Below are 142,108 nucleotides of genomic sequence, written 5' to 3'. Positions count from 1 at the left end.
TCTTCTATTTCCTGCCTCTGTTGGCAGTATTTGCTGCTGTGTCTGGTTGACTTTCCATCCCCAACTTTTTGCCTGGGTTTGTAACTCTCCTCCCTGTGGTTGCTTTCAGAACTGCAGTGTATTGCTTCCTCTACAGAAGATATGGGGCCTTAGGAGAATTACCCCTCATTTCTATCTTTTTAGCTATGGTAGAGGTTACCTACCACAACTACCAAGTACCTGAAATATGGGTTCTGTCTAGATATGACAAAATTCTTGGTCTTATTAAAGTTTTGGTTTTATGGCCTTAAATTACAGTTTCTCTGATCATCTGAATAGTCCCAAGTTACTTTTCTGAGTGTATAGACCTGTAAGTCTGAAACAGAAAAACTCTCTTCCTTCAGTTTATCATATGTGGTAGCTAAGGCAACACCTGTGGTTTTGTCAGTGGGTGTTAAATCTAGAAGGTAATTGATTAAAAACAACATAAAAGATCTCAAATACCATGTTTTCCTCCAAGGGCAGGCCTTTGAACAGTGTTTGCATTTTCTATTCCCAAACTCTGCTTGAGAGAGGAGTGAGAGCATGCTATTTGCCATTTCATCAGAGATGGCAAGAAAATATTTCACCCTATATAAGCATGTGGGCAGCCATGTCCAACTTCTTATTTCCCTGCACTCAGATGCTGTGTGGGAATCCTTGTCTTGTCCTTCCTTCTGAAGGGCATAATGGGGAGAAACAGTAAAGAGTCTGTCCGCTATTCATGATAGGGTACAGAGTTCTGTATAGCATGTCAAATGGAGCCAAAATTTTCTCACAACTATGCCATCAGAGTATGGTAACAGCTGCAAATTCATGTGCCTGATTTATAGCTGAAGGAATTTTGGTACTGGTAATGTTATCCTGCAAGACTGAGGTGGTATTGTCTGCGAGTACAGACTAGTCAAATGCAGTGCCCAGATGTCTGCTTTATTTCTTTTCGAGCTGAACCTGGAATTTTTCACATGCAGCTTACCACAGAGTCATTTTAGGTTTAGAGGGAAGATGAAGGAGTGCAGGATGAAAACTTAGTCAAATTAGGGAGAGTTCCCTGCTTTTCAAAGGGCTGAAATACCTTCTTGCTTTGGTCCTGGTGAAATAGGCTTAGCTGAACCCCTCTCTCAGTATGCCAGCCTATGGCCAGAACTCTGGGAACCATCATTCTCCTGTGGTGATCACATCTCCATTACTCCCAGCTCTTGATCTTTTCAGCTGACTGAGAAGAATTTGAAAATCCATGGTTTATGCTGCATAGCTACTTAAGTACACCTACAAGTCTCCTTATCCCTAACCTGCTTTCTGTGTTGGATGTGTCTTAAAAAGAGAAAACTGGCTTGATATTATGATTACTGTAATAAGAGTTTGGTGATGAGCACCTCAGTTAAAGCCACACTACTATTAAATAAGTTGTTATGCAAAATCATAAGGAATCACTCTGGTAGTTCAGAGTCTTTGTAGAGAAGACTAGAAAATTGTGCTCTGGCAAGAATATGATCTTGTTCAAGGTTAAAGCTAATGAATTGCTAAATCAGGGGTGGGATTTTAGAGCTGCAGTTTGGAGCTGTGTTTCAGCACCAGGAGATGTATCCAGGTAACCTTGAATCCAGCTGGCTGGACTGCAAGATCACCAGTTGCTCCAGTCATGTTATGACAGGTACACTTCCTTTTCAGCAATTCAATAAACAATGAGACTGATGTCTGCTGTATCTTACTTGTTCCCAGTATTTGCCTAAAGATAACAAGAAGACACATCACTCAAAACCGGGCTGCAAGGCAAATTTCAAAATATGAAAGTATGAGTTTTCAGTGAATAATGCTGTTCCAAGTGAGTACTCTGAGAGACTGAAACAACAAAGTGTAGTTTCAGAGTGATTGGAAGACAGCAAATTCTATTTTCTATGCAAGTATCTCATTGAGTGAAGGAGCAGGTGGAGATTTGCCCAGTGTTTCCTCAAAATTATCTTTAACGCCATTGTAAGTGGTTCCCAGCTACTCTGCTGAGCTACAGGGACAAATAAAAGGTACAGTGTTTCTAGCCAAAATGATGAAGACATGAGGGCAAAAGAACAATTGTAAGTCTCATAATAGCTCAAAGGTGTAGAATGTTCTAGTACTCTTGATTTAGGAATTTATTTTTCTGTGATTCTTTCATGAGGATAATAATTTCTGATAACCTTCATGTTTGCATTCAGAAAGGGTGTTTCTGCTGCAAGGTCCTGCTCTGAGCAGGGGAGCAGGCAGAAGAGGAGTGGAGAAGCCTTACACTTCAGTAACATTTCATACAGACACCTTGTAAGAGTAAGCTCTCAGCACCTCCATGGAAACATTAATGCCCCCTCTTAAAAAGCTGGATATGTCACCTCACTCATCCTGAGAAAAAGCAGTTGTGCCCAGGCTGCCAGGGCTGCACAGCTCATTTCAGTCTTCCAAGAACAAGGCCTATTTGTCTTAATCTGATTTATCTGTTTAAATTGACTTCTTTTCCAGGTAGAAAAAAGTTCTAATGAATTGTAATGTCAGTAACAGTAACTGGGAGTTGTTATACCTTTAAGGTGTTTCAAGAACCTTTATTTTTATTTACCCATTTTAGGCTGTGGGCGAAGTCCCATAAGCTCAAGTGATTTCACATTGATTTTACATCATATGAGTACAATGCATTCTCTTTGTAGTATTTGCTTACCTTTTTCTTTAAGTAGAATTTAAAAAAACCTCAAAGGAATAAAACTGCACAAACCCCCTAGCTTTGTAGGCTTCAACAGCTCAGTAAGCAAACTAACTTCTTTGTTCAGCCCCTACCCTGTGGCCAGCAGGAGGTGGGATGTGGGAACACGGGACAGCACAGTTGTAAAAGAAAATACTGTAATGCTGCAATCTTGCATTTTTCTCAGCTACCATAAAGAAAGAAGGGCTGAGGGGAAATGCGTGATGGCAGCACAATCATTTGATACTGTTAATATTAATAGGGAGAACCAAAGAGCAGAATCAAGATGAATAGCAGAAGGAACAATGTTACATTTCGCTTCCAAGCATCTTAGAAACTTCAATACATCATTGGTCTCTTTTCTATCCAAGAACCTCATGTGACTGACATCTTCTAATCTCGCATAACATTTCACCTGAGTCCTGGTTTGCAGATGGGAAAAGACTGAATCAGAATCTCCAAGTTTTTCTCTTCAGTCTCTTCACTGCATTCTTTTGTAAAATTGGTTGCAAAAGTATAGGACCAATGTTTTAAAGTACAGTTTGTATCCCACACATGACTTTTCCGTATTCAATTGCTAGTAAAAACAGCCCTTCAACACAGCCCTTCAGCACCATCTCTAAGTCAGCAATACAAACTCTGCACACAAGAGATTTGCTTCAAAAGATCAGGGTTTGAAGAAGAAGCAGCTGAATAAATAAACAGATAAATATGATGGTAGGGACAATGAAAAGTATTCCAAAATTTAACCTATTGCGTGTAGGCCCAGCGTTGGCCTGGCTGAATTTACTTCTGTTTTACACTTGTATGCTTAGAAGAAGCAGACAAATAATGACATAGGCATAGTGGATATCTCTGGTTACTGACCTCACTTCTCTGTGGAGCTCCATTAAAAAACTGTTTCTAAATAAGTCTGGCTCCTGGGGCATGGGGTGAACAGATGGGTATGAATGGCTGGGCAAGCTTGGACCCTTCCTGCTAACAGACCACATTGTTATCTCGGTGGCAAAAGACATGCAGCTGGCAGAACTACTTAGTATGCCTGATTGATTGGCAACCGTCCAGAGGAGGCTGGACAGGGGGGAAGAGGCCAACAGGGGGACCATGCTGTCAGGCCGAGACAAATGCCCAGACATTGCCTGGGGTGCAGATCCCTGGCAGCCGTTCCCCCAGGACTAGTGGGATGAGGGAACAGCTCTTTGGGGATGGCCTAAGGTCCTGTCAGGCAGTAAGCTGAACAGGAGCTAGCAGCAAGGGCCCAAGCATCCTGTGTGGGCAGAGTCCAGCCTGGAGAGCCAGTGAAAGAGATGGGTTGTCCCCCTTTGCTCAGCATTCTGCAGTTAACATCTGGGTACTACATCCAGTCTTGGACCTCTGCTGTACAGGAAGAACACTGACAGACTGTAGTGAGCTAGTTCAACAGATGCCACCAAGTAGGTCAGTGGCTGCAGTACTTGCTCTGTGAGAAGTCTGCAGAGCTGGGTCTCATTCAGCCTCAAGCAGCAATGGCTTCAGGGGCACCTCTCAGCAGTCCTCAGTACCTACAGAGTGTGATCAAAGAGGCAGAGCTGGACTTTTTGGAGACACTGTGATGGGACTGTGAGAGACAATAGGCACAAGCTGAAACTAAGGAGATTCAGACTGGATGTGAAGAACATTTTTCACTCTTAGGACAGCCAAGCAATGTAACAGACAAAAAAGGCTGCAGTGTACCCATCTTTGGAGGTTGCTAAGACCCACCTGAATAAACCTGAGCACTTAGGTCTGACCTCATGTCTAACCCTGCTTTGGGAAAGGGGTGGTTGGACTACAGACCTCCAGTGTCCCCTTCAGCCTGAATTACCCTGTGACTCTCTGCAAGTACCTGTTTTAAGGAGTCAAGGTGGAAGTGGTGCCTCTGGTAGATATGAAGGAGCTCTCAGGAAAGAACAGAATGTTTCTCCCATTGTCTTTGCACTGAGATGAAGGTTTTGGGTTAGCAAAATATTTCATTTCTGGATCCTAAAAAGTCTCAAGGGTATGGGACAAAAAGAGATGCTCATAATTCTGTCACCTAGAAAAAGCACCAGATGTTTTTGATTGACATGCTAATGTCACCATATCCATAGGTCCTTTGGGGCATATATGACTGTAAATTGCTTGGTTGTTTTTTGTTCTCTGAGTTTTTTTACCATCCTCATGTTCTTGTCTAGAGACCTTGATTCAACATCCTGTCCCAGGTGAAACTGCGAATCCGAAATTCCCTGTGCTGATTCCCATGTTAGCCTCAGAGCTGTATTCAAGCCCTGAGCAAATGTATCCCTATTTAATTTTCCTAGTAACTATGAAAGGAGGTTATTCTCAGAGATCTGTTCTCTGCAGTTAGTGCAGAGCACTCTGAATGGCTAGATTTGGCTGAGGTGGCAACAAGATGGTTGCTTGGAAGCAAGTGTTATTAGGGAGAAGCTACTTCTCTTTCAGGGCTGGGCTTTTCTCAGAGAAGGTAAAAAACTGCTGACAGACTTGCATGAGAATTCAAATCTTGTATTTCCAGCAGGGGAGGCTGGGGGAAGCAGTGATGAGAGTCTCAGGTGGACTAAATAGTTTTGGGTAAGCACATAGGATAGTTAAGTAAGTGATGGAGGATCGCAAACTCCGTGAGGATTTGAGTTGGTCAAGCAATTTCCTGAAGCTGTCTGTTCACAGCTTGAAAGGTCACAGCCTACAGATGCAAGAACCGGCTTTGTTTTCTTGCACTGCAGACCTTATACCCCCTTGACAAATAATCTTATTTGCACCACTACACTAATACTTCAGAAGAAGCTGCACAACAAACACACATAATTGTACTTCTGTCAGCACTGGTGTTTATCAGGACCAGATGCCTTCTCCAGTCATTCTCTGTTCTCCTTTGAAAATAGACATTTATGTACAGCACAAGCAAAAACAAACATGAAACAAAGCAACAGAAAGCAATACAGCTATATTATTGCTCTAGTCCCTTTAGGCAGAGAATTCACTCACTCGCTCACTCACTCCAGGAGTTCCAAGTGACTAAGTTAGAAAGCCAGTGTTAGCAGCAAATGGATAACTTTAGAAGACACCTGCAAAATGGCTGAGTTATTATTTCTCACATGCTCTTCCTGAAACAAAAAAAAACAAAACAAAACAAAACAAAACAAAAAAAATTAAACCTAAAACAAATTTCCAAGCCCACTGTAGATAAACATACCAGGTCAGCTTCTAATATATGTTCCAGCTTCATAGTTTAGAAATTAAATGATTATGCTTACTTGTTAGTGGGCAGTGTCTCTGCTGCTACAAGCTTCTGGTGAGGTGTTTGCAGGCAAAGAGACCGGGTCTGTCTAATCACTAACTTTTATAAAATTCTTGGTGGCTTTTTTTTTGTCCCCCTCCACTCCTTCATTGTCTCTCCTCCCCCACAAGCTGTCCAGGGAGGTGTCACTGCTCAAGGTCGGTCACTGGCTATCAGACCACCACCAGAGACCTCCAATGGGAACTAGTCATGCTCCTTGTCATGCTGTTCCTCCCCTTTCCCCTCCCCTGTGTATATAAGGCATTCATGAAGTAAAACTGAGATGTTTTCCGGTTATTTCAAATCATTCCTCCTCTTTCCGAAACAGACCAAAAAGAACTACAAGAGATACCATGGAAATTTCTTACAGGTATCTTGGGCACAACTTTAGCATTTAGGGTTAGATCTTATGAAAGCTTATATTTAGGAAACTGCAGGAAGAAAGAGCAGAAAAAATGCAGAAACAATGCAACAGATCCTTAACTGGCATTAGTTGATATAATTCCAGTGGCCTCCTGAGTGCTGCACTGCTTTTCCTCACTGGAAAGTCTAGCATGGAAACATATTTTCCTTTTCCATTTGGCATATGGAAAGGCAAAATGTGATGCTACAGTATCAGGTTTGATGAAAGAGCAAGTTCTGATGTCCTATAACACAGTGTACCAGTGAAATTAATGGCTGTCAAACGACATATTCCCACATTGCGGCTTACAGCTGCAAACCAAATTTGCCCCCCAAATCCCACTGAGATGCCCACCCATACTGCAGTAACATGCAAACTTCTCTAGTGCTCAGCAGAATTTTTCAATGAAAAATACTGATGCTGTATAAATGGTGTATCAGCATTGCAGTTTATATGAATCCACACTACAACCATATACCAAATCTAGGCCTGTAGATTGGATTATTTGTTTCATTTTCTTTCTCCCCATCCTGCAGGCCAGTATTCCTGGAGGGAAGTATAGCTCAAGGACTGTTGGACAAACATCATACCTTCAAGAACAACATCCTCTGCAACCTTGGACATTGTCACATTTTTAACACAGAGACTCAGTGTTTGCCTGGAGAATGACGTAGTTTCTCCGTTTGTTTGGCTCCTGCCTTTGGCCTTTACACAGACAGGTGAGACACCTGATTTCTCTCTCCACACCAGTGTCTTCTTTAGGGCACTTCCTCCTTTAGCCTCTCTTGTGCAGCTGCATGCCAAGGTCAGTGCTTGTAGGAAGCATTAGGAAGCTGCCAGTCAGACAGTAAGCAGAGGAACCTCTGAAGGAGCTGACAGTGCAGTCCAGTTGAAAGCCTTGTGCTTGTGTTCCTCTGTTTTCTTCCACGTTGCCCTTCCTGATCCATCCTTTTTTTTGCTGAAGGAAGCTGTGGCGCATAACATGGACATAAAGCCTTCCCTTCTTTACAGTGTTTGCTTCACATTCCATTTTTCCCATCCTAGCAGAGAGACAAACCTCATGGTATATTAAAATTTCTCCACCACAACAGAAGCATCTAATAGAGATTACAAATACTTTTAATTAAATACCTTATCTAAGACCCTCTTGTGACCAGGAAGGTGTCATAATGGTGGTCTTCTTCAAAGTCATAGTTTGTTGTTCCTGGTTTGGCTAGAAGCTGACACAGGAGGGAAGTTCTTGGAAGTGTTTTATTCCAAGTCTCACCTGTGATATGGTCTCAGGCTATCAGAGAAAATCTTTTGGGAGTCTTCTTGAAAAAAAGCAGTGTCAGACATTTAGATACAACTTTAAATAATCCCCTACAGCCCACCTTGCATTCTTAACTCTTCAGAAATATATAAAAGTATTTCCAGATGGAAAATTGCTGGTGTGTGCCTTTCCAGGCCTTCTAACCCTTTGATCCAGTGCTCCAAGGATCGGATTACAGGTCATCACAGAAATTTTGAGGACAGAGAAGATAAAAAGGTGAATAGACAAGATGCTTAATTTTTTTCACTTAATTTAGGAGTGGGAGCCTTTTCAGGCAAGAGTATGGAATGAGCAGTCATAGTAGATGATGTCACTGTAAGGTATTAGTATGCAGACCCATCGCACTGACCATACTGCACAGAAATTACAGTGATATTAAAATGACGCTGGAAAAGAGTACATACATCCATGACACATAATCATGCTTTGGGGGGTACTTGTGCCTCTTCAAATGAGGTTTAGTAGTATAGTTTCTTGAATAGCAGTAAGAAGAAAAAGCTTTCACCATGAGCGGTATGAAGTGTTCTTGCATTTACCAAACAGCTAACCTGGCACATAAAAAGTACCAAATCACTGCCTGCACTAACTATTCCATGGCAAATTTGGTGTATTATCCAAGCTGTAATTCTGTCTCATGGAGATAGTGTTTAAACTCCCACCTTTCAAGTGGCAATGAAGGCAGGGCTCCCAGTGGGAGTTCAGTTTCAGAGGCGGAACCATTCTTCCTCTGCATCCCTGGGATTCCTCATCCCCCTCTGCCTCTGGCATGGGAAGGAGGACACAGGACAAAGATCCCAAACAAAGATAAAGATAGGGTGAACAAGAAGGGAGGTCAGTTGCACTAAAGAACAACTGCTCTCAGTTTTTTGTATTCTTAAAAATGGTTAGACAGACTATTGCAGTGATTGCTGATACACCTGTTTAGTGAAGAGTATAATAATTTATTAGAGAAAGGATTACTAGCATGTTTTGAGTTTTGTATGTCTGAGAATTGATTGCTTAAATACATATCTAACTAAATACAGTGACAGGGTTTTCTGCACAAGTTAGGGCTTTTTTATGTGTTTATAAGAGAGCTGATATAAACGGTCTTGCAAGATAAAAAACTTTATACCTGTGTTTGAAACATCACTGCAAACAAGATGAGTAACTAGTTACAGAGCTTAAATGTTCATTGTTGTGCCTTTCATAGCAGAGAAAGAGAAAACGGTAGTTAGCTATAAAAGAGATTGTTTAGGTTAAAACACAAGAAATGTGTCACAACAGAATTGAGTTTTCTATTTGAATGGCTTGTAGATTTTTCTGGTGTCAACTTTTTCATCTGAAATTCCCATACAAAAGTTGACAGAAGCATGCATTTAAAAAAATTAAAGACCATTGAAAACTGCATTTGCATGTGGCATGGTTTATTACTTAGGTCTTAATTTGTGAGTTTACTTTTTGGAATTTGACAATGCAAGTACTGGGTTTTTGTAGTAGAAGTTAATTTAATTGCTATCCTTGTTGTACCCAGCCTTGCTGTCAAAGGATCTGACAGTTTTAGGTGAACCCTAGCTGGAAAAATATATTAAAATCAACAGAAAACCTGTTTTAAAGACAACAGGTAAAAATATTTTAATTACTTATGATTTTTCCAGATTGTGATTCTTATTGTCTGTTTCTAGCACTATAATTCTGATATTAACTAGTCAAATGAACTAGCATTTTAAATAAAAAAATAATTAAGTGGGAAGAGAGATAAATTGTAGTATACCTCAGAAAGAATGATGAAAAATAAATGGATGAAGCAACTGCAGAGATTATATGGTCACAACGAGAAAAATTACAAATGTACAGCTTCTCTCTGCACTTAAGTAATTTAAATACTTTGGGATGTGGTCAGACCTGTAAAATGGATTCAAATGGAATGGAAAAAAACACTGGGAGTTGGAAGGATTTCCAAGAATAATATCCATCCACATGAAAAACACCTGGCTCTGTTGCTCCATGAGGCGGCTGCCTGCGTGATGGGGTTGAAGTCTAATCTGAACAGGCTCAAGCAGAGTGGAGTCTGCCTCTCACCACCTCTCCACAACGTACTGGATGTTTCCTGTTTTCTGTACTCTGCAGTCTTGCTTAACCATCTCAAAGTCCAGCTTGTTCATCCCTATCTAATCAGAGGTATTGTTTATTAAGTGGTTTGTTTTCCCCAGTCACCTATAGCCCTCAGCCCCAGTGTGAAGATCTTGGCTGTTTAACCCCACTGGAAGAAAAGCTTCTGTATTTTTGGCTCCACAGCAGAGTCTGCAGACAAGTGCATTGTGGGGGCTGGGGGATGTTGAGCAGAACAGACCACCAAGGAGATTGCACAAGGGTTTGCTTTGTTCTGCATTCTATGTAACTTAAAGCTGGGCTGCAACAAACATCACGACTTGTAATGAAAAACAGGCAAGGACACAACACTGCTGTTATCAAAACACAGGTCTTTGCACTAATTTCAATTGTGAGTATAGCAAACAAGGATGCATCTTTAAATTGAGCTGCCTATGGCAACTTTTCTGTCTGTGAGAAACAGCTGTAACAGGACTTGAAGGTAAAAACTGTAATGACACTGGTCTCTGTGCCTTTCTGTTGACATTTTGTTTTTAAGTAAAGCAAGAAGGCAAACACCTGGCTTCTGTAAAGGGAGACATTTAACTCTTTATTATCGGTTTATCTAAGCAGTACATGGTTCCCCAGGGGAGCACAATTAGCTGCTGCATGTTCATATTTGCACTAAGTTTGCAAAATACAAACCACAGCAGATGTCTGAACTGGACCAGCTTGTTGACAGGAACATTTGTAGATGTGGTTTCTGTCCAGGCACACTGGACACCAAGGCAGAAATTCTAAGAGAAAGTAGGCACAGCTGCCCAGGGGTTTACAAACAGAACAATAAAATCTTCATCAACATTTAAAAATCACTGTTGTTCTACAGCTGGCAAAGTGGCATTCCTAGCTTGCCATGAAGAACAAAGTCATGGGAAGGGACACTGATGTTGCTGCCTATAGGTACATGGATAAACTGGCTGATATGTTATATTCTCCCAGAGCTGTCAGGACTGGTATTTACTGGAAATTAAGTTACTTCAGAATGGAGACATGCAGTGAAGAAGCACAGACCACAGAGTATCTAATTCTCTATGCATTTTTGGCATGTGTGAGCTATATTGAAGTTATTCAGAGTTTCATGTTGGGCCGTGCCATCTGCTGAATTTGGATACAATGTCTGTAAAGCTCGTGCTAAAATTCACAAAATGCAACTCTGACTTAGGGAGAGACACTGCCAGTGCCTTTGTAACTACAACTCTCTCACACAGAAATTTACTGTCTTTTTTTTGGTGAAATATGTACCTTCTTTATACAAAAGTAAGCTGAAGTTAAATTCCACTAGTCAGAGCTTGATTTTACCTCAGGTCCCTGTTAAAATGCCTCGATTTTGATTGGAAAAGGGCCTGAGAAACCTGGTCTAATAAAACCTGCTTTGAGGGGATTCAATCAAAATTATAACATCTGTACCAATGCATGAATATGAGAGTATCTTTCTTTGTCAAATATGGTAAGGAAAGGTGGATTAGCCAATCAGGAAAACAAACAGTGAGATACAGAAGAGACTATTAGCAGAGTTTTTATAGAAAGGTTGTTTATTTTGTAGAAAGTTTGCTTGTAAATAACTTTATTTAAAACAAACAACAAAACAAACAAACAAACAAAAAATTCAGCCTGCATCCAGACAAATTGCTGCTGAAATACCCAATCTGGTGATTCTCAGCTCCTCACCACAGGAAGGAAGCCTTTTCCTTCTTCACATGGAGTGCCTTCTCACTAAGACATTGATGCCTACTGGAGTTAGGAAATCCTCTTGGGCTTCTAATCTAGTAGAGACCTGTCGGTTTATCCCCTGTGTTCTGCCGGCATCATGACTATGTTGGACATGCTTTGGAAACAAATGTAGTTTTTGTTTAAGTCAGTAACTCCCCCTGAACTGTCTTGGACAATAAAGCCTTGGGTCCTGCTGATGGCCCATCGAGAAAGACTCCTCTGTGCAAGCAGCAGCTGCTGCATTGAAGAATAGTCTCCAGACTATTTGGAACACACCAACACCCAAGCAAATCCATCCTGTTTGTTTCAAAAATAGTCACCAAGTTTGCTTTAAAGTCAATGAAACCAAGTCCTTAAGGCCACATTTCAGGGAACTAATACTGTGCTTAGAATTTCTGTAGTCTGAGCTGGGACAACTCAGCTCCACCCCCCTCAGAGAAAAGAGAGGGATAAAGCTTCTGGGTGTTTGAAACTGCATTTTTAGCCTGAACTGCAGAAAAAAAATCCAACTGGAATTAAGAATTAACATAGCCTTCCGTTCTCTGTTCTGAGGATGATTTGCACTTCTCTGACTTCTAATTTCTAGTAAAACATGCAGCACAGAAAAGAAAAACAAGATTCAATCTGTTTCTGAAAGACTGGAAGGCAGAAGCAGGAGCCCTTTCCTGGGATGCCCCATTGGTAGTGTGGCCACTGTGCAAGTACCTGAGTAACTCAGAACACCTCCCTGCAGGCTCAGCAAAGCAGCATCTCCGATGAGAAGGTAAGATGTGCACTTCAGAATATTGTCACAGAAGGACATAAAGAGTTTATTAACCTGCTTCTTGCACAAAGGGGTTTGTTCTCAGCTGGTTTATCTGAAACTCACACTGGCAAGTTCAAGCCCTGGACCCTGTGCATATTGTTTGGTCTCACAGTCAAATTCTCTGATCTCTCATGCCATGAAAATTGTCTTCTAGTTTAGAAAAGGTGTCCCAAATTCATGTTCTTAATTTCCAGCTACAAGGCTCAGTGAAATTACTGTTTTCCCCTGGACTTTTAGTATGACAAATAAAGTACTACTGGACCAACAGGAGAATAACTTCGAGACAAATGGATAAATAATTTCCCACATCAAAACACTTATTAACTGGATATAGTTAGTTTGTTTCTTTTCTGATGTTTCTTTCTTTCTTTTCCCTTCTTCCTTTTCCATTCCCTGTCCCATTTATTGTACATGGCTGAGAGATTTTCTTTGCAAGAATGAGTATGAATAGAACATCATGAAAACCAAGGAACCGTCCTGGATTTGTACAGTACAAAGATACAAAAGAGAAAAGAGCATGCTCACTTCACTGAAACATTCACAGCTGAAAATACAGATACCAGTTGTATGTGTAAGCGTTTGGTGGAATATACAGTGACACTCAAATCCTGACACCCAAACACCACTGCAGTGAAGCCAGAAGAGAGATCTGCCCACATGCCACTGTGTGACTACCTTGGAATCTCCAGGACTTTTAGCAGCTGGGAACAAAATGTTGTTCTGCCTGTGCCATTTTTCCAGTGTCCTCTGCCAGGGGAATTGCCTAACCTTTGGAATGGCATGGAACTCACAAGCAGTTTTTACTCACTCTAATTTCCACAAATATTCTTAAATTATCCAGCTGATTACTGGAGAGTAAAGCACTGCTGTGATACTGTTTCTCAGCTAACCTGCATTGTACCTTTGTGCTGTGTAACTGATACGCACTGTGCTGGCAGAGGGAGGGTTGCTATTTTCTTTGGTTTCATCTCTCAGGAGTTTTAGGTATTTCTCACCTATAATCAGACTTGTTAAAAGCTTAAGGCATAAGTCACCTGGGAGAGAGCTGAGAGAAAAAAATTCAAAGCAGAGCCCTTGCATTACCAAAATGAAAAACCCAAACAAGTCCCACTGACTAAAGTCAACAAAAAAAAATATTTACTTGGTTTATTCCAAAGCAACGAATACGGTTTTAAAAACAGTTTGACCAAATGCCACCTCTAAGTGAATTTGATTCAAAGCTCAGTAAAGCCAAAGTGGGCTTTTCATCAGATATACCAAATTTTTGCCTGTTTTCATTCAGTATGAGGTCTCTTGTCATGTGCAAGGTTTCATATTTAATTGTGCCCACAGCCCTGGTGCAAAGTACCTATCCCAGATGGCTAACAACCAGGACACATTGTCACTGTCAGAGTGGCCCCTTGATGTGCTGTGCTATTATTGCTTGTTCTTGTGAACAGCTGTCTTTGTTTCCCACAGGTATTTTGCATTCTGCCAGGAGCAGTGAATGAACCACTGCAGCTAAGCTGTGAATTACAGGTCCAAAATTAACAAGGATCCTGTGCAACTGCACCTGTTCTAATTTTTCCTTTGCCTCTGTGTGTCTCATGTATCAATGAAAATGTGCATTTGTGACCCATCTGTGCAACACCAGTGGCTGTGATTCTGTTTTCCTATCCCTCTTCTCAGATGTGACCTTTAATGAAGCAGCAGAGGTTTTGTTTTAGAGTCTCTGGTTGAAGTAAAAGAAGTGGGAATGGTGGATGTGCAGACAGGGAGACAGTAACTAAAGAGATTTCATAAATTTGAAGTATCTAGGCAGAATTTGTAGGAAAGTTCCTGCAAACTGCTTCTGCTTTTGAAGGGTTTCCTCAAAACCACAGCTTTGGAACAGACACAGGTCACTGATCAGAGCTTAGTAAGGAGGAGGAAATAAGGCCTCCCCTCCATATTAGCTTGAATTTTAAACATTCACTTTAACCAGCATTTCTGCTGCCCTAAGGCAAATATTTTTGTAACCACTGTTCAGGAGAGTAGGCAGGAAAGCTGTGCATGTGGGTGTGAGAGCTTTTCTTTGGGAATTGCTAAGGAGAATGAGCTGGAATCCTCCATTCCCCTCTCAGGGGGTGCACGGTGATTAGTTCCAAGTGCATATTAAATAGGGTCTCAATGTACATAAGCTGATTCTTAAAGAAAACTTGTACTTTTAGAGAGTTATTCTTTGTCCACGTAGAGACACAGGATTCCCAGTACAAGCAGCACAGAATCCAAGCATGCACTCTTCCCCTGTGCCCCATGGCAAGTGCCCTGGGTTCTTTTTGTGAAGCAAGGCAGAAGCAGCTCACAGCAGTTTCAGGTTGCTCTTCAGTCGAAGGTTGGAGTACATACCCACGTGCTGCACCAGGCTGGGCTCCAGCACAAAGGCGTTCTCGCCTTTGTCCATCAGCAGCGAGTAGAGGGCAGTGTCCTTGGCGAAGCCCTGGCGGCAGCGCAGCCTCCGCAGGTATCCCGAGGCCCAGCAGGTGGAGGCAGCGGAGGCATGGCAGGCGTGCAGCACTCACTGGCTGGCACCACACTGTAGAGCACAGGGTGCAGGCGGCGCAGCTCCAGCCCATAGTGCTGCCCCACCAGCTCTGACAGGGCCATGCTGTACAGGGCAAAGAATGCCACCAGGCACCAACTGGGGCCCACCCACCCCACAGCTGGGCAGTATGCACCGGCCAGCATAGGCCCCATGAGCATGCCCAGGCCCAGCCACTCCAGGATCGTCATGGGCTTGGGGTTGAAGTAGCAGTGGAGTCTCTTGGGATGGTACAGCTTGAAGTAGACAGTGTCTCTGAGGTAGGGCTTGGAGAACCGAGCCAAGAAGAGGTGCTGCAAGACAGCAAATATCTCCTCCTCTGGCACAGTGTCATCTTCCACGAGGAGGATGTACTCTGGGCTGTACATCAACAGTGACTGCTCGAGGCAGAAGACAGTCCTGCTTCTCCTTCTTGAACTGGTTCAGATTGGGATCAGGATTCTCTCTAGTTCTGTCATGACTGACCACAGGAAAGAGGCTGCTTAGGAGCCTGACATCCTGATGACTTCTGGGGTGTGACTCCACATTACAGAGGAGCATGTGGTGCCCTGGCAATGTGCCCCACATTTCTGGAGGAGGAGGTGAAAGTGGGAGGTCACTTGCAGGACATAGTGGAAATCATTCCACCTCTGCACAGTGATAATGGTGATCAGCAGCAAGGGCTGGAAGGTATCACTGCCAGAAGCCTTGGAGGTGTTTGGCATCTGCATCTTCTCAAAGTAATGGAGGGCATCCTGGCCCTCCTGCTGGTTCTGCTCCAGGAACTCCTGGCTCATGGAGTTCAGGTGCCAATGCCACAGGTAGAAGTAAGAGTGGAGGAGCTGGTGGCGGATCAAAGGCGCCAGCATATCAAAGGTAACCACAGTCAGGGTGAGGAGATGGATGAAAGGGCTGGGGCACCACTCCCATAAAGCTGCCAGGGTCGGTGTAACATAACTGCTTCAGAAGGAGGGCACTCCCGTACTGCTCATGCCCTCAATCCTTCACTCTGAATGCATCCTTCTTCATGGACTACAGGATACCACTGGGGCCATTGCTGCCAAACCTGCACAGGCTGTCCAAGCCTAGGAAGGAAGAAAAAATGATGGTTACTGAAACAAGAACTAACAGACAATTTAGAAAGCAGGGGACCAGTCTCTTAGTAAGCCAAAATTCAAGGCCCTTGTGGAATCCCTTGTGATGGAGGCACCACAGAATAGCCCTGAGAGGTTGAGGACAGATGAGCCAAACCTAAGTTTCCAGGAAAGGACCCCTAAGGCCTTTTTAGCACACAGGAGCTCTGATTTAACCAAGCTCAAAAGGACTTTATATGCTTATTACTGTGCTTCAAACATGTAACAACAGGCATGGTGGATGCAGGATGTGTGGAAATCCCTTTCTGTTAAAAGCACAGAACTCAGGTACCCCTGTCTGGTGACAGTGACCTAATAATGTTTAGATCACAACCACAAAGCAAAGCCAGATCTCTTGTATCTTAGTCTAGCACATATTGGAGAGACAAACTTTTACTTCTTTGGAGGCACACATGCTTCCCTCCTTCTGCTCACACACTTCCAAATGTGGCTTTTTATCACTCTCCTCCCCAGTGTTTGAAGCCATATAGCAAAACTTCACTGAAGGCCTGTGTATGCTAAGGGTAATGTAAGTGTGACTGTCTGTTATGTCTCCTCCACACTAAATCCTGTGAAATATATGGGCACAACAACATGAACATATTGTGATTGAGCCATTGATTATTTAAAAGTATGCAATTTAGAAGTATATGCCTTTAATTTTAAACTGAAGTATTTGGTAATATTTTTTGTATACACATTCACTTTAAGCAAATAACAATCTTCACAGAAGTTAGATTTTTTCATATCTGCTTCTCTGGCTGCCCTGAACATCTCACAGCCTGGCTGACAAAAGCTTACCCAAAATCAGGGCAGTTAGTCTGTTCAGATGAATTCTCTTATGTCAGTAGCCTCACTTTTAATTCATTCTCCCTTTAATTTCCTATTCCATCTCCCTGAGTTGCTCATGTTCCTCTCACTGAGGTGACTGAAGGTGCACTGGATGTTCAGTGCAGAGTTTTTCCAATTTTAAACCTTCTCCCTTCAGCATGTTCTGATCATCAAATGGTGGTTCCAGATCAAAATGTTATTCTTTTTCTTTTCTTCACTGTCATCTGAAGCAGCCAAAGCAAAGTTTGGTGAATGGAAAAAATCATGGCTTTTCTCTTCTGTCTCAGAAAAATATATCTTGTTTAAGAAATACTTGGAGGACATGAATCAGGGTCTGGCTCTGGGGATGCTTTAGAACTGCCTTCTTTACAGATGTCACAGATTTGCTGCTGTTACCATTAGGAGAACCTTTTCCTCTTGCCATTTGGGAATGTGACAACCATCTCTGAAAGGCCTTTTAACAAGATTAATGCAAAATATACAAGAGTTATTCCAAATATTTCTTAGAAAACAGGCAGTTCATGCTGTGAGATCTCAAACCATCCTTAGACAGACTGTGGCATCAGTGTTGTGCTCTCAAGACAAGATTTAGAGTAATTAAGTTGGGAAGAGATTTTCATGCAGTTTCTTCCCATATAGCTTTCTTTTCCTGTCTGGTTACACACTCCTGTTGCACAAATGCTGCATTGAATTGCATCAGTGAACCTTTTTAAAGGCCCTAAAGGTGATGGCTGCACTTCAGCTGCTAGATCCAAGTCCTGAGGATTCAGGATGTGAAAACCTGAAATCCATTAGATGCAAAGATCTGACATTTAAATGCATTTATTAATCCATTAATCCTAGGCCTTCCAGGTAATCTGTCACAAGCATTAAAAGAACACAAACATGCAGAATCATATTCCAGCTCACACTGTTGAGCCTTGTCAAGCTTGATATAAGCATCATTGTAGGCACTGTCTCTGAGCCAGCCTCCAAACTTGAATATGAGGACCACAGTGGGAAAAGGAGATGAAGGAAAACTAGAAGGTAGTTTAGTTCTCAAGGAATAAAGTTTATTTTCCATTTTCCAGCTATGCTGAAGCTCTGAGCTACAAAACCGATGAGGTGGTAATTAGAACTTGGGATATATATTGAAGCACTAGTAATAATTCTTTAAGCATTTCTTCATTTATAATTCTTGAAGCAACCTGGTCTAGTGAGTGGCATCTGGCAGGGAGGTTGGAACTAGCTATTCTATTAGGTCCCTTCCAATCAAAACCATCCTATGATTCTGTGACGATAATGCTCACCCAAGGGAGCTCCTTCCTATTGAAGACAGAAAAATGGTTGTCCTGTCCTTCTTAGTAGCCATCAGAGCTGGGGGGCCTGCAGCCTCATGAGCTGAATCAAACAAGTTCTCACTTGACATCTGGCTGTTGTGCAGCCCATATTGTTCAAGGATCAGGTCCCTGCAGGTGGACTTACACTGAGTCCGAAGCCTAATATTCCTGGGAAAGTGGTGTGGGGACTCCCCCTGCTGGTTTCTCAGCTCCCGCCGAAGGCAGGGTCGGTGAGGTGGTGCAGGTGAGCAGCACCCCCTCTGGAGCTACCTCCTGACTCCAGCTTCCCTTCGAAAAGCACGCACGACTGGAAGACACCCATGCAGGTCACTGTGTCGTAATTCCAAGCCTAATGACTTAACTCTGCCTTCACTTCACCAGTAACAAAATTCAAGATCACAGAGCTCTTATTCTGGCTCTGCAACTCAGGGAGCCTAAAGAAAACAGCAATCACACACAGACCTATTGCTACTCTTCACATCTGCTGCTGCCTGAGCTGTTCACACTCACACTGGCAGTCGCACTTTGTCACTCTGTCTTCTGAGGAAAAGGGGCAGTGAAATAATCACAGAGGCTAAAAATGGTCAGGAGTGTATTAAAGCAGGTCAAATACTGCAATTAATGTGATAAAGAAGCTGGAGAATGTAGAAGAGAGGGAAGACACTGACCTCCTTCCCACCTTTTGTCTGTAACACTGGGAACCTGAGAACTAACAGCACAGATTAAAAATATCTTACTTCTGCAGAAGTGAAGCTTGCTCTTAGCTGTAGGACTTGAATCCAGAGTTTCTGCTCAGGCTGTTTTCTAGCCATTAGGATGGTTCTGACTTCAGAGGAGACACTATTTTCAGGAGCTCTTTGTACTGTCATTTTCATTTTTTTCCCCTTTCTAGGGAAAAAACCGTCTTGTTTATTTTTCATGCAAATGGCATTTCAGACAGAAAAGAAAAAAAAAAGTCTGAGGAGAAAAGTGAGAAACAGATTTGGATTTTACAGTGTCTTAAAAACCCCCACTTTATTAAACCTGAATAATAACTACTTTGCAACCATGTAAGTACTTGCAGTGGAGGCCAGATTTACACATGTTCTTTGTAGAACTGAGCCATTGCTTAAACATGATTAGAAGCTGTGGTATTAAAGAGCTGTATTATTTGGCTTGGGTTTTTTTCTTAGATTCTCATGATGAAGATTCCTTCCAGAAACACCTAATTCCAAATCTGTATCATATCTTCATTAGTCCCCTAATTACTAGACTGAATTACACTGTTCAGGAAAACTCATCTATTTGCACACTGAGGAGAGTAGAAAAATAAGTAATGTACTTTTTGGGGTGCAGAGCACTATCCGCTGTTCTTGTGCTTTTACAGAAAAAGCTGATTATCTGTCAGCTCCAAACTCTTCTCTACAGAGAGATGTTCCTGGAAGAAAGTTTCCTATATGTTTCAAAGCTGCAAATTTTTAGGTTCCTGGATAGCTGATGTAAGACAGACCATCTGCCTTCTACTTCCTGCATCATGAGATAAGGACATAACTGTACAATTACAATATTAAATTACTCTTTTTGGCCTATCTACACTTCTCAGCTTCAGTGGAAAAAGCCATTTCTTTCCTAACATGAAAGCAGCTGGATGAAGTCATGTGGTCAGAGCCATGGAGTCATCTGTCTACAGAGGGATGAAAGAGGGAAACAAAGGCAGGCTCCTGGCAAACGTCATGGAAGTGTCATGGGCTATCACAGTCCCAGCTGGGCCATAGCAGTGGTGGGAGTAATGGTGTTCACACAAGTGTTGCTTTACACTTGTGTGTTGATCCTACAGCAGCACAAACTGAACAGCTACAACAGCTACAACTGAAACCTTTGTGTGAAAAGCTTTTCTATGCCCCAACCTAACATCATGCAGATGAGCTGCTGGCTCAGGACCAGCTCCTCTGCTGATGAACTCTCTCTGGCAGAGACAAGGCCTTTGTGGTGCTATGACAAACATCCTGCATGAATCTGAGGAAGCCGATGGAGGTTTCCCAAGGGTCCATAGAGATCTTCTGTAACATACAGGTGTGCTGACAGGGAAAATACAGATAACTTCAAATTCTGGAACCTGAGGTTCCTGCCATGAGCTGATCCCTATTACTGGGCCAGGTGGCCAGCTTTTCTCATCTGCAATTCCTCTTGTTTTCTGACATCTTTTAGTAGGTCAGGTGCCAGATAATATGTCTGCAATGTGTCTGGCCCCCCTTGACAACAGCACTATCCAGTAGAAGCCAAGCATCCACAGATCTGATCACTGTATTTCCATGCCAAACTGGGAGCTGGGCTCCCTAGAAAATATGAACCATCCCAGCAAGAACTGCTAAAAACATACAGAGGAACTTTAATGGTAAGAGACTGGTAGTTGTTCTTTGATTGTATTTTAATGGCAGGTACCAAATATATGTCTCAACTCCTCAAGAACTGCTGAAAGTAATTGTTCTTATGTTGATCATAGATGATGAGTGTCATCTAAGCTGTTATCATCAGATAAGACAGGCAAAGATCAGGGCTGCTGCATTTAATCTCCCAACTCCCTTAAAACTTTTGTTTCTTATGGTCTGTGTACTAAAGGTATACTAAAGGTGTACTAAAGGTGTAACACTCTGACAGCTAACAGATTAATGACAACTTGATGTGTAGGAGAAGTGGCTAGAGAGGGGCAGAGGACTTATCCCTTTGCAAAAATTATGTGATGCATGAGATAGAAATTGAAGGCACTGCTGTCTCTTTTGATCTGCCATTCCTCAGGGTGTGTCAATGAATGTGAAGACTTCTTCTGTCAGAGATGGAATTTAAGCACTATTGGAACTGTAAAAATGCACAACTATGCAGGGTGTAATTATGTCCAGTTAGGTAACACTAGAAAATGCAGAATTAGAACTTGAATGTAAATTTCATCTCAGGCTGGCTTGCTATTCTCATTGGACTGTAGTTAACTTTAACATGTTGTTCATAAATCCCTAGAAATCCATGATGCACAGTTTGAAAGCTACTGAACTAAGAAAGGAGGGACATAGCTGTAGCATGTGAATGACACTTTCCCCATTTTATTTGAACTAAGAGGATCAGACTATACCACAAGTGAAAGAGGCTGTGAACTCCACATATATTAATTATTTCCCTCAGTTATTTCCCCAACTACTGTCTTGTTTCTCATGTATATTAATTTTCCTCTGTCACATAAACCTGAACAGAGACCACTTCACCTGGCTGTCTTCCTGCAATCCTATGGGAAAGCAATGCTCCTTCTGTTGCTACCAAGCAGTCAGGTAGATCAGTTGAAGTGGGAGTGGAGAGCAGCCTGAGAAGAGTTCTGCAAGGTAATAGCTAAACACAGACACTTAAGGCAATGACTTTTGAGGAGCTGTCTGTGATTTTGGTAGGTGTGACAGGTGGTTGAGGTGCCCCAAGAGAACCAGGGCTAGTGATCACAAGGTAGCTCCTACCTGTCTATAGAGTGACTCATCCACTCAATCGTCCTGGTGGGGTGGCCTAGAGCAAACCCCCACAATAAAGTCACCTGTTGTGTCCTCCCTTAATCCTGATTTGTCATCTCTTGTACAGCTCCTCATCTATCCCTGGGCAGAGCTCCATTCACTCCAGCTGGTCACTGACACAGAGGGTGACCCTTCCTCATCTCCCTGCCCTAACCTTGCCATTGCACTACTCCAGTCCCAGGAGTCACCCCAGCACATTGCCATGATGGCAGCCCTGCAGGTGTGCCCATCACTCCAGCTCCCCATGTTCATTCCCCATGTCTTTGCACAGAGGCAGGTAAGTTGGACTCTGAAAAAGGCAAAGCAGCGGCTGGAGTGGCTGGAATTCCTTTGTGCAGCCATTTAGGTGCCCTCCTGCTGATCTGTGATCTCTCCCCATGTTCTGGGCATCTCTTGCTAGTCCTGGCTTTAAACTGAAGGGATTGAAGTTCCCCTCCCACAACAACTTTAAATTAAGATGCTCACCAACTTGGCAAGCCTGTCACCGAAATTCCCTCTCTGTGTCAGAAGGACCCCAGCAGTCCCAACAGGTTTCTCCAAACTCTCCTATGGTCCAAGCTGGACCCCTGGCTGTGGCACCAGTCCTGTGACCATTTGCTGGTGTGCCAGATTTCAAGCCCCCTTCCTTTTAACTGGAGAGGTTGGAGAAGCTACCTGTGCTCCAGAAGATGATGAAGAGATTGGAGCATCTCTCCTATGAGGAAAGGCTGAGGCATCTGGTGCTGCTCAGCCTCAAGAAGAGATGGGTGAGAGGGGACCTGATCCATGTCTGTCAGTGTCTGCAGAGAGAGGTCAGGGCATGGACCCATGTGGGGCCCAGCAGTGGGACAAGAGGAACAGGCAGGAACTGATGGCTGGGAAACTCCACCTGAACTTGAGGGAGAACTTCTTTCCTGTGCAGTGACTGAGCATGGAGCAGACTGGCCAGAGAGGCTGTGGAGTCTCTCTCACTAGAGATATTCCAGAACCTGGACATAATCCTGTGCAATGGGCCCTGGAACAACCCTGCTGGAGCGGGGAGATGGGACCAGATGACCCACTGTGCTCCCTTCCAAGCTGCCCTATTCTGTGACTGTGTCAGGCCTGTCCTCCCAGGAACTGAGGTGTCTAGGCCATGTTTTATAGGAGGTAAAGGTAGGAGCGTGAGCTGGGATTAGACAAAACAAGAGCTGCTACAGCTGTACTCCTGCAACTACACCAAAGAGGTGTTGGCTGCCTCAGTCACTGCAGGCTGTAGATTCCTGTGGCCCCTGCAAGCCCACAGAGCTCTCCTGTGTGGCCTGGTGGAGATCTCTCCATGAGCTGGGACTTTGCTCAAGGACACTCCTGGAGACTGAGACCCCCTTACCCAGAACCTGATGTCCATAGTGAGGTAACACATTTTGCATTAAGCCTAAATGTAAGTTGTACGTTCATGACATTTATATATCCAGCTATAGCTTTAGCTGTAGAAGTGTAGTAGGTAACAGAGTCCAATCATAGTTTAAATCACTGTTGAAATCAGAAACTAAAACATGTTCAATTACTATTCCATTACAGCTTAATTATTAATTATTGTTAAATCATTGTTAAATCACTGTTCAATTATAATTCAATTATTCCTTAATCACCACTTGCAATTTATTTATCATTAAGTATAATTTGATCATAATCTAATCATTAATAAAACCTATTTGTTATCCCCACAATGATGAATTCTCTTAAAAATTCAACTGTGCCAGTAGAGTTGGGGATGTATGAATGGGGGGAGAGGGAGAGAAAAGGAAACAGGTGCAGTTTTGGCTGCCAACACTGCAGATGTTGTAGCTTTACTGTTGTTAATGACTGTGAAGAACAAAGTACAGGAATAAGGAAAGAGAATATTTGTGAACAAAGGCCTTTGATGACAAAGCTATAAATTACAGATGGAACAGGTCTATATAACAATCAAAATGTAAAACTGTACAAGGCAACAAACAGAGTACTGTGATTCAAACCTCTGTGTGATAATTGATAAAAGATTCATGTTAATAATAAAAGTATTGGGGTTTGTATAAACCAGAACACTAAGGTCTGAAGTGAAACATGGACATTAGATAAATATATATTATTAAATAATTCTGTTTAAATCCTTCTGTTATGAATATTGTGTTTTCTAAGTAAATTGTATTTGATACCAGTTTGTAAAACAAGAGTTTCCCACAGCCTGAAAGATTTTGCAAAATCAGATTTCCTGCCTTTGTGTAAACAATTGCAGCCTGAAAGATTTTGCAAAATCAGATTTCCTTTGTGTAATCAACTGCAACCTATCTACTAAGACCAGACTTCCCACTTCTGCTGTTATTTATCTACCAAGAGCAGACGGTTACTTGACAAACTGTCTGGACATTACACACAGCGGTCTGTTTTTTTGACCACCACTGCTTACCTGGCAAAATTATGACAACAAAGAAATAACAATTACTGATTACTACAAGGAAAACCATACTATGAAAAGGAGCTGCAAACCAAGGTTCAACGGCGCGTGGAGTGGGCGGTGACCCTTCACATTCCCCAGCGCTCTTTGCCCCATCTATATCAAATAAAGCAATCTAAATTTTGCTAAATATCAAGACTTTTTGTTTCTCATGTATAACATCTGTTTGAAAGAAAAATATTTAGTCATATTGATAAAAAGCGTTCCTCTTTGAAGAGACTCTGCTATTGTTAAACTACTGACTTCTCTGTATTGACCACCCGTGCCTGAGGAATATACACCCTTTTCCTCCCCTCCCCCCACAATGTATGAACCAGAGTGTTTATTCTGCATAGGAAGGCGTGGTGAATGGAATGCCCTGGTTCTGGGGGATCCTGGTGATCTGCTTGAGCCCCAAGGGGAGAAAATGAGGTAGATGCAGGAAATGATCTGTGCTGTATTATAACTCTGTCCCTTGCTGGACAGACAAGAAAGCAGCAGATTTCACAGGTGCAGGAGGGGGATTATCCTGGCTTTTGTCCTTGCAAATGCTTGCTGAACCTGATGTGCCCTAATGGTTGTACATAAATGGTTTTCTCAGTGACTGCAGGAGAGAAGTCAGCCCAGGAACCTGTAGCATAGTTTCATGTTTTGCTGCATCACAGCACAACTCCAGATCTTCTCAGCAGCCTTCTAAATGTCAGTGACTTCTGCCATGGGGTTTCTTTCCTCATTCCCTTTGGGAGAGCTGCCAGGTAGCACAAGGTGACCCATGAAGCACTGGGATTAATAGCAGTTACCTCAGTGGTGATGGTCAAAGAGGAGAAGGCATTAGAAAAGAAAAGCTGATCCCACCTCCACTCTCTGCCCTCCTTGCAGGACAGCAGATACAGAGGGCACTTCAGTGTGCCCAGTCCTCACCTCCTTGCCTGGATTTCAGACCAGAGAGATTCTGGCCACGTTTCTACCTCGGGCGAGGGCTCCTCTGGATGGCACCGAGCAGGCTGGCTTTCCCCCGTTTCCTTACAAGTCAGACTCACGTTCCCTAAGGGAAGGACCGTTTCTTCAGGCCCGGCCAGACTCTGACCACTTGTCCTCCTGCTCGTCACTATGTACAGGCACGTCTCCACATCCCCGAAGCAAGCACAGAAACATCTCCTCGATCCCTGGAGGGTTTCCACTTCCCTGCTGGCTCGGGCGCCGCAGCCACAGCAGCCAAATTCAGCCGTAACTTCGTGGCCTCCTGGTCCCCCAGCTTCGGTGCACTTCCCCTTTATCCCCAGCAGGGGCAGGGGAAGCATCCCCCTGGGACAGCCTGATCCCAGCGGGCGATTTTCCCGATCCGAGCGGGAGAGTTACCCGATCCGCTGGGCAGCCCCGTACAGCCGCTCCCGTCCCCTTCGCTCCCGCAGCTCCGCTCCCGCCAGGTTCCTGCTCTCGGCGTGTGCCTCAATTCTCTTCCGTTAATTTCTCTCCTCCCTCTCGGGCGCTGAGGGTGGGATTAAAGGCATCAAAGACCAAACATGTGACTACGCCAGCGCAGGGATGTTCAAGGAAGGAGGGGAAGGGGAGATGCCGGAGTGGATCACCGCACACTAGGAAGATCACTGGTCCCTAGAAGCAGGTTCAGGAGTAAATCCCGAGCCCCAGAAGGACGCCCGGAGAGGCAGCGGCTGCGCAGCCGGAGCTCCCCATTCCTACTTTGCGGAGCCCGAACGCTCCATCAGAAGCGGCGGGACAACCGCAGGGGCAGCACAGCTCCCCCAGCCCTTCCCAGCCAGGGTGTCACTTCTGGCCGGTGTCACCACGGCCAGGTGTCACCTCTAGTGGGTGTCACTTCTTCCAAGTGTCCCCTCTGCCCGATGTCACTTCTGCCGAGTGTCACTTCTACCAGGTGTCCCCGCTAACTCCCGCGGCTCTGGGGCACTGCCCTTCCCCACTGGGACCTGCTGGATACTCCGGACTCCTTGCCTCACTCCCGGGAGGGGAGGCTCACCGGGGCCCCGCAAACTCGATCAGAAGGTGTCAAGAGTCACCAGCATGTCACCAATGACAGGTAAAAGCTTTCGCTCAGTCTGTTGTGAGGTCTTCACAGGTGTATTGGTTGAAGTGGGGAGGCTGATCAGCAGCACAAAGATTTCTATCAGGCTCTTCAAAATTCAAATATTTTATCAAATTGCCCCAAGACTGCCTCTGACCACTTCATTTCCCCTCCCTCCCACTCCGCAGTGCTTTTCTCTGAGTCCTGCTTCCCTGTTCTTTCTTATACACACCCACTCTTCAGCTCTGTGACCATAATACTTAATTAATTGGTTACCTGCTTCAGGTAAAAGAAAGATGCTTCAGGGAAAGTTTACTGTCTGTCATTGTAGGAACCACTTGGGTTTGTGCCTGCAGCTCCAGAAAATGCAAGTGCATGTATTTGGGTTAAACTATTTTCAGGCTCAAATCTCTCTTATGTCTCAGAAGAATCTGGGGGAAAGGAAAAAAACCTACCAAGAAAAAAAATCTCTTAAGCCCTTTCAGTAAAACAACATGTTCTGTTGACCACAGCTAGTGTTCACTCCTGTCATCAGAAGGTTCTAGCATGATGTATGTTTTTAATTTTAACACAGTAATTTCTATTATTCACTATTATAATCATGATGAACAAAGAAAATCAGCTTTGCATGCTTGTGATCCTTATTCTTCCTCCTGGCAAAAGCTGTCCCACACCTATGGTGTTTTATTGCAGAGACAACATGGAAGAAGGGGGGAAAGCCAGATGAACAGTAATGCCCAAAATAAACAACACAGTCAAGCACCACAGTTGGGTTCCTGTAGTGACCTCCTAGAAACAGGTTAGGCATGCTGGAAGGTCCACCAATTTACTAAGATGCATGTTACTCTCTCAAAATAGCAAAGAAACCATAGTTTCTCTCTTGATTTGCTTTCCCAAATTCCTCTTTGCTGACCACCTCTGCCTCTTTTTCTGTTTTTAATGACAGTGATTTATATTCTACCTTCCACTTAAATGCTCTTGTGCCTTCAAAAGTTGATGCACTGGAAACACAGTAGATCCTGGAACAGAGCTGAGAAAAAAAGAGAGTACTAGAGGTGGGAAAAAGATTACACACTGCTAGGAGGTCTGTTATTATATTACTTCCAGGATAAGAGTTGTAGAATTTTTAAAAACAAAAGATGTTTTTTTTCACTTTTGTGTCAGTGTGTGTGTGGGAGAGTAACCATTGAGCAGCATCAGCAGAAACACCACACTGCACCCAGGATTACATTTTTGATGATTTTTTAGCCAGCAGAATTTATTACAAGGGGCAATTTTTAAAAATGGGCCTTTTCTTTGGGAATAAATATTTAAGTCATTGTAATTTCACTGTGATTTCTAAGCAGTCTTCCCAGCTCCCTCTTTGCTCACTTGCACACTTTTCAGGGAATTTGACTTTCATCCCTAAACAGTTATTTCTTTAAAACAGCTTCTGTTAGACCCAAAAGACTAAGGGAGAAGAGTCTCAAGGGCAGTGGCACAGAATGACAGTGGAAACAGTCATTCCTGACTACTCATCCATTCTTATCATGGTGTTGTTTCCTGCTATGCACAACCATAAAGGACACTGATTTAGCTAAAAAAAAAAAACAAAACTTTTTCTTTTGGTGGGTTATGTCTTAGTTGGGTCACTTTATGCCTTCAGTTCCCTGCACCAAGTAGTATTGTCAGCACAGCTGGGAGGGCTTTGGAAAGCAGAGATGTGCATTTGGGGACACAACTGCTCCTTCAGTAACCAAACTGCAACCTGAAATGCTCAGAAGAAATAGTTACTTATGAAATTACTCATCCTGTACAACAACAGGACAGGACTTAAAAACTACAATCAGAAAAACATCTTGGGATGAGAATTTATCCAGACAGCAAAGGTTGAACCCAACCATTCAGAACCCAGTATTTTCCATTGTCAAAGCACTTTTCCCATCTGTCATCCACTGTAATACCTCTGATGGCACTGAGCATTTGTGCAGGGGAATGGGAATAATATTTTCTTTTGCTTTGCCTGAGATCAGATACAGCTCCTGCTTTTCATAAGCATGAGTGTCAGAGGCAGGAAAGCCTGGCAGGTGATGTTTAGATACTTGCACAATGTGCAAGTAGTGCAGAAATTCATGGTCTTGGAGGAGTTGAACTGAGAAACCTGATGTCTTCCAAGTTACGTTATTTGTGCCCTATGCATCACTGTCAAATTATCCTTACTCCTGGCTTGTGCTCCTTCTCCCCTCCAGATTCCTTGGCTTTCCTCCAACTGCCTCATATTTTACCAGAAGGCAAGGGCATGATGGTGTGCACACCTCAGTTGATTTTAAGCTGCTTGTGTTGATTATTCAGCCAGCAAATCAAACAAAGAGCATCCTGTTCAGTGTGTCCTAAGGTTCTGCTCAGCAAGGATGGACACACAGCTCTGCTCTGAAAGGCACTGCATGAAGTACACAGCAGCAAGCATGTTTGGGGCTTACCTCCTTCAGTTGCAATGAAACTTAAGAAGTGTGTTCAACACTTAATAACGACAAGGACGAACCCATGAAAAAAACAGAAAAGGGAAAAAATAAAAGAGACATGGGAAAAAGAGTTTTGTAAGGCTAGTCTCCTTAGAAAAAAATCCAATGCCATTGCATTCCAGCAGGAGGAATGAATAATGTGTTTAGCATAACATGTTGTACCTGTATGTACGTAACCTTCAAAGACTGTACCTCTTCCACAAACACTCTGAGAAGTTCTGTAGTGACAGCACAATTCCATCACGTACAGATACCAGATTGCCTAGTTATTCCTGTACTGTGAGTTGTATGATGGATACATTCGCCTTGTAGGTATCTGCACTTCACTTCAAAAGATAACTTTTAAAATAATTTTCTTCCCCTACTAATTATTTATAGGGGGGGAAACCCCAATTAATATTTCTTGCTTATATTCTGCTTTTGTAAGAAGCAGCAGCCATTATTTCTGACAGCTATTTTGAACAGAAATACAATATTGAGGATTAGAAAATTACATAGATTGGCAGTGGCTTTCTTTTTTTTTTTTTCTTTAAGACTCAATATTGATCACTGGGGACAAAAAGTGTTCAAAGTTCTTTGCTGTTCACTGGAGGCATAATGAGGTTATATTATATTATATTATATTATATTATATTATATTATATTATATTATATTATATTATATTATTTCTATTTATTATATTATAGTCAGGGCCTCTGTGTTCAACTTTAGACAGCAATACTCAGTGGAAACACAGCTCCAGCAGGGATGGATTCATGGCGGCTTGGCTGTCTAGGGTACATTAGTATTCTCTAAAAAGGCTGAACTATTCTAATCTCATTTTTTTCCTGGTCTATACATTTGATTTTGTTCTTTTCAGGACTAATCATCCATCATATATTTCCCAAGTCCTCCTTCTATAGTCTCCTATATACAACCAGAACCAGACTTTTCAGGCTCTTAACAATAACTAATTCATCTTGCAGATGAATTATTAAATACTGATCCTGTAATCTCTCCTACCCAAGATGCACACATCTGAAGATGACAGAAACACACTCACTATAATCCAGTTCACTTTAGAGAGTATTGGACATCCCTCTCCACCACAGATACCCTTTTTCTATGCTTCTTTAGATTCTCCGATCAAACCATTAGAAAAGGCTTTTCATAGCTAAAAGAACACGAGAGTGAGCCAACACAGAAATGTGTTAAATTATGATGGAACTGCAGAAATACTGCAAGCCTGGTGACACTTAAAGAAATGGATGGCCAGTTTGGATCACCAGAGTGTATGCCACTAAACTCCTTCCTGTCTTGCTGCAACATTCTGACTCTTGAATACCACAGAGTATTTCTAAGAAAGGGACAAACATTTTAATTTAGACATAAAGTATAGTGGGTCTTCAAAATATGTTAAAATACATTGGCTCTCAGTTACTTGCTCTGTCTAACATAAAAGAATGACCTGTAACAGTGTACTTTTTGCTAAAAAAAATATGCTGATGCTAAAAAAAAAGAGAATGAGGTGAAAATGCAAACCAGAAGATTTCCAGACTGAGAATCAGGAAGAATTATCCCCCAAGGACTACTGGAAAACTTTTACTTTCTCTTGCAAAATGGAGTAAAGTTATTTTGTGTGGTTGCTGAGCACTTTTCACTAACAAATTCTGCATCTGTGTGAGAAGCACAGAGCATTAGTAACTACTCTGCTCTCAGTGCAAATTTTAGGTGAGCACTTCTGGAACTAAAGGTCAGATGCTGGCATGAGAGAAATGGCCTGTCTAGCTATAAAGTCTGAGTACCACTCATACAAGGTTTTAACTACACAAAGACTCTCATGAAAATTGTATCAAATTATGATTATTTTAAAACTGATTCAAATCTCTAAGGGGCAGCACTATTTGAAACTTAAGAGGTTTTAATTACATGTAGCTAAATGGTGTTTTTTTAACCTTTTTTTATTCCACCTAATAATGGATGTAACATGGAGACTCAAGTACTTCACTCCTAGTTCATACTTTTAATTCATTCAGGTAAAATGTTTGTTTAAAAGTAAGGTCAGACTTAAGCAAGATATGAAAGTCTGTGACTAGTCCATGATCTAGAAGGAAAACCTGCTATAATGATAAGAGCTACATTGACTAGTATAAAGGTGCAAGAGTTGATTAGAGTTTCTAGAACTGATTTTATGAATTCTGTAATTTTCACTACTGAGTAATTAATATTTTTGAACACAGCTTGTTTTCTTTCACTGGTCTCTAAATGCACCAGTAAAAAGCTTACCAGGATTCTGAGGAGCCTGTCTTTAAAATTCAAATGCATCTACTGCAATTAAATAAGTATGGATAGTGGTCATAAAATCCTTTTCAGGTAACTCTTCATAGCACTGTTTCCAGGACCATTTGCACACAGGAATCCTCTGTGCACAGACAGCAAATTAAGATGGTCTGGTGCCAGGGAAAAAAACCCAAAAACAACAACAAAAACAATTTAAAAAAAAGAGTGAAAGGGAAGAAAACAGTCCTGCACTCTGTTTACTGGGGGCTTTTTATTTCTCCTGATCATTATGGCAGCTGGGCAGTGAGACAGCAAGGCAATCACTAATAATCCCTGCTGAGACTTCCCAGCCTGGGCTTCTCACTGACTGGAATCTTCCATTCTGTCTTTTTTAGATTGCCTGCCAGGATGTTCTGCCAGGGTGCCAACAGAGTGAGACAGCTCCTTCAATTCACACATATATTCTCCATTTAGCATCAAGTGTTTCTCTAAAGGAGGAAGACAACTCGGGAAGGAAACATGACAAAACAAATTAAAGTGAGAATTTTTGTGCAGCATATATAAGCAACTGAAACATCCAAGTCCATTCTGGTCAGATGACAATGGAATTTCTTTCCTACACCTGGGCAAAATATGATCATATGGTCTCTTTGCTCAGATGTGTGTTGTAAGTATCCTACTATGCTACTTAGATAAGAGTAACTATACAATTTTAAGAAGAAGAAGAACAAGAACAAGAATAAGAAAAATAGTGGAAAAAAGTAGTATAATTTCTTTCAATGGAAAAGCAAAAACTCAAGTTCAAGTGCATTGGCTGCAGCTTTATGTGTGCTCATCTTTTTTAGTCAGCTTGTCTGGCAAGAGAAATATAACATCCTAAATAATGTAACCAGTTGTTGGCTAGATCAAGGATACTGTTGAGTGACACATTTCTGTGTGATCTGGGTGGATATCATTATTATATTGGATATCATTATCCACTGGGTGGATATCTTTAGATAAAGTACCCGATCTTATCAAATACACTTCCAGTGTTGTCCCTAATTAATGTCCCTAATTAATAAACCTAGCACAGAACCCTGCATCATCACCTTTCATTCCATTTCACGCCCGCAGCAACAGTATAGGCTAATTCACAATATTTGAGAGGAAAAACAAAAAATATCCTGTTTTCTCAGCACATCTTTAGCTACAATGAGGTAAGGATAAAGTAATGCCATGAGGAGGGGACACCAGAACAAACCTAAAGGACAAAATTTCAAGTAACAACTGAAGCTTTGTGCTTCAAAGGTCAGCTTTTAAAATTAATCTTCTTACTGCTTATCACACTCTGGTAACATGAAAGTGCCTCTTGCACAAATAAGCCATTAAGAAAAGGATGTTTTAAGACACTGGTGTTTCTATTGTGGCTTCAAAGCACCATTGATCAAAATGGCAGAGTGAGATAGAATCACCCTGCCTGTAGCCAGTGTATGAGGAAATTAAGGGAGTTAGGAAGCTCAGTACAAGCCCTTCATCCTATTTATTTATATATTCTAATTGTATTCAGGAAGAGAGTTATATTTGCTTTGAAGTCAAAGACCTGTACACACATATTAAAGATCTGGTACTTTTATTTGGAAGTATGTTCCACTAACATGAATTTCTATTTTTCCTTTATTTTTTTCTCTTTCTGAGACTTTTCCTTGCTTTACTTCCCCTCTATGATCCAATCTAGTAGACACTGAACAGATGTGCCAGCTGCCAGAGGGACACACTGAGGGCTGTGTTACATACCTGCTCTCCTGTGGTGCCTGGCACTGTGTTATCCCAAAGTAACTGCTGTAGCTCCAGTTAACAACCTAGGAAATGAAAGGCTGACATCTGTGCTGGCACAAAATACACCTTTACCACAGAAATATTAATGGACAGAGCTTTACTCTCTTGAATTTGGAATCTGGTTATCTCTTTTAGGGCAGTTAGTTTGCTGTGAGTGTTTTGGGTACTATTTTGCTTTATCGCCACTGGCTGCCTGAAGATGTACTTTTCCACCTTATTAGCTTAGACTGGCTGCCTCCTGTGTCCTTGGGTCCATTTTTCCAATCTCTTTCCTTGAGAATGTGCAACCTGCAATCCCTTTCTTCATCTGCCACTGGCAACAACTAGAGCTGACTGGCCAAAGCTCTTCTGTACCCACCTTTGGGATGAATCTGTGCTCTGCTATTTACTTAGCAGACTCCAAGCACACAAATGTTCTCACAAGATAGGATTTCCTTCTGCCCTTCAGGGCAGAGCCTTCTGCTCACCACAATCTCAGGATCACCAACAGGTGTGACAGAGATCAGCTCTCACACCATCTCCCAAAGGGCTTCTTGGAAGCAGCACAGCTCTGCCAGATCAAAGATCACTTTAGGTACTGTCCTGGTGTGCCAAAGCTCTAAACTGACCTGCATATCTGCAGACATATCTGGGTAATACGGGAATAGTTCATAATGCTGTGTCCACATCCTACCTTACCAGCTCTCATAGCAAATTGATGGATGCTACAACTCTTACAGCTTGAGGGAAAGACAATATTGAGGTTTTGTTTTGATTTGGAATAGAGGTTTGGAACAGGTAATGGGTGATGCTAAGCACAATCCTGGTCCGAAGGCTGTGCATTTCTTGTTTACAGAAGGAGATTCAGTCCAAGTGTCCTTTTGTGGCCACAGCCCGAGACACACCAACAATGCAAGCTCAAAATTGTGTCCTCTCTAGTCTGTTCCTTACACAACATTTTTTATTCAGGTCATCTCTAGGTCTTTGGTAGTTTGCTTCTTATCAGTCTTCCCTATGTTTATGCTAAAAACAAGTGCACATACTTTCCAAGAAACCCTGCTTCAGTCACGCAAATTCTTAATCAACTGTAATTCTGTAATGTGCTCAGCTCTCTCCTGTAGCAATTGCAAGTGAAGGACTGGTTGGACCTACGAGGTTCAGGAAAAAGCAACCATATTTGTTACTGTTATCAATGAGCACAACGGGCCATTTTAGCCAATTAAAATAGCAATTTATTAGAAAGAAAAGCAAAATGCAACGCTGGGCGACAGGGGAGTCACCGCTCCACCAACTGCCGCGCCGACCGGGGTTTTCAGTTCTCTTTTTAAGCACCCGCTCTTCTTGTTGAGTCATCCTCTTGGTGCTTATCGCGCATGCTCCGGCAGTTGATAGGGGTTCGTTTTCTACCTTCTGGTGGTCGTTGATAAAGGCCCTCACGAGTCTTCCTCAGTATCCTCTTCTTGACTTGGGCTGCAAAAAGTTCTTACGCAACCTTTTAAGTATTGATTGCAACACTATTTGTTCCTTATAACTAGTTTCACTTACGCAAACCATTTCTTTAAGCATAGCTGCAGTTACTGATTTACATTGTTCTTAACCTTATATGGACAGTGAACAAAAAGGGACTTCTGTTTCTTATCACAGTTACACTCCTAGTACATTCCAATTTCATATTGCTGCTGGACCTTCTCTGCAGTTCCTCTGCAGTGGCATGGGATTGCTTAGTTTTCCGTTTCACAAAAGTATCTCAAAAATTAATACAAGTATTATTAATACCCCTCTTTCTCTCCTTACCGTTCAGATTTTTTTTTCTTTTTCTTTTTTTTCTCCGCATCTCCCGTGTTGTCTCCGCACAACAATTCACACAGTTAATCTACATACAACATTGAGGAATGCAGAACATGCTCTCTGCTGGAGGGGGGGAAGGGTGAGTCCCCTCCAGTGGCAAATGCAAAGGGACAATCACTGCCCAGCCCTCCGGCCGTACCACGGGTACCACAGAACGTTTCCCCAAATTCACCAGCTTCGCCCCCCTTCCCGCCCCGGCCGGCCGGGACACGGCCCCAGGGGCGGGCAGGAAGGCGGCCGGTCCGCTGGGGCCGCGTGTGGTCGGGGACGGCTCCGCCTGCGCCGCCGTCTTTGGTGAGGGTTCGGCCCCGGCATCTCGTGCTGCGGCAGCGCCGCCATGTCGGGCGAGGGCAAAGCGGCGCCTCCCTGACGGGTGAGAGCGAAATGGCGGGCGGAAGGGGCGGGCGGCGGCAGCCATTGCCTGCGGGACGGGTCGGGGCAGGGCGCGGCGGCGGTGGCGGCGGCGGGACGAGGTGAGGCGGCCGTGGTGGGTCTGTGGGGCCGGCTGGGTCTGGGGCGAGCCGGGAGGTGGCCGTGCGGAGGAATAAGGGAGTCTCTGGGGGCTGCAGGCAGCGCATAGTCCCACAGGGAGGGGCGGGCCCACGGCGTGTCCTGCTGGCGCCGTGAAAGATGCCGGGGGCAGGAACAGGACCCCCGCGGGATGTGTGGGAGCGGCTGATTTGTGTAGGAAACTGAATCACAGAATCCTTCGGATTGAGATCCCGCAGTGCAACCCCCCCTGTCAAAACAGAGTCACCTGAAGCAGGCTACAGAGGAACACGTCCAGGTGGGTTTGGGATGTTTCCAAAGGAGTGAGTCGACGACATATGTGGGCAGCTGTTCCAGTCCTCTGCTGTCCTCAGTGGAAAGAAGTTCTCTCTCATGCTGAGGTGGAACTTCTCGTGTTTTAGTTTATGGCCACTACTCCTCATCCTGTTGCTGGGTAGTGCTGAGGAGTCTGTACCATCCTCTTGGCACTTATCTTGGAGATATTTGTGTGTATTAACGTGATCCCCTCTCAGTCTTCTCCAGACTAAACAGGCCCAGATGTCACAGTTTTTCCTTACAAGAGAGATGTTCCAAGGCACGCATCATCTTAGCAGCTGTCACTGGACCCTCTCCAGCAGCACCTTGTCTTTGTACTGAGGAGTCCAGAATTGGACACAGCACTCCAGCCATGTCACACTAGGGCCAGGCAGAACAGAGGGTTGGCAGTTTTCCCCTTTTTCTTTCCAAGCTTAAGACATTCCTGCTCAGCCTGACCTGAAGCAATGTAAAAACCCCCATTAGGCTTGTGGATGGAACACTGACTGGAGTTCCTGCTGGGGAGTATAAACTCAAATAGCAGCTTTTAAATCTGCCCGGGGCATTTATTTCTATTGTTCTGTGTCTGTACATAAATGCAGGTTTATATCTGTGTACTGCACTTCCTGTAGTATAGCAGGAGCATCTGGTGGTGGCAGATGTAATGGAAGTTTTGGATTTAGTTGTAAAATTGTAGTAAGTGAGAAGATCTAGTTCAAGTTTCAGTCTATAGGGCTTGTCATCAGAAATCTGTCTTTTTTTTAAGCAAGTACAGAGTGAACAAGTAAAACTTACTTTGTTCGTTAGCAAAGCAGATCATCTGTTCTGTGTCAAAAAGGAAATCTGACATTCAAAGAATTTGTACATTTGTGCTTAAGAGTTCTTTACCTCTCCTGTGTGTGAGCAGCAGGAGGGATTGTCAGGTGCTGGAAGGGGCTGCCCGGGGAGGTGGTGGAGTCCCTATCCCTGGCTGGACGTGTCACTCAGTGTCATGATGTGGTTGACAAGGTGGTTTGCTTCATAAGTTGGACTTGATTGCAGAGATTTTTCCCATTCTAAATGGTTCTGTGTTTCTGTGAAAGAGAGGGTCTGTAGCCATAAAAAATTAATGGGTTGGGGTCTGGTGTACAGTGTGTGAGGAGGTGGTGAGAGGAGGGAGCTGGAGCTGAAGGGAGTGGTGCCAGGAGGCAGTGGAAGGGGTATTTTGTCCATGGACAAAAAGTGTGAAAGGCAGTGGACAGTGGTGGCTTGCTGGACTGACTGGTGGCTTGCTGGACTGACAGGGGACAGATGAGATGTTTTTAGTGACAGCTGTTCCCTTACAATGCTCTTAGAATTCCAGCTAAAGACAGTGCTGCAGCTAAGAGAAAGAAAATGGTTCAGTGGCAGTTGTCTTTCTTGGTAAATTTGAGATGTAATTTAATGTTTCTTTTAAAAGATACCTCATAGGATCCCCATATGTGCTGTTTCAGTAACTCACTTAGAAATAATCTTTATCCTATTTTGCATATGATGAGGGGCAATGCCAAACTGAGATGCATGTGAAATCCTGAGGTTTGGCAAAGCTTCATCTTCAAAATGCAATGTCCTTGTTGCTTTCAGTAGAACTGCTCAGTTAAAGCAGATAAAAACTGGACAGTTCATAACCCCTAGTTTGACTGTAAATGCCGTTATAGGCTTAAATGGAACAAGTCATGTTTTACTGGTATGGCCTGCACTTCGTTCACTTCTGATTTCATTCAGTCTAGAGGCTGGCACAGCATCAGTGACTGTGGCCCTAAGAATGCAGCTCACGACTAGTGAAGATCTAATTGGTTCCATTTTTCATCTCCAGCTGCTCCATTTGTGTTGGAAACCCTTTGAGGATACACTTTTTTTGCTCAATAGTATTTTAGAGAATTCCTGTTCAGACATGAGAAAAGCCTGTCTTAATGCTGAGAATGATCCAAGTACTGGAAAGGCTGTCCAGAGCTATGGTTGAGTTTCTGTGCCTGAGATGCATTGAGTTAGGAATGGGTTCTCTTCAAACACGTTTGCATCTCTCCTAGTACACAGGAGGACTCTTGGGATGGGTCTTTCCAAGCCTTGGCTCTGAGTTGCTTTTTAGTTCTGTAGGATTTGTATGCTCTGTAAGTACAGGACTTATTTATCTCCAGGGTGTTGCTGCCCTCAGTTTCAACTGGCTTTGTATATAGATTCAATAGGAACAGTTTGGTTGTTGTGCAGTGAACTGGTGCCACGTGCTGTCTCAGTTGTTTGCTAAAGTCTAACCTGGTTCATTTTTGTTAATGCAGAAAAGCAGAGAGTTAACCTGGATGAAGATTTTTTTGCAAAGACTGTGATAAGGTACAGTGCTTCCTTTTTAACATTACAGGGCAGTGATTATTTTCCCCATCAACTTTCTGCTTGCAGTGCTGATCCTGATGGTGTGTTTTGTGGCTTAATTTTGGACCAGAATGTGTGAGTCAGCAGAGGCTGGCACAAACTCTCAGTGAGAACACTAGGAGTAGATTTGTTTCCGTTACCTTGCTACTTATGGGATCCCCAAAGCAACACCTGGGGAGAGGTTCAGTAACAGAGATTTGTTAAACTCAGCCTGTGCTGGAGGATTACTGGCTTACCAGGGGTTATTTTCAGCTGCAAATCACTTGAGTGATTTACGGTCTTCCTTACCAGTCTTCCATTTTTAATCATTTCTCCCAACAAATATTTTTCAAACTCTTTTGAATTCCATAATCTGCTCTGTTTTGGGCATCTTGTTACCATGATGAGTCAGAGTATTAAGAAACCCAAATCAAATTTGCCACGTGGTTGTGCATTTGGTGGTTTTTTTGATAGTGTTCTTCAATGTTCAGGAAGAACTTGGAGAAGGTGGGAATCTGTACACTTTGGCCACCATGTCTGGAATTGGCAATAAACGGATGGCTGGAGAGCCTGGCCCTTCTGCACCTCCAGAGAAGAAGGCAGGGGTTGAAGATTTGGGCACCACTGTGGAGACCATTAAACTTGGTGGTGTTTCTTCAACGGTACATCTTCCTTGCATACCCCCACTCTACCTTCTGTTTTTTTTTTAATCTGGAGGCAAAAATGTCTCAGGGGTCATTATGAGCCCTTCTATGACCTGGCCTGTGTCCCATGTGCCTGTGCCCAGGAGGAGCTGGACATCCGGACCCTGCAGACCAAAAACAGGAAGCTCGCAGAGATGCTTGACCAGCGCCAGGCCATAGAAGATGAGCTGCGGGAGCACATTGAGAAGCTGGAGCGTCGGCAGGCCACCGACGATGCCTCTCTGCTGATCATCAACCGATACTGGAATCAGGTTGGTAGCAGCTTTTGTTACTTCATATGCACTGTTTTCTTGTCTCTCCTGTACAGCTGCACTCCTCTTGTTCACGTCCATTCTTTATCTTGTCTTGGCTTGCCTGTGCCATCATTCAGTTTGATGAAAATATCCGTATCATCCTTAAACGCTTCGACCTGGACCAAGGGCTTGGAGACCTTTTGTCTGAAAGAAAAGCACTGGTGGTGCCAGAACCTGAACCAGACTCAGACAGTAATCAGGAGCGCAAAGATGAGAGGGAACGAGGTGAGGCACCTGTCTGAGGACACTGGGAAAGATGGATTTCACCTGTAGACAATGCTGATGACCGTTTCTAAAGGCTGACAGAGACTGTTTTTTGTGATTATAAAGATAAGTGATATGCTGTCTTGTAGAACACATTTACTTTTTTTTCATCTCTTTATGCTCCCAGGGGAAGGACTGGAGCCAGCATTCTCCTTCCTGGCCACTCTAGCCAGCAGCACCAGTGAGGAGATAGAGTCTCAGCTACAGGAGCGTGTGGAGTCCTCCCGCCGGGCTGTTGCCCAGATTGTGACAATGTATGACAAGCTGCAGGAGAAGCTGGATGTGCTGTCTCACAAGCTGAATAGTGGAGGTATGACCAAGGTGGCAGGTATTCAAGAAAGCTTATCTGCCTCCACCTTAGACTTGATCTTGCATTGTAGACATTAAGGCATAGTCCTTCTCATGTGCATTTATTTTGCAAAATTAATTTGTTTGGCTTTCTAAACTCTTGTTGTCAAAATCTCTACTAAAGGACCATGTGCCAGACGTGCGTTGTAGTTACCTCGGTATTTGAATGCTGAAGGCTCTGCCCAGCATGTTGGGCTAAGAACCAGCTTGTTTTTGCCAGCACTGTGTTCATGTGCCTGAGAAGTCAGAGAGCACAGTTGAACCTTATCAGCCAGTTGTCCTTAGCCACCACATAAAAGGCTTCAGACTTAAAAGTAAAGAAGTGAAATCAGCACTGCAAACTGATGTTGCAATTTGGTAGAAGGTGTAGGAATAACCAAGTGCTCAGTTTGCACTGAGTTCTGAGCAAAATTGTACTCAACTAATGATGTGCCTAATGTAGCTGTCCGTTTTGAATGTAGCAGAATTCTGCAGAGAAACCCAAATGACCAGCAAATTAATGTAGGAGATTCACTTCACACTCAAATGACTGCTCAAAAAGTTTAATTAGCTTAAGGTTAGAATTTTTAATCTTTTGAACAAAACCTTGAGTGGAGTATCAGCTCATGCTCGCTGTGCCTTCTGTGTGTTCTGACCAAGTCTGGCATTGGTGTAGGGAAATGTTGCTGTCCTTGGCTGGCAGTCATCAACTGTTGTAGTTTTGACATTGGTGCCATGTGAGCCTGCTCTCAGGTGCTCTAGTTTCACTCGTCATCCGGGTGCTGCGGTTGTCACAGGGTGTGATGGTGTGTTGGCCTGGTGTATCATCCCAGACCACCTGTTGTAGCAGGTTTGTGCATGAATTTGGGCAACATTCAGGTGTCCTTGGGTTCCAAGGGCATGCTCTGGGTTGCTGGTGCTGACAAAGCTGACACATCTCTGGTCTGAGGGGATGGCCTTTGGGTCAGAAATGTGCAGCCTCGTTAAACTGCAGAGCCTTTTGCTTATGGATTGCGAGTCAAAGCTCTCTGTGGATGGAGATCAGGCCCTCAGGAACCACCTGTACAGTAAACTGAAGTGGTACAGTAAGCTGAAGTTAATTTCAGAAATCTCCTTTTCTGTTTTCTTTTTTTCTCTCTTTGCTGTTCAGGAATTAAAACCAGTGTTCCTTGATTTCTATTAATTTCCTTTTCTTTGTGCACCTTTCAGATATTTCACTGATGGAAGAAGCAGTAGTGGAACTGAATTCCTACCTGTCGCACGAGAATGGACAGCTGCAGGAACTGGCTGACGTTCTTCAGGAGAAGCACAGAGTCATGTCTCAGGAGGTATAAAAGGGAGGGAGAAAGAAATCTGCTTTGGGGTCCTGCTTAGCATAATTTACAGTTACCGTAATTTGCAAAGCAGCTTATTTCCTTGAAGAGGCATAAAAGCAACATGGTTTGAAAGTTACAGAAAGGGTTGTTATGGAGAGCTGTACATAGATTTTCTGTGTAAATCAGATTGATTTGTGTGTTACTTCACTAAAGGAAAGGATATAAGCAAGTCAGTGAGCTGAATGGATTTAACTTCTAAAGAAAATGGAAGAGCAGAAGACCTGGGGGAGGTGATGCTGAGGTGGCTGTGTAGACACATGGAGATGACATCCCTGTCATTATGAATTCCTTGGTTTCTCTGTGTCATTTGATAGCGGAAGGATACCAGTTACAAGATGATCCCAGTTATTGAAGGATTCACATTATTAGCAGCTTTTGTTTGAGAGATTTCAGTTAATTTAAAAATTATTATTCATGTGATAACACTAATGTTATTAATGTTAATGCTGGTCTTGCTCAATGTTAGTCCTCTGGACACTTAAGTGGTCTGTAGAGCAGATGGGCATAGGGATTGGAAAGATTAAAATCAAAGAAGCCTTTGAATAAGATGAGGTGGCTGCCTCTAGTCTGCCAGATATTACCACCTTCCCACTCTTTCTCCATTTTCAGTTTTGTCGTTTTTTGTTTTCTTTTTTACTGTCTTGGGATTTCGCCACTGTAAAATTCAGGACAGTTCATTGAATAGTCTGTCATTACAGGAAAAGATGAAAAGCACATGATGAATAAGAGAGCAATGACTCCTGAGCATCCTCAGGAAAAGCTGATTCTGTGCAATATGCTGGCTGAAGTACTTCTTTGATTGCAGTTCTCCAAGCTGCAAGAGAGGGTGGAGACAGCAGAATCCCGGGTGTCTGTCCTGGAGACCATGATTGATGACCTTCAGTGGGACATTGACAAGATCCGCAAGAGGGAGCAGAGACTCAACCGCCACCTGGCTGATGTCCTGGAGCGAGTAAGCACTGCCCTGCTGGCCAGGAGACCTGGGAAGTGGGGGTAGTGTTGGATGGGGGTGGGACATCCTCTATGGGACTGTGAGAGCTGAGAACATGCAGTGGGTCTTGGATCTGCTGCATCACTCTTGCCAGTGTTTCACTGGGTCTTGAGGAAATCTCTTGCATTTTTTTGCAGGTAAATTCCAAAGGCTACAAGGTGTATGGAGCTGGTAGCAGCCTCTATGGAGGAACAATCACCATTAATGCCCGTAAGGTAAGGTCAGGAGCTTGGTTGTACGCAAGGAGAAGAATAGAGTCAAGGAGAACAATGGCCACGATTTGAGCAGAATTTAGATACTTTAGATTCATGTGCAATAAATCTGGGTGACTCTGGGAAAGCCATTTTGTCTGTGTATGAGTTTCCTACTTAAAAAAACACCTGGTGGAATTAGGCTCAGTCTCACTTAGTCAAACTACCTCACTGCTCAGTCTGTAATTGCTGTTACTGCATGAACAGATAGTTCATTAATACTCTCAGGAGACACATTAACACTAGGATTTACAAGCATTTTATCCCAACAGTTTGAGGAGATGAATGCAGAGTTGGAAGAGAATAAAGAGCTTGCTGGGAATCGCCTTAATGAATTGGAAGAACTACGTCAGGATCTTGAGGAAGTAACAGCACAGAATGAAAAGCTCAAGGTGAGACATCCATAGCCTTGTGAGAATGAAAGTGTTCTGTCTAGTGGGCTGCCCTCAGCTTTGCAGTGCTGTGTCTGCAGAAAGCCTTATTAGTAGTGTCTGTTCTGAGCTGCTCTTTAGCTGTGTTACACTTGCTGCAGGTACAATTCGGTGAGTCCATGGCTTCAGTTGCAGTTCAGTGCGTTGGTGACACCGTGTGGCCACCGCTGGAAATTTTAATGGTTTCCTGTCCGTGTCCCGTTCTGATCTTTGAGTCCATTTTAACCATGTCTGGTGAAAACTTTTCACCTCTTTACAAGTAGTGATCTTTCTTCCACCTTCCTCCTGCCCTGTGCAAATGGAACCAGAGAAAATAAACAATCAGGGAAGTTGTGTGGGGAGAGAGTCAATGAGTTTAATGTCTTGCCCAGTGTGGGAATGGACAGATAGGAAACAGCCTATGCATTTGTGATGTTTCAAAGGTGGCAACACAAGAAGCTGTGACTCTGTGGTTGATAAGCATATGGGGGGGAGAATAATCAAATTGTCATCCTAGTGATCAGTGCCAGTTATAAGAAATGTCAGTCTTGATAACCTAAATCCAGAGATCTGATGCTGGGAACTGTTTTGAGGCACCTCTGAATTTTGTTTATCCACAGGAATTTGTTTAGGAATTTGTTTAGCTTGCAACATTTTTTTCCCCCCTAATTCCTTTTAAGCTGAATGTATGTATAGACATGTCTGTTTCACTGCTGCTAGTCACAATCATTTGCTAACGATTTTCTAGGAATTCAGTTCTGTACCTCTGGATTTTTTTTTCATTTCTCTTTCTCTCAGTCATTGTGTCTTAGTAAAAGGCAAACATAATGCCTACTTGCATGTGCATTTTCTCTGTTCTCTCAAACTCTTTTGTAAAAGCATCCATCTTTATTGATCTGGGTGATTGCGATTTATTATGTTTTCCAAGTTCATATCTTGGAGAGAAACTCTCTTTCAGGACCCAGGAATCAAAAACTTCCATCATATGCTTGCACAAGAGAAGCAGCCTTGTTCATGCAGAGAACACAGAAGCTTTTTAAAACCAGTACTGAAGCATATCCCTTGGACCTACTTCACAGCAATGCTGTTAAAGTTCTGGTTTTGTCTTTGCTTGTGGCATCTTGATTCACTGTTCTTCTGTCTTGAGAGACAGAAACCAAAGGCAAGAGCATAATTTTTCGTGTTGTGGCATTTTCTTGTGTCCTAACTAGGTTGAGCTGCGACGAGCAGTGGAAGAGGCTGTGAAGGAGACCCCGGAATATCGCTGCATGCAGTCACAGTTTTCTGTTTTGTATAATGAGAGTCTCCAGCTGAAGGCACATCTTGACGAGGCCCGCACACTGCTTCATGGTACCCGTGCCACACACCAGCGTCAGGTGGAACTGATCGAGGTAACACCTCTGCTCTGTCAGCCTGTAGTGCCTGTAGTGCCACTGACCATCATGGCTGGGTCTTTGTGCCTCTGCAAATGCTCAGGAAATTGACGTTTCTGGCAATAATTCAAGCTGTGGTAACTTGTCATGATGAAGTGAGAGATACTCCAGGTTCAAAGCACCAAGTTGTATTTCCTTTTTGTTCCTCAGAGAGATGAGGTCAGCCTTCACAAGAAGCTGCGCACTGAGGTGATTCAGCTGGAGGACACCCTGGCACAAGTCCGCAAAGAATATGAGATGTTGAGGATAGAGTTTGAACAGACGCTTGCTGCCAATGAGCAAGCAGGTATGGTGTTCTGCTGTGCCTGAAAACAAACACCACCTACCCACTAATGTCCATAAGGGGTTACAGTGCACTAGAACACCTGGGTTGATTCTTTGTTGCTGTTAAATACTTGTTCTGGCAGGTTTCTTCATCTCAAAAAACAAAGCTCTCCACCTGTTTTATTGGGAGGCCAGTTCCATGTTACCTGACTTCTTTCTAGATAGTGCATAATAGATAACATTTTGTTAACAATTTGGTTTATATTGCGGGATATTTTGCGTTATTAAAAATTACTTTCTAGGGAGAATTCATTTCCAAGTCTGTAAGGATAATCTAAATAGCAAAGCAGTAATTCTTAAATTCATCAGAGGAAATAAATTACTTCTGAAATAGCATTTAAATCAGATTTCTTTTGTAACATGACACACTTCCCTTAGGATCATGGATATAAAAACAATGTTGAGTGGGAACTTAGGATTCTGAATTTGCAAGGACTTATGGTTGCATACAAAACTGGCATGACTTTTTTTGTGCAAGCGTTTTGTGTTGCTCTGTTGTGTGGCAGAATGGTAATAGTCTTATTTTGTTCTTTGTCATTTTCAGTTAGCTTGTTCTCCATTTCCATGGAAGTCCTCAAGAAGGTTGATGGAAGTTTGGTTTGTTACAGAGGTGTTGCTGTTTTTGCAGGCCCAATAAATCGGGAGATGCGTCACCTCATCAGCAGCCTCCAGAATCACAACCACCAGCTGAAGGGAGAGGTGTTGAGATACAAGCGCAAACTGAGAGAGGCCCAGTCTGACCTGAGCAAGGTAGTACAGCAGGAAATGCCAGAAAAGAGGGGAAAGTCCTAGGAGTAGGGGAAATGCTTTGTCACCCTTTTCAGCAACATCAACCTTTCTGATATGCTGTGCAGGATGCAGTGCAATTTTATGTGGAGCTCTGCACTCTGCTGCTTACTTTGACCAAATGAATTCTCTTCCTTTGTAGCTGTGTAGTGCTCCATGGAAAGGGGGCATGGGAGCATGGATCTGGAAGACATGGGAGAAGGGGGTAAGGAAGACTCCTGGCTCAGAACTTAAATGTTTGTTTTCTTGGTCATCTCTCTTGCTGTTCCATGCCAGATCCGCTCTCGCAGTGGCAGTGCTCTCCTCCAGTCCCAGTCCAGCACTGAAGACACAAAGGAGGAACCTACAGAGGTCAAGCAGGAGCCTGATGATCCTTCTGCCCAAGTGTCTGTTCCCAAGGCTGCTTCTGAAGATATTAATGAAATGAAAGCCAGGAGAGATGAAGAGGAACGGGAGCGGGAGAGACGGGAAAGGGAGAGGGAACGAGAGAAGGAAAAGGAGAAGGAGAAAGAAAGAGAACGAGAAAAAGAGAAGGAGAAGGAAAAGGAACGAGAACGGGAAAAGCAGAAGCAGAAGGAATCTGAGAAGGAGAGAGAATCCAAAGAGAAGGAGAAAGGGAAGCATGAAGATGGAAGAAAGAAGGAGGCTGAAGTGATCAAGCAGCTGAAGGCTGAGCTCAAGTAAGAGTTGCTGTTTTTCCCTTTCCTTTGGGAACAGTTCCAAGCCTGGTGTGTTCACATGTTCATGCTTTCATGAGATCGGCATCACTGAAGTTTGGAGCTAAGAGAGTTAGTTTCTTGACAGCCTCTGAATCTGATTGTGATATAGTCAATGTAGCAGTTTTTCCTGCAATAGCCTAAAGCATGAATTACCAAACCAGATACTTCATGGTGTGGGTCAAGTAATGTTGGATTTGTTGTTGTCATAACAACAGCATAAAAGTTCACAACAGCATAAAAGTTCACAGCAGCAGGTTATTAATAGAGGACACAGCAGTGTTCCTGCTCCTAGATGGTTCCCAAAGCAGAGCTGGATAGCTTGTAGCTTATTATTAGGATACATATTTTATCTCCACCTCACTTCTTGCTTTTCAGCCCATGTGTCTGAACATGTTTCTTTTCCATCCTGTACTCAGCTGCACCAGTCTTCCAGCCTGCGTTCAGATATGATACCAGGATATGATGAGCCACCAATTACTCCATATCCATGTGGGAATTGAGAGAGTATTGCCAGGTTCTCGTGCTGGCTGTGTAGCAGTATGGCTTTGCTGATGTGTTCTCACCCTGGTCTGTTTTCCTTTCCTCAGGAAGGCCCAGGAAAGCCAGAAGGAGATGAAACTGTTGCTAGATATGTACCGTTCTGCCCCTAAAGAGCAGAGAGACAAAGTGCAGCTGATGGCAGCTGAGAAGAAGGCAAAAGCTGAGGTATTTGTAATTTCTCTCCATTATTTCTTTTTACTGTGTTACTTAAACTTCTTTTCAGATACTCTGCAGCAGAACTGTGTTGTTTCTATCTTCAGAACTAAGGATTGTTAGTTTTCTCATCTTTATCACTTACACATTGGAGTGGTCTGGAGATAAACAGGGGCTAGTTGCTAGTGCAGGCACACACACAATAATCTAGGTTCATAAGCACAGACCCTTTTGCAGATCCCTTAAGTAACAGCATGTCCCTCTCTTTGGGGCCCCTGTGGTGCCAGGCCCCTCTTAACCTTCTTCACAAGCAGTCTCACCTGTAGGGAGCATTTACTTTGTGCAGCACACATACATGGGGTAAAGAGATGGATTATTAGATTACACACTGATACTTAAGAAGATGTGTAACAAAAAGATACAAGAAGATAGGACAGGACAGGATGTGATTATCATGTGCAAGGCTGAGCCAGACAGTACAAATATGTGCTGACTGCCCATATTTTCCTTTGGCCTGGCTCCTTATATACCCTTCTCTGTCAAACCCAAATTTGTTCATCCTTGATCTCCATTTCCCTACACATTGTTTCTGGATTTGAACAGCTCTTGATTCCCAGAGCTCAGGAGCTCTCCCAGTTCAGGAGCCATTTCTGGTTTACAGTGTCATCAGTTACAAAGTCCCAAGCTGATCTTCCTGGAAGTGGTTTCTTGGAAGCCTATTAGCTGTTGTGACTGGACAGATTTGCTTCCTCTCTTTGTCTCTGTGTTTGTTTTGTCAGGTTTGCATCTCTGTATTTTGCTTTGGGTTTCCTCCTTCTCCCACACTCAGATAACCTCAATGAAAAAAATGAAAATGAACATTTTCACACTCTCATGTGCTCTCATCAGTTAGTGTGATTGACCAGGTTTCATTCTCATCACTGCCTCTCTTATAATTTGTCTGCAAAGCTTGTGTCTCTGTATGTTTTATTTTACCTTCTCTTTTTGCTGTTATCTCCTTCTTGTATGGAAAAAGGTCCTTGACCAGATGCACTTAAAGGAGCAGATGCTCTCTGTCTGCATACCCATACATGTACAATTGCAAAAGACTGATAAAAGATGCTGTGAAATTTTCAAAGGTGTGGAAGTCAAAATCTTGGGCTTACAGCCCATCTCAGTGGTACATCTGCCTGTAATACTCTGTCAAAATTATATGGGAGATTTTTGCCATGCTTTGAGGGCAGTCCTGAGTGTTTCAGAGAATTTTGGAGAAAACAGGCTCTTAACAATGCTCAAGGTGCATCCTTTGTTTGTGTCTTTTCTGGCTGCTTCTTGTAGCTTGAAGAACTGAGGCAGAGGGTGAAAGAATTGGAAGACAAGGAAAAAAAGGAGAGTAAAAAGATGGCTGATGAGGATGCCCTCCGCAAGATCCGAGCAGTGGAGGAACAGATTGAATATTTACAGAAGAAACTTGCCATGGCTAAGCAGGTGAGAAGTTTCTGATGAATTCTCTTTTGGCTGAAGCAACTGTGAAGGAGCTGCTTTCAGGTTATGTCCAGGGAGGGAGAAGGATTTTATATCTGTATGGGCCAGAGATGGGAGTTGTATCCTAGTTTACCAGAAGGACAGAAAACAAGCAAAAGAACCACTAACAAAATAACCCCCTCCACCCTCAGCTCCAGGGTACCACAGGCAGTCCATGGTGGAAAATGTTTAATAACAATTAAACATTAAATAAACAATTAAACATGTGGCCTTGGTGACGCACACAAGAGGACAAATGGCTTTATTCAGCCATTAGGGGTTAGGATTACGATTTCTTTTTAGGAGTTATCTCCTCAGTTCATCAAATGAATATGTTTGCCTGGAACTGGTACGTACCTTCTGCTAAAAAAAGGCTCAGTCCAGTGAGAGAGCAGGACCACCTCAGCAGGGTGGAGGCAAGACATTGAATTGACACATACTTTTTTAGAATTCGGATTCTTGTTATTGTAGAGCAGAGCTGCTCTCCCTTGTCAATGCTGAAGTGGCCAAAGTGAGTTTAAGAAGCTAGGCAGCCTGTTAGTTGGAAGGTGCTAAGCTGTCCACATGTAGAATTTTTGGCTTGGTGTATCTGGCAGCTGTTCAGCTCCTGGGAATTGGGAGAATTGGAATTCTGTCCCAACTCTGGCAGTGGCTGTGTCAAAGCTGATCCTGACATGCAAAAAAAGAGATAGGCGACCCCACCTTCAAATTCAGAGTATCACTGCTGTGGTGTAGATTTGTACGGAATATGTTTTTCTGGTTGTTGGGATGATAATGTTCCCTAACTCCAAGAATCTCCCTCCATCTTCACTGGGTTTCAAGTCTCTGAACAAAATTTTCAGGCTCACTATGGGGGATCTAGGGGACAGTTTGGCCAGAGCCTGTGATTCTTTTGCAGGAGGAAGAGGCCCTGCTTTCAGAAATGGATGTCACAGGCCAAGCCTTTGAAGACATGCAAGAGCAGAACATCCGCCTGATGCAGCAGCTGCGGGAGAAGGATGATGCCAACTTCAAGCTGATGTCAGAACGTATCAAGTCCAACCAGATCCATAAACTGCTAAAAGAGGAAAAGGAGGAGCTGGCAGACCAAGTTTTGACACTGAAAACACAGGTAATGTGGAAAAAGGAGAGGAGACAAGAGCTCATGGGGAAGGTGGAGGTACTGTGGGTTATCTGTTTTAGGCAGCTGTGCAGAACTGTTTTCTCGCTCCCCTACTGAGGAGAAGGGGAAAGAATCAGAATGGACAGAGTGAGAAAACGGGTGAGATGATATAAAGGCAGTATAACAGTTAAAGCAAAGATGTCCATACAAGCGAAACAATAAATTAATTAATTACTTCCTGAGGCAGGCAGGAAGGCAGAGCTTCATCATATATCTTATTTAATAAACACAGCTCTGAACATCCTCCCACTTCCTCCTTTCCACCAGCTGTTATTGCTGAGCACAGCAGTGTAGAGTATGGAACACCTCTTGGGCCAGCTGGATCAGCTGGCCTGGTTGTGTGGCATCTCAGCTTCTTGGGCACCCTCAACCTACATGCTGGTAGGCAGTATGAGAGACAGGTCTTGGCGCTGTGTGAGTACTGCTCAACAACAGCTAAAACAGTGCTGTGTTACTGACAATGTTTTGCTCCAAAATGCAAAACGTAGCAGTGTGTGAGCTGCTCTGAAGAGAATTAACTATCCTCACCAAAATCAGTCCAGAATACAATGTTCCTCTCGCCAGCCTAGGAATGCATCAGGCTTCAAAGGGGCCTGTCTTTGTAAGAAACTGAGACTGCTGTATGAGCATTAAAATGTCCTGTGGGTTCACTGCCATGGAGAGCAGATGGGTGAGGAAAAGTGGGAAGTTCTTGTCCTGTTGGAATGGTACTTTTACCTGTATATTCTAACTATACCTGTATATATTGGTAACAAACAGGAGGAGTTGGAAACAGTGGTTCAGTGTGAACTGCCTCAGACACAGGGACAGACTGGGAGAAGAGATCACTGAGAACACTGGAACAGAGAAATACTTGTTGATTCTGGCAGATTAGAGGCTGGATGTGACCCAGCAGTGCATGCTGGGAACCCAGAAAGCCAACTGCATCCTGGGCTGCATCCAAAGCAGCATGGGCAGCCAGCTGAGAGAGGGGATTCTGCCTCTCTACTCTGGCCTCCTGAGACCCCTGCTGCAATGCTGCATCCAGCTCTGGGTTCCTCAGCACAGGAAAGACACATGGACCTGTTGGAGGGAGTACAGAGGAGCCTATAAAGATGATAGAAATGGGCATTTCTGCTACAAGAACAGGCTGAGAGAGATGGCATTGTTTAACATGGAGAAGAGAAGACTCTGGGGAGACTTAATTGCAGCCTTCCAGTACCTGAAGAGGGTTTAGAAGAAGGAGGGAGAGGAATTTCTTATATGAGCATATAGTGACAGGACAAGAAGCAGTGGTTTTAAATTGAAAGAGGGCAAACTTAGATTAGATATTAGGAAGAAATTGTTTTTGTTTGAGGTGGTGAGGCACTGCTAGAGGTTGCCCAAAGCAGTCATGGATGCCCCCATCCCTGGAAGTATTCAAGGCCAGGCTTGGATGGGGTTTTGACAAATGTTCCTTAGTGGAAGTTATCTCAGGGAGGCTGAGACTTGATGATCTTATAAGATTCCTTCCAATCCAGGCCATTCTGTGACTCTGCATCTTGTCACCCTTGGAACCACTGTGGAACTGTTCACTCCCTTGCAGCAAGTCTTTAATCCATTGTCCAAGAATTAAGACATCTTTATTGCAAATATTTGACTGCTGTGTTTTAAAGTGTTGCCCAGAGAGATCTGGATATGGCTCTCTGGATAGAGGCACAGCTGTTCAGGGAGAAAAAGGCAAGCTGAAGGTGTGCTTCTTGGTGATGGGGAAGCAGGATAGTGTTAATCTGCAGCTTGAATGACAGCTCTGAAGACCCACAGAGCATACATTCATTCCTTCTGTACCTCCTATGTCCCTTTCCAAGGTGGATGCCCAGCTGCAGGTTGTACGTAAGCTGGAGGAGAAGGAACACCTACTGCAGAGCAGTATTGGAACAGGAGAGAAGGAGTTGGGTCTGCGAACACAGGCCCTGGAAATGAACAAACGCAAGGTGAGTGATGCCCTTCATTTCCTCTTGGGTTGTGAGGTGGAGCTGCTGCCCTGTGGGAGGCCTAGGAGGCTCTGAGCTCTCACTGGCATTACAGAACCTGGTATTCCCTGGTTTTGGATGAGTATATCAGAAGGCTGAGGAATCTTGGAAAGAATTGTGATTAAAGTACTAGAGACAGATGTTTTCCTTTGATAAGGAGAAGCAGGTCATACATGTTTCTGTGAAACCTATGGTGAAGAAAGACAGCAGCAAGATGAAGGTAACTAGGCTCAAAGCTTTTGTAGGAAAGATGTGATGATAAGCAGAAGGAAAATACAGCTGGGGAATGTGACCACTTTTAACAAATGCATAAAAGCAATAAAATACTGGTGTGTTACCAGTAGAATAAGACTAAATCTTATAGCTGATACTGCCTTTGTTGTTAAGTTTTAGTAGAAATGCAGAGATTACATTATAATGCGGAGAAAGGAAAGCAGGAATATCACTGTGAAGAGGAGCTGGGGAGAATTCAGCAATGTCACCTATGCTTAATAGGACAATTTGTGGTATTAAGGGTGTTTGGTTTTAAAGTTACGAGAGAACTGGTGAAGAGAGAAGATTGTTAGAAATAGGTATCTTGCAGTTCTGTCTAGCTCAGCTATAGAACTGCCTCTAAACAATTCAGTAGAGAAAATGTGGAAGCTGGAAGGCTGAAAATATGTTAAGGGAAATAGATGTTTCTTAGTGCTTTTCTAAGTGATGTGCTTTGCAGCATGCCAAGGTTTGGCTCTACCCAAAGGAATCATGAAGCTAAAGGATTAGAACTTGGTGATAATGAGGTAATAACAAGGAACTAGAAATCACCAGAGCTGTTCTTCTGTGTTTGGTCTTTATACACTGGTTTTCTTTCTCAGGCCATGGATGCAGCCCAGCTTGCAGATGATCTGAAGGCCCAGCTAGAACTGGCTCAGAAGAAATTACATGATTTTCAGGAGGAGATTGTGGAAAACAGAGTAACTAGAGAGAAAGAGATGTTCAACTTCAAAAGGGCTGAGGTACATATCCTATGCACAGTCCTTCAAGATCTGTATGCTTTAGTGTGCTTATCCTTGTACTTTGAGATTGCAGAGGATTTCAGCTAAACTGCTCTTGATGTCCAGTTTCACTTTGATTTTGGCTTCATCAGATCTTGGCTCTTTCACATTATATCCACTGATAACTGACAATACTTGTGGCATCAGATGATCATGTTGTCCCTTTGATTATAGGGGATGAACTATGGGTGGCATGACTTAGCCAGGTGCATGTTCTCTTTAGTCCCTGAAGAAAGTGACAGAGAATGTACTGCTCCTTCACTTAGTCTCCTGTTTTATGCAGGAAGATATTTCTAGGTTACGCAGGAAGCTGGAGACCACAAAGAAGCCTGACATGGTTCCCAACTGTGATGAGATCCTGATGGAGGAAATCAAGGATTACAAGGTGAGTATCTGTCTGTGTCTGTCAACTTCCCTTTTTACTTGAGTCAGAAGGAGTGTAGGCACACTTTCAGTATCTGACATCTCTTGTGTGTACTCTGGCACTGAAGAAACCACATTGTCCTTCTGAGGAATGGAAGGACCTTCATCTTGATACATCTCTGAACACAGCAGGTGGGCTGCAGGACCCCTCACAGCTGTGTGTGTGTGTGTGTGTGTGTGTGTGTTGCAGGCCCGTCTGACTTGCCCATGCTGCAACATGCGCAAGAAGGATGCGGTGCTCACCAAGTGCTTCCACGTCTTCTGCTTCGAGTGCGTGAAGACACGCTACGACACCCGGCAGCGCAAGTGCCCCAAGTGCAATGCAGCCTTCGGGGCCAATGACTTCCACAGGATCTACATCGGCTGAAGTGCTCCCAGAGGCTCTGCTGTGCTGAGCCAGCCTCCCTCCCTCTCTGGCAGCTTCTGCCACCTAAGTGCAGTGTCCTCTGAGAACTGTGTTCAGGCTCTTGGTGAAAACACACTCTGGATCTTCCTTTCTTTCCTGGCCCTGTCCCTTTGGTCTTGCCCTCAGTTTTTGTGTGCTCTTTGTGCCCGAGAGGAAGTTTCCCATCCCTTGCTTTCACACTGCCAAGGTGGGAACATGCAACTGAAGTGCTGCCTTGGGATGGAAGCTAGGCTGCAGCAGAGATTAGTGAAAGCTTTATTTGAGGGATCTGCTTTGGATGCTAATTAAATTTCATCAGGGGATGGCATTACTCCTGGGAGGGAAGAGTTTCCCAGTTAGCAGGCTAAATAGAGGCCAAGGGACTGAATCTGTAGACTCACTGGAGCATCTCCTTGTGTATCTTCCTGAGTCAAGGCAAGAGCCCCTGCAGGCTCATGCGCTAGGAAACATCCTCCCTAGCTCCAGACAAATACATCTAAATATCCAGAGGAGGAGGAAGGAGAGGTCTTGGAGACCCTTAGAAAATAGCGTTCCACTGATGGGCCTTGGTTGATGTTCTCACCTTCCCCTAGGCTGAGGCATTGCTGTCATTATCCTTCTCAGAAAAGGATTTTCAGCAGTTCCTTTGATGCAACTTTACCACAAAGATTAATCTTGTTATGCACAAATTCGTATTAAAGCTGTTGTTTTGTTTATTGTTTCTTTATTTTTCTTTATTTTCAAGGTTCTCTTGCCTCTGGTACTATCTGTCCTCCCATCCTTTGTCCAGTTATTGGAAACATTTCTCACAAGCTTTAAACTTCTACAGTAAAGACACTTAATTTCTTCCTTCCTCTGCTTTCAAAACATGCTCAACTAGAACAACTTTTTTCCCTTTGGCTCTATCCCCAGTCATTCCTGACACAACAGGAGGGCCAGGATGCTGCATTGTTTTCTACAATCATTTTGTCATGGCTGCTGGGAATTTTGGCAGGGATGTGGTGTTGTTTAGTGTCTCAGTGCTCCCTGTGGCTGGAGGCTGCTTTTGAAGTCTGCTCCTAAAATTAAAATGGAAAATTGTTGATTTGCAACATTTCATCCTAGGGTGTAGTGTTTTCCCTGTAAACTTAACTTGCATGGAAGGTGCCCCTGTCAGAGATTTGTCTCCTGGGTGTCCCTTCCCTGAAGCATGGAATCTTTTGCCTTCCACTGTCCTCTCCCTTCAGGAAATACCAGATATGAAGAAAGGAGTTCATCACAGGCCTTTACACTGTTCATTATTATCTTGGTGAAAACATTCAGAATATATTAATAAAGCCTTGTAAATTATGAGGAAACCTGAAAAGTGAGAAGGAACACTTGGAAGGCATCCTGCCTTCCCAAGAGTAACCTGGGATGCTGAGAGTTTCTGCCATGGTGTAAGAGCTGTTGGAAGGAATGAGAGTAGAACCAGCTTGCTTTTCACTGGAAGTTGCTCCCACCATTACAGGTTCTGGCAGCAAGTTGGCTAAAGAATGGTAGATTTTGGGGTACAAATGCTGCTTCATCTCGACCAAGACCTGGCTCATGCAAACTGTCTGTATCTTCAGACAGCTTTGCTACAGCAGCAACAGCTCCTTTTACAGCTGTGAATGTGGTTCTGGACTGAACAACCCAAACAGAGATGCAAAGCCCCTCTGTCCTTCCCCACTCACTCTTTATCACTTTTCTACTGAAGCTGAGCTTTGTGTGCACACTGCCCAGGTTGGCTTCCCTGTGCTCTTGGCAGGAAATGGATACTTCAAACAATCTGCATTAGTTTCACAGAGGAGGTTTGGAAATTCCTGTTCTCCCTTAGCAAGAAAAAGTCTTGGTTTTGTTTCACAGTAATAGCTTATTTCAAGCTCATTTTGGAAATAACTGAGTTTCTATCTGCTTTTAATTAAAACTTTGATAAACAAAATATATGAAAACAATTAAAATTTATCAGGACTAGTAAGCATTGGAGTAAAAAAAGTAAAGGGGTGACAGGTATTCCTTATTAAAAGGTCCTCTAAATTCAGTGTCTTAGACAAGAGAGAAAAAGCCTCATCTCCGGTCTCCCTTCCGCCTTCTGTCACAGTAGATCCTCCCCTCTGCACAGTCTGCAGGCACTGATGTGCCTGTGATACTCTGCTTCCCACAGAAAGCCACAGCAATCTGTCCTCAGGGGATCAGACTGGAGTAGTGGCTGAACAAGAAAATAATGTGCCAAAAAGTATGTTTCTGTTGTGCAGCAGTGACTTGGGTCTTTTGTGAAGAGGCACAGTTGGTGCTGCAGTAATTCAGAGCAATCCCTATTCTGCACTTAACATGGGAGAAGCTCCTCAACCACCAGAAATAACACTTGCTCAACACTACTTATTAGGTAGTTGACATTTTTCCATTTATATATATGCTTTCAAATGAAGTCTTGATTTGTTGAAGGATTTGATGTTTGGAGCTTTGAAGTACAACATTTTTGTTTAAGATGCAATTAACATTTTCAATTACCTTTTTTTTTAATCTCTTTCTGGGCTCATGGGTGTAGAGTTAAGGACATAAAAGCCTTGATAAAAATACTTACAAAATTAGAATTAAGTACTTCTTTCCTAGTATTTTAATGGAAAGAACAATATTCATCTGTTCTAACCAAGTGATGTTGGAGGTTGTGAGGTATCAGATGCTATGCAAAGAAAAAGCTCTTTCTAAAAAGCTAATTATCTAAAGGAGGGAGGGGAATGGGAGGCAAGTTTGTCAGGAGTGTGGGGACTTCCCAGATCTGTTAGACATACCAAGGTGAAGGCCTGTGGATATCACTTCTCTGTTTTATGTCCTAATTTCTCTTCCCTGTGTTATTGCATTAGAAGGAGCAGACACACAAAAGCAGAGAACAAGCCCTGAACAGGGAACAGAAAATCAGCTCTTGGTAAGGCTAATTAGTCTGGGTCTTACTGTGATCAGCTTTTATTGCAGATGCAGAACTTTTCATGTGCAAGGGTTTTTCAAAGGTTAGAGGTGCAAATGGGTAGAATGTCTTCCTCAGTCTGCCTGCAGACTTTGAACTACACCTAACAAGAACCCCAGACAACATTCCTGCAGGTGGTTGGAGATACAGGGAGGGTAAAAATTACTTCAGTGACTTATCTGGGAGACTAGAGTTAAGAGACAGTGTTACAAACTTTCTTTTTCTCTGTAATATGGGATATGTTGGGAAGTGGTTTTTAAAAATTGGTAGAAATCCTGTTTAAGAAGCAGTCAGTTGGGTTGATGCAGTGTTTATTCAGATGCTGAACATCTTACCCTTCCTTCACCACATCACCCAGGAGGGAGAGAGCTCCATTCAGTACATTGCCTCTGAAGCCACAGTTCTGATTCTTCATCCACAGGGTGGTTTTCTAACTTGTTTTGGTTTTGGTTTTGATAGGCCCTTGATACCTAAATAAATCATGGTCCAGAGCCCCTTTAGTCACCTCATCTGTGAGAAAGAACTTTATTGTCATATTAAGACAGAGAATATTAAGGGAGTAGTTTCACACTGGCAGTTATTTCACTTTTTGAGGTAAATACTGATTTACAGTAGTGCCCTCTCTCCCTTCTCATACTTGCCCTGTGCCACTGTGAATTCATCTCTTCACCTGCTGGTGCAATGTTTGCAGCGTTTCTCTTGGGGAGGGAGTAGAAGCCCAGCCTAGGCTCACAGCCAGACAGAAGTGGTGGTTTGGTTTTTGCCAAGTTACTTTAAGATGGGTGAGTTCCTTCAACACAGTCCCAGAGCAGCCACACCTCCATCTGTGCTGACAGAGCTGAGGGAATGGTGTGTGGTGGGCTTGCCACCAGGAATTTGTCTTGCGAGCCTGTTCCAGGAGGGAAGGGAATGCCAACACAGAACATCACCTGCCATAAAGAGGCATCTGTGAGGAGCCTTCACATGAGCAGAGACTAGACCCATACAGAACACAACAAAAATGTACCAACAAAGGGACATACTGCCAATGAACAGTTTAAAACTATCTTTTGGTATCTTTTTCTCTCTCTTTTTTTTTTTTTTTAATTAATGCACAGAAAGGGCAAAAAAAGTGGAACCTCACTGTACTGTCAGGTGGACAAATGAGGAACTCTCATTGAGATGTTCCTTGTCTCTCCAGTCCCTTGGGAATGGCTGGTGTTTTCCAGGAGAATAAGAAACTTGTTGTGAAAGGAAGAGGACTCAGGAGAGTGGCAGCAGCTGTGGGCTGCTGCAGTTCTGTTCTCCTGAAGAGCTTATTCCCTGCTTTAGTTTTGCACCCCTTTCTGGCATTACAAAAGTGTTTTATAAATTGTACAGAGGAAGGGGAGAAAGGAAGAAAAGGGGAAGGGCCCAGGTGTGCTGGCCTAGGACTCTGCAGTTCTATTTGTCCTTGCATACTCTTCCAGCTCTGATTTCCTGTCCATGGCAAGTTGCAGCTCCTGCTTGATGATTTCTATCTGCTTCTCCAGTTCTGTCAGCTCTTGCAGTACTGAGGTCCTGGCAGTGTTGAGAGACTCTGCTTTTCCGTTGGTGGTTAAGGAAGGTGGAGTCTCTCTCCTCCCCTGTGGCAGGGGGATGTCCTGGTGCTGATGGATTGTCATGTCATTTTGCCCCTCATCAGTACACATATATTTTTTCCCGTGGCAGTTGCCCAGGTTAGCTGTGTTCCACACTGCATGCTGGCTGTTACCCACGTGGGCCCTGAACAAAGAGAGGAGAGTAAATATCACATCAGAGCCTGCTCCTGTGTGTGTGCAAACCTCCCCTGTGAGCCATCCGACTGAAAAAATATAAGGCTGCTGTTACATATGACATAGAAATATTATTCCTTTATCCCTGGAATTATGTTTTCTTGAAAAGCACAAATCATGAGTATAAATGACCAAGCTTTTGTGACTTACCTATAGCAGAGGCTAGAACAAACCTTTTTTTTTTTTTTAAGTGTGAAATTACTCAGCAAAAATCCAAGTCCTTCAAAGCCTTCTATAAACTTCTGCAAGTTAATTATAAAATTAGCCCTTTGTGTGTTACTACTCTGACCTGGCTTGCACATTTGCTCTCAAAGAGAAGGAAATAGACTCCCTAGAGCTGGTGTGGATAGGTGAATGGGCATGGTTTGTCCTTTAGTCTTGAAGTCTTATTGGGGAGCTGCTTGTGCTTTGGGGGATGGACTCCAGTGATGAGTTTTTAAGCCTTGGAGGTTCATTCCTGAGCTTTCTGACGCACCACAGAGACTTCGGGGCTGTTGTGCTGGGGCACAAATTACTGTCTGGGAACATTTTCAAATGCTCCTTTATTTTTTTCCTGCATAAATATTTCCATAATATTTTGATTCCAGAGAACATTTTACTTCTCTTTGGGGAAATTTCTTCTACTGCCTCCCAGTTGAGGCCAATTCCCAGGGTTCCTTCCCAAACTGAGGAGTAGCCCATGGCCTCTGCTCTCCAGCTGCAACAAAAGGAAGCACAGAGCTTGCTGTTGTGGGAGAGGAGCTTCTCTTTCTTGCCTGTTTCCCTTTGGGACAGGTTGATGTGTTCATTTGATAAAGGGAGGTTTAAATTCTGCAGGAGTTGTGTTTCACACTGTTCCCTTCTCAAGCTCCTCTGTGGATATCCTTGGACCAAAGGCCTCTTGGTGTGAGCTGCCAGTGCATAGGCTAAGGAAGGAGGTTGATATTTCAGGGTTGTGAATGCAGAAATCAGTTGGCTTCTGGGATGGATACTTATCTCATGTGCCTGCACTAAAGGAACTTGGAAAGTGGAAATTTTGTTCAAGGAGGTGGCAATCAGGGGTATTCTCCAAGAGATGTGCTGGAAGAGAGGCAGGAGGGGATGTTTCAGGCAGGAGGGCAAGCCCCTGCCTGGATCATGCTCCTCCAGAGCGCTCAGGGAATCCCAACAGTGATGTGTCTGTAGAGTTGTTTATTTTTGTGCAGATTAACTATTTTTCAAAATAAAAGATGGGAAGACTCTCAAGTCTGGGCAGTTGATCTCTAACAAATGCCAGAGTCCACAGTTAACACTCCATTTTCTCCAGTCAATGAAACCATTCACAATTGGGCTACCGATGCTGAGCAACTTTCCTAGTTTTTGGAAAGTAACAGCCTTAAAGAACCCAACAGATTTTCCTCCATGAGTATACCAACCAGTAGCACAATGCCAATTGTTTGCATCTTGTTTCTGTGTCTTTGGTGCTTTTAAGAGTTCCTCAGTTCCTATCAGGAATGAAGGCACGTGTAATGAGGTAAGTGATTTGAGAGTTCGGTGTTGTGCCTTGCCATGTGAGTGTTCATAACAGACTGGACACTCCACTCGTGGGGTTGTTGAGTTAAATTCATCCTAATTCTGGTGCAAACAGCAGCCCTGAGATAACTGAGAAGATCAAGGTCAGTGGATGGGTGTGCATGTACACACCTGGGGGTTGACTGCTGTGTGGGCAGAAGGTTTCAGACAACAATACATCTTCACTCTCCCAAGTTGGAAGAATATTCACACATATCTTTTTCTAAGCCATTACCTGGAGGTCTTATGGACCGTCTCCTCCTGTTCCACCCAGCTAGGAGGGTTCAGCAGGAGGAAAGATTTTGCAGCACTCATTGCCACTCTTGCTGCACACAGATTAAAAACTAGGAGTGGCTGCATGCAAGGAGGTGCCATACATGGTGTTCTTTGATAAGATGACGGAATGAACAGATGCAATCAATTGCAGGCATTTTTAGACACGTGTGTATAAAGGAAGCTTAGGAATTTAGAGATGCTTCCTTGTTTATATTAGCTGCCTTCAGCAGAGGAGTATCAAAGAAACTCAACATACATTGACATCTATAGGTTTCAGTCAGGCCTAACATCCAGCAACATTCTGGAAGACTTTTTCTGTTCTATACTCTGTGTCTGAACTTCTCTGTAGAAAAACAGTGTTGCTGTCTGTGTCCTTACAAAGTGCAACAGTAGGGTTGAGATGCTGAGAATGTGCACAGTTCCATTCAATACCTTGTGTTCCTGAAAGCTGTCTTTCCATTGTCTTCTCTGCAGAACACACAGGCTATATAAACAAGGCAAGGTTGTTGCCTCCTTTTTTCTCCAACAAGACTTGTTGGACACAATGTTTTCTGAAAGGTCTGCATTTGCCTCTCTTCAGCTTTCTTATTTCTCATTTGACAAAAGAAGAGAGCTGAAGGAGTTTCAGGCATGTGATTGCCTGACCTCTCTTTCCCTCTAAAGGCTCAGCCTCCTGGAGCCCTGGTCACCTGCTGTGTGTTAGCATGATAGTCATCCATTCCCTAGATACCTGGGCAGTGGTCTTCAACTGCAAAGCTTGTCTGTGGAATAGGAGGGTTTTTTTAGCTGCATGCAAAATCATGAAAGAACAGTATTTCTAGATTTAGAACTAGGAAAAAAAAATAATTTCTGCCTCCCTCATTTGTCACTGCTTTTTTTTTATTATTCTATTACCTTTGGGGTATATCAGATATCTACATATCCAGATCAGATACCTACATATCCAGACATAAAGTATTTAATTTCAAAGTAATTTTTATAGTTTGTGTTTTAAGGCATGGAGAACTTCCTACCTCTTATCCACTCGTTTTTTCTTAGGCTGATGTTTTTCTTCAATAAGTGAGCTGTTCAGAGCACGATGTAATCTCTAGAGGGAAAAGAGGAACATAAATTAGTAAAAGCAAGATTAAAAATGGCTCCACAAATAGGTAAACCATTTTGGTTTTGTCTGATGGACTTGAGCATAAATTACCTTGCACATTGAAGGATACAAGCAGTTGTCTGTGCTTTGTCATTACAACAGATTTATTTTCCCATACTTTCCTAAAGAAGGGCAAGCTGCAAAACTGATGAATAGTTTGGGAACTATCCTTGGTGTTAAATTAGTTTTAAAATATTTCTTCCACTGTGCCGTTTTAAAGCAATGGAAGTTCTTCCCTTTCGTTTCTTTTGCTGTAAAGTAAGTTCTTCCTTTAGAGCAAACACCCAGAGCAATTCTGTCCCGTTAGTTTCTCTAAAATAACGAGGGAGGTTACCCAGCATTTCCTGCATGCCTCAGAGGTTTGGGAACCTGTAACACTGAGATTAAATGTTCTGGTTTGTCAGTTCAGGATAACAACACTGTTGCTTGCATCATCTGAAAGACCTGAGCTGTAAGGCTACAAGTGTAAATGGAAAGGTCCCTCTGTGAGCTTTGCAACTAAATTTCTAAATTGTTTCTCAGTGCATCCCATTCCATCCTGAGGTCAACCTCTTCAAGCTCCAGAATTTGCTGTCATATTTCAAATGTCAACTGTCAGAGCTTCTACAACATTTTATGCCTTGTTCCTGTCCAGGCTTTCTCTCAGAGCCACACAACTTCAGTACACATACCTGACTGGTATGGAGCCAGTACTTCATCTTGGATTTCTTCTTGATTCGTGGCAGGACCAGTCTGTACACGATGTGCTCCCCAATGGTGGTGAGAATGGACAAACCAAAGCCAATGCACAACATCACGAAGAGCCCTGAGAAATGTTTTATCCCCATTTGCAGTGTCTGAGTAAAATCAAAAGGGAAGGTTAATGCAGGAGGCTGTTAGTGTGCTGAAGCAGATGCTTTGTTTTCTCATGTGGAAATGTGGTCTGACTGAATATGCAGTGAAATAATCCAGAACAGTCTGGATATAGTTCACAGCAAAGCCTTTCTGTGCTGCTTGGTGTTCAGTCAGACCAAAGGATCTGTCAATGGAAAAGAAGCAGCCGAACACAAGGGAATTTGGTGCCATTCCCTGAATGAGATGGAGTGTTAAACATGCATAAGAAACTGGTGTTTGCACTGTCTTTGCATTTGTAAAAGCAAGTACTGCTTGACAGAATGTAGTCAATGAACTGTAAAGCAAGTCCTTCATCAGCAGGGAGCTAATTTTCATATTTTCAGGGAATTGATGGTTAACTTTTCTTTTTTGTGCTTCATCCTTGATGGAGGGTGTCCTGGTTTACAATACAAGATATATATTCTATTACCATCTGAGAAGGATGATCATCCTTATCTCTGTGGGAAACGTCTTCTGTTGATGGGCCATTGAGTCCTACTGTATAACTGACAAGATTACATCATCGCATTGGGAGATGCTGCAGCCAGGAGGATGAGCCAAGCCTTTCCTACCTAGATAAAAACTGATGTTTAGAATGCCAAAGGCAGCCTTTTTCCACTGGATTCCAGAGGAAGAACCAAGCTTTTTTCACATCATCGCTGGACTCTTTGGAGGAAAACTGCACCAACACCCTGACTGACAGGGTATCAGGTTGTATTCTGACTGTCAGTGTTCTCTCTTTTTTTTATTATTATTGCATGTATTTTGTTTTTCCTTTTTCTCTTCCTTATTAAAAATTGTATTACTGACTTGAAGTCTCACTGGTTTTGGTTTTCAAACCAGTACAGAGGGTCATGGAGACAATGTGAAATTAGTAGCACAAACATGGCAACCCTCCACTCCCTACAGTAACAGGACTTAAATTGTGTTTATTAAGAACTCTAACTGCAGCTATGAAAAACAGGAACACTTCCACCTTTTTCTGCCATAGCTTTTCACATAGCATAGGAAGCCTTTAATTAATTTGTTTTATTGGCATTAATCATGTTTGAACACCAAGAAATTGTGTAGAGCAGAAATCTGTACTACAGATACCTGCACTGCAATGTGTGGGTGAGGTATGTATTATGTATGTAGTACCATTATTCTCAGGTCTGCACAACTAAGTTTATCAATAACTAAAATTGCTTGTGAAGAATTCCTGCCCACAGATTATTATGGAAATATTTCCAGGAATACAAAATCCAGTTCTGTCTTTCTAATATTGAATGATGTTATTAATCAGGTAAATGTATTAAAAAAAAAAAAAGCAGAGTTTGGGAAGGGTTGTGTGTCACCTGTGATGCTGCTACCCTTGACCTGTTGTGTTCCTTGCATTCATTTGCTCTGTGGGGATTGTGCATTATTATGACTATTTCTATAAGCTGGAAAAAGAAACTGGAATTAATCAAAAGATACATCACAGAATATTTGTGAAGTCTTGTTCTAAGGTTAAGTTATGCCACAGAGTTGGTAACTGATGAGTCCACTGAAGCTGAGAACTTGGAAGTTCTGCTGTGTACTTTTGTTGGGTGACTGTGAGCTGTATTTCTCCTGGTTTGCATACCTGATTTCTGGTTTGCATACCTGATTTCTGGTTTGCATACTTGATTTCTGTTCTTTAGAACACAATGATATGAGATAGCATATCACAGTTTTTTTACAAGAAGAGAGCCTCAGCAATATAGCATAGTGAGAGCTTCTCTGTGCTGGCACTGGCAATGAACTCTTGTTTTGGGGATATTCTGCCAAAATCAACCTCCTTGCCCTGAAGAACACTGAGCAGAACTTTTGGGGTGAGAATTTTTGTACCAGTGAATAAACACTAAGAGGGTTTTGAAGGGTATAATGGAGGTGTAAAAGCACTTTCTAAACAAACTTACTGCAGTGTGGAAACCATTAAAAAACCATAGGAAAGTGGCTCTGAGGTAGAAGTGTGTCAGAGTTTAGGCACAAAAAAAAGGTTTTTTTTTTATATATATATATATAAAGACTGCATCAATTAAACCTCAAGGCAAAACTTGCCTCTACACATCACAATTTCTTATTGACAGGAATAATAGCTGCTGTCCATAGTTAATCCTTCCAGTTAGGGACACAGGAGGGTAACACAAGGTTTACAGGTGGTAGTGCTTTACTGTTGGGGGTTGGTTCTTTCCCTTTTCCCTCTGTGGAATTTTCTCCATTGTCATGCTAAGATACCTGTTGACTGGGCCCTGGTGGCAAGGGGGAGGGGAGAGAAGAGGGAAACCCCATGAGATTCAAACATCCAGAAGAGCAGACGGAAGGCTCTGGCTCGGCCCATTTCCCTCACGGATTTTGGACGAGAAGGACGATCACCGCCTCAGCCCCTCTGTGTCCGCCATCCCAGTGTCGGGAGCCATCCTCACTGCTGTCGGACTCTGCACTGCTGCCTTCTTGCTTTAACCTGCCACCATCCAGCACTCTGCTGAGAACCGGGACCCACACCGTGAGCGGAGAGCTCTCTCCATCTCTCTCTCCCCCTGGGACAGCGCTGCCATCACCCCCAGCCCTCCTGCAGCTCTGCGGGACCCGCCCGCCCCCAGCACCGGGAACTGCAGCTCAGGGAAAAGGTGCCTGCAGCCAGAAAGGACTGGGACTGAGTTACTGTTCTGTTTGTGGCTAATTTCATAGCTGTTGTTGTTCCAGTTTTGTCTTGTTAGTTATACTAGTAAAGAACTGTTATTCCTATCCCCATATCTTTGCCTGAGAGCTCCCTTAATTTCCAAATCATAATAATCTGTAGGAAGGAAGGATCACATTTTTCAGTTCAAAGGGAGGCTTCTGCTTTCCTTAGCAAACACCTGTCTTTCAAACCAGGACATTTACACGCTCAAGCACCAGAGTGTTTGACTGTAGGTCTGTGTGACCTGTTTCTTTCTAGCAGCAAAGCCCAATTTCTAGCCCAGAATAAAATCACAATGAGGTCACATGTCTTTTACTCAGAGATCTCAGAGCTAAGACCTCAGTATGGCCCATCTTTGAATTTGGAACTTTTGTAAGTAAAAAACCTCCTATCCCAAATAGCTGAACATTGTTAAAGGTGCATTTGCCAGTTCTCTAGGAAGCTCTAATGCAAATCACTCCCTTCCCAGAAAGGGTGCTCAAAGGCAAATATGCAACAATTTAGAGATACAAAGCTAACGGTAAACATAAGAACAAACAGAAAAATAATTAAAAGGGAATGTATTTCCTCAGTCATCTGATGAATACACTCATCTACTGATGCTCCCAGGCTCCAGCTGTTGGATGTCAGAGAGTAACAGCCTGTGCATAGTTCTCGCCATGGGACCTAGGTTTCATGTAATATCATAAAACTCTAGCAATTCTAAACAAAAACAAACAGCCCTATTACAGTGGGGGTTACTGAATGGTAGAATGTTGTAGAAATGGGTCTGATGGGAATGGACAAGGAAGTGGCTTCACCTGCAGATGCAGGAGGCATTAACCTGGCTATGGGAGGTGACATGTCAATGGGGTTAGTCCATAATAGGTCATGTTCCTGGTTCTTGTTCTCAGTTGGTTTGGGACTAGTCGCATACAAGGTCATGGTCCTAGTTTGTGTTCATGACTGGATCTTTGCCCTCAGATAACCCTATGTATTGTTACATTCAACACACCCCCAGGTCTTTGGAAAATTACTTTCCGGTCATGTGGTTTCTATGTTTGCTTTTTGATCCATTCAAGTTCTTTATTTTTCAGGCAACTCCATCATTCCTGTCCCTCTGTTTTTGTCACGGGCCTTGTGGGCTGGACTGATCCTGGTATTGCTGCCTCCCTGGTGGCCACAGGATGTCTCCTCCAGCCTGGGGTCAGTGTTTGATGCCACTCCAGAACTGCTGAAGAGAGCACACTTGGCCAGCTCCGTACATGAAAAATAATTCCTTTGTCTTCAGCAAAGCCTCTCTGATTTATGCTGATGAGGGTCTGGCTCCCTGTTCTGTCAGGTCTGCAGAATTGTTTTCTACTGTCCCTAGAAACAGGTGAAAGAAATTCCAGCACTGCCATCCCAAATGAGTTTTTCACCTGTAATGGATGACTTTTGAAATTGTCCCAAAGACATCTTTTCATAGGAAAGAAAGTGCCAAAACAAAGCATCGATAATATTTCTTCTAGCAATAAAGAAGGCAATACATCAGAAGAGCTGCCTGACAAAGGCTGCACAGTAGAAGGAAATTTTTTAGACTAAATCAAGGGGGAAAACAATATAGGGGAGAAACAATTAACACAGTGTGGAGTGTATGGAGTGCATGGATTATTCATAGCACATTCACAAATCATTGTAAAATGGCTGTCAGCTGTCCATAATTACTTCAGAGACACACATGTTAAATAATAAAGGAAACCATCTAACAGAGGCACCTCTCATTTTCATTGCCTCATGCTGATTAGAGAAGCAAGCCCTAATACTTATTTTGTTGCTCCTTTATTTATTTTCAGATGCATATGTAGAGTATATGTGGAAAGAGCAAAAAAATCTGGTTTCTCTGCATCACTGCTTTCCTCTCTGCTCAAGGGGTAGGGGCCAGGGGAGCTGGTGTGTGGGTTGGGGGTGAGCCTGCTGGCAACAGAAAACAAACCGATGGATTTCTCTACTGAAGTATCTTATTTTAATTTCCTTTTATTTTTTTATGGAATAAAAGACCACCACACAGTGTATTCTGTATTAAGCCAGGATAAAAATGCAGTCCTTGGTCTAAGTCTGTAATCAGGAGGTAGCTCCCTGCATTTTAGGAGAATGAACTCTGTTATGTCCATGTAATAGTTCTGGAGCAATAAGCAGTGTAGTCAATCCTGTGATAATTACTGCTAATGGGTGACAGTTGCAACAGCCTCCAAGTTGTTTCCCACTGGCAAATTGGCATTTTCTGGATGCCAACAGATTCAAGAGAAGGTATGTGCTTTTTTTTAATATATATCCTTGGATAGACTTTTCAATTTATTAACCTGTGTATGCAATTGCTATCTAAATACTTCCTGTTGTTTCCACTGTAGTAATATGCCTCTTTTTTTTTTTCAATCCCTGAATAAAAACAAAGTGATGCAGAGAAGCCTGACATTTGTGTTCACTTTGGAGACAAAAACAGCACTTAGTGATTTCAGCATTTGTTTTCATGGGAACAACTCCTGTTTTACTCCCTGCTACAGGAGATTGTAAATGCTTCACTCTCCCTGGCTGCACTGAGTAAGTCACCAAATACTCCTGTGGTCCAACTTTGACTAATTAGAAGCTTGCAAAGATTCATGTGGATAATCTATAGGTTGGCAGCACAGGGGGGTTATCCTTAGTAAAGACTAGTGACCATGGCTTTAGGGTTTCAAGTGACAAATTTCAAGATACTGTAAATATTGTCTTGCATTGGCAAGACAAGTTCCTTTCCCTCCTTCTTGTGAGGACTTTCGCAAAGAGCTCAAACAACACTATTTTGTAAAAAATGTTTTATTTTTATTTTCTACTCATCAATTTTTCAAGCCCTCAGTACCTCTTCAGACAGTCACCTTTTTCTTTTGATTTTTGTTTTTTTTTTTCAGTTTCAATGGATTAATCTAAATATTTTACTCATTTGCCGGAAACATCATCTCCTGACTCTGTTGACAGAGCCAATACTCATTCACTCCTTTCTGCTGTACCATTGTGCAAAGTATATTTTTTCTACAGTGCAAGTCCAGAACCCACTGTCTCTTCCCACACTGAGATGATCCCTTTTCAGTGCAACATCTGTCACTTTGTGAGACCCTTTATGGTAACATTCCCAGTTCTTCCTGTGGGCAGGGGCCACCTCTCCTCCCCAGACAGTATTATGTGCAGACTGAGAAAATTGTCTTGGCACAGCAGAACCTTTGTTCCCTGTTCTTTGTATTTGTTTTTCACACTCTGGCAACAAGGTGCTATCAAAGGTGACTGATGGGCAGCTGCTATTTATGAGCACACGGCTGTTTGTTTCCTTTCTGGAAGTGCCTGCATGGCCTTCCCTTGACACCTGCAGTGTACCAGGGACAAACATAAACCAGAGCTTCAAGGTTGGAACAGTCACTGTTGAGTTGTCAGGTGATGTGTGTAACAAAAAAGGGAACTATTGGTCAATCTTTTAGGGCACTAGGAAAAGAGCAGAAAGACAATTTTCTGGATGACAACTGGGTGAAATCATGGCAAGATGAACAAGGCACTCTCTGCCTCTTGAGTGATGCTGAGGCCAAAGATGATCAATTCAGGCAAAAGACACAGAGAGTTTGAACAAGTTCCTTCAGAGGAAAGCCATTGACGTACCCCATCACTGATGGGAGATAAAAAGAGGATTAGTAACCATCACTGAAGGGATTTAAAAGACCTACAGATGTGGCACTTAGGGACACAGTTTAGTAGTGGACTTGGCAGTGCTGTGTTAATGGTTGGATTCACTGATCATAAAGGTCTTTGCCAACATAAATTATTCCATTATTAAGATGAAAGGAATTTTATTTTTGCTGTGTGGCTGGTCTGGATCAGAGGCAATGCTGTGGTCGGGGACGAATCCACACTGTTAGCATGAACCTGTCCCTCAGGCACTGGAAGGAGGTTCATTGCACTGTGTCTTCCCCAGCATCACCACTATGGAAAGTAGTGGGACTATAGTGACAGGGTCAGTTTGGGCTGCCAGCAATGTATGTGCTTTCATATATTGTTATTTTAAATGTCAGGTTGGATATCATTTATGTGAAGCATCAGCAAGATCTTGATATTAATAGCTGGGATAATGGTATGTGGCAATATATCCTTTTTATTATTCCATGTGTTGATTGTTATCTGACTGAACTGCCAGTCAATGTGGAAATTAGTTTAAGTTCTAGAGCTCCAGCTGTCCTGTAATGATTGTTAATATAAAAGGGAGAAATACAAACCTATCAAGTGAAATAGAAAATACAGTTTCGACAGTAACATTTTTTAAACCGTAGCTAAAAAGCTATGAAAGAGTACACTCAATTAGCTTCTCCCAAAGCATGGACTAGGAAGGGCTCTTCTCTTTTGTACTGTACTGATAAACCCTGCCCCAGTCATCACTGCCTGGCCTGAGCAGCCAAACCCATTGACTGCAGACATTTTGCCTTTCAGGGATATCCCTGCCTGCTGCCCTTCTGTCTGAATTCCAGAGCTGCTTTGCTGCCAGCAGCAAAAAATCACAAAGCTTTTGGTTCCCAAAAATCACAGAATCATAGACTGGTTTGAGTTGAAAGAGATCTTTCAAGGCCACCTGATCCAACTGCCCCACAATGGGCAGCACCATACTCAATTAGAACAGCTTGCTTGGAGCCTTGGATGCTTACAGAGATGACTGAACACTTTCAGGGATGGGGCATCCACCACCCCTTTGGGAACCATCTGCCAGTGATTTTCCACCCTCTTTGTAAAAACCTTCTCTCTGCAATCTCTTCTGAGCTTGGGTGGAACTAACAGGATGGAAGGGCAAGTCCCAAGAGCCTGGCTCCTTCTGAAGAGGCATCAGTGAGAATAAAAGTAGGGTAGAGGAAGGGCTGAGTGTACTGTATGCAAAATAAAAACAAATTACATTGATTACATCCAGATATGATGTGCAATTATAACTCTGTCAACCCCTCATCCCTCCTGCACCATGTTTCACCGTAAGTAGGGATCTCAGCAATTTTGACACAAAGGTATTCCTTTAAAACTAGAATATGACAATTTTAAACCAAGAGTACTCAAGCAATATTGCTAGATGCTAGCACTCACCAGGAACAGCCGCTGCCACCCACAATTACCTGCAGTGGAGAGAGTAAAGAGCAATTCACTGCAGTGTTCTTTGCAAGCCTGAGTTAGCTGCATCCCCCATAAAGGACCCAGTGGCTGATGGCCAGGGTAAGATGCTTTGGGTAAGTGACTTTGCTGGAGAGGTTAATACAAAACAGCAGAGTCAAGCACTTCTGACCTCTGCACTTTCAGAAAAGAAACTTATCTTTATTGGTTCCAGAGCTTGAAGAGTCACTGCAAACCTTCCAACCCCCTTGTTGAGGGTTAGTTCTCTCCCTTTTTCCCCTCTGTGGAATTTTCCCCATTGTCATGCTAAGATACCTGTTGACTGGGTCCTGGTGACAAGGGGGAGGGGACGGGAGGGAAGAGGTAAGCCCCGCGAGATTCAAACAGCCAGAAGAGGAAGCGGAAGGCTGGGTCTCGGCCCATTTCCCTCACAGAGTTCGGACGAGAAGGACGATCGCCGTCTGTGTCCCATCCCAGCGTCGGGAAACCACCATCGGACCCTGCCCGGCTGTCTTCTCGCTGTGAACTACCACCATCCAGCACTCTACTGAGCACTGGGACCGACACCGTGAGCGGAGAGCTCTCTCTCCATCTCTCTCTTCCCCTGGGACAGCGCTGCCACCACCCCCAGCCCTCCTGCGGCTCTGCGGGACCCACCCGCCCCCAGCACCAGGAACTGCAGCTCAGGGAAAAGGTGCCTGTAGCCAGAAAGGACTGGGACTGAGTTACTGTTCTGTTTGTGGGTAATTTCATAGCTGTTGATGTTCTTGTTTGTCTTGTTAGATATACTAGTAAAGAACTGTTATTCCTACCCCCATATCTTTGCCTGAGAGCTCTCTTAATTCCAAAATTATAATAATCGGAAGAATCACATTTTCTTTCAGTCCAAGGGGAAGCTTCTGCTTTCCTTGGCAAACACCTGTCTTTCAAACCGAGACACCCCTGCTGAATCATTTCTTTCCAGGACAACTTCGTTTTGAAGCGCAATTTAGAATGAGCAAAGTGCTCATCCACTGCCAGAGAGAGATGGGAAGAGTTAGCAGTGAGTTCTGACACAGGAAATATAATTTCCCAGTGTAAGATTAGTAAAAAATGGTGAACAAATGGTGAACAAATCTGAAAAATTAACTTCAGCAGGCAGGAGTGGAAAAAATCAGTTCAAGAGGTAATGACAAAAATGCATGATGGATATCCCAACAATTTAAAGGCTATACTGATCAGTATTTCATGTACACATATTCCCATTTTGGGATCATTACTTTTGATCAACAGGTGCAGTGTGTCACAGACCAAATTAATCAAAAAGACATAGAAGAATACAAAGCCTTACTCTTGCTGTCAAAAGGCAATTGTTGGGTCTCACTTTGGTACATAACCATTGTGAATGACTACCCACTAAGAAGCTGAGACTTTTTAAAAAAATGAATTATCTACTTCTGTGTTGAACATTGTCCACACTTCAATGAATCTGAAGAATACTACTGTGACTGAGTGCAGAGAGTTAAGTTACAGATATTTCTGTACAGGAAATTCTCCTGGCTGTCAGGAGTAAATGATACAAACCAACATAAAGGTAAGTCCAAGACTAATTTCCATGCTTCTTGCTGTAACAGTGGGGAACTTGTGCTTTGGTGAGTGCTTGCTGTTTGGCTGTTAAGTTTAGTAAAGTTTCTCCCAACTAAGAAATCCCACACTCTAAAATCTGCAAGTTCTTGGCCAACAGGAACAGATGAAGAAGAGGGGATACATGTGGGAGACACACTAAAAGTGAGGCAACTCAGGAAAATGAAGATCTGGACTCAGCAGAGCTTACCCCACAAAGGGCACAGACTTGCAAATGGTGTTCTGCTTCTGCTCACTTTCTGATGGCATAAGGACCTTTGAGTGACTTTTTAGATTCCAGAATCCTAGAATAGTGTGGTTTTGAAGAGACATTACAGACCATCTAATTTCAACTTCCTGCCATGGGCATGGATGCCAACCACCAGACCAGGCTCCTCCAAGCCCTGTCCCACCTGGCCTTGGACACTTCCAGGGGTGAGGCAGCCACTGCTTCTCCTGGCAACTTCTGTCAGGGCCTCACTACCTAAATGTTTACATTCTTCCTTGTATCAGCTAAATTTATCCCTTTCAGCTTAAAGCTATTCCTCCTTATGGTGTCACTCCATCCCTTGCCCAAATTCCTCTCCAGCTCTCTTGGAGTTAGGCACTGGGAGGGGCTCTAACGCCTCCCTGGAGCCTTCTCCTGATGAAAACCCCCAGCTGTCCCAGCCTGGCTACAGAGCAGAGAGGTCCTCTGCTCACCTTTGTAGTCTCCTCTGGATTTCCTCCAACAATGCCACCTCCTTCTTATGCTGAGGATCCCAGAGCTGGATGCACCTCTGCAGGTGGGGGTCTCGCCAGAGTGAGCAGAGGTGCACAATCACCTCCTTCCACCTGCTGCCCACACTTTTACTGATTCTGATTCAGTCTAGGACATCTTTGGCTTTCTGGGCTACCAGAGCATATTGCCAGGTCATCTTGAGCTTCTAATCCACTAAACCACAAGTCGTTCTCCCCAGTACTGCTCTCAATTCATTCTGTATTTGTTCCCTGCCTGTATCTGTGCTTGGCATTGCCCCAGCCCAGGTACAGGACTTTGTACTTGGCCTTGCTGGACTTCATGAACTAAGTCCTTCAGTTCAGACACCTGAACCAAGTTGCTGGACTTTAGTTTCTGAACAAAAAACAGTTGTACATGTTGAATTAGTGCAACTGAAGATCGAATAAGAACTCTGGTCAGGCAACTACCCTGGGAGCAGCTACACCTGCCCTTCTTTACTGACTTCACATAGAGATTATACTCAAAAGACTTAATTACATTAAAGCACAACATGTCCTCCAGCTGTGACCCCCTGCTTAAGGCGTCCCTTAAAATCCTGTGGTTAAAACCTATTCAGTAGTGAAAAGAAAAAAAAAAGAAAAAAAAAAGGAATTCCATGGAATTATTCACAGGGCAAAATCTTTCTTTTCAGATTGGAAAAGATTTTTGTCCCACCTCCTCTTCCTTTGTGGTTAGGTCTTGAGGAATCTTGTGTTGATCATGCATCTCTATTGCTAACATTTTGAGCAAGGACCCCCATATATGTACATCTATGTACAATTTTTATAAGTAGGTATTACTCAGGTTCTAATACTTTACTCCTGCAGCCCAGTGGATCATCTCATGCCCCTCCCAGGGGATCTAAGCACCTCACTCTACAGACTTAAAGAAGCAACCATATATTCTGGGGAAAAAGCCAGTACTAATCAAAATTTTACTTTTAACTGTAATTTATACTATGACTAAGGATAGAGAGCATACAGCCCCAGGTGAATACTGTGGGGTAAGACACGATCGGAGGAGCTCCTTTTGTCACATCCCTAGGGAATTATTAGGAAGGTAAGTTTTCTCTGATCTAAGAGTTTTGAATTTTAAGCAATGTTGAGGTAATTTATACAATTGCCACCTTGTAATTTCCCCAAGATTAATTCAAGACTTGTTAAAATGTAGAGCAACAAGAAGTCATTGAAGGAACTGCTATTTTAAAAAGACAATTACTTTTTAAGACTATAATACGAACTTCAGATAAGCTAAATCAGAAAGAGCAGTGAATACACATTTCTGTTTAAATTTGCATTCTTGTGTTGAATTAATCACATAAAAAAGAAAGAAAAAATTAGTAAGTTGGATAAAAATAAATGAATTTTCTTCTATTAATGTCTGATGTTGAAATATAATTTGTTTACTAATGACACAATCTTAATGAAAAAGTAAAAAAAATGTAGTAAGATATGCAGACATACCCCAACAAATTACGTATTTAAAATGCCAAATACAGATTAGCTTTGTCATATCTCTAAAAAATGCTAACTTTCTAGTGGTTTGGTCAGCAGCCAGAGGTTTGCAGGTAACCATTGAAAAGTGAGAGTCAGAGCCCAGCAAACTGAGCTTCTCTTTGGTAGGAGAATGCTGCCACTTCCTCTGTGTGTGTGTTTGGCATTTGGCACAACACTCCTGAGAAGGAGACAGTAGAGTTCTAACTGTTTTGTACTCGTGAGAATACATAACCTATCCCTCTTGGAAGACCTTGAGCTAACAGAGTATGCTATTTAAGTTTCAGACATTGCTGGTGCTTTTGATTCCTCTTTTTTTTTTTTTTTACACTTGACCTTCTGGGCAGCTTGAGGTAAAACTGTTATTCTGGTAAGAGTCATCGTTTTCTTATAAATAATGGCCTACCTCTTTGGTTGCCGTGAGCTGGCATAACTCCTCTGATTTAGTACTTGGATGTACATCCATGAAGGTTTACTTTCATTTCTCATAGACCTACATGGAAGTAAGACCTGCTCCACCTCTCTTCATGGTGTGGTATCTTAGCAGACCATTTCTAGTCTGAAATCCTATCTTTGGTACAGGTAGCTGCCACCCATGTTGGGAAGTGGTCAGGATGTATTAAAAATTTTGCATGTCCTAAGCTCCCTCTCTCTCTGTGGATGGTGATACACACACAATTGATTGGAATCAGACAGGTTTGCTATGCACTGTACCAGATCAGGATTTTTACTGCTCTTTTCATGCCCTGATTGTCTCCAGATGAGCTCTCTGGTGCCTCACTCAGCAGCACAATCCCACTGACATGCTTCTCCTGATCTGATCCAACTGCTGCCTGGGTCAGCAGCTCTTGCCTTGAAAGCCTCCTCCTTCCCTTAAGCTGCCACCAATCCCTGCCATATAGGCATGTCATTAGGAATGAGGGGAAGTAATTGTCAGCTTGCACAGAGCCTCATTTTCATGACCCAAGTTCATTGCTTACCTCCGTGACAGCGAAGCTGCGTTTTCCACAGGGAACGACCTTGTACCACTTGTCGTGCAGAACATCCATGAAACCATGGGATTTGTACTGGCTGATAAGGTCAGAGATGTTTGAAGTGAGCGGAGAGTTGGGGGGAAGACCAATGCCATATCCTAGAAGGGAGGACAGCACAATCACTTTCTTGTTTTGCTTTTGCTGAAGTATGTTCATTTCTACATGGAAGAGCGAGCTGGCTCTCTGTTTCAGCCAGCTCAAACCTGGCTAACTGTGGTCATAGAATGCTGAGACAAGACCTTTTCTTGGTGCAAAATGAATTCACTCAATATAAACAGAATAAACAAATTCAAAATTATTATGGCCACACAAGAAATATGTAAAACAGGAGGTTCAGAAACTTAAAATGGAGACCATGGATGAATAAATATTTTCTCTATAAACACAGACCTTTTAATGACCTTGCCATGAATTCTTTCAGCAATGCAAAAAGAACTCAATGTCACATAAACCGTTTTGTGATCCCTTTGCATTTTTAGAGCAGTAGATGTGACTGTGGTGTCAGATGTGACATTTTCTTTCTACGCATTTTCTGATGAGAAGCTGTATGCATGTAAATATAGTCAGGAGCAATCTTCATTGTTACCACACAGCAATTTAAAGCCCAGAGGCTACACTTTCTGTTCGTGTACTTCTGCTCTGGCACTGACAGGGACTTCCAGATACTAATAAATGTAGGTTTTACCCACTGTGTTGTCTTTCACCATGTTAAAGTGCTGGTAAATGACTTAGTGTAAGTGAAAATGAATTCAGTAACTCTGAATGTGGTATTTCTATTTGCAGAATCTGCAGTTTGACTTTAAGAATTCTAAACAAATACACTAGATTCCTCGAAGACATGCAGTTGCATGCCAATTGCCTGCAGAGATTAATTTCTAATACACTGTGGATTTTTCTTTTTCAGTCCAGAGTTCAGACTTTCAGACTGTCCCTCAACAACACAAGAAGAAAGAAAAAAAACCCTTACAAACAGACAAGTGGTGAATTTGCCAGGATAATCGCTCACTTTTCAACAAGTGATAAGCTCATAAGTGTTCCTACAATGCAACAGTCTCCCCTGTTGCTGAGTTTTTTACATCGTGCTTGTAATGTCACCTGAATAAATTTGCTCAAAGGATTTGTTTCAGAGTTGGCAAAGCTAGGACTCATAAATATCACATTTTCAGCTTCTTGTAATTGTGTCATATGAAGCCAAGTCATCCAAAATCATATAGTTCAGGGTCTACTTGTTTGTTTCTTTTTCTATATTGAAATCTAATCTACTTGATTTGAAGCTGGGAAGCTTCTGGTTTTATTTCAGCAGAGCTGACCTTTCTGAAAGCTATTTATCAGGTTTCTGAAGGAGGTTGTTTTACTGTGTGATGGGAGCAGCTGGAGTAATTGCTCTTGCAGGGGAGGAAAGTGGAAGCACCAGTCCTTTCCACTGGCCATCTATCACAAAAGTGGCTTCTAAAGTGTGCTGCCTATGTGCTTATTCATGCTGGAAGCAGCTCCACACCAGCCTTGCTTCCAGGCTGCCTTCTGAGCTATCCTTGCTAATTTCTTGAAGCTGCAGGAGGCCAAGCACCAGGACTGGCTCCTTTCTCAATTAACTACAGATTCAGTGGGAATCTTGAGCTAACCTTCAAAATGGGAACAGTATTTGTCTGCTTCAGATGAAACTGCAGAACCACATTTTGAGCACATTTGAACTGGGTTTTGAATGCATGTCAACATAGCAGAAGAGAAGCCTCTTTTCAGGGGCCTCTATTTCATGGTGAGCAGGGAAATGGACTCTGCCTCCTACTTGTCTGGAGACACACTGTCTGAGCACTTGGAATAATTTCTATATAGAGCATGGCAACAGGTCATAGAATCACAGCATCATTTGGGTTGGAAGGGACATTAAACGCCATTTTGTTCCAATGCCTGCCATGGGGTATCTTCCGCTAGACCAAATTGCTCAAAGCTCCACCAAACCTGGCCTTGAAACAGGTGGGGAAAGTGATATGAGATCTCGAAAAAAAAAAAAAAAACCACAAGAAAAGGCTGGAGCTTTTGTTCTGCTCAATCACTGAGGATCTTGTCATAATCCTCAAGGGGTCCCCAGTTTCACCTCTATATTTTTCACTGAGCCTACCACATCACAACAAAGCGAATTCAGCACATGAGGAACAGAGCAGCGTGTTATAAAACTATTACCTTCAATGGCAAAGGGTTTTCCCACAGTTAGGAGCTTGCAGTCAGCATCTATTGACACTTCATAATCTAAGAGTGCTTTATCCATGATGAAGGCATCAAGTTTCTCTGGATCATGCCTGTAATCAACATCAAAGTCAGAAACACAACCACTTCACAGTCTAAATGACACTGAACATTTGTCTATGCAGTTTTCTGGATGTATGAAAACATGGACCAGAGACTGCTATTTGCACATCTGTACTTAAAATGAAAACTGATTTTTATTTTGAAGAAAGGAATTGTGCATGAAATGCAAACTTTGTGTAAAGCAATAAGTGTGTTTAGGACTTATTTCGCTCCCACAAAATACTGTTGTTCTGAAAGACAAAAGCCACTACAGAATGTTAGACTTTGATTCAACTGAAAGTGATCACAAGGCTTTAGTGGAGAAGATACAAAATTGCTAAAATTCTGTTGCTGTCTTGGTTTCTTTGTGATGTTAAACTTGGGGGATATTAGGGTATATTACTGAAGGGTAAGTTATTCAAAGGTATTTCTCTTCCTTTCTCCTTGAATATGAGGTAAATTATTTCCTTCACCCAATTTATATTTTCCTTGTGTTGTCTTCATGAACACAATGACTGAATTTTGCTAAAATAATAATTTCTGAACAGCATGTTTGGAAAAATAGTGATACAAAAGGACAGCTGCAGTGCCTGGCCTCATCTGACCCCAGGACTGCACCTTCCATTCCCATCCCCTTAAAAGTCTGAGTGTTCTCCTGATGTGATTACTTCATTGATTTCAATCCCTTGATTCCAGGTTGACCCAAAGAATTGCCAAGTGTCTTAATTATCAACAGGATGGATCTGGGGAAAAATACAGAAACAGGAAACAACAGGTAAAAGCTCCTGGAGAAAAGTTCTCAGGCCATCTGCCTGGCAACTTTTAAGATAAAATGAATGAATGTGAATATCAGGCTTATTACTGCCTCCCTTGTTTCCTGGAAGAGTTGTGTGACCCCAACACTGCTAAGCACAGATGTCTCTGAGGCACACTGACACCATGATTCCCCAAAGCAACGAGACTCTTATTACTTTTTACCTGTCTAGTGCTTCTTCTATTCATTTTAATGATAAATTAAGATTCCTCTCTGAGAACCCCCTTTGCTCCCATCACAATGAGGAACTTCATTGGCAGCTTTTGCTTGGAGTGGATGCTTTTTTTCTGAATGTTTCTCACTGCCTAATGAAGGGCTCCCAAACTCAGAAACTTGCCAGGAGTTTATTCATTGCCCTTGCCTGATGGCACCCCCACAAGCAAGTGGGCATTCCCACCTGGCCTAAAGGTATATTAATCCATTGAACTCCTGTGTTTTGTGTGACCCTCAGCACTGGGAAGGAGAAGATAATGGGACATGGAATCCATGGAGTGGTTATATTTTCTACTACATCTGTCTCTCTGACACCATCTTTCTCCCTACCACCATCACCATCGCCATCACTTCTCTCTCTCTCTCTCACACACACACACACACACACACACACACACACACACACTCTCTCTCTCTCTCTCTCACACACACACACACACACACACACACACACACATTTACTGTTAAATAAAATCCGTACTATTGGCTTTGGCCTCACTTTCACCTTAATCCGGGCATCTCTCTGAACAATTTTAATAATAGTTGGCCAGGGAGATAGGTGTGGTGCTGCATGCAGGGGCTCACTTCAGGTAGGCCACCCCATCCGTGGTGGCAGGGACATTGTAGCGCCGCATGTACTCGTGCATCTCTGGGAAGCTCTGCCTCACGTAATCCTCGGCGCTGCTCTCCCGCACCGTGCCAAACCGGAACCCTTGGGATGGGTGGTGGAGCTGATGGGAGGACAGGAGAGGATTAGCAGAAACATTTGCCTCCCACCCCACCTGGTATGTCAGCCTCAGTGGGCCAACAGCTCCTCAGAAATCTTCAGTGCTCATGGAACTGCCTCTCTGCGTGTTTTCCTGCAGGCAGCTTCCCATCCCCCAGGAAAAGCCTGAAAAGACTTACCAAGTGACTAAAGTGCCCGTCTGTATACTCTCAGGGTTTTCTTCAAATGTTGAAAACAATTCCCATTAAACATGTTGGTCACTCAAATGTAGGTGTTTATTGGGATTATTTGTCTCTAGAACAGACAATATTTCAGGAACTGTTATGAGAAGTCTCTAGACTGGCTACAATAGACTTTCTAGGGCTCTGGACACACAGCAAAGATTTGTTTCGGCATAATGTTTTACTTTGTCTTTAGGGATGAAATTTAGCCTTCTGCAGAAGGGCAGCACCCCCAGTTCATTTCTGGAAGTCTATACACCACATCACAGTCTTCACTGCCACTCCTCACAGACATACTGAGGACTGAAAGATCACCAAAATGTCTCCCCTGGCCATGAGATGGAGGGAGAATTCCCCTCTGCACAGCTCAGGCTGCAACCATGGATATACACACATAGACTTTTTGCAGTTCTGTGCCCTGTCCTTCTCTGAACTGACTCCACAGTCTGCAGCCCCAAGGAGACCAGTTCAAGTTTCACAGACCCCCTCTTTCTGAAGCTTCTGTTTGCCTTTGGAGCATTTAGTGACTCCTGGGAAAAGTCTCAAGCTGCCATGGAGGAGCCAGCCAGCATCATCCACTATGCCAAACACTTCCTTGAGCTGGCCAAGCACTGCCAAGCCACACTAATTAAAAAGCCTTCAGCAACCTACCAGCCTCTAACAGTCCAAGCTTTCAAAGCACAGGAAGTCAAACAGAGCTAAGGCTGAAGCAGTCATGCTGTATTTGCTTTCCACGAAGGTTACAGACATCACAACAGCTTGCAAAGATATCTCACCACCGCAACACTCTGCTTGGCAAAGACCAAGCAAAGAAACATTCCACCAGTCCACCTGGCCTCTGCATTATCATCTTAGCAGAACAGAGTGCAGGGCAGCACAATGCCATAAAAGACCTTTCCCTTTCTTCTCTTCAATGACTCCGTGGATAAAAGAGCATTTATACTTTTTTAAGAATGTCAGAAGTAAGATGTAAACTCACTGTCACCCAGTTTAGTCCGAAAAAGAACAGAAAAAGGTCTTTTGCATGGTGTTTCTGATGTCATGGGGGCTATGAACATTCTCAATTTCTGGTAATTTTTACCTGAAATTGAAAATGAAAGTGGGCAGGTTATTACCACCTTGTGGTCTGCTGATCTTGTTCAAGTCTATGAGTATGGAGGGAGTCCTGGGTGCGGTTTTTTTTTTTGTTTTTGTTTTTGTTTTCTTTTTTTTTTTTTTGCATTCTGGTGTAGATGGCTGTGGGATAAGCAATGCTGCGTGTGCCTCCATCTGGAGCTGGCCATAGTGCTGTGCCAGAAGGACTGTGGGCACAGAGGGAAATGTTCTTGCCTGAGAGTGTGGGACCAGCATTCAGGTGCCAGAAGACATAAATAGCAGGAGTTGGGCTGTGACAATACGTGATGGAGACTTCCAGCACAATGCTGCCAGCCCCAATCCTGAGACGCTGAAGATGACATGCTTTAAGAAGGAAGTTGGAATGAGGTTCATGCACTCTCTGTCCCAAGAAGAACATCACCACAATCAGGACTATTTTTTATTTCTTGGCAGTTTCAGTGAAGATACAGAAAACCCCGTTAAGACCCAACTCTGAGCCACACTGGCATCTTCCAAGTCAACTTAGGTGTTTTTTGTGAAGTTTGTGGCCTGCCTAGTGATGTCAGATGCAATGCAACATCTGATCTGTAGATGAAGTCTGACTTCACTCTCATTCAGACTGTCACCAATGTCTCCACTTGACTAAACTTCTAAGCCTGAATGAGAAAGACTGGTACAAAACCAGTGAACTTCACCTCTGTGCAATTTTCTATCCTAAATCCTTTACTGAGGACTGCCCACGCTTTGCTTTGTGTTGGGCAGGCTGTCAAATTTCACCCCAAATGATAACAACACTGGAATGTTTATTACATCAGAAGTCCATATGGCTTAATATCTTGTCTCTAGCAACACCATATGCCTGGTGGGAATTCTGAGGAAGTCTGTATAAGGGAGTTGTTCAGCCATCCCTTGTATCAAGTGCTCTACCTGCTTCTAGTAATCCTTGCTTTTTCTTAAGCATCATTATGTGTCTGCACCTTTGTACTTGATCAACTCCTTTTACAAAGGATAAATGTTAACACTTAGATCTTTCCTGTAGATCTTTCAAAGACTTCTGTTTTCTTATTGCTGTTTATTCAAAGGAGGAAAAAGGTTGCTTGCAGCTCTGGGGACCCACAGGGCAAAATGCTGCCAGAAGCACTTCACTAATGATTTGCTAAGACTGTTAGGGGTTACTTGCTTCAACAAAAGATAAAAACTTTGGGATAGAAACAAGACTCATCACTTGGAAAACTATATGACAAGATGGAAACCACAAATCTCTATGTCCTGACAGGATAGGTAATTGCCATAGTCTTGCTCTGAACCTTGCCTTATCAGTTGTCTCTTTTTTCTAATATTTTCTGTTTCTCATGCTCTCTTTCTTTTGTGTTTATTATGTTTTGAAAGTCCTATAATGAAAGAGTCTTTCTGCTTTCTATAACCACTAATGGAATGTTAATGCCTAGGGCTTCAGAGAAATCATAAAGTCTGAAAAATCAGCATTTGAAGAATTAAGAATGGATTCTATGTATTTATGTTTTTAAACTCATAATTCAGGGGAAGCATTACTTACTTTTATATCAGTAATTGCAAATATAAAGACCAGCTTAGTGAAAGAAATAGCTGTTGAAATGAGAGTAATTTCTACTACATGATTCTCTGCTTCTGAGTATATACTGTGTTTCTCCATTCAACACTCAGAGTCAGAGGTGAATAACCATCATAAAGCAGCTAAAGGGCAGTAGGAAATTGTCCTGGTTTAGGTAAATTTGGGAGGAAACCTCTGAATGTGGTCTCTCTAGGAAACAGATTTGATCAGTCCCTTCTCCAACTGGTTCGGAGAAATATTTCCTTAGAGAGAAGTAGAAAAACAAGCTGCTTATTTAACAGACAAAGCACTCCCCAACACTAAAATGAACAATACTAAACAGCAAAATATCTTGCCCCTCTGAAGAGATGACAAATTCAGCAGAGTCCCTTTTGTGGGTTGCAGTGCAGCTCACTCAGGCTGTTCTCAGTCCCTCCAGAGCTGGGAAATGGCACAGCTCAGGACAGGCCTGGTGGGCCACAGGTGTGAGCTCCCAGTTCTCTTCTGGGTTTTTCAGTCTAGAGCAGGTTCAAACAATTTCAGGAAAAAGGGAAAAAATACAGTCCAGGGAACTTCTCTGCCTCAATGAGTTAAAAACTAAGTAAAAGCAAAGAGCTCTCTCCTGCTGTCCACTGCAGACAACACAATCTGTGTGTAGGAAGGTGGGGGAGCAAGTGCAGTATCTGATAAATTCTGCACCTCTTCTCTCTTCCTTCACTCTTGGAACCAGACTTAAAGTCGCAGAACTCAATATTCAACCCAAACAGAACAAACAACTGGGGATACAAGCATCATAAAATGTTTTAGTTTGAAAGACAGGTAGTTGCTAAGAAAGGCAGAAGCCTCCCTTTGAACTGAAAAATGTGATCTCTTTTCTCTACAAATTATTATAATTTTGGAATTAAGGGAGCTCTCAGGCAAAGATATGGGGATAGGAATAACAGTTCTTTACTAGTATAACTAACAAGACAAATAAGAACAACAACAACTATGAAATTAGCCACAAACAGAACAGTAACTCAGTCCCAGTGTTTTTTGGCTGCAGGCACCTTTTCCCTGAGCTGCAGTTCCCGGTGCTGGGGGCGGGCAGGTCCCGCAGAGCTGCAGGAGGGCTGGAGGTGATGGCAGCGCTGTCCCAGGTGGGGGAGAGAGAGATGGAGAGAGAGCCCTCCGCTCACAGTGTGGGTCCCAGTGCTCAGCAGAGTGCTGGATGGTGGCAGGTTACAGCGAGAAGGCAGCAGGGCACGGTCTGACAGCAGTGAGGATGGCTCCCAAGGCTGGGATGGCAGAGATGGAACTGAGGCGGCGATTGTCCTTCTCGTCCGAACTCTGTGAGGGAAATGGGCCGAGCCAGAGCCTTCCGTCTGCTTTTCTGGCTGTTTGGATTTAGAGGGGTTTTTCTCTTCCTTCCCTTTTGTCCTGCCAGGAGGGCCTAATCAACAGGTATTTTAGCTTGACAATGGGGAAAATTCCACAGAAGGAAAAGGGAAAGAAACAACCTCCAACATTATCCACCCCAAATTTTCTCATACCATCATGCTACATCAAATTAAATCTTTAAATTACAGACATACATGTAGTTACAGATACAGGCAAGTTTCATGAGTAGTTTATCTTAAAACAAGGTCTCTTTGGGGTATGCATTGAGTCTTTTCATTCTTTTGCATTACCCACTACGTACAACCTGGTTCTTGAGCGAAAACCATTCCACGAATTGGACTGTTTTTGTGGAGGCAGAATTCACTTAAACAGTTTTTCTTAGCCTACCTTTCATGTGTACTATTGGAACCTTATTTTTATGTGGTGTTCTTAAGGGCTTAGACTGGGCAGAGCCTGCTTGATTAGTGGAATTTTGGGTGTTTACTAACTATGTGGCCTTTGGTGTATTAATTTTTCAATATTTGAAAGTCTTTCCATCCAGTGCCTTCAAGGTGGTTTTAAGCAGGCCATTACACTGTTCAACTTTTCTAGCCACTGCTGCGTGATAAGGAATGTGGTACTCCCACTCGATGCTGTGTTTTTTGGTTCAGGTGTTTATGAGGCTATTCTTGAAATGAGTTCCATTGTTTGATTCAATTCTTTTAGGGGTACTATGCCTTCAAAGGACTTTCTTTTGAAAAGGCTTAAGGCTTAAGGATGGTGTTGTGAGCAGTGGTGTGAGGAACAGGGTAGGTTTTCAACCACCTAGTGGTGGCTTTTACCATGGTTAGCACATAGACCTTGTCTTGGTGTGTTTGAGGCAGTGTGATATAATTAATTTGACAGACCACCCCATACTTATATTTGGACCACCGCCCTCCATACTAGAGGGGCTTCACTTGTTTGGCTTGCTTGATGGCAGTACATGTTTTACAGTTATGGATAACTTGGGAAATACTGTCCATGGTTAGATTTACTTTTTGGTCTTGTGCCTGCTTATAGGTAGCATTTTTGCCCTGATGACCTGAGGCATCATGGGCCCATCGAGCCAGGAACAATTTTTACTTGTATTGCCAATTTAAGTCTATTTGTGACAGTTTTAGTTTTGCAGCTTGATTTACTTGCTTGTTGTGTTGGTGCTCTTTATTAGCCCGACTCTTGGGGACATGGGCATTTACATGACAGACTTTTACAGGTAGCTTCTCTACCTGAGTGGCAATGTTTTTCCACTCATCAGCAGCTCAGATTGGTTTTCTCCTACGTTACCAGTTGGCCTTTATTCATTTTTCTAGCCAAATCCACAGAGCATTGGTTACTATTCCTGAATTAGTGTAAAGGTAGACCTTTGGCCACTTCTCTTTTTCAGCAATATCCAGGGCCAGCTGACCGACTTTGAGTTCAGCAAGTTGACTTGATTCACGGCAGGGCAGCTTCATATGGCTGCTTTTTACTTCTGGTTCATTCTTGTGATGTGACAAGAACCATCAGTGAAAAGAGCCTAGCGAGTTGGTTGTAGGGTGGGGCTTTATTAACCGGTTACTTGTTCTTGCTTCTCTTTACTGGCAAGACCAAAGTTGTTACTTTTTGGCCAGATTGTAATTATTTCCAAAATCCCAGGGCAATTTGGGTTTCAGATACGGATGCTCTGTGTGATGGGTGATCCACTTGCTCCATGTGGCATTGGTGGCGTGGTGGGTAGAGGGGACCTTTCCTTTAAACATCCACCCCAGCACTGGTAGTTTGGGTGCCAGGAGGAGCTGTGTTTTTGTGCCAACTACTTTTGAGGTAGCTTGAACTTCTTTATAGGCAGTCAAGATTTTCTTTTTTGTTGGAGTGTAGTCGGCTTCAGACTTCCTATAATTTTGGCTTTAGAATTTTAGAGGTCGGCTTTGAGTCTTCCTAGGTACTTTCTGCCAAAGGCTCCAGGACAAACTCTTGTTCCAGGCTGCAGAGTAAGGCACATTCTTCACTTCTGGTCCCGTCCTGACTGGGCCGAGGGCTACCACATGAGCGATCTCCTGCTTGATCTGGGCAAAGGCTTGCTGCTGCTCAGGTCCCCAGTGGAAATCGTTCTTTTTCTGGTGAGCAGGTAGAGAGGGCTGACGATCTGGCTGTACTCGGTAATGTGCATTCTTCAAAAGCCTATGGTATTTAGGAAAGCTTGTGTTTCCTTCTTGTTGGCTGGTGGAGACATCGCAGTGATCTTACTGATGACCTCAGTGGGGATTTGGAGCTGTCTGCTTTGCCACTTTACTCCCAGGAACTGGATCTCTTGGGCAGGACCTTTGACTTTGCTCCTCTTGATGGCAAAACCAGCTCCCAGCAGAATCTGGATGACCTTCTCTCCTTTCTCAAATACTTCCATTGCTGTGTTCCCCCACACAATGATGTCATCGATGTTTTGCATATGTTCTGGAGCTTCACCCTTTTCCAATGCAGCCTGGATCAGTCCATGGCAGATGGTGGGGCTGTGTTTCCACCCCTGGGGCAGTCGGTTCCAGGTGTACTGCACACCCCTCCAGGTGAAAGCAAACTGAGGCCTGCACTCTGCTGCCAGAGGAATGGAGAAAAATGCATTGGCAATGTCAATGGTGGCGTACCACTTTGCTGCCTTGGACTCCAGCTTTTACTGGAGTTCCAGCATGTCTGGCACGGCAGCGCTCAGCGGTGGAGTCATTTCATTCAACGCACGATAGTCCACAGTCAATCTCCATTCTCCGTCAGACTTGCGCACAGGCCAGATGGGGCTGTTGAAGGGTGAGTGGGTTTTGCTGACCACCCCTTGGTCCTTTAGCTCATGGATTATCTTGTGGATGGAGATCACGGCATCTCGATTTGTCCTGTACTGCCTGTGTTGCACTGTCGAGGTGGCAGTTGGCACTTGCTGCTCCTTCACTTTCAGGAGTCCCACTACAGATGGGTTCTCTGACAGTCCAAGCAAGGTGTTCAATTGCTTAATGTTTTCTGCCTCTACAGCAGTTATTCCAAAAGCCTACTTGAGTCCCTTTGGGTCTTTGTAATAGCCATTCCTCAGGAAGTCTATGCCTAGAATACACGGTGCCTCTGGGCCAGTCACAATTGGATGCTTCTGTCACTCCTTCCCAGTCAGGCTCACCTCAGCCGCCAGCAAAGTCAATTCCTGTGATCCCCCTGTCACCCCAGCAATGGAAACAGGTTTATCCCCAACATGTCCTGATGGTATTAGGGTGCACTGTGAACCAGTATCAACTAATGCCCTATGTTTTTGTGGCGCTGATGTGCCAGGCCATGGGATTCAAACTGTCCAAAAGATCTGGTTTTTCCGTGCCTCTTCTTGGCTAGAGACAGGGCCCCTTTAGCTTTGGTTATTATTTTTTTTCTGGGCATACATATTGGAGATTCCCTTAAGGGGATCTGACAAATCATCCTCCATTTTGTAATACCCTGCACCTTGGTTATGGGAAGTTGAGGCTACCTTCACTTTAGTGCAACTTCTTTGGTTAGTGCTTTTCTTCCTGAGTGGACGCACCCATGCTTCCAGGGCAGAAGTGGGTTTTTATTTCAACTTTTCATGTTTTTCTTATGGTCACACAGAAAAAATTAGAGGTCAGCTTGTGGGGTGCACCCTTTCTTCTTAGTTGGGGAACGTTGGGTTCTAACTTTGGGATTTGTGACTTGCACTGGTGCTGCACTGACCTTCCTTACCTCCTTCCTTACTCCTCTTGTTTCTTTTTTGAATTCTCTACTCATGGCAGAGACTTGAGCCTGCATTGGGCTATTGATTATACTCTCAAAATTTTTGAGCTTATTGGTAAGAGAACTTAATGTCTTTTCATTGTTGTCAGTATTAATGGTTGTAATGAATGTGGTGTATTGAGATGGCCCCAGGTGTGCCAGATTCCACAACATCTACCCTGTGCACCTGACCTTGTCAGGGCTATTGTTATGTTGTTCACCCCTCCCAAAGAGTACTTCCAGTACTGCTATTTCTTTCAGCTGTTGGATTTCCTCCTCATGGGTTTTCCAGCACATTCTATGGTGATGCTCCTGCATTTTTTTTATGGACAAACCTCTCTCTTACACTCATTAAAAGCCACTCCCAGAGGGAAAGGAGGCCTGGATTTCTTACGAATACCTGATCCACGCCTGAGTCCTGGGTCAGGGGTCCCAAATTCCTTGCCTCAGTACCATCCAGCTGCACACCTGTACCCATAAGGTCCCAGACCCGCAGTAACCACGTTGTAAAAGCCTCACGGCCCCTTTGTACAACGTCTTTACGCAGATTATGGAGACTCTCGTATGACAGGGACTCCGTGACGATCTCAACCTCTGGCTCCCCTGCTGGTTGTGAGGGCCCTGCTTTCTGATCCTTATTATCCAGGTGCTTTGTTTTCACCTTAGACTTTCTAGTTTCCATGGGGGCAACTGCTGCTGGCTGTGAGTGCCCTTGCAGTTCAGCTGGAACCTGGCGAGATGTAACATCTGTGGGTACCACTCCTGCACCATCAAGTTCTCCCTCTTTAAGGCGGGGGGAGAGTTTCTCAAGAGCTGGGGAAAGATAGTCCTTCAGCATCTGGCCCATCTCCTTCACTAGAAACCCCACCCACTCTGGGTGGTTCCTCTCTGAGGTGAGCTCTGGGGCAGAGTCAGGCTCAGGGGGAACATTCTTAACTTCTGGGGTAGGATCAGGCTTAGGGAGAGCATCCTTAGTTTCTGGGGCAGGGTCAGGCTCTGAGGCAGAATCCCTATTTTCTGGGGTACGTATCAGGGTTGTCATTCAAGTCAATTTTCCCTTGTCTTTGAATGTTGAATAGAACAGGTTTACAAGGCTTATTAGCAATGCTAGCTACTGTACAATATCATTACCACTTAGAAGATATTTGAACCCTTCAAAAACTGGTGGAGTAGACCCAAAAAACTGCTTAAGGGGTTGGGACAAATTTTTCTTGGTGTCACATTTTTATAGCATGTACCATGTAACCCCAAAAACATAGTTAGAGTGTGATAGCCCTGAATCCATGTACCCGCCTTCCAGAGGAAGTTAAAAATCCACTAATTCCTCACCTTATCAACCCACAAAATGAACTGGATAATAGTTACAGTAGCTTGAGTTATAGGACCCATGTTCAAATAAGGGATTGCAAATGGGAGAGATAAAGCTGTGGCCACATGGAGCCCAAACCACGGTAAGCTGGACAACATGATGCCAACTAACACAAAATAGAGGTAACTTAAGAACTGTTATTCCTTTTTCACCCTTCCCTCTCAATGCCTTCGGGCCCCATGTTGTGGCACCAAAATATGTCCTAGTTTGAAAGACAGGTATTTGCTAAGAAAGGCAGCCTTTCTTTGAACTGAAAAATGTGATCTCTTTTCTCTACAAATTATTATAATTTTGGAATTAAGGGAGCTCTCAGGCAAAGATATGGGGATAGGAATAACAGTTCTTCACTAGTATAACTAACAAGACAAATAAGAACAAGAACAGCTATGAAATTACCCACAAACAGAACAGTAACTCAGTCCCAGTCCTTTCTGGCTGCAGGCACCTTTTCCCTGAGCTGCAGTTCCTGGTGCTGGGGCAGGCAGGTCCTGCAGAGCTGCAGGAGGGCTGGGGGTGATGGCAGAGCTGTCCCAGGGGGAGAGAGAGATGGAGAGAGCCCTCTGCTCATGGTGTGGGTCCTGGTGCTCAGCAGAGTGCTGGATGATGGCAGGTTAAAGCAAGAAGGCAGCAGTGCAGGGTCCGACAGCAGTGAGGATGGCTCCTGGCGCTGGGATGGCAGAGATGGAACTGAGGCGGCGATTGTCCCTCCGGTCCGAACTCTGCAGACAAAATGGGCCGAGCCAGAGCCTTCTGTCTTCCCTTTTGGCTGTTTGAATCTCTTCCTTCCCCTTTGTCCTGCCAGGAGGGCCTAATCAACAGTTATCTTAGCATGACAATGGGGAAAATTCCACAGAGGTAAAAGGGAAAGAACCAACCCCCAACATAAAGTCACCCCAAGACAGAAATGTTTATATTTTTTGTATCCAGAACACTTGGATGTTTAATGGTCACTCTAGTACAATTAAAATAAATGAATGCAATAGCTGCAGATCCATCTACAGACATGAGTTTTCTTAGCACTTGGCTTAGCGTTACAAAGTCCCTCCAAAATCAGGCATCTATGGCTGCAAGAAGTGGAAAGAACAAGGTTTGTTCAGATCTGCAGGGAGGCTCTGAGGTAACAGTGAAGTGGAGTTTATGTACTCCGTGTCCCAAGAAAATCATGACCACAATTCTCCTGGCTTGACAATTCATTGAATAAGATATGAAGATTGTCGTGGGTACAGATATTGCAAAATAGCAGTGTGACAAATAAAGATATTTAAATTTCTTTAACTATCAGATCACTGAATCACAGAATCATTTAGTCTTAAAAGACCCTAAAGAACAGACCCCAACAGGTAACCAAACACTGCCAAACCCATCACTAAAATATGTTCCCAAGAGTCACATCTACGGGTCTTTTAAACCTCTCTAGGGATTGTGACTTCACCACTTTCCTGCACAGCCTGCTCTAATGCTTGACAACCCTTATGCTGAAGAAATTTTCCCGGGATCTCTCTTCTGAAGACTTATTAGCATTTATCAAGCAATCAGCCCTTTGAGTATTACCTGGCAAGGCCATCACAGGCAACTGCAGTTGGCTGTGAGCTTGAGTAGGGAAACACTGATAGCCTGAGCAGTCTAACATCAAGGGTATGAACACATCAATTGAATAGCTATGTTAAAAACATTTAACTGCTAATCTATTTTAATATTTTATTTGATAAAAGCTAAAAGGGGTTAAAAACTCATTTAGTGCTGCTGGTTAGTGTCTCTCCTAAAAAGGGTCACAGCTCCAGCAGCCAGCAGTATCATTTTTGTATCTGAAATACCAGAGATAATGGATTTTTTTACCAGTGACCTGAGTTTTATATCTGAAGCAATGGTGTATACCATGAGGGGCCATTCTTTAGGTGCACCCTGAAGTTTAAGAACCAGCTTCACACTGTGAGGAAGCTGTTGCACATGAAGTTGTGATGATGCACGTAGTGATATTCCATTTGGACCTGGTTTAGTGTTTGGGGCAGATTCAAGAGATGAGTGGGATGTGGAGTCAGAGGGATTTGAACACTTGTCTTGAGCACTGAGTGCTTGGATTTCACAGGTTCAGGGCTGTGGAATGCAAAGACCAGAGGATCTTGCTACACAGAACAGGCATGGAAGGCTCAGGAAGATGTCCCATTTTCTGTAAATGCAGCAATCTTTGGAGGAAGGACTAGGACATGCTGCTAGGAAATAGGGCATGAAGGTACAAGAGGAAAAAGGCCAAAGAGTTGTGATTTCTGTAACTGGTGTTCCCTGTGAACAATGCTGTATGATTTCTCAAGGACAGTATCTACCATAGGACACATGGATTGTGCCCTGCATTTCTAAGAACCAGTCTCACTGTTGAAGAAAGCACACCATGGGTAAGGAAACAAACAATAAGCAATGTTTTCTTGTAATGTGTGAGAAAATGGGAAATGTGAATATTGCTAAACACTGAGGAGGTGAAATGGCTGTTGGGTCTCTTGAGCCCTGAGACATGGAGGCCATGCAGTGTTTAAGAAAACACAATAGCTTTACAGTACATCCAACTTCTCTGACAGTGTCAGGACAAGCCTTGGGACTTCTGAGAGTCTTCTGAACCTTGCACAACATGGTGCTCTCAGACAAATGATGTTTGTACTTCCTGCTGCTGAAAGCAAACACTGCAGCTACCAGTTCCCTCAGTTTGGCCCCTGCTTCCAGATTTCCTTAGTTTCTGTCTGCTGTTGTTAAAACATCTGCTGAGTGGGAAGTGGACAACTTGTTTTATTTGGGAAGAAGTTGAGACAAATTGGGCATCTGCATACATCTATGGCTTAGGGTGCCAATTATGCATGAAAATGAAAATGCGATAAAGACCAATGTGATGAAACCACAGCAGCAGAAACAGGAAAACACAATCCTGAATGACAGGGGTTTTGCATAACTTAGCACATTTCATTTTATGTAATGCCATTGCACTCAGTGCTGCCAACTGGGGAGAAGACCTAGATGCCAACTTGAAAGGCAACAGGCTCAGAAATGTCCAGTGCTGCTTGGGATTTAAAACTAAAAATGTCAACTTGGCACATACATGGCTGTGGGACTGCAGGGTTTTGATACCTTTCTATCAGGTTCTGGCTTTTGTATGACTTTTCAATGCTGCAAATCCTAATTATTTGCCACAAGGACTTTCCTCCCTTTGATGCCCTGGTTTAGTTAAGTATCATTTTGAGGTCTGCATCCCATTCAGATGCCATTTATTTTTGCAGTAAGAACCCCAGGTACAGAAAAATTATGGGCTCAGGTCCACAAAAGTAGGCAATACAGTATTGCCTTCTGATACAATGGAGTTTGAGCTTGCTAGGACCTGTGAGGAGACAAGAAACATCTAAACAGAACAGCTATTGGGAAGGGAAATTATAACTACTTTCTACAAGCAGTGATATAACTGAAATCTAGGAAATGCTTTCCCAGCACCTGATCAATGGGGTGCAGCAGCTGCCTCACTGAGTCTGTTTCAGAACCATTCTGTGAAATGGGACTGGAGGAAAAATGCTGTGGGATCCCCGTTTCTAATCATGATCTCAGCTCACGAGAAGCATTTCATCATTCATTCTGCTGGCCTCGTCAGTACCCAGATTCAACTCCATGAATTATTTCTTTTGAGGGAAATGAGAAAAAGGAAATCCAATATATAGCTGAGAGCAGTGCCAGTGACCACTCACTTCAGTGACAGAGCTAACATGGATTTAGCTTTTACCATCACTTATAATTTAATTTCAATAGGTGCTTTTTTATTTAAACAGGGTATAAAAAGGAGGAATATGGCTGAAAACACTTTCTTAATTTTCTAACAAATTCTGAGGAAAAACTGTGGTGCAATAGGTTTTAGTAGCTCACTTCCACAACAGGGTTGGTTACCTGGTATAACATCAAGTGTAGTGTTTAATGGGTGTTGGGGGTTGGTTTTTTCCCTTTTTTCCCTCTGTGGAATTTTCCCCATTGTCATGCTAAGATACCTGTTGATTAGGCCCTAATGACAGGGGAAAGCAGGGACGGGAGGGAAGAGAGAAACCCCTCAATATCCAAACAGCCAGAAGAGGAAACAGAAGGCTCTGGCTTGCCCCATCTCCCCCGCGGAGTTTGGACGAGAAGGACGATGGCTGCCTCAGTTCCATCCCTGCCATCCCAGCGCTGGGAGCCATCCTCACTGCTGTCAGACCCTGCCCTGCTGCCTTCTCGCTGGAACCTGCCATCATCCAGCACTCTTCTGAGCACTGGGACCCACACCGTGAGCGGAGGGCTCTCTCCATCTCTCTCCCCCTGGGACAGCGCTGCCATCACCCCCAGCCCTCCTGCAGCTCTGCTGGACCCGCCTGCCCCCAGCACCGGGAACTGCAGCTCAGGGAAAAGGTGCCTGCAGCCAGAAAGGACTGGGACTGAGTTACTGTTCTGTTTGTGGGTAATTTCATAGCTGTTGTCGTTCTTGTTTTGTCTTGTTAGTTATACTAGTAAAGAACTGTTATTCCTATCCCCATATCTTTGCCTGAGAGCTCCCTTAATTTCAAAATTATAATAATCTGTAGGAAGGAAGGATCACATTTTTCAGTTCAAAGGGAGGCTTCTGCAATACTCCTTAGCAAATATTAGCAAATATTCCTTAGCAAATAACTGTCTTTCAAATTAGGACAATGGGCACCTTGTATATCAGTGGAATTGCCAGCCTGATCTCTGCCAGGCAACTGCTGCAGAATCTTGAAAATCTGCTCAGCTGCAGTTGGTAATCACTGGAAAAGGGTAGCATTAGGTGAAGAACTGATGTAATTTTAGAAATCTGCTGTTTTACAGTTACACTTTTGTCCCTTGCACATAAAGGAATAGTGTTTTACTTTGCCTTATATAACCCACACAAATTTAGGTGGTTTCCTAGCCACCAATAGATTTCCCATAGCCCAGTGAGAAAATATAAAAAATTGGATGTGCCAAGCAAAATTAATAAAACAAATGAATTAATAGTAATAAAAAAAAGTTCCAGCCACAAACCAATATAAAACTGTTCATGGGCTTTTCCTTCTTATCTGCAGGAGTTTTTGAAAACTAACTAGTGAAACTACCGTGGATATTTATGGGGTGCAGAGGGAGATGAGAGAAAATTATTCACAGTGAAGCACATGAATTTCATATTTTCAGCAGATGAAAATTCACAGCTCAACTTCTGGAATGAAGGTTTTGATCAGGAACTGTCCTACGTGTTCAGGCTTCGGAAGCAGAGATGTTCCCAGTGCCTCCAGGAGAGGATGTTTGCAAAATACATTTGAATCAACTCTTTTGCTTCTCTGTTGCAAAAAGTGTCAGTGGAGCTGATGGTTTCCTTGCCAGGATAATGACAGATTTCCTTAAAATTCTGTCTGTTTGAACCCAGTTCAGAGAGGTTATCAGCTGGCATAAAACCTGACAGCTGAACTGAAGTTAATGAGCAGCTTCAATCTTGACACAAGTGTACAGTGCACTTCTGACAGTTTATTCTCTTCACTGCAACAAGGGAATATGTGAAAGAAAACTGTGACCTAGGTCTCTGCTCAAAAATATGAACCTTTGACTTCATGGTTGCTGTGTGAACACTGATAATTAAATGTAAGACCTGCTCTACTCCTTTGTGTGCTGGAAAAGCTGTTCAGCTCTGAGACGAGCCTGGGGACTCAGGTCTGTGGTTAATTTCTGAGGGCTGCCCTGATGATTCAGGTGCTGGGCAGTGCAAAGAGTTCTCCAAGAATATGAACTTGCAGGTGTATTTATCCCTGTTTCTTAATAGCATTCTAAGAGTTTTCTGGACAGAGGGATCTTTGAGTTGTGATTTATTCTGGGAGAGCTGAGAACTGTAAGGCAGAAAGTGTAAAATATTGTAAAATATCGTAAGAAAAATGGGTAGACTGAGGGGAAAGAAGGGATGTAATTTCCAAAAGGCAGCAGATCACTGCTTCCAATTCCACTTCAGCAGCACAAAGCAGCCGTAAAGTTGTTCCACATGGAGTCACTTCATCCAGCATGTTCTGCTTGCTCCCAGTAACATGGCTAATGCACTGTCAGGCAGGTGAAATCCTTTTCAAATTACAAGCAAGCAAAGGAGAGCTGTGTGGCTGAGAACATGTTCAAGCTACCAGTGAGATACCAAAGATTTCTGGTTAGAGAATTCCTCCTGTCCTTCCATTCTGAGTCTTCAGTTTCTGGATGAAAAGCTATCACAGATTTCTACAAGCATGTAAGGGCTGAAGGAGGAAAGTTAATGTGGCAGCAACTTGAAGTGTAGATAGTTTACCATCTTCAAAACTGTAATGTTTAAAATCCTTTTTCTTACAAATTTCTTCTGTTCCAGCTGCTGCAGGTTGAAGGTCAGTCCTCCTACCCCATGGCTATTGTCCCCCGGGTGCCAGTGCTAAACACAGTCCTCTGCCTAAACCTGTAAGGCAGGAACAGTGCTCTGTGCTTTCCAGGAAAGGAATAAACAATGGGTTTGTGTTGTAAAAGGTTCATGAGTTAACTGGATGAAGAGGTTTCCAATTGTAGGTTGTGGAACTGTCTACTTGCATGGTCCTCATTTCTTCAACACCTTATTTGCTATTTGCTTTGGGTTCAAGAGCTTCAAATGAAGGTAAATCAGAGGAAATTTTATGTTACTGACAGATCCACACATGGGAACAGAAAGGGATTTTTTTTCTTTTTGGGATCAATGAGGAGTGTGTTAAACATAAAGAGTAAACAAAAAATTACAACTGTATTTGGATACCCTGGCCTCTTGCACAGTGAAATCTAGACATTAATATTTGACTTTACCTGGTGTTCAGTCAAATCTTAATTCACTCAGTGAAAAACCACTATTTCTTCCAGAGGACTTGGACTCTTGTCATCCCTGAAATCCAGCAGTGGATTAGTGCAGGATCTCTGCCTCCAGGAAGGTGAGCCAGACTAGCACTCTCGTCTCTGTAGATCACAACCGCTGTGACTTTTGTGAACAATGATAAACATTTTCCATGCTGCTAAGCCAGCTACTCAATGACCTTCCACCTGTCAGGTGGTAGGATCAGCTTATGAACCTTCACTGTTCTCTGCTACTTTTTGCCAGTTACTTCAGTAACTTCTTGTAATTCTCCACTTGCATTATTTCTTGCAAGGGTCTGAGCCCCACCTATGATGCAGTTGCTATCTCTGGTGATGGTCTCACTTTCCTTTTTCCAAAATATGTTATGACATTTAGGTATTTAGGTAGTTAGCTTGACAGTAAGAAACTGACACCATAGATGGGAAAATGCTAAAACACATTAATTCCTTTGGTGCTTGAAGATCAACCTTCATGACCTGCACCACAGAGAATGAAGACAGTAGGACTTTCCTCTCTTTCACACCTACCTCTAAATTCTTTGGATCAAACAATGAGGGGAGATGAAGAGTGGCCAGGGCAGTTAGTGACAGCATGAAGCAATGTGTATGTGAAGACCTCAAGCAGTGAGGGTTAGTATGCAAAGAAAACAACAAGATAATTGTTGGCAAGAAGGCTAAAAAAGCATGTTTTGTTGGGAAAGGAAACTTGATTTGCAGAACACTGCAGTGTATTGTCTGAAAAAATGGGTATCAGAATGGTGCAGATCTGAGCTGGACAGTTTCTGAGCCTCCAAAGCTGTAGCTTTAACAAGAAATCTTTAATGAGGTGATGGGGAAGCTGAACAAGTCAAGTGTTCACCACCATAAATTGCATGGGGAAGCTAAAGAAGTCAAGATTTCACCTCCATAAACTGCAGGTGCCTTTCATTCGTGTATGAGGCAGCTTTGCAATTCTTTATTCTGGCCAGAGCTTGCTGCACAATTTTGTCTTTATCTGAGAGCTTTTCACTTTGCTCTCTGTGACACTGAAATTTCTTTTGAGTTCAAATCTTTCACTGACTCATTAATACTCAGAAAATACACCATGTATTAATTAGCAGGCTGTGATGTTGTGAATCATGACTTTCCTGCACCCAGTAACTTCCTTCACAGAAACACAAGCTCTGTAGTTTCTTCTTTTAATTGTAAAAAAAGCCTGTACTCCTGTGCTAATACTAAACCCCATGGCATCAGATTCTTTAAAGATTTCTTTAAATTCCACTGAGTTTGTAACTGTGGAAATTGGGGTGCACAGGGGATTAGCTTCACCTGCAGATGCAGGAGCTTTAGCTTAAGGCCATGGGACGTAGCATGCTATAATAGGTCATGATTCTGGTCCTTGTTCTCAGTTGCTTTGGAATCAGACACTCTTGAGATCATGCTCCTAGTTCGTGTTTGTGATTGGACCTTTGCTCTCGGATACCCCTATGTGTTGTCAAGTTTGCCACAACCCTGAGTCTTTGGAGGTTGCCCTCGTACCATGCAGTTTCTACATTTGTTATTTTCACATTAAAAGTTCTTTGTTTTTCAGCAACTCCATTGTTCCTGTCTCTTTGTATTATACCCAGATTCCCCAGCTGGCCCAGTTCTGTTATAGCTGCCCACAGTGGTCATATATATAACTTGACTTTTTGCTATATAATTTGATGCATATTTAAATAAATGCTATTTCATTATCTATTTAACACATAGGTTCACGTGGTGCCCTTTATAATGATTCATTTCAGGCTGCTGCTGAAAGACCACAGCACTAATTTCTGCTAGTGTAATTCCTATAAAAATTCCTTTTCAGGAAGAACATTTACCAATAAACACACAACAGTTATGGCCTCATTCTAAAAATTGCTGAACTCAATGGAAAATATAATTAAAAGAAGGAATATTTGAATCATGCCTTTAATGATGACAAAGGCCTATAGAGTGGCTTTACCTTTCTTTGATTTGGTGTTGCTAAAGCTCATCTGCAGTTACTTGCCAGTTGTGTTCCTGGACAGTTTTAATACAAGTAACACAAAGTATTAAACTGGTATAATGAGGGCCATAAGGCCGCTAAATTAACTGAGATGCTCATAAATTAGAAATTAACACTGAACCCTCATGTTTTATATATCTAGATAAAAGTATCTGGGTGGTTGTACATACTGAATTCCTGATTAACAAAACCCCAGAAATACTTTGCCTGGATCACTCAAAGTGCTTAGTTTTGTAATAAAAAGATGGGCATTTCATACAGCAAGTCTTCAGGCACTGAACTAGAAGAAGATTAGAGATTTCTGGGGACTAATCCAAACACACACCAAGGCTGTTCAAAGGGCTTGCTGGGTGGGAGTTGCCAGAGTGACTGTAGGTGTCTGCAGTGTATTCCTTGGGGCATACACTTAGGGAACTTTTTTTTTTGTGTGAGTTTTGGAAACACCACAATTCATGGTAGAGAGAAGGGGCAAGTCCAGGCAATGGTTTAGGTGATTTTGTCCTGAAGCCAGTGCCTTAACAGCAGCCTACCTGTACAAACTATAACTGTAAAGGTATAGTAAACTGAGTAAATAAAATCTTATGTCTTCATTGTAGGCATGTAAAGTTGGGAGAGAGAATGCAAATTGCTGGTGATGGGTCCCAGAGGAGTAACCCTTGTTTTGTTAAATGAAGCTAAATAGATTCGATATTTTATGTCAAAATACAACACAGAAAGGAACTTTGCCACTGCCAAGGGGTGTTTTTGAAGGTAAAGTGATACAGAAAGTAAAAACATAACCAGAGTAAATGAACAGGCATGGCTACTCAAGTGTGTATTAAAGATGGAAAAGAAAAGCTGTCAGCTGTCACTAAAGTCACAATGGGTGGATAGCACGAAAAAAGCTCATTAAGTTGTTGAAAGAACAACACTTTTTGCAGAAAGGAGGTCCAAGTGTTGGACCACCTTATGGAAAATTAGCCCCAACTCCTCTCCTGCTGCTGCTGTTTGCTTCCATCTTGGCATGTTTGAAGTACTTCCTCTGCCCTAGGGACTTCCAGGATTCTTTTGCCTCAAATAACCTGAACTACTCAATACACTCAGAACTTCATGGTGCATCTCCAATATGTATTCTTGCATGAAAAAACCAGAAAGCATGTCCCTGCTTCAGGTCTCCATTGCCACTAAAAAAACTTCACAGTCTGGGGAAATCCCACAGAATCACTTGCCATGAGTTGTTTTGCAGAGTATAATGCTTTCTTTCTAGGACTTAAGAGTGGCTGTACCAAAAAGTAAATTATATACAACTGAGCAATGTGGTGGAGGGTATCCCTGCCCATGGCAGCTGGCTGGAATCAGGCAGTTTCTAACATCTCTTCTAACCCAAACCATTCTGTGACTCTGTGATCAGACCATTCCCAAGGCAGGCTCCTGGTCCGCATGCCTGGAGGAGGGATATCTGAACCCTGGAAAGAATTCAGCTCTGGTTGAATAACTGGGCTGCCAGGCACTTTGAAAAAGAATACCATTATGAAATTTTTGTGCAACCTAAGAGGTCACATTAGAAGGAAAAGTGAAATAAGACTCTGTGATTGATGAGAGAAGGAATAAAACTAGATTAAATGATAAGAACACAACATTTATTCTCTATCTCTCTCTCTGTAGACAAGCTTCTAAACTTCTTCGGCATGTAACTATAGATAGCTTCTTAAGAGGGATTCAGGACATGGATGCATGTTCTATCTGGGCAGCCAGCACACTCATCCTGTACCTATTCCCCTGTCCTCAAACTGGAGGCTGAACATGTTCCAGGGCCACAAAAGCTGTATTTGCCAGTTTCCACTTGGCAAGAGATGATGGCTAAAACCTGCACAGTTAGAAAATGAGGGGGGAGAAGGACCTGTGGCCCAAAACTGCCCATTTTCTTAGAAGAATTAGATTTTAAGGTGGCAGGATGTTACTTCAAGATCTCTACAACCTATTGGCTCCTGTTGTGCCTCCTAGGAAAGGGAGCAGCCAGCTTTGATGAACACTGCAGGAGTGTGGCTTTAGTAACCCACCCTGGTTAAGATTCTTATACAGAAAATACATAGCAAATTCCCCAAATTCATGACATATTTCAGGAAATTAATTCTCTTTCATCTCACTGCTTTCCTTCTGTTCTGATTCCTGTCTCGCTGGCTGCTCCTCCTTTCAGCAGCTTGATGATATTTCTATATTCTCTTCTATATCATTAGCGCATTTAAAGGTCCAACTGAGATAGTTCTAATTCTGTCCTTCCAGATTGTTCACAACCTCAGATGGGATTTGCCATTTATGGCTGACAGCCTGAAGAAATTACATGTCTTATATCACCTCAAGAAGGCTGCTCTTCTATTTTGGGCTTTGTTTTTTAAATAAATTTCAAAAGCACAGTATAAAGGCCACATGCATACTGAAAGCAGCAGAAGGATGTTTAGATATGTATTTAAATTAAAAAGGTTATTTCTCCCTCCTGCTGCCTTCTTTTTGAAATGAGTCTCCACTGCTAAAAAGAAAGAGGTAAACATATCTGGGAAGAAAAACCCAAGCCTAAAATCTTTTAGTCACATAAAAAATGCTTTAAGTAACCAACTAAAATGTGGTACCTGTAGCTGTGTGACTGTTGTGACCCAAAGATTTCCTAAACCTAAACTTTAACTCTTAGAGAGAACTCTGAATAGCCACAGCTCAGACTCTGTGTGAGCAAAGGTTAAACCAGTCCATTTTCTATTATAACTACTCTTTCAGAGTAAGCCTTTGGAAGCAAATGCATGAATGACATACACAAAACTATTCTGCATTTCATGAAATGGCAGGCAGTCTTCTTCTTTCCTGAAATCTGTGTTGTCTTATTCCCACATTAGGAACTTGCAACTACTCAGAGGCTTAGATTTATTCCATAAAACAGGGAAGTGCTTTTGTAGGAAAGACTAGTAATCCCACTGTTGTAATTAAATCACTGAGGTTACTAACCAGGAGTCATAGCTATTTCCTTTCTGGACCAAGATCTGTGTCTGCAGCACCTGACATGCTTCAATGTTCTGCACTAAGCCTCAACAGCACAGCTTTAGAATAATTTAATTTTCCTTGGAGCTGCAGGAATTTCCCAATACCTGTTTGAAAAACTCTGCACGTGGTCACAATAATAATGCTGAAAAATAGAATGTAATCTGATGCAATTTGATTTGATGGATGAGGAGACGCCCATGCAAAAAGTAGAGGACTAATCTCATCTTCAAACCAACATTGTGGCTTCATACAACAGTGTAACAGAGATAACCCTGGAACAGGGGAAATTCAGCTGAAAGCTCTCATCTGCTTCTTCAGAATTTTTTTAAGAAATCACATATAATGGTCTTTTGTGCCTTATATTGATGAAGATATTCATGTAATATTTATGATATTTTTTGCTGGGAGTGGAATGGCAGATTATTAGAAGCAATTTGCTTTAAGCCATAGATCAAGTTTAGAGTGCCTTGGGTCAGTCACAAAACTGTTTTTCTTTGTTTATAACATTTTTGGTAGAAACCATCCAGTTAACATTTCAGGGAGTGAGTCAGGCACTGCACTCACGAAGTCAAAACTGTCTGGTCATTAGCCTGACTGCAAGGTTTCACTAATGAAACAGATGGAGCCTGGCATTTGCTGTCTGGAGGGACACATGCACCCTTTATTCACAAAGTTTACAAAAGCAAGATGCATGCCCTGCTCTTGTGTTATTGAAGTTACTTTTTTACAGTGGCACAATAACCTATCAGTTCCATCCCTTGAGACAAACACATGGTGGATGGTTTCTGTACAGCAGTTAGGTCACGAGTAGAAAACTGTGGGTAATACAATCACACCAATCACTGCAGAAAGTGTCACATGAACAAGGGAAATCTACTGCTGCTGCCATCATGTGCCCTGGAGTGACTGCTGGGTGCTGGGGATGCTCTGGTGTCACCTGCAGTCATCTATTCTCTCTACAAGCCATTCTGCCCCTTGCTTTCCTGATCAGTACTTAGTAGCAAATAGATTAAGAATAGTCTTAAATTCCAACGGAATACTCTTTGGGAAGGGGAGAGAGCAGGTGGAGGAAATTCTGCGAAGTCTGAGCTCTTTGCAGATGGGTTGTCTACAACACAGCTCATCTCCTCCCATGACGGCTCCTCAGCAAAAACAACACCGAAAATCAAATGCTTGACTACTTGCAAAGCTAATTTCACTGTTTTGAAGCATAAGGCAGGATTTTTCAAAGTATTTCAGTTCTGCTATGTTGCAGAATTCATGGGGAATTTTGCCAGCGGTGCCTTTGCCAGGAGGATTATGACCAGTGAAATACTTGAAAAATCCTACCTAGAGAGGATCAATGGTCCCATCTTGATCTGTGCAGTTATTTAGTTTAGTAGATCTCAGGATGACCTGAATCAACCAACTGATTTAAAAAACTCCCATCAAAGGGAACTTAGCACTGAACTCAAAACCCTTAATCTGCATGTAGAACCCACTATTCTTCTCTGCAGTGACAACACCAGAATACTTCACCTTTCTCCTCACCTTCAATATTTTAAATTCTTCCCCTTACACTATGGGCGTTTAAAGATCCTATCTCACTGAACTTTCCTCCTGAAATGCCACCAGGTTGTAAGTAATTGCAACCACTGTCTTCCACAACGATCACTCTCTGTTTTTCTTAGAAACCATAAATTATGCAGCAGTAAATTTTGAGTGGAGAGATAAAAAAGGTTGAGTTTGTAACAACAAACATGCTTTACCTTTGGGTCATGTATTCCAGAGAGTTCTTCATAGATTTTCTCTCCCACCATGACAGCAGCTAGGTTGGCTGTGTATGTTGAAAGACAAAACAAGCAGAAAATAGCCCAGAGATTCATTAAAAACCTTCCAGTCCAGCACTTCGGGGGTTTGATGGCAGCTGTTCTTCCAAACAGGATCGCATAGCAGACATTGAGGGCAGAGGAGAAGGAGAAGACTTTGTTCCTGTTCCTCCCCTTAGGGGTCATTCCAAAAGGACTGTTCCACTCATACAAGGTGAGGAATATAGCTGTGATGTGAAGAGCAACAAATATCCCCAGCCACATAGTCCAGTGAAGTGGCCACATAAAAGCTCCAATAGGAGCTGCAGTGTCTTTGGTCCTCACCAGGATCCCCAGACTGGTTGAAAAGAAAGGGCTGGTGAAATCAATCACTTGGCTTCGGGCAGTGTTGATGCTGAATGATGTCACTGCCATGTGAGCTGTACCAGCAAGAAGGTCACCTACCAGCCCTGTCCAGTGGCCGTTCTTCCAGGCACCATATTTTCCATCCCCAACAATGTACAAGTCAAAGTCAAAATTCATATCCTCAGCCAGCTTCTCCAGCAGGTCAATGCAGTAGCCATAGCAGCACTTCTTCAGCTCAATGGGAACAGTGTCATTACCCCCTTGGAGGGTTTCAAACAGGTTGTCCAGCACACCTGAATCATTGGTCAGTGGGTCCAGGCACAGCTGCCCTGCTGGGCAAAGACCTTCATCATCTACATCCCTTGTGAAGACAAAGGGATGCTCAATCAGAGTCACCACCCTCAGGTGAAGCCGGGTGGGGTGTTGAAAGTGACTTTCATGTCTCTGTGCCTGTTCTGGCCATATCCCATAGTCCATGATGATCTTGCCTTCTTGCCAGCTCCCCAGGCGTGTCCACATCAGGTTCCCGACAGGGTCATGCTGCAGATTCCAGATGAAGAAGTTATTTTCTGAGCTGACAATGGATGAGCCCTTCACCTTAATGTGGCCACTGAGACCATCAAAAGTTGTGTTGGCTAAAAACCTGTTGGAGGGAGAAAGCAGGGTAATCAGAAGCAGACAGCTGAACCATAAATTGATACTGAAGAGAATAGAAGGGTATGTTGTTAAACACCTGGACCATTAATAGCGTATAGATCCTACAGCACAATGAGCTAGCCACATAATTTATGACTAAATTATATGGGGATGCTCCCTATCATATCCTAATGCAAATGAAAACTCCTTGGGAAAGATGCATTTTTTTGCTTACTAGAAATGAGTACAAGAACAGTAATTTTTTCAGTTACCTTTGCCTCACAAACTGAAGAAACACAGGTGAGTTCTAAGCTGAACTCACCAGATCTGCAGTCATTTTCCTAGATAAAAATATATATGAAAATGGAAGAGTGAAAATTATATATGAAATGTCCCTCAAAGAAAAATGCATTAATCTCAGTAAGATTTAGCTTACATAAGAGGGGCTACTGAAGTGCTGTCAACAGCTTTCAAGCACTCTCAAGCAAACCAATCTGGATTCAAAAATGCAAATTTTGGACTAGCAATTCACTGTTAGACACTTCAGAATAAAGTAAGGGAAGAAAGATGATTGCTCTAGGACAGTCAATTTTAATTCTTACAAAAATAAACACCCGAAAAAGCAGTTTTTTTTCTAAAAAGTGCAGAAGTAATGCTCTTAAAAGCCCAGTGCTTCCATTGAAGCAGATCTCATGAAGTGTGCCAGTTTTGCACTGCACATTTTGCATTGAGAATTCTGGGCTTTTACTATTCCAGGTGCTGACAATAAAGTTGTGTATTTCATTTGTATTGGAAGGCAATGCTTGCTAGTAGCTGTCCTCCCTGCCTGTTGAATTCAGCTTCTGGCAAGTCATCATTAAAGAGGCTAAGAACAACATGGATAAAGGAGCTGGGAACTCAGCAGGAATTAAGTGTTTGAAGTAGAAAATGCTTTTTAGTGTGAGCACTATGACCAGCTGAACTGCACGCTGCTTTGCAGCGAAGCTGCTATGCATTTGGCAGGGGTTGCACAAGCCTTACAAAAGTGTTTCCATTAAAAACAACTGAGTTAAATTGCTGTTAATATGGTGCAAGGCAAGTCATGCATTCTTCTTCAGTAAGAGGCATTCAAAAGACAGAATACTAAGCTGTTGTAGCAAAATATAGCACTTCACATTCGTCCTGAGAATTGAATGAAACTAAGTGTTGGAAAAAGTATAAAGGCTGTCATTGCAGCCTCAATAAGGAAGACATACACTTTTAAATAGAGTTAACTATTTATCAATAGTTACAGAGGATAAAAAATAACCTTAAATTGATTTGAAAAGGATAAATCAATTGCAAGTGTGTGCACATGCATACTTCTATCCAGTCTCTACACTTTGATTTGATGACTTTTGATGATTTTTTATGGGGTTTCAGCTGTTAAAACTCTGCACTCTTTAAGTCTCAAGGTCATATCAGTTTTAGCCCTTTGCAAAGGTAAATTTATGAAAGTAAATGCTTTAGTTTGGAGTATGGTTATGTGTGTGGTAGCTTTCTCTGAGGCAGCTTCACATATTTTGCTCAGCGTCTTTTGAGTAGGTTGAGTTTGGACAAAGATGATATAGACAATACTCTCAAAAGGATGTACATCTGTACGTGTGTTAGCCTGGGTCTGGAAATCATGCCTGAAAAGGCAGACAGGTGTTTATAAACGTGTATAAACTATAAATTCAGTTTTCATTTTTTAAATCCTTTACCACTTAGTCCAGTGCAAAAGGCCACCATACCTCCACCAAACAGTGGTATCTGCCACTGTTTGCCCACTCCTTCCCTCCTAATCTGTGCTTCCTATCTGATGGTGTAACTTCCCTGTTTGTGTATGTAAACACCATCAAGACAAAGTTTATGGGAACAGGCAATCTTTAGCACTAAAGGAAGGTTTATGTGCCAATAAACTTGTTTGGGATTTATCTCTCTATTACTTTTATCTCCCTCAGTCTCTGTAAAAAATTGCACAACTTCTTTACAAGCCTTGCTGGGCATACAGGCTGAAGCCATCACGGTGACAGTAACAGTAAAACCATTCCATGTGTCTAGATGGACCTGCATGTGATTTTTTTTTTTTAGGAGTTGTGCACAAAAGACTGTTAGTTGTTTACAAAAATGCCAAAAAAATGAGGGAGACAAGTCCTCAGGTAGAATAAGCTTACATAGCTTTCATGAATTTGGACCCATGTTGCTAATGCAGCACCACCTGGGCATGAGAATGCTGCAAAGCAGGTGCTTTAGGAGTAACTGAAGCTGTGGTATAATGCATTACATTCATGTTCGAAAGGTGAAACGAGATCAGTGGAATTAATGCATGTGTTCTTTGACTTGAACAGTACAAGTAAGCACACCCAAGAGGGCAGAACAAGCCCTCTGTACCTGTCCTGCTATTATAAATAATGTGATAGTTGGCTCTTGCAATTACGGGACGAACATTATATGTATGTTAAGGGAAACTTTACTGATATATAGTTATGTGTTTGGGATTTGTTCTTTATGTGTCCTCTGCTCTCCCCATAATCCCCTCACCCCCCCGTGCAGTTGCCAAGGGGCAGCCTTGGCAGCTGGGATATGTAGAGAGAGGGCATGTACCTGCTCCCCTTGCATGAGGTATCTGGGAGGAGGGAAGGCTTGTTACTGTCACCAACACCCAGTGGGTTGCCCTTTTTCCATTATTCAGTCCTTTTTTTTTCGTAGTGACAGAACATGAATCAAAATAAATTATGGGAACCATGCTGGAGAAGCATTTTAACACTTTGTTTCATATGCAGCCAGTTGTGGCTGCTGAGCATTAGCATGCACTGTGAGCAGGACCAGTAAAACTCCTTTACTCGGTAACTTTAGGAAACAGATCAGAGGCTCGGACTACACTACTTAAGCTAGAAATCTCCAGTGTGAATCTTTGCGAATTACAAGTGTTGGGTACTGCACAGACAAGCTGGCAGTATCTGACTACTGTTTCAGAAGGGCTACTGACAGATCTGTATGGAAAGACAGCTGGTGCAAATTTCAGAAGGTGAAGGGCCAGATCCTCAAGTCAGACAGCTGAATGAATTTTCTTGATGCTGTGTCAATATATGGGAGCTGACATTCTCACTGACAGTCTGTGATAACTGCATCAAGGCTTTATCAGAATCACTTCTGTTTGAATAATGAGTCCAAAGTGTGTGACTTGCTCATCTCAGTTTTGTTTCTCATGTGCTTTGTTACAAGAACAGCTCCTTAGATCTTTAGCAGTACTATCACTCTCCAGCAGAAGTACCTTTGTAGTACATTTAAGAATGACTTAATGATATTATTTTCTCTCAAGCCTGATGGCTGGGTCATTCCACCTCTCATTTTGAAAAGTTTACTGGAGGCAAGAACTAGAATTGGCAGGGAAAAAGAGAAGTTCTGGGGAGAACTTTCAGTAGCCTTGCAGTACCTGAAGAGATTCTAACAGAGCTGAAGAGACTTCTTTCTGATAGGACAAGAGGGAATTGCTTCAAACTGCCCCAGTGGGCAGCATTAGATAGGATACTGGGAGAAAGTTATTTTTTATGAGGGTAGGAAGGCCCTGGCACAGGCTGCCCAGAGAAGCTGTGGCTGCCCCATCCCTTTAAAGTGTTCAAGAACAGGCTGGACAGGGCTGGGAGCAACTTGGGATAGTGGAAGGGGTCCCTACCCATAGGAGAAGGTGGAATGAGGTGATGTTTAAGGTCTCTTCCAACCCAAACCATTTTGTATTTTTAGGGATCTATGAAATAGCAGTCTGATGAAATTAGACAAGAAGTTGAGTCAAAGCTCTAAGAACTAATTGAAGCTGTAAGACAGGATGAAGCTTTGAAATTTTAATGCCTTGTTCCATAAACAAGTATGTTCCTCTGAGCAGGCAAGAATAGATGAAGGAATCAATCTCATTTTAAGAGGAATGATGGACAGTGACTTACAACAGTAAAATCTTCAGGTGGTTGTACATCTGTATCCTTTGCCATACACTAGCTCATAATTCTGCTCCTGGGTACACTTATATGTCTGCACAGCCAAAGTATGAGATCTCCAGCTGTGCCAGAGAGTGTGGCTGCTGTTCATCCACCCTTTGCAGAGAGGGGAGGTGGAGGTCTGTGCACTGCTTCTCCAGCATGCCCTTCTCCATGCCCACCCACGGCAGCTCCAAGGCTTCACACCAAGACAGATGGGTTCATTCAGACAGAAAAATGCACTCATTAGTAAACAAGCAGTTAAGCACCAGCCAAAAGTTTCATCTTTGGAGGCTAAAAAAGCCTAAAAGCCCTGGTGAGACAGACCAGGTTGGTCACAGTGAAGCCACTCATCAGTGTGTCACAGCTGAGAAATTAATGGCACCACTCAGAGTTAATAGTTATGCTGATGATGCAGTTACTTAGTTATGCAGTCAGGTTATACCTCAGTTCTGGCCGTCAGGTACCTGTCTTGCTCATACACTGCAAAAACAGCTTCACTGATTCAGGACAAGGGTTTCTCTAATCTGTTATTTTCTCTTTAACAGGGAAGCAAAGCTATACAAGCAAATGTACAGGAAAAAAACAAGACTAAGCACACAATCCTTTCTTCCAGTTCCACAATACCTTTACTAATGTGAAGGGCAAAGAAATTTCACAGATGTGAAATTGCATATTTTCTCCCAAAATGTAACAAAATCTAATGGTCCTCTGTAGAGAGCAATGATGATGGATTATTTTTCATTGATACATTTAAGTGTTTTATTTAGTTTCCCTTTTTCTTTATCCGTTCTAGAAACCTCAAAAAGCTTATTCATAAAAGTTCTGCTCTCTTGTTACTATAAGAATCCTCCTGCTGACTTTTACTTTTCAGTTATCATCTAGGTAAAATACTCAGAAAAATGAGGCAAAATAAGCATGGGGTATTGCAAGTTGGTCCAGTGTTTATTTCCTAAGCCTAGTTTCACTCTTTGGAGACAAATCATTTTTGACTCCAAACCGATGAGTGGACTAAGGAAATGGGGTCTCAAATAGTTGTGTTTTGAGCAGTGGTGTTAATATATTATTGTGCAGACATATCCAAGAAAAAGTTACATTTTTCAAAAAAAGTTAAATACAAAAAGCCTGAAGGACTTTTATCCTAACTACATCCAAAAAAATCTAAGTTTTAACATCTAACCAGATATAATGGGGGAAAACATGCAATAGCTGCTGGATGTAGACTTAAGTAATGAATTCATGTAGTTAGCCAGGACATTTTTGCTTGTTTTCAAAAAGAACCATGCAAGTTTTCTACTCATATGTTAAAGCCCATAATATTTCTAGACAGGAAGAACCAAGTAGTTTTGGGAATAACTTCTATGTAGAGACATGCAGCAGAGACAGCACTTTGTACTTCTGAGTGCTCTCACCAGAAAAAACCCTCTGAGGAGATGAAGGTGCATCTTTTTCCTCTATTTTCCATGGAACCATACTATCATGGACTACTACACATCTTTATGTTTTCTAAGGGCTTAGACAATGCAAATATTCTGTGTTTTGTACATTAAAAATCTCAAAGAATTGACAGTAGCCCACCTTACATGAATAAATATAAATACAAGTTTCAGAGCACAGTCTGTAACCCAGCCTGTGTTTACTATGTGATCTGTACTTCTGTGGAACAGTGTCTTCTTCTACCACAATCTTGAAATTGTGGCTAAGTTAAAATTTCATTATCCGTCCAGAAGTAAAGAAGCAGGAGAAAATACTGGAATTAATGTGTTTGTGAGGGAAGGTTAGCAGCATGAGTCCTAACCCACAGAGAAACGTGGGAGGGAATAGAAAATTATTTTTCTTGCAATACAGCATAGATTACCTAAGGGGGGAAAAAAAAGAAAAAAGGTAGAACTTACTTTGACAAGTACTGGCCTGAAGAGATATTCCTTTCATCCGTATCCATGCAGTTCACTGTACTTGGAATGAGAGCCAATTCAGGCTGGATCGTGGCAGCTGCTGCCACAGCCCTGGCTATCAGCTCCATGGCATCCTGCACATAATGCTCGAATACCGACTGAGTTGTCTTGCCATGAGCGATCAGACCGAGGGGCAAACCTTCTGTCCTCAGCTCTTCCACATTCTGTGAATCCCCAATAATCCAGTGCAGCTCTGGAGGCATCACACCAGACCGCGTGGTTACCTCAAAAATCCTCCGTGTTTTCTCCATGTCACACCCAAACATCACCATGGTTGACGTCGTGTCTTTGACGCTCTCCAGGTAAAACTGCAAGTAGCTCAGGTCACTGGTTGAAGTGAGGTTTGCTGTAATGTTTATAATGGACCCCAGGTGGAACTTGGAGCTCTGTTGTGTGAGGAAGAGAAAATCTGTGATGTTCCACTCCTCCTGGCATAGCATCAGGCTGAAATTGTACCAGTTGTTCATTGCGAGAATCGAGAAAGTGACGTCAGCATCAGAACTCAGTGAGTTTTCTAAACTCATGTGCAGGTGAAGGGGGTTCTGTAGTTAAAAAAATGAAAGACAACGATCAGAAATATACTGGACACAAACTAATGACTCTGATTGTTACACACTCCTTTAGTTCAAAGTAGCCACCTGCCAATCAATGAGAGGAACAGGAAAATTTATACCCACCCAGCTTAAATGGACTGTGATTCATGGGCTTCCTCTGCTAGTTTGACTCAAATGCAGCAGTCATTAATGAGCCCATTTCTGAGAATAAGTTTTTCTTTCCACTCATTTGTCGTTTTTAATTTCAAAGCATTCTCAAGCAAAGATTTCCCTGCACCCCTAACAGGGATATGAGAAGTATTTCTTTACTGCTCAAATTCAGCCAGACCCATTTACAAATGGATGCTGAAAAGTCCTTTGATAAATAAAAAAGAAAAAATAAAAAAACTCCTCAGTTCTTTTTAGTATACCTCTTTTTTTAGTGTGTGTGCTATTGGGGGATCTTTTATAGACATATGAGTAACCTAATAAAATGGATCACAGTCTACCATCAAGGCACATCATGTACTGCCAATGAAGCAGTACAAATTACTGAATGCACAAGAGGCTAAAATATGTAGACTGTGATTTCTGAGCTGGAAAACATTTGATAAATAAGCATTCCATACTTTTTTTTTTCATGTCATTGATGCTATTACAGAATTTAACCCATTATGTTTCCCAACACCATTGCCCTTGGCTTTGTCTTTTCCAGAAAAGGACGGAGGATTTGAGGCAAACTTCTCTGTTCTCTTAAGGTGTGTAGTTATTATTTGATCATTCTTTTACCTTACTATCATTCGTCTCCTTTCCCTGGTCTTAAAAATTAATTTTTATTTACAGTTTTAGTAAGCCAGGAAAGAAGTTAAAGAATCCAAGCAATTTCTGGGATTTGCTGTGAAACAATTCTCTGCCCTACAAACATGTTTCTACCAGGCTTTCAGACAGCATATTATATATTACTCCAACTTTTGCTTTCAGTTGAGAACTTCCCTGTAGCTTTCCTAAAGAAGTTGTATCACTTTACACTGGCATTTGATTCTATCCAGGAGACTGCCCAAAAAATGTCATGCCTCTTCCAGTGCATCTTTTTGTCTGTGAGATCTTTGTTGTGACTTTATGTCAGCATTTGTCTGTATTCATGTCCACTGAAATCGTATATTACAATACACAAGTACCTGGATTTTATCTTTTTTTCATTATGTTACTAACACTTTAGGTCTGTTCATCCTTCGCTTACATCCTCAGTAATTAATGCGCATTATGTGATGGACCAAACCTTCTCAAAGTCGATAAAAAAAATAATTTTGGTTTTAAAAGTACTTCGTTGATAATAACAGGCTCAAGTTTGCATTGGATCTTAGAATTCAGAATAATATGATAATGAGTCAATTTACACTAAATAAAACCCTGGGCTCTCCAATACAGATGTAAGGAGTGAAATGACAAAAATAAACCCCACCCTGAAGAGCTATGTATCAGTTACAAGCAGCAAGCCCTCATTGTGTTAATTTGCAGTTGCATTAATGCATCATCTGTTTTCCAGATGGTTTAAATTCAGAGCTTGATATAAAGAATGCCAATTGAAGATGTTCACAGTTCTTTTTGTTATCTCTTAGGTTTGGTACCTGTGGCCCTTTTTTTTTTTCACCAAGACACAGGAACAAGCTAAATAAACAAATCACTGTCCACAATCAATGCACATCATATACTGTCAGCAAGACAAAGAGGGATGACTCTTTGATAAAGGACAAGTCAGTCAGTACACAAGGAGCTAACCTGTGCAGAATTTTTGAATTCTGAGCTGGAAAACATTGCCTGGTAATTAAAATACATGATTAGTTCAGGAGGGAAATACAGCACTGTGCATAGTGGGTTTGGGAAGCTGGCTTGAATGAACTAGTCCCTGCAAACTGAATCACAACAAACTTTTCTTCTGAGGTTATGAGAAAATTAGGTAAATTAACTCTAGTTTGTCTCTCACTGCAAATAGATGGGAATAGAAAGGATTTGCCTTGTACTCTTTATCCAAGATTAAGGAGAAGTACAAAGTTTTTACACAATGATCACATCCTGTCAGCAAAACTCCGCAAGCTTTAGTGAATTTGAGTGTTAATGTGAGAAGAAACGAGTTTGTCACTATACACAGAACCACACTCTGTGCACATACAAAGGACAGCATACAACCTGAACATATCTGCTCAAGGAGGAGCAAACACCTTCAGTATTTCAGAAGGATAACATCCCAGTACTATGGCTATTATGGGATAGGCTCAGGGATCAACTAAAGAAATCTAACGGGTGCAGAAAAACAAACCAAGAGTGATAAATGTTTGCAGTAACAGCTGCATCCATACTGCAGCATCAAACTGCCCAGGAAACAAAAAACAAACTGGAGCTTTTGTAAAACTTACCTTGTCCTGGGTCTGGTTTTGGCACCTGACAGTGGTAAGCTCTCTCATACCTTGCACTGACTGTTAGGGTCTCAGCACATTTGGGGAGTAGGAGTATCCATGAATATCCCAGTAGGGATAAGATTGTGCAAGCACTGGCTCTCCACCTCACCCAGAAGGTTTAGATCTTTGAAGATCTGTGTGTCTTCATGCCAAACCCAGTGCACATGTGCAAGTTCACAAATGCAAGACTGCTTCTGTTCCTCTACAGAATCATTATTCCTGTATTAAATCACTCTGATGAATATCCACACCCGAGGATTACTGGGCATTACCCAGGGCCCCCAGGTACACACTGTCCAGAGAAAGTGAAACTCTGCCTCAGAGCCAGAAAAATGGAAGTAAATTTAATCATCAATGCAGGTGAAGGCAGTTTCCACCTGACTGGGAGCTCCCAGGTGCAGGGTTGGGCTCTCCTACAGAGCCACATCCACAGGACTAGTCCTCACGAGCTCCAGCACTGTGATCCCTGTCCCATGTGCAGCAAACCTGGATGTGTCAGTGTGGTCCAACAGCCTATTCTCATGCTGAGACACTCCTCCTCCCTGAACAGAGATGTTATTTGGGATAACCTGGCTTGGACTGAGCCTGCCTGTAGAAGTGCTCTTCAGAGACCACCTGTGCTTCAGCTATCACCTTCAGGAGCCCATAGATGCACTGACAACAAACACTTATCATCACTGTGATTTATTAGCTGCTAATTCCCTGCTAAGGTACTTGAAAGATAAACATTCAGCCCTGAAAAAAGCAGCAGAGTTTTCTCTGTCAGGAGTACTGGACTACAAACTTGTCTTTAGATTTTTTCTGAATCAACAGCGTACATAAAATTTAGTTGCCAGGCATTACTTCTGCTTAGGGTTCAGCTGATTGTCTCTGCACATCATGAGAACATCTCTGTAGGTGTTGGGTAAGGAGAGTAATCAATGTTTCCTTTGTACTGGGACTGAGGGAACAACGGAATGCTTCTTTGGAGATGTTTGGATTTAATGTCTTCCTAACTACATTTTGAAAGGTTTATTTGCCATTTGTATGTTGATTGCAGTTGAAGAAAAATACACAGAAGCCACATTTCAGTAGAGAGCATCAGATATTACAGTGTTCTTAATGCTTATACATATTTTTTTTGGTCTCTCTTTAAAGTCAACAATTACTGCTTTTTAATGAAGAACTGCAAATTATTTTTAAATCATTCAGTAGTAATTGCTGAGACAGTGTAATTTCATAGCGAAGGTTTCTGACAACTGAAATGATAATTTAGATATGCACAACTTTGTAGTAATCATGGAATAGAGATTTATGAGATTTCATCTGTGTATTGAACTCTGCTCCACCCTTATTAAAGTTCTTGGGCAAACTCCTTCTTTACCTGCCTTTGAAATTAGTAGAGTTTGACTATTTCTAGTTACTAGTTAAAGTGGCAATTAAATCTCACATGGAAATTCAGTTTAAATGTCTTTAAGTTTGACTTTAAGCTGCCATTGAAGATTGGTGATCTGCATTAGTTTTTCTTCAAAATACACAAACAGATAATTGAACCTTATTTGAATAATGCTGTTATCTATTTTTAGTAATATGTTTACATAGTGCCACTAGCAGAAACATCTTCTTTGTCCGCGAGATTTTTTTTTAATTGAATTTTTTTATTGCACATCACTAGCTCCCGTTTTATAAAACAGCCATGACCACCCAACTTCACTGTTTACTTGGTAAAGATCAGGCCGCAAATCCTTAATTTCTGACTAATTGCCTTTGGATCAGATGCTGACAGTCTTTCCACTGACTTTGAGTCACTGACCAAGCCGTTCATGGAATATTAACATCAGCAGAGACTGTAAGTACCGATTTGCTTTTTTTATCCCAACCAGAGTGGTTTTTACAGGTTCTTCCCATTGCCTAAGACACCTGGGAGAGCAGGTTCATTTAACAGCTGAAACACAGTTTGCATTTCATTAATGCAGCATTTTCTAGGCCTCCATTTCATCAGTCTGCAGACCCATCGTTGTAAATCTTGCAAGCAGAAGCGCCTGGAGCTGGGTTGACTTCTACCCTGAAGGATCTGGTCATTTATTTCTTCAACCAAATTTATAGAGCTAATTAGGCATAGTCATGGTGACATTTTATTTGGCATTGTAATTAGCTTCATTAGCAGTGTTAAAAGCATAGATGTGAATGTTGTTTTGCTAACTGTGTAAAAGTAAACAACACACAAAGTATTACTATCCTCTGATTCTTGGGGGCAAAGGTAGTGTTTACATATAAGTATATGCATTTTTGATAAGAAACACAAAAGACAAAACAGGATATGTAATTACATCAGAGAAAGTTCCAGTGAAGGAAAAAAACCCCTCCTGGCTTACAGTGCCACTATGGGGACTCACAACTCTATAGAGCTCAACAGCAGCTCTGAGCAAGCTGATATCACACATTGAAAAAATGGGAGGACTGTTTCCATCTCTGAAAATAGAAAATTTAGGCCTAAAGCCCAGTTCCTTAAAGTCTATGGGCACTTCCTCATTTCATGCGATGAGAAAAGGTGCTACAGAATGCTATTTTTATTGTTTTAATGTGTGCTGCTTCTGCTGAAATGGCAATACATCAAGAGGAGTTTGTGCTGGCCACTGACAGACTGTGGGAGCTGGAGCTGACAGACTGCCCTCCTTTCTAATCAGCTGCTGAGCTGCCCCCTCTGCACCACATCCCAGTTCCTGCTCAGCCCAGGCTGCTCCAGAGGGGAGCTATGCAACAGCTTCAGCAAAAAACTTATCTACTGCTTCTACTATGCAGACTTCTGGTTCTCTGGGGAAGAAAATCCCAGACCTGCTTTGGACCAAAAACTGGTACAATGATGCCAAAAATTCCTTTTTACTTTGTCTTGGCCATCTGTCTCCTTATGCAACCTTGTTTGACCAAGTCCATAATTTTAAGTTGGGTTGGTCCCCACACTAAAGATTTTTTTTCCCAGAGGTTTTAAAAGCTCAGGGGAAAAAAAAAAAAAAGCTTTCTTGGACTAGCCAGAGCTATCCTGATTCCTGCAGCAAAAGAAGCCTGGCATCCATCCAGGCAATGCTTACATGCAAATCCTAAAAATGCAGACTGCTGATTTTAAAAATCACTATACCACAGGAGTTAGCTTAATTTAAATCTTGACTTAGTTTGTCTTAAAACTTATTTTTTATTAGATTACGCAGACATGACTTGTGGTGTCTTTCTCTAATGCTACACAAAAATACTCCAAACTAATCTGAGTATGTACAGCTCTCTACAAGGTCAAAGACGCAATGTAAAACATGAACTTTTGCCTGCTCTTGGAATGTAGGGTCCATTATTTATCTGAATACTGTGCTAGTTTTACCCTGAGGGGAGGGCACACTAGGAAGTTTTTCTCCATGTGAACTTCTTCGTCTGAGAGTTGATGGGACCATTGGAGGCTGGTTTAGTTGTTGACAGCCTAAGAAAACAGTTGGAAATGTCCGTTCCCTCCATCAATCACATTTGAAACAAGTAAACACTGGGAAAGCCCTCTTGCGTTTCCAGCCTCTTGCAGGGTGGCACTGGCCCCACTACAAAAGGCCCAGGCCAGGCAGGGGTGGGCTCTGGAGGCTGCTGGGCCCTGCTTTTAACCAGGGGCCCCAGTGGCCAAGGGGAGCAGAGCCCATTGCTGAGATCCTTGCCCTTTTCCCGGTGTGGCCCTGCCCTGCCCTGGCTCGGAGCAGCCCTGGGGTGGCCGAGCCCGCCCAGCCGCCCTCACAGCCTGGGGGGAGGCAGCCGGGCCCGATTCGGGAGAGCCCCCAGGGCTTTGTGTGCTGGGCAGGGCAGAGGGAGAACCCCCGGGCTGCGGCTGGAGTTGGGTGCAGTCGGTGCTGCGAAAAGCCATGGAGCCAGAAGCTTGTCACCGATTTGTCCTCTGACTGGACTTCACAGTTTTTGTCCGGACCCCTTCAGTGTGGCCTGGGCAGCCTGAGATCCTGACACAGCTCCAGCATGGCCTGGTCCAACCCCTGCAACTTGTGTGTGAGATTTTAATTTTTTTCCCAATGCTCAGATAAGACTTACATACTTTCATCTTTCCTTGGGTGAGAGGGAGAAGAACAGAAGGGATACACCAAAGTAAATGAAGTAAAAGCTAAGTTTCTAGATGGAAGGAGAATGAGGAGATGCCATGAAGGTTGGCTGAAAAATCTTTTTGTAAGCTATAGGGGTGGACTGTACCACATGAAAAAATTCCTTTAAACCATGAAAAAAGAGAGACATGGCGGGGGGGGGGCGAGGGGGGGGGAGGTGGAGCAAAGTGTAAAGTGTTTGAAGAATCCTTTGCCCCGAGGGGAAAAAAGGGGGATCTCTGTTCCTGGAAATGAAGTATGAATTGAGAGAAGTGAGCTAAAGTAAACTTTTGCCTTTCAGTAGCTCATCCTTAAAAGTAATACCCCATGAGTTTTTTTAACATGGTGCACTCAGCTCTGAGAGGACTGTGAAGTGGGAGGAGATTCATGATAGTAGATCCCGGGCGGCTGTTACTCATGAAAAAAAGTGAAGTCAGGAGAGAACTGATTGTTTCCCTCTTGAAAAACAAATCCTTATAACTGAACAAGAAGAAACTCCTCTCCCTAAAGTGAACTGAAAAAGATTGTTTAAGTAGAGAATTGACTGAAGCGTCTCTGTATGTTGTTAAGCTGTGACAAAGGGGAAAGCAGGAGTAGTCTGAAGGTCTATTCTGAAAAATTATTATTATTATTATTATTATTATTATTATTATTATTATTATTATTATTATTATTATTATTATTTTCCTTGGTGTTGTTAATAAAGTTTTTCTTTATCCCCTGTTAAGTTTTGAACCTGCTTTATTTCTACTCCTTTTGCTATTTCACAACAAAAAATAAATATATTAAAAATTGGCAAACCCAAGCTATAACATCTTTGGTGCATTGGCTGGAAAACCTGAAAAAACGAAACCAAGACAAATAGCCACTTATAAATTATCCTAAATAATATTACTTCAAAAACGTCAAGGTGTTCTTTGCTCCAGCAAGGAAAAAATAATCCAACATTCAAAATTCAATAAAGAACATTTCATACAGATCCAAGAGAGAGAACAGTTTTCCCTTCCCTAAAATTTGCCTTCATAGTTAAACAAAGGGCACATGTTTAGATCACTTGTGCATATAGACCAGGAGGAGCTGTGCTAATTCCCTATGACACTCCTTTAAAATGGCAGTATAGTTTGGATGGGAGCAAATGGTGGCCAAGTCCATGTCTGTGGCACTCACTCCCAGGTGCCACAGGATTGTCATCAGTGTCCAAAAAAGCCCTTGTAAACATTTAAGCAAAAGCTGCCAGGAGCTGCCATGTTTGGAGGTCAGAATGGACAACTTAAGTGGGCAAGGACTTACTAGAAGAAGCTACCCCACTATAAGACTTCCCACACCTGTAAAGAATACAAAACACAGTCACTGTTCCACTAAGAGCATCATTTGGGGTTTCTTCTGATTGCTGCTTTGGGCCTGGATAGCTGGAAAATGGTGTTTAGCAGAATTTGATCCTCCCCTTAAGAAGAAACAACATTCTACTGAATCAAAGGCCTTCAGCAGACTGTCTATGGATGTCTGAGTGCTTTTCTAGGGAGACGCACCTCACAAACACTGGAGCTTTGCACGTCCTGACTATCAGTCCAAAGGGATCCATTTCAGAAGAGTTCTGAAGCGGGCAGTCATGAGTTTTCCCACATGTGTTGTTCAGGCAATTCACAGGGGAAGATTTTTTCCCCAATTTTTGGTTCAAGCAGTTCAACTCTTGACAGCAGCAGAGCCAAAACAGCAGCAGCACATTGAAGCAGATACACATCCAATGGACTTGCTGAAATTCATCTCCTTGCTCCTCATATCAGAGGTGTGATAGAGGAAGATTCTGTTGTTATAAAGAAATTTTGTTAGCACACCAGTGCTGCTGGTTTAACTTGAAGAAAACTATTTACGCAGATACAAGGGCACCCTGTGTGTGTGTCTGCTAATGGAAGAACTCTCATTAACCTTTTAGAATGATTACCAACAACCCCAGATCAAAGATATATGTGTGACCAGACTGCAGGAATAAAATGTGAGTTGGATTATCGAGAAGTAAGTTTGAAGGCTGATAAAAACAAACAAACAAACAAACAAAAAACCCCTAAAAACAAAACAAACAACAAACAAAAAAAACCCAAAAAAACCAAAAAAACACACACAAAAAAAACCCCAGAGTTATACTGAAGATCCCCAGAAGTCACATCACAAGGTAACAGCAAAAAACAACACTGCCAGCACAGGCGGTGCCAGGGCTAAAACATCATCACTCACCATTGGTCAGGTACTGCTCACTAGAAGATTACAACCTTGACAGCTGAGTAAAACAGGATTTACACAGAACAAAGGACAACTACCCAGTGTGTAAAATGTACCACATACCAAAAATGTGGACATAAGGTATAACTGCAAACTAATGAGGAATGGGCAAGGAAATACAGTAGACCTGGAGGCAGCATTAATGAATATACAGAAGAGACCAAAAGTGGAGAAATCCCAAAATCAACATAATGCTCCTGCCTTGAGAAATCCTAGAACACAGATTACTTGCCAGTCACAACCACCAGATACCACAAACCACAAAGACACACATGCTCTGTCTCTCTAAAGTTCTAGGAACCCAGAGGATGATCCCAGAGATACAGGGACTCTGACAACAGGATTGTGAACTGTGTTGTTATGGAGAATGAGCTTTGACACTTGCATAATTCCCCTGTATCCTTGGGACCAATAATACCACTTTGCTAACAGTCCTAAGACCTCCATTAGGTTAACAATGAATTCCTGGCTTTGCACATAGAAAAGGTTTCCAAAGCTTACATTAACAGAGTGCAATGTTTGCTCCAATGCCTTGCTTCTGAGGACCACTGGTAACACAGCACAAGAGCTGACAGGGAATTCGGCAACCAAGGCTGTAATTATGATGCACATTCCCAAGCAATTGCTCCTTGGCAAGTCACCCTTGCTAGGTTCCTCAGCATAAAGGGCTCTTGAAACAGCACTCCCATCTTTGCCCTGTTTCAGCAGCTTCCACCTTCCCATCAGTTAGATATGCTTCAGCATGTAGCTGGAAGATGCTGCTTTTTCAGAGGCACGACACGCTGTGAGTACTCTTTCTGTATGATTTAACTTTTTTGGAACAAGCAAAACAGTGACTGAACAAGAAGAAATTAATTCTGGAAGGAAATGTAGAATAAAAGGAAAGAGGGTATGGAGAAGACTGATGGATGCTGTGCTGGTAAAAGGAGTCTGGTCCCTTTTTACAAAAGCACCTATTGCCCTTTCTGAGATGTACCTGGTATATGCACACAGCATTTAATCCAGTTAGATTATATTCACCATTAACACCTGCAGCGAGGAATAAAATCTGATGGGGCACGGTTTTCACTCACCAGTGAAATTACAGCATGGCTTGAAAGTGTTTTCAACCCTTCCAGGGCATTTGTATTCCCCATACCTTCAGCAGCTGTGTCCCTGAAAAGTTTCCTTCTTATCTACAGTTTCATTCTTCTTCTGCCTGTTGAAGAAATACCCATGCAGTGATCCACGGGGCACCCCTGAAATGATAGCTGTATATGGCAATATACAGCAGGGGAAATGAATGCTGACCATGTCCCATTACTCAGACAGCCAGCACCTGCTCATCACTGCATCCTCTTCTGCCAGGCCTTGCTCCAGGCATGTTTCACAGGATTACCTTTAGCTGCAAGGGCATTTTGTTCTATATTGACTTTTTTTGTATGAAAGAAAGCTGAGAATTAAGCTTGCAAAGCCTGATCTCCTAACCCTATTATAAGAGGCCAGGGTAGATTAAGTTAGTACTTCATCTTTTTGAGGCCAGGCATTAAAAACATGGCTCTAAGTTGAATTGTTGCGTATACGTGGCCCGGCTTAAAGAAAAGATCAGAATTTAAATAACTCCATTTGAGATTTCTTATTTAATACACCAAGGATTTAATTAGAAAGATGGTAAATTAGAAAAAAAAGTGTTAAAATTGGCTCTCAGGGCATGGGATGAGTGGGGGAAAAATAATCAAACATCTCTTTTAAAATCACATACAATCTGCATGTGATAGGATGCAAGCAGCTGACAAAAGGGATGGGACACTGGAATGTGCTGTCCTGAGTGGACTTGAAATGCCTCTTGCTGCTCACCCGAAGCACACAGTACTGGCCAGGGTCACAGAGTCGCATTCTGCATGGGCATCCTCAGCTTGCTGGGTACCTTTCACTAATCAGGCAATCATGCACCCTTCCTCAGCAGGGGAAAACCCAAATAAACTGGGAGCTGTGATGTTTGTAAGGTCCTCAGCTGCAGGCTTATTACCTTTCAACACAAGACAGGAATCTGAACCTTTGAAAATGCACAGAAGCCTAGTGGCTTCTACCCACTGCAAATGCTTTAACCTACTTCCAATTCCCAATACTGACGTATAACACTGTCATTAACAAACAAACAAAAACCTGAAAGACGAGCCACCATGTAGAAGTTTCATGGCTGTTTTGAAATTGCTTTTTCTAAGCATGCAAACCACCAAATCAGGCACGATCTTGTAATCAGGAGGCACCCACCCCCACCCCCAAAGGAAGAAGCATTTGAGTTTCCAATAGTGCTATAGCAACAACCCACAAAAGTGTGTGACTGCACAGAGCCGGTTACCAAGCACACAGGAGAGGAGGAGGAGGAGAAAGAAGAGGAGGAGGAGGAGGAAGGGGTCCTGGCTGGCTGTTGAATATAGAAGCTGAGCAATCCAGTTTGAGATTCCTGCCTCATCTCAGTGAGCAAATCCCACTGTGAAATGGGGATAACCCCCTCCACAGTGCCCCAGTGGGACACAGGTCTCCCACCCATCATAAGGCTTACAGCAAGATAAAATATTTCACTGCCTTTTACACAGGCACAGATCAGAGGGAAAAAGATTTTATAAAAAAGGGATAAAGAAATACATCAAGCCTTTGTCAGAAGCAGAATTTTAGCCCCAAATCTCAACTTCTTTGGTGTGCTAGACACAACTGCCTCAATATATAAAAACTATGGGAAGTGACAGCCATTTGTTTTATGTGTTGTTAAATAATATGGGTATTTGCATCGTTACACTGCTCTCATGCACTGGTGCATCCTTCCAGCATCCCACTGAAAATCCCCTCATCAGGATCCCATGTCTACAGGCATTTTGGTACTATGATTTCCTCATTAGTTTTAATGGGATAAGCAAGTTACTAATGGTCCACTGTATTCCAAAAGAGTCTTGGGTACAGCCATGAAACAAGGCCTTGCTGTAGTAGGTACCTCAGAGGGCAGAAAGTAGTTTACAGACAGTATTATGGGGAGGTTTGGAAGAATGTGTCAAAAATCATCACCCATCCCTGTCTGACTCTTGGATTTATAATGTGCAAGATCATCAAGTGAGCATTTACAGCTCCTACTTGTGACTCGATCTTCTGGGCTCTTCTAAATGCCTGACAGAAAATACACAACACCTTCACCTCCCTACTACACACAAATACTTGCACAACTACGGCTATGAGTTTGGTTTAACTCTGCACCTATCATAGTCATTTGGACCAAGAATGAAGTGATTGCTCAAAATTTGGAAGTCACAGTGAAATATGAATCATACATATTAATCCCTCCTTTGAATCATGTTTAGATTCAGTGAAGCAGTGGTAACTGAGGCTTTAAGCAATGTGTCCATCCATAAATAACTCAACATACTGCTTTTACCAGGCAAGACCTTTCATGATAGGGAAGTTTAATACACTCATAGGAAAAGAACAGTCAGAAGGAGGTGGAAAAATTATTGAGACATAATTAAATACCAATTTAACTTCTTCATGAACAAAGTTCTTCATCCTACCGATTTATGTAAAAACTTATGTTTACTGATACACTGCTTGAGAGGAAAGGAAAAAAACTGTTGTGGCATATTAACAGGGGTTGGCCTTCTTTATGTGAAAATAATGAAAGTAACAGCAACAATTTAATGTCCTGGGAAGAATGCTTTGCAGCATGGAAATTATGAAAAAGGCTTACAAAATCTAGTTTTGATACTCTTTCGCAATTCCTTTAAATTTCTACCACTTCCATATCTTCCTATTATGAAATAAACTTATAATCTCCCTCAAAATTAAAATACCTCCTCCTTCGAATGATGTAGGGTTTGAAAAACTCTGACCGCTTAAAAGCTACTACACTCATTGCAGAGCATTGATTACCCAAGCACATTGGGCATTTGATTAATTTATTAAGAGCTTTAGCATCTCCTTGGGCTGCACATTTTTGTGAGTCAAAAGGCTCCCAAACATTCTGAACCAAATGAATCAATAAACTCTTGTCTGTGCTTGAGCTTCCTACATACAAGATGTACAAGATCTTTCTTCCTCGTGGCTCAGCTCTCCCTGCCCTGTTCCATGGGATAATGCATGTGGCTGCTACGCTCTCTACAGCTTATCTTTTTGACCCTGAAGACAGCTAATGAACTATTACAGCTGACAAAGACACTCTCAGCTCTCAAAAATTAACTCTAACAGTGTTTTGATGCACTTGGGCAGCCAGTGGTCAGGTCTGTGGGTCTTCCAGGTGCAGCTGGGGCAAACACCATCTTCATTTGTGTCACTGAGAATCGGAGAACATCAGACATATTAATGCACCTGCCTGTGTAGCCTGCCCTCCTCAGCACTTAAAAACTTGTAAGTTAACTTGCAAGTGACTTAGAAACTCTAAAAACACAGCAGGCTCTCAGTCATCTCAAATGCCTCTTAAATGGCTCCTCAGTCATCAAAGCCACCTTCCCTCTGACAGCCTCGCCAGTCCTTAGTTACCAAGACTAATTAACACAGTCACGTGTACCAGTTCTACCGGCTAGAAGAAATAATGACATTCATGAATTTAGCAAACGAGACAGAAGTTATGAATTTAATGATTTGGAAGCCAGTCTTGAGTTATGCAAAACACATTCAGTTTGGTATTCACAAAATTGCTCCAGCGTAATTTTTGACACGTGGATTGTTTGCAAACAGCTTGCACAAACTACTTAGTATTAATCATTTGTTCCATGACATAGTTAGTCATGCATTATTTCAGCTCCTTGAGTGGGTGACTGTATCCTCCTGAAGGAGAGGGTAAGGACCAGCAAAAATGAGGCGTGCCCGGGAATTTAACACAGATAAGCACCTTCGACAAAATACGGAAGTGTCATGTCTCACTAATCTCTGCAAGATGGTTTCGTCTCTCCATCCCCATGCAAATAATCCACAATGACTTTGCAGAGTCTGGTGAACCAAAGCCTGGGGATGAGGAATTCACATTGACTATTTCTGGCACCACAATTCTTTTTAACTCTCTGAACAAGGGGGAGTGTTGCAGTGGAGTATCTAATTCCCCCAGACAACCTGAGAGGAAGAGATGATAGATCACCACTCCTAAGAGTCTGGCAAGAGCATGCAAACTGCTGTCTGTCTGCAGGAAACACTACTGCTTTAGGCAGAGAGAACCTCCAGCAAAAACAGTCACAAAAAGAAAGTATATTCCCTGAAGACACAGGAATATTGGGATTGTATTTCTTTCCATATTTCAGTTTTCATTGTTTACATGATCTTAGCACTTGAGTGCAAGTCTTGGTCAGTCTAAGATACAGAATCCGGGAATGGTTTGGATTGGAAGGGACCTTACCCCACTGCCAAGGGCAGGGACGCCTCCCACTAGACCAGCTTGCTACAAGCCCCATCCAGCCTGTCCTTGAATACTTCCAGGGATGAGGAATGTATTACAGTTATTACAGCAATGTGCAAAACTATAGTTCCACACACTTCAGTTACCTGGGATGGAACTAAAGAAGGTGGAAAAACTATCAGCTGAATTGAATTTTGTTGCAACAAACCTTTGATACCCCAGAAGTGCTCCATGAGGTACCGAGCTGGAGTGGAACAGTCAGCCAGCAGTGAGAATAAAAGCAACAAAAGGAGACTCAGAGAAACCAGGATCTTCTGTCAGAGGATGCTACAGCACCACACAACATTTTCTGTGGCAGACACATCATTGTTATGTAGGGCAGTCGTTGTTTACAGACAGGCAATATGTCATGGGTAATTCTGACATCCCGTGGCATCTTTATCTTAATCTTCCAGAGGAGACATCTGACAAAGCCCAGAAATACATCTGGACTTCTTCATGCCTGGACTGGTAGACCAGCAGCTATTCCAGTACTCAGCCCAATGTATTTTCCTGCAGTTTTAACTGTATTGAAGAGGGCTGAATTTCCCTTCTGAGTCTCCTGTTCAGTGGTCAGACTGCAGATTCATTTCTCCTGCTCTTACTGATAATAACAAGCCATTTTTCTGCTTATTATTCTCCAGTAAAATTGTAATAATTTTGTATGACTCTTGGAAGACATGCATTTGCTCTCATTGTGCTGGCATAATATGGATCCACAAAAAGATGAATTATCTGAATTATTCTTGATCATAGTTAGTAAATTGCTTTCTGTAGGTTTTTAGGCAGAGTGGGAACTCTTGTGAAAATAAGTCAAATTCAGGTAAAATTAAAGGTTAAAGTTGACAGAAGTCTGAAGTTTGCTTATGAAGATACTTCTGGTATCACAGCAACAAACCACAAATCCTATTGGACTAGTTCCTCATTCAAAGCAAGCAAAACAATACCACACTTAAATGAAACTTGAATAGATGTATTTTTTTAAATTACGTCAATTGCATCAGAAACAGCATGCAGGCACTCTTATAACTAAAAAGACTAGCTTCATCTGTTCTTGTTCTCCTCAACACGAATATTCACCTCTTTTTATGAACACTTCAGTAATTAAATTACAATAGGACAAATGCTCACAGCAAATGCACAGCAAAACCAAACACTTGGAGTATTTACAAGTTCCAGATTCCATGTATATCTCCAATTCCTGTGTTTATTAGATTGGGAAAAAAATCATGTGGTTAGTTAAAACAACCAAAACTGTATCTCAAACTGGTCCTTACTCAAAGCCAGAGAAGTAAAAGAAAGTACTCCCACAGATGATTTGGAAGGCTCTGGGATACTGCCATTCCTTTGTTCTGGCTTGTTCCAGAAATTTCAGGTGGTTTTCAGGCAGAGAAAAAAAAATTCTGTGATTATCAGATGTATTATACTCTGAAATTAGAATCTCTGATATTAGAATTCTGTGATTTCTCACTTCATTTTCCCCTTAAAGTACAGTTCTGGAGAGGAATACAAGGGTAGTATGAGCTGGTCAACAAGCTCCCATTCCCTGTCAAACAGAGCAGATCTTCTGCTTATCATGTGGCACTGCTGCATCCCACCACAGGTCTAAATTTGCCACTTATAAACCTGTAAGGGTTGTGAACATCCCAGGAGGACATTGTGGCACAACTCACTTCCGCAAAACTGCATGTTACATATTTATATTCACTGTCAAAATGGTGGGAAGATATGAAACTGTGTTTCACTGGAATCCAACAGGCTGAGCTATTTATAAATAAGTGCCTTATTTTTGGTGCTCTTCAGTGCAGATGGACAGTGAGTAATGAGCAATTTATGTTGCTAAGCATTTGTATCACAACAGAGCCTTGAAGTCTTTTTCTGCAGTTTAGACTGTCAGTTCAGGATCTGTAGTATCCTACAGTGGAAGACAGGGCCTCAGACCAAAGAGCAGTGGGCAAGATAAAGAAAGGGTGAAATGAGCATGCCACACTGAAAATGGAAGAGTAGATAGATAACAGAGCGTCTGAAACAATATTTGAGCATTCCTGGCAATTCTGGACATGAATATCCAAAACAAACCTACCACCTCATCTCTCTCAAAACAAACTCTCAGTGTTAAGGAATCCTTTCCCAAGAGTATTCCACACTAAGGGATTTTCAATTTAGACAAGGGAAGAAAACATTAAACTAAATATGGCTTAATGCACATGAAATAAAATTCATTAGAAGGATGACATGCTCTGAAGAAATCTTTGGGGTATAACTGAAGTGAAAAAGGAGGTTTTAATTAACAAGCTTGTAAGCACCCTGTACTATGTAAATAATTCATGTATATAAAAAGATGATCATAAGGATGAGTGAATAATCATAATTTTGGCTTCCCTGTGTTGACTGCTGATGCAAGATTCCTAATCAGATGCCACAGGAGTATTGTTAACCATACCAGCCTACCCAGGATATTTCTATACTGATACATTGTTATAGGATCTTTTATAGAGGTGATTCACAGGTGTTTTTTCTCTCCTCATTATCTCTGAAGAAGAAACACTGATGCCATGTTTTACCATTTCCCTGGTCATGAAGTCTGCAACAGACACTTTGAAAGACCACAGAATGGTCTGGGCGGGGAGTGACCTTGAAGACCATTCCATTCCAGCTCTCTGCCATGGACAGGGACGCTTTCCACCAGACCAGGCTGCTCAGAGCTCCATCTGACCTGGCCTCCAAGACTTCTAAGGACCGAAGATGATACATCTGAAATTTTCATGCCTCAATGCTTACACAAAAAACACCAGTGGTTTCTGCAGTAACTGTTTACCTGTGTTTGCCTCAAAGCTGTCAGTGGGTATTTATTTGTTGCCTTGGAGCTCTGCAGTTTATCACCTATCACCCACAAAATTTAAGCAGAGGAAACCCACACACATAAAGCCTTCATCTTGTTGCCCTTCCAAGGTAGGGGTAAAATCAGCTCTTATGGTATTAGCACGCTAAAACAATGTAAATCACAGCTAAAACAGTTTCAGTATACTCTCAAAGGAGGACAGCTCCAAGCAGAGGTCAGATCCGTTTTTCCCACTTTTGATACTTACATTGAGTACAGAAAATTCTTAAAAACAACTGCTGTTTTACAGAAAGCAGATACAAATGAGTGAGCCTTACACACTCAGAAAGTGATAAATAATAATGCTTTCATCTAAAATAGCACTGGAAATTATCAAAGTGTGAACTCAGTGATACTAACTTTTCATCTGATTTGCAAAATAAAAAGATCTTTTAAGCCAATTTCAGTGAGTATGCTATTAAAATTAGTGATATGAAACTGCTTTATGAGTAGCATCATTGAAAGAGGCTGGTGCATAATTCAGCTGCTCTTTCTGGTAGCATTATTTGCTATGTCTAATAGCTCTTTCTTTGCAACAAATGCAAAACTTCATTTTTAAAATCTCAGTTGATGCTTGAAGATCTGTCTTGTCTTTTAACTCAAGTTGGAAAGTCTTGTAAAATGTCATGTGAACAGCATGGTCAATTATTTTCTTCACAGTCTTAAAGAAGCTGGAAGTGGGATAGCATGCCTTCAGGGAAATTCTAAGAGTTTAAAATATGCCTGTGCAGCACATTCATAGATTTTTATAATCCACTTCAAATATTTTCCACATTGTAAAACAGGCTTTGGAAACTGTCATCACAGATGAAAGCAGGTGAAGAAATAGTAATAAAAATACCATAGAAATAAGAGGAAAAAATGGTAAGCTCAGCTTCTACTGAGCTCCCCAACAGTTGATTTTTTCCTGTATAATAAGAATCAAATGATCACTGTAATTTCTCCATTTACTGTGGTTTCAGTGCCAGTTGAGAATAAACCTGTGCCCATCTCCACTCCTCCACCCCCCATCTGCAGCCTGAAGCCACTCAGGCCAAAACATTTCAGATAAAAGTTAATTATCCAGCACTAACACTGCACACCAGACCCTTCCAAACTGCTGCCAACTGGAAACCTTCCCATCAGCTTCTGAGGGCTCTCCCAACTCACCATTCCTGCAGGAGGGAGCATCTGAGAGGTTCAGCATCATCTCCCCACTCACTGAGAAGGCACTCAGAGCTCACAGAGGCACAGGGGTGGCTGCCTGGTATGGGGGTGGCACCTGCTCTCTGCTTGTACCAATAGGGTATTCCTGTGCTTTGGGGATTCAAGATACTCATCAGGGGCTGTACAGACCTACACCACAAAGAAATGATGCACAGAGCTCAGGACTGACAGGTGAACATTAAGCCTGAACAGACAGATGCTCTGGAACTCTGTCTGCAGCCAAATCCAAGTCTCAAGGCCAACTGCACACAAACTTTTGGTTGCAATGCCCCATAAGGGCAGCATGTAATGTTAGAATGTGGTTGTGGTATGCCTGTCTCAGTTCTTCATGGAACTGTCCAAAATTACCAAGAGGATATTATCAGCTTGCTGTAACAGCTGCAAAGTACTTTGGGCCAGGATGTGAACTTCTGAGTCACACTGATGAGAAGCCCCTTGAACAAGCAGCTTTGCTGGAGTGTAACTCCCTTAGTAAATGAATCATCTATCAGTGCTGCCTACTCAAGCTTAAATCATTCTCCCAGTTCTCCTGGTACATCCACCATCTGCACATCCTTTCCGTGTGGTGGTAAGAACCAGTTTGGCTGACTGACAGGATTTTGGGGAAAATGTGGAGTCTTTCAGGGCCAGATCAGAAGTAAAGAACATTTGCTAATGTCCAAAGTTCTAAAGTACCTGTGCCTGAACCTGCTCACATTTATTATTAAATCCCTTCTGGGTACCTGCTGGTATGATGTTGCATGCATCCCAGTAACCTGGTGCTCTGAAATACTAACCAGAAGATGTCTAACCCTAGGTCCCAAAGCATCACAAGGGACTCTGACCATAATTCTCAGTGTGAAGTTCCAAGAAAGGCTGCCATTAATCACACCCAACCACATCAAGGCCTCACACCCTTTGCAAGATATCCCTCTGGCAACAGCAATTATCTACCTTTGATACAATCCCTGTTCCCATCACTGTTGCCTAGATGCTGGCTTAATCAGTTTCCTGAGAAGTCTGCATGGAAGACAATGCATTTTTTGGAAGTATTTTGCATTTTTTTGCAAGCATTACTCACTGGAAGCAACTATTCTCAGCCAGGGATCACCCTGTTTATTCAACCCTGATTTGGGCAAGCCATTCTTCTCTGTGCTTGGTGATCCCAGCTCTTTGACCAGTGCTTTTTCCTATAAAATTCAGTTTCATTGTTTTATGTTGCAACAACCAAGAAAAGTAAAGACATAAGGCAGGGCACCTCTTCTTTCTCTTCGCAATTCAGCTTATTTTCTCTTTCTCTCCCCCTGCATCACTGACATGTGATGTTTCCAGTTCTCTTGCTTCCTTTTCTTGTTTTCTTCCTCCTCTTTTCTCTGGATGCTTTCAGCTCTTCAGAACAAACTCCGCAATGCACAGCTGTTTGTGTTGCAGTGAGATCTGCATGCACTCTCTCATTCCATCAAATTGAGAAGCCAACCCTTCCACTCTTTAAAAGCTCTTCAGAAAGACCTACAGAAACATGGGTTTGTAGTCTTGGGTCTTTGCTGGAAGGCAAATATAGGTTCTTAAAACAAACTGCTTTTTCCAGTTTTCTGCTGATTACAATAAATACATAAATTCTAGCCATGTTATGAGTGGTTTTCTTTCACATTTAAAAATTAATTGGAAATCCAGAGAGGGAAATAATACAGTATGATGTAAATATTTTATCTGAGGGCTTAAAACTGTAACTAGATCCAGCGCAGCCTAAAGTCCTAACCCTATGTTTTTTCAATATTTCATGGGTTTAAATAGTAAACAATTTATTAAATATACCCTAAATGAGAACTTTTGTAAGTAGTATTGAATTAATCATAAGTAATAAATTGAATAACACATCACAAGATCCTTTGCTGATTTCTAGTTTCTAAAGTTCTACTTCCACTGGCTTTTATGGACAAATTCTTGGGGGAAATTATATTGAATACTCCAATTTACTTTTCTTTGTTAACAATATGTTCAGTAGAGTAACACTTATGTACTCATAGAATTTGACAAGAGGTTGTCTTTAAATTTGTCTATTCTAGGCAAAATTATAATTTTTATTTAGTGGATTAAGCCAGGTATTCTCTGATGTTTCTTCTGATCACACTTGTCCTTCAGCAAAGTAATAATCAATGATATAACGCTGTCATACTTTAATCACTCATCACTGACAGTAGTTTGTGCATTGCATTATGAAGGATCTAGCAGCAAGGAAGAGATTGTTTTGTGGACACTCAGAATAGGAAAAAAAGAGCCAAACCCTAGATAAAGATAATCATAGTAGTGAATTTGATGTTAACTCAGCTTTTCTGCATCAAAGATTCAGCATGGGATTAGGAATAAGGAAAATCTTGTTACTGACTAGCTCTGAATGAGTGCTACCACAGCAGACTTCTTGCTCTGTCTCCAAGGGACTTTAAGGAACCAGAGGACAGTACTGAAGTAAAAACATTCTCACCACTTTCTCGCATTCTGAAAAGGGATTTTATGCAGCTGTGAGTAACTGGATCTTCCTTAAACTTTCTAACTCAAATAAAAAGACTAGTTTGGGGTTCTTTCCCCCTTTCTTTGTTCCATGCAAATATTTTTGATAGAGGAATTGTCATCAAGGTCTCTGGCTGGAAGAGAAGCATTTGTTTGAACACACTTTCAATTTCTGTCCTTGATTCCTCTCCAGGCCCCTCTCATAAACCCTCCTGAAGTATACAAAAGGCAAGTGCTACCACACTATTTACTCTGTGTGAGGTGAGGAGGGTTGCTGACCATAGGGAAAGACTGAACATGTATTCCTCATACACACAGAAACTAGTACAAGCTTACAATACCTGGACTAAGTCAGTTTAGCAGTGGCAGTTTGAATGACCAGAGCCTGCAGCCAAACATGTGTGTGGCATTCTCTCCCTGGAAAATTGAATTATTGAAACTTTCTGCCAGCCAATCAAAACCACTTTTCTGCACAAATGAAATTCTGGCTCTGAGGACAAAAGAAAGAAGTGTCTCTGGGCATTTAGTTGGGCAGAAGCTTTCCCACATCTCCAGCCCTATGCTGTAATTTTCTTTCTGCCCTCACTGGTGCAATGTATAGACTGTGTCTTGCAGGTCAGTATAACTTTTGAGGACACTGTATTCACAGTGGTATTCTTGTCTGTTTCCAGAAAGACCTATAATTCCTCACTCAGGGTCGTCTGATGTATATATCTATGAATTAGGAAGCTGTTAAAAATAAAAGCTTAATTCCTTTAAAAACAAATGAAAAAATTACATGTTTATAGGCAGTTTCTTTCTACAGAATCTGTTCTGAGGCTGAGCTTGCTTTTCACTGGAAAATTCAGTTTAACCTGGAACTCTCATTTGGTTTATTTATTCTTTTTACCCCTTCTGAATTATAGCAGTAATCAGTAGCACTGTAGTTTCAGTTTCTCAAGAAACTGAGTGAAGCACAGACTGGCAGGGACTGATGATTTGCAATTACTTTATTCTGTTTAGTTGCTCTGAGAAGATTCCTTTTCATGCTAACAGACATTGGAGGTCCTGATTTATCTGAAACGCACTAAAAATACTCCTTTGAATTCAGAGAACACTGCTGCAGACATGACCTCCCCTGTGTTTCTGATACTATCACCAACAAAATGGATATTACAGGCTATTGTTCCCAGACTCTCAGCTCTAAGATGTACTACTACAAACAATATCACTGTATTTATGTATGGTTCATGTTCCCTGCATCTTCTCCCTGTTTCATCCATGGGAAAATTACTAATGATGTTGGCAATCTTGGAATAAAAAAATTAAGTGCTTCCCTTGATACAAACACACATAAGGTGATAAGCCTTGCCTCAGTGGCATCAGTGCTTGTGAGCTGCTATCTCCAAAATAACGAGCTGTCAAAGCTTCACAGCAATTTGCACTTAGTGTTAGTAGTGAAGAATTACAGTGGGTTTTTTCCCTTGCTGAATGACAGTGTTAAATTGTTACTTTTGCTTAGTGAGTGTGAAAACTTACTGAAATGACAGTAAAATGGGAAAAGTAAACAGCATTTTTTCAGGTTACAACAGCATTTGGACTTACTGTTAGTGTACATTAACAATTAAATCACAGATATAATATGAAAAAAAAGTGTGTCACACTTTACTCTGTGTAGCCTCCCTTGAAACCAACACACTCCTGCACCTCCAGAATAAGCTGCTGCTTGTGGGAGAACAAGTGCAGTACCACACCTTGTGATGGCTGTTGTCCTCTGATTGTTCATATCATGGGGAAAGACTCTTTGTTCTCTTTTTTTTTTTCTTTTTAGTCTCAGGGTAGTAGAAGTTAATGAGAAATGGATTTTTAAATATGCTTGAACAAACACAAAACTTTTGACAACATAGTCTAGGTATCTGACATGACTGTACCTGCCTGTCTGTGAGGCTGTGGATTTCCTCTCATGTTGCACATCTGAAGTATTACTATCATCAAAAACCCCAGAGACAACAGGCAGTATTATTGAAATATATTTCAGTTGTTGATCTTTACCTTCCCTTTCATTCTAAGGATTGTCTTTTGCTATATTAGATAAGATTTGCTCCAAGATCAATGTGTTATTCAATTACAGTGAAATTTGCCTGTTATAAATTTCTGCATGAATTAATGACATTAACACTAAGCAGCAGTACAAGACATTGCATGTGTATGTTCCTGCTGGTGTAGTGTGAAAAATGAGACTTTACTAGACATTACTACCTTAAAACCATCCTAATAAAAGGTTTGAAAGCTGAGGAGAAGCAATATGAGACAACATCTAGTGAATACTGGGTTTGGTATGCTTGCCATGGTCTTCACATGCACACAGTGCAAAATGCTCTCCAGGGGCAAACAAGTTTTGGGTCTGCTTCTGTCCCTTCTCTGAGATGGAAGATAAAATAATGCTAACAGCCAATGCAAATCCTGGATTCGGGATTTGGCCCTCAGGGAGCTTTGGCTATTGACTCCAGCACTGTTGTCACTGCAGCTGCAAGGCTGGTAGATGTAACAACAAACTTGGGTGCTACTGGCACCATCAACAACAGAATTCAGCAGCGCTAATTACCCCTGAGTTTCTGCTTAAATCTAGGGAGACTGGAGTTATACATGAGTCCTCTGTGGCAGAGAAGCCTGGCTGAATTAAAGGGGCTACAAAAGAGCTGGAGAAGAGATTTTGACAAGGACATCCTCCTGTCACTAGGAGCAGGGGCAGCAGCTTCAAAATATCAAAGGGTAGGGTTGGATGCAGTATTAGGAAGAAATTCTTTACTTTGATGGTGATGAAGGCCTGGCACAGGTTCCCTATAGCTGCCCTATCCCTGGAGGTGCTCAAGGCCATACTGGATGAGGCTTGGAGCAACCTGGTCTGGTGGAAGGTGTCCCTGCCCATGGCAGAGGGTGGAACAAAACCACCTTTTAGGTCCTTTCTGATGCAAACTATTCTGTGATTCAGACCAGCATACAGCAGTCACACCTTCAGTTACAGACCAGGAGCTACCTAAAACAGACTTTTCCCACCTTGTCTGTCACAATTCAAACACAGAAAAACTGGAAAAAAAAACCAAAAACAAATCCACAGAAACATGCTCCAGGCTGTGGTTTGTATTTGCTTTTTCAAAGCAAATTCACTTGGCAATTGCTTTTTCTGATTATATTTTGAGACCAAAGTTGAGCGGCCTCTTTTTATACAAAACATCTATTTATGATATACTTGAAAGGTAGCTTGCACCATTTTAATTATGACTTCCTTTGCCCAGGCTTTACAGAAGAGAGCATTTTCTTCCAACTTTTTTACCTGAAGATAACTCCTGGCATCAAACACACAGCTGCAAAATACAACACCTATCACCTTTCTCCAGAGTGTGTAACACTATGATGCCATCTTTGTATGATAGAAACTTTAGCTTCTGATGTTACTTCTACTTGTGCCTAAGACTTTTATCAAACACAAAAGAATTCAGCTTCTGCTATTTTAGCTACACAAACAGGATGGGCTGCAGTTTCCACTACTTTAGTTAGGTAACTCGAAATAGCAAAAGTCTGATCTAGTAGCAGTGTATGAACTACATGTGAAACCGAACTACAGAAAATCCGGGCGCTTTAGCTCAGCTCGATGCAAAGTCAAGTTACGCTGAACAACTTCCTTCAGAAGTGTCACCTGGTGAAGAAACTGCAGTGCCCATACATACCGACCACAGCATTAAGAACAACAAACACTCTGAAAGCTGTTTGGGTTTGTCTTTTTTTTTTCCTCTCCCATTAACTACCTTCCCTTGATTTGCAAAATGGGTCCTGGACCGTCCTGCTCTCGGCTCTACAACAGATCGCATTGCATTACTTCGGGCTAACAACTTTGCTTGTGCCACCGCGCTCTCGTCTGCCTTTCCACAGAGAGGATGCTTGTCCCCGGCCACCCCGAGGCTAAAGCGGAATAGGGTGCCAAAGAAGGGAAGGACCCAAGAGCGATGCCGGCAGTCCCGGAGTCCGAGCGGCTTTCCCTCGGTCAGAGTCCTCCCGCCCATCTCCCGTCCGTTCCCCGCAGCGTCCCGGGAGCTTTCTCCCCTCGTCCCCCGCGCCTTACCAGACTCCACCGAGGGAAGTCGTCCAGCACGATGCTGACCACTGGGATACTCAGCGCCGCCGAGATGAAGTCCAGCTCCAGCATCTCTCCACGGCTCTGCGGGAAGGCAAGAATGGCAGAGACCCCCTGCACCACCACGGTGTGGCAGAGACTCTGCAGGAAGGAGACGGGGTCGTTGCTCCAGGAAGCGCTGGCTGAAGAGAAGGGGAAGAGGGGCAGGTCCCCCAGCCCCGCCTCGATTGCCATCACCACCTCCAGAGACAGGTTGTAGGGCAGCAGCCCGGGCATGCCGTTCAGCTTGGCCACGGCCAGCAGCAGCGCGTCCCGCGGCGAGGGGGGCGGCCGAGCCTGTCCCCCCACGCCGCCCCCCGCCCGCCGGCCTCGCGGACCCTCGGGGCGCCCGCCCGATGCCTCCCCGGGCCAGGCGGCAGGAGCGACCCGTGGCTGCAGGTGGGTGGCCCCCACTCGCACCGTGTGCCCGATGCGCCGCAGGATCTGGCAGGGTTGCGGGTGGGACGCGGAGCCGGGCACCGCCGCCAGCACCAGGGCGCAGGGCGGCAGCAGTAGCAGGCACGCCCGGCTCAGGACCCCACGCACCCCCGGCCGACGCATGGCCGGGAGCCCCCCGCCGCCGTCTCCCCGGGCTCCGCCACCCACATCAAGCGCCCCGCGGGCGGCCGACAGCGGCACCAGCCGCGGCGGGCAAGCCCCGCGCAGAGCCGCCGCCGCCCATAGAATCGCCACCGCCTCGCCCCCGCCCCGAGACTGCGGAAAGGTTCAACCCCCGGACCGCCCCGCTCGGTTCCGCGGGGCTGGAGCGGCACCCGCCCCTGCGATCCCCGGCGCTCGCTCCGCCCGGCTGCCTCGCCAGGGGTCGGATGCTGCCCCCCCCCCCGGCTCCCCCTGCCCGGCCTCTTCTCCGCAGTCCGGGGTCCGGCGGGGCTCTACACGGCTCCGTTCTCCGCTCCCCGCTCCGAGCCTGCCAGGCGCGCCCTTGCCCGGCTCCTCGCTGCCGCTCCGCAATCCCGGCTCCACTCCCCGCCTCGCAGCGTCTCCGCCCTGTAATCCCGGCCCGGCTCCCAGTGCCAGCCCCCTGCCCTTGGACCCCCGCAGCCCTCCGAGGGCTCCCCGCTGGCTCCGGAGCCGGGTGAAGTTGCCGGTGCGGCTGCGGACGGTCGCTGGGCTGCGCTGCGCTCCCGCCGGGGGGGGGGGCGGCCAACGCCGGTTCTGCTTGGCTCCTCCCCGGGCTCCGGGACTCTTCCCCACGGGCCGCCCAGGGGAGGAAGGGGCTTGGAGCGGCCGCCCCTTTGCACCCCCGGGGGAGTGTCCCGGGACAGTCCCGACGGAGCCCTCTGTCCAGTGCTGCCGCGGAGCACCCGACTTACAGCGCCCGAGCAGCGGAACAGTTTTCCGCGTCCCGAAAGCTGCGAACCGAAGATGGGGCTTCGGTCCTCCATCGGATAGCGAGCGAGCCGTGTCTACCGCTGCCGCTTGTTGAGGAAGGCAGCGCTGGCAGTGCCCGGTGCCTTCCCATGCACTGCTGCTTCAAACGGAATCATTTTCCGACATGTGGGACCCGAAGTCTTCATTCCGCAAACTTGGGGCACTGCCTAACATGGCTTTTATAATGGAACACCCTCGTCCTAAAGGGAAATCAGGGCAGATCTGAGATGGGCGTTTGTGTGCGCGTCTGAAAGGATCGGGGGAATCCCCGTCCTTGCCTTAGTTCTGGTAGCTGGGTTTAATCTGGGGCTGTCGGAACCGTGCTGACCCCCAGGTCTGAGACTCTAATACTACGACTGGGTCACTGACGCACCACGGCCTCCGGTGGATCGCCAGGATCTCCGAGGAATCCCTCTCTGCAGCCACGGTGAGCATCGGGGGGAAATCATCTGACGGGTCTCCCCAGCAGCGAGGCGGAGGCTGCCTACCTGACTACACCTTGAATGCTATTTTCTGCCCGTGGGACTCCTGTCATCTTTCCCCGTTTGACTGAATCCTGAGTGCAGTGCAGCGTCCTGCTGTTCTGCATGGAAGGATGGTTTGAGACATTCACTCCTGGAGTATTTAGAAGTCTTTTGGCAACTCATCCAGCAGTTTACCCCAACCTAGTGCTTTGGCTTAAGCTCTTCTCTGAATGTTAACTTTTCCCCTTTGAGATTTATCTTCAGAGAAATTTATGAAGAAGAAGAAAATCACAGACTCACAGAATGGTTGGGGTTGTAAAGGACCTTTAAAGTCCATCTATTCCAACCCTCCTGGCATAAGTGGAACCAAGTAGATCAGGTTGCTGAAAGCCCCATTCAGTCTGACCTTGACTGTTCCCAGGAATGGGGCAGTCACCACATCTCTGGACGACCTCTGACAATGTTTTACCACCCTTGCTGAAAAAAACTTGTTTTTTCTTCCATTGGTATGCACAAAATCTGCATAGAAATGAACACTTCCCATAAGGCTGCATAACAGAGGAGGCCACTGCCTCCCAATAGGTCTGAACTGTGTGTTTTCTTATTTAAATTAATCTTTCTTGAGTGGGGGTCACCAGAGGGTACAAAGTCTTCACAGCAAGGTCTTACCCAGGTCTTGTGCAGTGGTGCTGCTGTTTCTCTGTCTCATATGTCCTTTATCCCATCATGTCCTTATCCCTAGCAGGCTGACATCACACCTGCCTGCTGTTACCTTCCCTGCATCCTGCAAAGCTAGTGTTTCTCTTGCACTGCTCCCTCTAAATTGGTACAACGTTGCAAAATTGTTTTTCAGCATGGAAAACTAGGGGTGGCAGAATGGTGGTCTGTAGGCCAAGACTGCACCATGTTCTGTGTGTGGAGGTGAACTGATAGTATGTCTGAGAGTTAGCAACAATTTCCTATTTCCCCTTTTCTTCTTCCTTTATTTCTTCTAGTCTTGTTATCACATTTTTATTTCTTGTCTGATCAGCCTGGCTTCTTCCTGTCACTTTTCTTCATTTTCTTTGAAGGAATGGATTGTGTTAACACAGGTGTTTCAAGTCTCCTCTGTTAGCAATAAGGAATTATTGGCTGGGAGAATTTGCTTTGGCTATAGTAAATCTCTTACAGTGCAGAGAAAACTCTTTTCCCTGAAACTCCCTGAAGAGGAGTTAACTTCAGGCAGTGAGAAAGAGATCACTTGAGATTTGTAGAGCTCCAGAGGTATTGTCTTTGTTTGCATCTTGCTTGTCAGAGTTCGATGTTTACGAGTGTTCATATGGGAATTATTTTTATAAGAAATAGTGACTCTTGTGTCTGTCTTAACAGACAGCCCTAAACTGTCTTTCATTTAAAACTTCATTACAGGAACAAATCTTTCTCTGGCTTTTGGGCACAGGTGACACTAATTTAAAAAAGCAAGTGCTTCAGGAAAGGTAATCAACCTTGTTATTGAAATAGTTCTGAAAATTACACTAGAAATCAATTAATAAAGTGAAATCGCTCAATATCTACTTTTTTCTGGATTGCTTGTGATTTTTCTGGTGAATTTTTAGTTTGTTTAGATTTGTTTTTGTTTTATTGGGTTTTTGTTTGCTTGTTTGCTTTTCTTGTGTGGATCATTTATGATCAGATTGCCATATGATTTTTTTTTTTTTTGATCATCAGAGCTAGTCTGGGCATTATGGCTATAAAGAATTCCTGCTCTGGACTCAGTTTTGAGCAAATTATGGCAAGTGGTCACTGTTAGAAACTTAAACTGTACAGACAACTGTACAGTGCTCAAACTGCTGTTTGTAATACTTTTGGCTTTTGACTAAATGGCTCTACATTTTGAAAGTATCTTTTTAGCTTGATAATTAATAGCAATAAATAAATTATTACTTTTTCTTTTCTGATATTTGTGTTTATTTTTACTCTCTGCTCAAATATCTCTGTTAATAAAATTCTCTGCAATGTCCCTGATATAGCAAAGTGCTTGAACCCAGGCTTTGTTTTTGAGACATAAAGTAATCCTTAAGCACTGCTCTGTGAGAGGCTGGAGCATTTCCAGAAAGTGCCCTGAGAAAACATATAAATGCCACCAAAGTTTATATATTTGGAAAGTTGGATCATTATTTTTTCTGCTTTTTTTTCATAAATATTCATGTGCAAAAGAGCACAATTGTTTTAGTCTAATAAAGTACTTGGGGACTGCTGTTAGTTGCACCCTGCTTTTTAGAAGTACTGAAGTCCCTCTTCCAGGTCTGAATAAAACATAGAATATAATTTTTGACAGAGTTGTTGACTTTTTTCAACTTCATGTCAAGGACTGGCTGCTTTCAGCACTCTGCCATCTTTTTCCCTTTTACATGGTGGTTGCTGCCATAGGAATGTCCATTCTACTATTTTTTTGTATTAGTTATTCAACTGAAACAAGACCAGGCAGACCCAGCCAAGTGTATGCACCTCCTCTGAGCTGGTTGTCACCCCGTGTAACCATGAGCAGAGCAGTGCTGGTGGCACTGACTGCTGGAGAACTGTTGCCACAGAATTTATCCATCCTTGATCGGTGTCTCAGTTATCACAGTTAGAGCTGGTGAAAGCCCTTCAGCAGTGAAAAATGCAGCAGGGAAATGTGATTAAAATCACCACTCATATTTCTCTTGCTGCTCTTTCCACTCACTTGGTTCACTGTCATTTCTATAAAGTAGAGTTGGTTTGTTTGCTTTCTGGGCTGCAAAGCATTTGTCCTGTGTGTATCACAGTGACCTTCTACAAAGATTGTTTCCTCTGAGCAACAGGGCTTGTTTGGAAATAGGATATCACAGTCCTCCTGTCCATCTCTGTGTTGTTCTGCTCCCATTACTGAAAAAAAAAAACAAACCCAAGGCCTTGGAGAGCATGGTATTGCTTAAATTAATTTTAATCTGACACTTTTTTTGGCTGCTCACTTCTAAAAGGCCCAAATCATGAGCTGAGATGCAGGACACCTCACCACCACTATCACTATATAGTGATAGTCACACTATCTCTTTAGCCTTGGAGTGGGTCAGCCTGGGATGATTCCCAACCCCCCCCCCAATAACCTTAGTCAGAAAATTAGATTTAGGGAAAAATACACTGTTCAGATAAAGCTAATCCTTTCATTTACTAGGAATGGACTATTTTGTTTCTATTTAGATACTCCTATTTATCTAAATGCAGTTTCCAATATTTCAATCCTATGTTGTTCATTTGAATTGAGAACTTGAAGGGAAAATAAATTAAGTCATCTGGATGTTCCTTGTTTTCTGTCCTCCACACTATTTCACCAGTCAGAAAAAAAATTCAAACACTTTCAGATACCTACAATTTTATTAAGGATGTTGAGTGTTACGTTTGAAATTTTTCACGTTGCTGTGGTGGATCATCAGTGTACTGGCTGCTCCAGACTTCCTGTGGGATGAATGGTGATCCCTGAAGGAGTCAGGGAAGAGCCAAGGCTTATTACATGCAGTGCATGCTGTGTTCATTGTGTGTTATCTTTGCAGATGGAGATCTGCATGGCTGACATCAGGAAAGGCTGAGCTGGCTGTGGGGAGAGGTCCCGTGAATATAAGTTGTGAAGAACAGAACAAGGTTGTGCGACTGAAAATTTGAAGGACTGCACAGCCAAAAAGTGAGTTTTGCCTCACTTTTTTAAAGTTCTCATCCCTGGATATGCTAATAAGCTTAATGACATATGTGCTACCACATACATGACTATGTGACTCAGCGGTCTACATTAATCCTGCTGTTTGTAAGAGGGAAGAGGTTAAGTTTGGGCTGTGTATAAGGAGGGTAGAAATTTCACCTAGTTAGGAGGAAGACCCAAAAAACCAGATTGAAGACAGATGACTGGTTACTCTGCTCTCCCTTCTCTCAGGGGAGGACACCTTCTTGGTAACCTGTGTAGGATTACTGTTACTGAGGTTAACACAATATTACTCACACAGATTGTGAGTTCATCCGTGGCAATTCTGAATCTTTTATTTCTGTTTTTTCAATAAACTGCACTATTTGTGATCATGACTGCTCCTACTGAATGTGACCAGGCTGATGGTGCTGAATTGCTTCTAACCAGAACTGAAACCCAGGCACACCCACCCCCTCTGATCTGCAAGCAGGTTTGTTTCCTGCCAAAATTCATACACTTAATGCCTTCAAATACCCCTCTGTGGTGTGAAATCCAAGCAACTACTTTGAAGTCAAATCGATGTCACTAGTACTCAGTCACATCTTCTTTCTACCACTGGGACTGACTAAAGGTGTGTTATAGTTTGGGTTTGCCAATTTTTAATATATTTGTTTTCTTGTTGTGAAATAGAATTAGGACTAAAAGCAAAGCAGGCTTAAATCTTAACAGGGGATAACGAAAAAAAACTTTATTAATAACATAAAGAAAAGATAATAAACTCAGAGCAGATCTTCAGACCATTCCCTTCTTCCTTTTCTTCATATCTTAACAACATACAGAGACACTTCAGTCAATTCCTTACTTAAATAAACTTTTTCAGTTCACTTTAGGGAGAGGAGTTTCTTTTTGTTTAGCTATAAGGATCTTTTTCAAGAGAGGAAATAACCAGTTTTCTCCTGACTCCACTTTTTTTCATGAATAACAGCCACCCGGGATCTGCCGTCGTGAATCTCCTCCCACTTCACAGCCTTCCCAGAGCTGGGCTGTGGGCCATGTTAAAAGTCAAGGGATATTACGTTTAAGGATTAGCTACTTAAAGGGAGAAGTTTTCTTTACCTCTCTTCTCTCTGTTCATACTTCATTCCTAGAAACAGAGATCCCCCTTTTTCCCTTGAGACAAAGGATCTTCCAAAACACTACACCTTGCTCCATTCCCCCATGTCTTTTTCTATGGTTTAAAGGAATATTTTATGTAGTACAGTCCACCCCTATAACTTACAAAAATATTTTTCACACAATCTTCATGGCATCTCCTCATTCTCCTTCCATCTAGAAACTTAGCTTTTGCTTCATTGATTTTGGTGTATCCTTTCTGTTCTTCTTCCTCTCACCCAAGGAAGGATGGAAGGTCTGTAAGTCTTAGCTGAGCATTGGAAAAATTAAAGTCTTACACAGAAGTTGCAGGAGTTGGGCCAGGCCATGCTGGAGCTGTGTCAGGGTCTCAGGCTGCCCAGGCCACGCTGGGAAGTCCAGTCAGAGGAGAAATCGGTGACAAGCTTCTGGCTCCATGGCTTTCCCCCAGCGCTGCCCGCCCCCAGCTCCAGCCGCAGCCCGGGGGTTCTCCCTCTGCCCTGCCCAGCACACAAAGCCCTGGGGGCTCTCCCGAACCCGGCCCGGCTGCCTCCCCCCAGGCCGTGAGGAAATACATTAATCCTGGGCAGAGGGACAAGTGGAAGAGAAGTCACTATAGTGACTTTGTTGATTAATAAGCATCTGGCTTAGTGCCTACATCCTTTACATGAAGTTTCTGTCAGTGCATTTAGTTATTTTTACTTTTAAATCTGTTCCATTCTGTCATATTTTCTGTCTTGTTTATTTATATGACAGTCACGGAAACAGCTCCAGTAGATAGGATTGGTCACAGCACAGTTCACAGCATCATGATGAGTGGCACTGAGAGCCTTTAGAATGTCCTGGTCTTAGGCAGGAGGTGATCTTGGACTCCAGGAGCTGCTTGGATATAAAGGCTCTCTCTTGGGTCTTGAACTCTTGTGAAAATAATTGTACGGGAAAGAGCTGTCTGGATATTCCAGAAGGTACAGCAAAGATCAGGCCAGAGCCCTGCTGAAAAAGAGCCAGCTTTATGCCATAAAGGTGCTGTCCCAATATCCACAGCAAATTGTTGAAGAAGTTATCCCCAGTGCTCCTTCCCTGAGCTGGCATGCCCTAACCCAGAACATGGAACTGGTTCCTGGAGTGGTGCTTATGTAGTTGTGTTGTCTTTGCTATGAGTACACTGATTTTTACCTGAATTTTTTCCAGCAGGTAGGCTCACAACAAAATATTGCTTCCCCAGTTTTTGTTCCACTGGGAGATCCCATATCATGGCCCTACTCAGGATAACCTTCATAAAAACACAATGCCATTCCATGAGATCAGAGTGGATTTAACACAACTTTCCCTGTATATTTTTGCTTTTTTTATTCCAAGTTGACAGTTTTACTACTTGTGAAAATTCAGGGAAGTGGGAAGAGAAAAAAAATTCTATTTGAAATCAGTGTCAAAATTTTACCAGCATCAATGTAATTTAAGTAGTGAGGTCAGACATACACCTCACAGAACAAGCACAGTTATGAAAAAAATTATCAATACTGCTTTGCTGGCATCATGGAGCCTCTGCATTATATATCTCTGCCTCCAAAGTTCTGTGGCCACCATAAAGTTATTAAAGGCTGTGTGCAACCTTTGTAGTGCGCTGTTTGGTTTCAAAAGGCCGCTTGGTATAAACATTCAATAAAGAAGAATAAAGACTGTTTAACTTCCAAGAAAAGGCTTCAATTTTCACAAGGTTAGGAGGGCACCCCACTGCTGCATCACTCTGACAGGACCCCAGGCTTCTTACTGTTTGTCCCCTCCTGCGCCCTCTGGCTTAGACGAGGAGGTAAAAGGCGG

At 42.8% G+C, this 142,108-nt stretch overlaps 2 protein-coding genes and 1 pseudogene across 6 annotated transcripts; 1 reads left to right on the top strand and 2 right to left on the bottom strand.

Annotated features, from left to right (window-relative positions):
- Window positions 1–14,694: 14,694 nt before the first annotated feature.
- On the bottom strand, window positions 14,695–15,892 carry LOC134057038 (post-GPI attachment to proteins factor 4-like; annotated as a pseudogene).
- An 18,973-nt stretch (window positions 15,893–34,865) lies between these two features.
- RNF20 (ring finger protein 20) lies at window positions 34,866–53,554 on the top strand. 5 transcript variants are annotated; one of them, XM_062513542.1, is made up of 21 exons: window positions 34,866–34,974; window positions 37,700–37,751; window positions 38,261–38,431; window positions 38,557–38,724; window positions 38,844–38,991; window positions 39,158–39,340; window positions 40,567–40,685; window positions 41,539–41,685; window positions 41,862–41,939; window positions 42,248–42,367; window positions 43,597–43,776; window positions 43,969–44,104; window positions 44,771–44,892; window positions 45,205–45,608; window positions 46,235–46,352; window positions 47,658–47,807; window positions 48,742–48,954; window positions 50,832–50,957; window positions 51,851–51,991; window positions 52,314–52,415; window positions 52,644–53,554. In XM_062513542.1, exons 3-21 carry the CDS (start codon window positions 38,303–38,305, stop codon window positions 52,818–52,820), a joined length of 2,961 nt encoding a protein of 986 aa, XP_062369526.1. In that variant the 5' UTR covers window positions 34,866–34,974; window positions 37,700–37,751; window positions 38,261–38,302; the 3' UTR covers window positions 52,821–53,554. The 5 variants fall into 5 exon arrangements, with proteins under 5 accessions (XP_062369526.1, XP_062369522.1, XP_062369523.1 ...); XM_062513538.1 differs by having other exon boundaries at window positions 44,687–44,892; XM_062513539.1 differs by having other exon boundaries at window positions 38,244–38,431; window positions 44,687–44,892.
- A 3,638-nt stretch (window positions 53,555–57,192) lies between these two features.
- On the bottom strand, window positions 57,193–134,200 carry GRIN3A (glutamate ionotropic receptor NMDA type subunit 3A). Its single transcript, XM_062513543.1, has 9 exons — window positions 133,574–134,200; window positions 108,086–108,687; window positions 101,179–102,226; window positions 78,014–78,159; window positions 76,297–76,412; window positions 74,062–74,213; window positions 61,215–61,379; window positions 60,416–60,489; window positions 57,193–57,546 (listed from the first exon to the last, which is right to left on the bottom strand). The coding sequence occupies exons 1-9, from the start codon at window positions 134,183–134,185 to the stop codon at window positions 57,210–57,212; spliced, it is 3,252 nt and encodes a 1,083-aa protein (XP_062369527.1). The 5' UTR covers window positions 134,186–134,200; the 3' UTR covers window positions 57,193–57,209.
- Between the last annotated feature and the right edge of the window lie 7,908 nt (window positions 134,201–142,108).

Source organism: Cinclus cinclus, chromosome Z, assembly GCF_963662255.1.
Source record: "Cinclus cinclus chromosome Z, bCinCin1.1, whole genome shotgun sequence".
NCBI lineage: Eukaryota > Metazoa > Chordata > Aves > Passeriformes > Cinclidae > Cinclus > Cinclus cinclus.
Note: the sequence above shows the minus strand (reverse complement) of the source record. Positions and strands in the feature narration are given on the sequence as shown.

What these genes read in the sequence shown, in the direction of transcription:
- RNF20 (XM_062513538.1), top strand. Translation starts at nt 38,303, where the DNA reads ATGTCTGGAATTGGCAATAAACGGATGGCTGGAGAGCCTGGCCCTTCT. An exon ending in CACAGAATGAAAAGCTCAAG is followed by an intron (nt 42,368 to 43,596) that starts GTGAGACATCCA and finishes TGTCCTAACTAG; the next exon opens with GTTGAGCTGCGACGAGCAGT. An exon ending in AGAAGAAGGCAAAAGCTGAG is followed by an intron (nt 46,353 to 47,657) that starts GTATTTGTAATT and finishes TGCTTCTTGTAG; the next exon opens with CTTGAAGAACTGAGGCAGAG.
- GRIN3A (XM_062513543.1), bottom strand. Translation starts at nt 134,185, where the DNA reads ATGCGTCGGCCGGGGGTGCGTGGGGTCCTGAGCCGGGCGTGCCTGCTA. An exon ending in CTGGAATACATGACCCAAAG is followed by an intron (nt 78,160 to 101,178) that starts GTAAAGCATGTT and finishes TCCTCCCATCAG; the next exon opens with CTCCACCACCCATCCCAAGG. An exon ending in GATGGGGTGGCCTACCTGAA is followed by an intron (nt 76,413 to 78,013) that starts GTGAGCCCCTGC and finishes TGTTGATTACAG; the next exon opens with GCATGATCCAGAGAAACTTG.